A 143,082-nucleotide genomic window follows, 5' to 3' on the forward strand; every position below is an offset into this window, starting at 1 on the left:
AATCTAGGTACTTATGAGGACTTCACTGTCCTCAAAGCCCTATGCCTGCATTATAGCTTCAAAGCCACTCCCTTAGCGGGAGGTGATTCATTGCATCCATTCCCATGGGGGCGGAATGGCGGAAACCAAGTAACCAAGTATGCTCATGCCCAGGCCCTGGGTTGCTTTTATGTTCCTTCCTATAGCTTTTTCTTTTTCTCTCTTTTTAAATTTTATTTTATTTGTATTTATTTATTTTGTTTTGATGAGACAGGTTCTCACTATGTAACCCTGGCTATCCTGGAACTCACTATGTAGACCAGGCTGGCCTCAAACTCACAGAGATCTGCCTACCTCTGCCTCCCGGGTGCTGGGATTAAAGGTGTGCACCATCAAGCCCAGCTCCTATGCCTTTTGCTTGTCCTTCTTGTCCACACTGTCTTATCAGGCAGAGGGTTGACTCCCAGGGACTAGACATTGGCTTAGAACAGAGCAGTCCTGGGAAATTCTCAGTGTAAAATTAGCATTAGATGCCAAGAACTGAAGGTCTGCTCTGGCCTGCAAAACCGCTGGGCAAAAGGTCCAGGGATGCAGAGGGGCCCTTGAATTTATGGTCAGTGCAGAAGACATGGGTGTACAGCACCCATTGTATGAGAGAGATGATGATGGACACTCTGGCGCTTTCCTGAAGTTCAGTGACTCACTGAGTGTTGCCTGGCTATGCCTCAGTTTCCCGAGTTGTTGAAGTAGAGTGTTGAGTCTCTGTAATGGCTTGGGTCTACCCAGTTCTTTCTGACAGTTGTCACCAGAGCTGTGGAGTTCAGGAGGGGGACGGCCTCTGAGTAGGAGAGGGAAGATGGAGGTAGCACACTTAGAAGGTATTTGAAGCTAGCTTGGTGGGTAGGATGGAAGTGTGTGTGAGGAGGGCAGAGCAGGTGGTGCCATGGTGTAGGCTGGCCTCCATATTATCTGGGATTGCAGGTGACTGAGCATCATGGGGAGTGCACTGAGCGGCACATTGTAGCATCCACAGAGGATTCCCAATGTATCACACCTCTGATGTTCACAGATCAGAGAAGCTGACTCACGGTGACCCATGGATGCTGCCTTCCTTCCTTCAGGACCAGGCCTGAGCTGTGCAGCTTCTGTCTTCCTTTGCAAAGCCAGGCACTGTGGAAGAAGTCCAGCCATTTTGAGGCCTCCACATTCTTGTAGGCTGCATGGAGAGGGATGTTTTACTAGGCCCCATCCGGTCCAGCTAGGCTAACCCCACCAGCAGATGTGTCTGTGTGGATAGCATCATGGAAACCCCTCAGTGGACAGTGGAACACAGAGGCATCAGAGGCTCCAAGCAAGAACCACATTGCCAGGAAAACAATAAACAAGAAATAAAACCCCTCCCTGAGTTCATCAGCCCATAAGTAGACCCATGAAGATAATAATTGCTGCCTTTTTTAATGTGTGTGTTCATATGTGTGCAGGTGCACACGTGTGCCAGTGCATGTAGAAATCTGGGGTTGGCATAAACAGTGTTTCCCAATCATTCTGTACCTTATTCGCAAATGCAGGGCATCTCACTGAACCCTGAGTTCATCAGTATGGTTAGTCTAGCTAGCTAGTCTTGCTCTGGGCTTTCACTAATCTCCACTTGCAAGGCCTGGAACTATAGGTAGGCTGCCATGCCCACCCAGCACCCACCCATCCATTCACCATCCATTATCCCATCCATTTACCTGCCCATTCACAATTCACCCATCCATCCATCACCCATCTACCCATCCATCATCCTATCCATCCACTATCCATCCATCCACCCATCCATCCACACATCCATCCATCAATCCATCCATTCACTCATTCATCCACCCATTCACCATCCATCCATCTATCCATCCATCCATCTATTCATTTATCCACCCATCCATTCATCCATCAATCTGTCCATTCACCCATCCATCCATCCATCCATCCATCCATCCATCCATCCATCATCTATCCATCTCCTATCCATCCATTCATTCATCCACCCATCCACCCATCCACCCATCCACCCATCCATCATCCTTTCATCCATTCATCCACCCATCCACCTATTCATTCATCTGTCCTTCCATTGAGCCATCTACTCATTGTTCTATCCACTTAATGAACTACTCAACAGGTTCTATCCATAACAACATCAGTGAGAGAAAAACTCCAATGTCTGGAAAAGGCCTAGAGGAAAATTCTCAGAGCAAGGAAAAGGTTAAAATAAATCAAAATAAAATTGGAGCTGGCTGTGTGGCTTATTCTTAATGACACATGGAAGCAATAAAGCAGCTATGCTATGTAATGGACCACTGAGGATTTTTCGCTCTCAGTCAGTCCGAGATGTACCGAATCCAATATCCTATCAGTGATTTGATTTGTTAATAATCAAATTGCAAATACCTTTTCATTTGGCTTCAAAAAGCAAACAGCCATTCGGAATAATTTTTATGGGTCTTGGAATGCAAAATAAACTTAAAATATTGTGTTTGCAAGTCCTACTGGCATGACCGTATTATAATTTATATTGGCCTATTTTGATGTACAGTGGCGTAATGAAACTTTAAAAAATATATTCTGCAAAGCTGCATCTAAGCCCAAGCCGGCAGCACAGATTAATGTAAGAACATCATGGGGATTCTTTGCATATTTTGTACAGAAATTTCTAGAGAATGACTGTTCACCAAAACTTCAATGTTGTGGGATCTGCAGAGTCTTTCAGATTTATCTCTTGTCACCTTGCCTGGCCCTCTGTCTGAGTCTTTCTCTAGCTCTCTTCTTCTACCCCCAATCCTCCAGGCCCTGAACTCTGTCATCCCATGTTCTGAACATGCTATGTGTACACATGTCTATATTCAGTTTTATGTTTCCTCTGGCTGTGATATCCTTCCATTCCTCTCCGCTTGGACAGAATCTTTCAGACATTTTCCAGCTTCCAGCTCAAATGCCATCCCTGTTGGGACTGAACTCTGACACTCCCGGATGTCATCACATCCTCTCTTCCACAGAAATTTGAAAGGAACTCCATGATAGCTTTTGTCACAGTGTGCTATTTGTTTATGCTCACGAGACTGATTTTCTTGACAAAGAAAATATGCTAAGATATGCTCAGTTCCAAAGCCTCAGCACTGTGGTTAGGACACAGATGTTCCCCTATAGATGTTAGTGCTGTGGGTGGATAGATAAGTGGGTGATGGATGGATGGATGAGTGGTCTTGGGTAATGAAGTAGTAGATGGATGGAAGGGATGAGTGTGCAGGATATGCTGGATGAGTAAATGAAAGGATGAGTGGGTTGCCAGTGGGTGGGTGGGCAGATGGATGGATGAGTGAATGAAGGGTGGGGTGGAGGAAAGATTGAAAGAACAGATCCTTTTGAACATGATAATCTTTCTGAAACTGGAAGCGTTCAAACATAAGCAATAGAGAGGCCTTGGAACATAAGGCCAAGGCCTTATGAGTTGTTAGTTGAGCTAATCTGTTAGCTTTTTTCAACTATGGAGTCCCTCCTACTACGTTCCTGTAGAGTATGTCTCAGTGCAGATATTGTGTAACAGAGGCTGACTGCCATCTGAGCTTTCCATAAGGGCCAGGAAGTCCCTCACTGATAAAATAACATTGAAACAGAATTCTAGGGGAAAAACTTAACAGACATGGGCATATGGTGGAGGGTGGGGTAGGGGGATGACAATGTACCTGAGATGAAGGCATGCTTGGACTGTCCAGAAACAGCTAAGGGACTCATGTGGCTGGAGCAGAGGAGTGGCTGAGACTGTCCACCTCATGGCTTCCATATTTTCTATCTCTCTTAGAAAGGTTTGCAGACTCGGCCCTTAATCAGAACTTTACTATTAGATCTTAGGTTTAACTAGAATCCATTGCGCATGCATGATGGTGGACCACCATTTCCAACTTGGTTGGATTGAGAACCACCTAGCAGATTAGGAAAGCACATGCCTGGGTTGATCTATGAGGATGTTTCAATTGGATCAACTAATCCTCTGATGAAGTAAAAATCTGAGACCGTACTATGAGAGGTAGAGCCTGATAAGAGGAAATTGCTCACTTTGGGCATGTATTTAGGGACTGTATCTTGGCCTACCCCTTTCTGTTACTGTCCATCCCACTTTCTCTACCATGCACTCCCTCCACGATCATTTTCTGCCTCTCCACACACAGGTCCAGAGTCTATGGAGCAAGGACTGTGGATGGCAATCTCTAAAACCATGAACTAAAATAAGAAAATCTCCTCGAGTTGTGCATCTCAGGTATTTGTCCTTGGAGTGAAAACAACAGACAAAATATGCAGTAAGGCTGGAGGAGTATTTCTAATGAAAAAAGAGTTGTTCCAAGCATACTTACTGAGTATATAGAGTATGCCGCCATTTCACTAAGTAAGCATAACCAAGTCCGCTGCAAAATTGCCACGCACAAGAGTCATGTCTGTTGATCTAGGTCACTTAACCATGAGTATTTAAGTATAGAAACACAAGCCTTTCTATAGCGGAGCACAGCTTCTAAAAACAGTTTAGTGTTTTTCAAACATGACACACACATTTCTCTTAGTATTTATTTCTACATGTTTGTCCCTGTGTTTGTTACAGTTGCTTGGCTTCTGGTGAATATAACATTTTTCTCTATTGGTCATTGTTTGTATAAGAAAGCTGTGTGTGTATGTGTGTGTGTGTGTGTGTGTGTGCGCGTGTGCGTGTGCGTGTGTGTGTGTGTGTGTGTGTTTCAGTGTGTGTATGTGTGAGTGTATGTGTATGTGTGGTATGTGTATATATGTATGTGCTTGTGAGTGTATGTGTGTGTGAATGTATGAGTATTCCAACCACTTCATGGGTATCTTTTATTCCTATTTTTTTTTTTTCAGTAAGAAATCAAATGGTCACATTGCTTACACATAATGGAATTTTTTTTTTTTTTTTTTTTTTTTTTGGTTTTTCGAGACAGGGTTTCTCTGTGTAGCTTTGCGCCTTTCCTGGGACTCACTTGGTAGCCCAGGCTGGCCTCGAACTCACAGAAATCCACCTGCCTCTGCCTCCCGAGTGCTGGGATTAAAGGCGTGCGCCACCACCGCCCGGCTCATAATGGAATTTTAATTAACTTCTTTCATACACTGGTTGTCTTTTGTTCCTCCTCTGGCTCCTCCTTATGTCTTGGCTAGGACAGGCAGTGTTGCAGTTGCTGTTACTGAGCTGTGCACAAGGGCTCATGTATCAGTGACTCTGCTGCCAGCTGATGGGCTTGTTGGAAGTGACTAGATATATCATAAGAGGTCAGGTTCCTCAGTGGATGGACCCATCAACAGGGACATAAATGGAGGATATTCCTGAGAGACAGTGCAAGGCCTAGTCGGAGGAGTTGGGTCTCTAGAGGTATCTTTAAAGGACACAGCTTGTTCCTGGCCCCCTAGGCCTGTGTGTCTTCTGGCCACCATGAGGTGAGAAACTTTGCTTTTGCATGTGCTCCTGGCCGCAGTGTGCTTCCCCGTGGAGGCAGCCAACCCTGAACTGAAACCTCTACGTTATGAGCAGCAATCTATCTTCCCCTTTATGTTTTCCTCTGGTGCCGGCCACGTGATGCAGCACTTCCAACATGGACAGTCACATCTGACCAAAGAAGAGGAAAGCATGTGTTCTTGCAGCCCCTGCCTTCACTGGGGGCGCCGTTCATGGCTTGCTGTAGGAAACAGTGCCGATGGCCACTTCCAGTGACAGCTACATTAGCATAAAGTTAGGGCATAAGACTACACAGGATGACTAGAAACTCCAAAGCATATACTGGCCTGAATGAAAGCTAATTTCTGTGTAAGAGTTCACACTGGCCGGGCGGTGGTGGTGGTGCACTGCTGGGCGGTGGTGGCGCACGCCTTTAATCCCAGCACTCAGGAGGCAGAGGCAGGTGGATCTCTGTGAGTTCGAGGCCAGCCTGGTCTACAGAGCGAGATCCAGGACAGGCACCAAAACTACACAGAGACACCCTGTCTTGACAAAAAAAAGAAAGAGTTCACACTGACAGCTCCCTAAACAGCAAGGCTGTCTCTGCAGCTGGAAGCCTACAGCCGACAGCTTCTCCTGGAAACAATACCAAGGCTATCTATCGTAGCTGTCACTTCTGCTCACAGCCCGTTGGCTGGAACTTTATCACCTGATTACCTCCAAATACAAGGAAGGCTTGGAGAAGCAGTTTCTAATCCAGTGTCCAGAGTCCCAGCTAACACTGGGGGGTGGGAGTGGGGAGTGGGTGAAAGGGGAGTGGGTGGGAGGGTAGGTCCAGGTATAAAAAAGAACAAAGGGGGAGTAAGTAAGAAAACCAGAGCCAGCTGTCACACCCAATAATATCAGCTTCTCTTCCTTCCATTTCCGAGTAACAAGCCCAGTCACTCTGGGACCTTGACCTAGAGGTAGACTCTAGCTGGAGGAAGTGGGTGCCTGGGGGTCGTCCTGGAGGCTTTAGTCCTCCACACTTCTCCCCTCTGCTTCCTCATCCAACCAGATGCAAGCAAGCTCAGGCAGGTAGTCACAAGCCCCTCGTGGCACCACGTCTTCCCAGCCAGGGTGGACTCGCACTGTGCACCCTTAAATTGAGAGTCAAAATAAATCCCCCTCTCTTAAATGGCTTCTTGACAGGGATTGTCCATAACAATGAGAGAAATAAATAACAGAAGACATTTGGTTTGGTTTGAGCCTGAGACTGCAGACTTCATCTTTCCAGACTGTCTTGAGAGGTAACCACATGACTCCTCTCCACTCTGTGGACGAAGTGGGCACCTCAGTAGCTGAACAACATTCTGTTTCTGGATGTAGATTCTACTCCATGCTGCTAGGTTGTCTTAGAAGACCTTGGGGCACGGTTTATTTAGGATGTGTATGTACGAGTGTGAGTGGGGTCTATGTGCAGGTTTTCCTCTGTTATCTTCCGCATCAGGGTTGCACTAACCTAAAAGAATGAGCTGGGGACTGTCTGTCCTTCCCTGAGTTCTGTCACAGCTCCTAGATCTGCAACTCTTTTTTGAGAGTTTGGTTGGGAGTATTTGTTCTTGAAGCCATCTGGCATGGTGACTGTTTCTAAGGCTAGAAGAGCTTTGGCTAGGGTGGCAGAGAGTGCTAATTGTACACTAACAGGTTGTCTTTCTGTGATCAGGGAGCCCTGGGCTTGTAGGTGGATACAAATGTTGGAATGAGACATTTGTCCTAACTCACTTCTCTGATGGCTACATGTGGCTGAGTTTCCAAGTTCAGGCTGTGAGGGATCCCAGGGCTTGGATTGCAGAGACCAGGGATGTGTGGGCACCACTCTGGCATGGGCCTGGAAATGTGGGCACATTCTTCTTCTCCCCGCAGTCTGCTGCCTGGAAGGGGGCCTGGTGGGGAGGTAGCTGGAAGCAGGTCGGCTTGGTAGATCCAGGAAGCAGAAGGAGCCTGGGTCTGAGGTGCAGAGTTGGCACGTGCCAGCTCTGGACAGTGACTTGACTGGGAAGCTCCCTTTGCTTTGAGCCACTCCCTGTGGTGTGCTGTGACCTCTGGGTCTATACAAAGTGACATAAGCTACATTTTCATAATGCCTGTAACTGTCAGCCTGAGATTGTGCCTCTTTTTAGATGATATGTTTCTGTAGAAAATTCCTATTTCACCTTAGAGTTTAAATGTGTGACAGTATAGTTACAATGTTTCTTTAACCTAAAAATCGATTCTTATCTCCAGTTCCCTCAGATTCTCTCTCCTTCCTTCCATCTCAACAGGATCTCATGTGGCCAAGGCTGGCCTTGAACTTGCTATATAGACAAGAATGGCCTCGCACGTCAATCCTCCTGCCTCTTCCTCCTAAGTGCTAGGATCACAGGCAAACAGGCTATTCCAGTTTATGTGGTGACGGGACCACCTGGCTTCCTGTTTGCCAAGCGAGCCCTCTATAATCTGAGCTACATCCTCAGACCTTCTTCTTCATCTCTGTCATGTCTTTTCCCTTCCCACTTTCCCTCACCTCCCTCTCTCCCTGGTCTTCCCTCATCAGTGCCTGGATCTCTCACCTCTTTCTAAAATAATTTTGATGTTATGTATGTGTCTTGCCTATTTGTACATCTGTGCAGAACCCAAGGAAGCCAGGAGAGGGCATCAGATGCCCTGGAACTGGAGTTACAGATGGTTGGTTGGTAGCAGTAATGTGGGTGCTGGGAATTGAACCTGGATCCTCTGCAAGAGCAGCCAGTGCTCTTAACCACTGAGCCATCTCTCTAGCCTTTTCTTGTCTCTTTTGCAAACACCCTAGTTGCGCTGGAGCATTCACACTTTCTGGTTCCTCTGCTTGGGGTGTTCTTCCCAGGTACCTACATGACTCTATCCTCTATGGGAAAGGCCAGATGTTCTTCCTCAGGACGGCAAACTAACCCAGCCTGGGGTACTCTATGTAACACACACACACACACACACACACACACACACACACACACACTGCTCACTGTCATCAGATGTAAGTAGATTATACTTGCCGGTTTGTTTGTTTGTTTGTTTGTTTTGTTTTGTTTTTTAAATGTCTCCTCTCCACTTCTTCCTTCAATCTCTGTGAGGGCAGAACCACACCTGAGATATTTAGGGGATGTTCCAGAATTCTTCCATGGATTGACGAAGCATGCACTCCAGAAGGGTGAATGCTTTCTGAGGCCCAGGCTCCCCTTTTGCTGACGTCACTCATTTGTTTCCTGTTCTATCGTTTCTGCTTTTGTTGTTCATCTCTCGTTGTCTGGATTCTCGTTCCTCCCACCCCTCCGCTCCCCAGAGCTAAATGCTTGATTTCGTTTCCATCTTTCTTATTTCAACTAGAGGGTTTATGACTACCGGTTCTCCTCAGGGTCTGATTTTGCCTGGAAAACGTTTGCTCAGTACGCCTCACTCCCTTCATTGTTCACGTGTAAATAGTTTTTAATTTCAGTTTGTTTTTCTCTGTGACCTGTGAGCATTTAGAAGGCGTCTGACTCTTTCAAGGGGGTAGACTTTATTTCGCTGTCTCCAATGTTGTCGTCATCTCCGCTTTTAATGAATTGCAGTCAGAAAAGCAGCTTGTACTGTTCTTCCTCTTTTGTTGTTTTTTTTTTTTTTTTAAAGATATTTCGTAGTCTATCCCATGATGGGATCTTGTGAGCAATCTGTGGCGAGTGGAAATGAGCCTCAGAAAAGACAATCTCAAAATTTGGTTTCTGTGCACCTGTTTACATGGAGCATGTGAAGCTACGCCATGGAAATCTTCCTCCACTTTTCTCTGTCCTTGATCCATTCGTTTGAAAACAATAAATATTAAAAAAGACTACTCTCCTAATTTTACATGAAATCCCCTGCTTTACTCCCATTCTTATTAAAATTTTCAAATGATTATTTGCAGATGCAACCATTTCCTGATGATCACATCAGAGTCAGTAAACGTTGATCTGCGTGAGATGTCTCTCTACTTCCTATTTGGGTTACGTTAATGTGGTCACACAGCTTCCTTCTGCTAACCGTTCCCACATCTTCACTCATGCCTCAGTGTCCAGGCTTCTCGCTTTTCAGCTCCTCCACCATGAAAGAACATACATCAGGATGTCTGAAGACATTCTCAGGCCCTGGGTGCTAATAAAAGAATCTAATGCATTCACATTTATTTTTCCTCTAATCTTGCTAGGAATTGTCCAGGTACCCTGCTTCCCGGTGTCCCCTCTGGCCTTCTGTGACTCTCTCTTGGCTTTGATCTAGAAGTTCTAATTCTCTTTCAGAGGCATTAGCATTTACCCTCTCCTGGAACATCATTTAAGTCTGTCTTCCCATTGTCATCTAGGATGAATATTCTTACTCTGCACAGACAAGAGCTATTGCCAATTTGTATGTCCCCAGAGCCTCTCCAGCATCGATATCTTGCCATTGGCAGTCGATGGAGTTCCAAGACTGATCTGTAGACTTGATGGCCTGTCACTCCTCAGTCATGGTGCCTTGTATGGCAGGAGGGAGATCATCAAGGGAGGGAGCCAGTATCCTATGAAGACCACTTTCTGGTTCTTGGATGAACGTTCTGCTCTTACAGGTACAGGGACAAAGAGGCTCTCTATTACTCCTTCTACAAGGACATTAATCCCATTCATAAGGGCTCTGCCCTCCTGATCTAAGCCCCTCCCAAGGCTCTACATCCAGCTTCATTATATTGGGAGTTTCAACACATGATCTGGGCTGAGAGCAGCACAGCACAGCCAGACCTCAGCAAGGGCGATTCTTTCTCTTTCTCATCCTTTGAGACATGGTCTCCTACAGCCCACATTGGGCTCAAACTACCTATGTAACCAAGGATGACCTCGAACTCCCGATCCTTCACATATTTCACAGAAGAAATTGTATGACAAATGTAGGAAACAATGGACTGAATTGTAGTGCAGGGCTTTGCAAGCTTCTACCTGTGATCCGGTGCCTTGGTTTTGTTGATGCGTTTTTACTGAGTCCAGCCAAGCCCAGTCTTCTGCTGCTTGGCTCTGGCCCTTTCTCAGTCCCGCAGCTGAGTGGAATAAGGGCAACATTGTATCCTTGAGTGTCACGTCTATGGGTGGAAAAAAAATGAAAAATAATACCATTGTGTCTTTATCTAACAGGTGTAGTCTGGGCAGTGGTGGCGCACGCCTTTAATCTTAGCACTCGGGAGGCAGAGGCAGGCAGGTCTCTGTAAGTTTGAGGCCAGCCTGGTCTACACAGTGAGTTTTAGGATAAGGCTCCAAAGCTACACAGAGAAACCCTGTCTCAAAAAACCGAAAAGTAAAAAACAAACAAAAAAACGAACAGGTGTAGTCTTTTAAATTTTGGTTATGAGTCCCTGAACAGCATAGGATAATAACTACTAACATGGCTTTGACATTGTGTGAGGTGTTGTAGGTGGCCTCTAGTTTGAAGGAGAATGTGGGTAGGTAGCATGCCTCTTTCAATAAGGGCTGTGAGTATCCAGAGATTCTGGAAAATGGTCCCACATGGATGCTCATCAGCAACTGATTTGTACTGGATACTGTCTGGGCCCCAAAGCCCAAGAAGCTTACTCTCTGCCCTTCACCCACAAATCATAAAGAATGTAATTAAGAAAGAAAAACTGAGAGCTGGAGACATGGCTCAGCAGCTAAGAGCGTGCACTGCTCTTTCAAAGGACCTAAGTTCAGTTCCCAGCACCCACATCAGGTGCTTCACAACCACCTGTGACACCAGCTCCAGGGATCCAACACCCTCCTCTGGCTCCCTGGGGGCTTATATGCGTGTGATGCATATATCTGCACATAGACACATACACGTGCACATGATTTTTTATTTTGTTTCATTTTGTTTTTTGAGACAGGGTTTCTCTGTGTAGCCCTGGCTGTCCTGGAACTCACTCTGTAGACCAGGCTGGCCTTGAACTCACAGAGATCCACCTGCCTCTGCCTCCTGAGTGCTGGGATTAAAGGAGTGTGCTATCACCGCCTGGCTACATGCACATCATTTTAAGATAAAATATACCCCCATTTTTTTTTTTTTTTAAGAAAGAAGAGAAGAAGCTGATTCTAACATGGTTGTGGATTTGGCCAAGGCGAGGACGGAGCTGCGGGTGTGTAGGTGAGAGGCTGAAAGGGACAGAGGTTAGTGACTGACAGCAGAGGAAGTGGGAAGCTAGGAAGCAAAGCAACAGTCACATCCTGGGGTCTAGAACTTACCCGTGGCTCTCAAGGGGCCTTCTAGAAGGATCCCAAGCAGGAAGGCACCTACAGACCTGTAAGAGTAGGTGAGGTGAGAGTGTGGTGGTTATAATCTGAGAGGAGAGTCCACACGAGGAGGCCTGGAGGTGAGGCCTTCTCTTGTCTCCCCTTCCTCCCTCTCTCGTCATCTCCACTATGCAGCCACAGTGCAGGAGGTACATGGGAGACCCCAGGTGCTGACTATCATGGTCACAGCTAGGGAAGGAGGCCTGCAAGGCACACTTGGGTGCCTGTGTTGACTGTCCGGTAACGTGTGTGTGTGTGTGTGTGTGTGTGTGTGTGTGTGTGTGTATGAGTGTGTATGTGTGTGTGTGCCTTAGCAGATGTGATAAATTCTCTTAAAATAAGAAGCTGTTTGCTCTGGATTGTTCAGTGGGCCCTAACAGGCAGGGGAGGTTTGACACACATTAGAAGGGGGAGCAGTGGAGCTATGGGAGCAAAGACTAAAGGGATCTGGTCAAAAGCCAAGGAAAACTGGCTGCCACTTAGGAGAACTGTGGTAAGTGTGACAAAGCAGTTTTATCCCAGAGTCTTTGTTTCCACACCGTGCTGCGGACTTCGGAGTTACCGCCTCCAGCGCAGCGGGAGCGTGAACTGCTGCGGCTTTACAATCCAGTTTGTCCTCATTTGCTACAGTGGCCACAGGGGACCAACTCGGGGCTGATGGGAACTGCCTCAGGAAGGTGCAGGGTGCTTGCCTGTCTGTAATCCCAGCACTGGGTAATGGGGACTGTGGAGACAGGTGATCTCAGGGGCTCACCAGCCAGCCGGTCCAGTCACACTCATATAGATTTAACATCACAGAACTGTGCATTTAGAAATGCTTACGATGGTACATTTCATGCCGTGCATATTTCAATATATAATATGTGTGTGTTCAAGTGTGTACAGGGACACGTGAGCACACGTGTGGAGAGCGGAGGTCAGCCTTGGGCTTCACTCCTCAGGTACTGTCCGCCTCATTGATTTAAGGCAGGGTCTCTCCCAGACCTGGAACTCTCTCACAGGCGAGGCCGATTCAGGGAGTTCCCCCCATCTGCCTGCCCCTCCTCTCTCGTGCTGGGATTGTGAGTGTGCAACACCCCACCTAACTTTTTCTGTAGGTTCTGGGGCGTCTGAACTCAGACCCTTCTGTTTGTGCAATGAACTTTACCAACTGAACTCTCTCCCCAAGCCACATAATATTTTCAAATGCTAGAAAATTCTACTTAATGGCTATTTTAGTTATAAGGACATACGTTAATAGTATGTCTAAAACCATTTTCTAGAAACTAAAAGAACGAGAAATATTTCCGTGGGCTCTGGAGGGTACCATGGGCCTGGCTCTGTGCTGCCTATGTGATGGTGTCTGCCCCATGAGCCAGTGGAGTTTTTGGTGACCTTTGTGGGGAAGAGAGGAGGTGCTTTGTGCCTCGTGGCCCCCCTTCAGGTCTGGCAGCTTCTGATCCTCACAGCTGGTCCCCATTCTCCTCCCTCCTAGACCCTCTGCTCAGGGTTTGCTTTTGAGCTGAGCCCCTCCATGGTCAAGCATGCTGCATATTATGTCTTCACTGGCTTCTAGAAGGAGGAATGGGGAAAGACAGACATCTCACAGCTGGCTTCTTCTTTCCTCTCCAGGATAAGCACCTACTAAGTGGGGGGAGGGGAGGGCCACAGAAAGGACTCCACCTAGAAAAAAGACAGCCTGTTTGAGGATTTATCTGGGGCTCCCAACTCCTGCGATGAGGCATTCACCAAAGCTCTACTAGAAAGAAAGAGACAAAAGGTGGGGTTTGGGGGTAGGGTTGGGGATGGGGTTAGGGATAGAGGTGGGGTCACGGATGCACCACCTGGAGAAGCTGAAAGTCCAAATTGTACCGTTTCCTTCGGCATGTTTCCTTGTGAGGCTAGTGTGTGTGGATAAAATGGATCTACAGCAAGGCGCTAACAAGCAAAATGAGGTAAATTAACATAAGGAGCCACTCACAATAGGCCCCCTTCCCACAGTACCACGGAGTACAAAGGCCCTGAGTTATGGCTTTCATTCTGGGTTTGTGGCACCCTAAGAATAACCTGAGACTCGCATAATTGAAAATGCTTCATTGTGGTTCCACGCGTGGGGCTGGTTCCCTGCCTCCCTTGAGTAACATTCCAGACAGTCTCTCTCCCCATCTCCAAGTGTGGGGGACACCTGGCCCCTCCCGTCTGTCTTCCTGAACAAAAGCTATGGTGGATCTGTCAGGTCCCATTTGGAAACACAATATCAATCTTGCCTTATCCTAGTATTGATGGGTTGTGGGTATTCGACTGTAATTATGTCAAAAATGAAATATTTCAGTGTGATTGGCAGGCCGATTACAATAATGCATGTCATTAGACCCAGAGCTTGCTTGTGCAACTAGAGAGAATGCCAGTGGCAATTAGCTGTGTTTCCTTTAAAAGTTGCCAAGATTTCACTTAGTTTCCATTGTGTCAGTGTAAAACACCCCACAGAGGCACCTGGTGGTCGGCATCTGTAGGATTCTTCTGTGGACGAGGAAGGGACAGAAAGATCTTCAATTGGAAAGGTGAACTTAGCTGGCTTGAGCCTTGTGTGTGCATGTGTACATGTGTGCGTGTGTGCGTGCGTGCGTGCGTGTGTGTGGATGAGGGTGGGAATCCGATGTATATAGGTGTGTGAGTGTGTATGTGTCTATCAGAGGTAGGTTCACTCCATCTTAGCTGTCTTTTTCATGATCTCTTTTCTCTGCTTCTTCATTAAAAATACTCAGGTGAAGAGATTTATTGGGTCTACTCGGGTCAAATGCCCAATTCCATTGCACACAATGGAACCCCTGGCATTCCAGCCCTGGCCCTTGGCATTGTTTACAGATGTTCAGATTTGATGAGTAGATTATGCCCAAATGCAAGGAGGCAGGTGTGTGTGTGTGTGTGTGTGTGTGTGTGTGTGTGTGTGTGTGTGTCTGTCTGTCTGTCTGTCTGTCTGTCTGTAGAGGTCATCACAGTTGTCTACAAAAAATTGTCTAAGTGCTGAAACCCATCTTTGGGACCCATGACACCAGGAATGGGTGGGCTGAGCTAGGTCTAGTACTGCTCCCATTTCAGTTTCATGAGCAAAGTATTCTGTTGCAGAACAAGAAAACTAACCAGTATATCAGTAAGCAGAGTCACATTCCAAAGCACTGCTAGTAAGGACTTCGGTATATGGATGAGGAATGGGGGTGGGAGTTTCTCCCTTAGGAAGGCCCGGGCACAGGAGAAACTCTCTGACTTGGCCCTGAGTAGGGGTCTGGGATATAGGAGGAATATGACCTGGTAGGTTCTGCCTGGGCTTCCTGGAATCATGCCTCTGGGGCAGGGAGCAAGTGTGTATTGGTTTCTAGGCCTGGGATGCTCCAGCAAGGGACACACGCACTCTCACGGATCTGGAGGCTGGAGGTGATGTCAAGCCAAGCTCTCTCTGAAGGTTTAGGGAAGGATGTCTTCGAGGCCTCTCTTCAGGCTTCTGGGGGCGTCCTGGTTTGTTGCAGTAGAACTGGTGTTTATGTGGTAGCCTTCCCGTCACTGTCATCCAGATGCCCCCTTTGGAGAAGGACTATTCAGTCACACTGGATGAAGGGTCCACCCAGCTCCTCCCCTAAACTAACACAGTGACCCAAGCTGCAAACAAGCCATGGTGGTTAGGACCTCTGCATGAACCCAGGGAGACACTGTGCAATCTGTAGGGAACCTTTAGGTCAGGCTCAAGGCTCCTAGACATGATGAACAGTTTGAAGGTTACCTCCTAGGCCCTGTAGTGCCCTGTTAAAGAGACTGAATGGCTCAGAGCCAAGGTCTGGAAACAGGTGCAATCCCAGAGCAAGGTTCAGGAGGATGCTTACTCATCCCCTCCCCCTGAGCCCCCTTCTCCTTCCAGCAGAAGGGACCCCTTTCCTAAGGCCTCTCCAGATTCTAGCACCTCTGATGCAGAAGGTAGATTCCAGGCTGTGCTTTGCCTTTGGCTACTCAAGTCTGGCTTGGAACCTTGCAGAGAAAGGAATACTTCCCCTGAAAGGAGGTGTTGCTTGGCTTTACAGCAGAGGTTCAAATCTGACCTGACTCAGGAATAGAAGAAACCTTGGCAGACATAGGCCTGCTGTGGGACCGAAGCATCCACAGACTCGCCTTGCTGCATGGCTCCTGGAATCATGCTAGAGTCTCTTCAATGGAGGGTGCCCGTCTGCTCGTCAGGCCTTTCCCGTCGATGTTGTGCCCTTTCTCCAGGGCCACACCCCCACAATTTCAGAATTGTGGCTATCAAGTGACACGTGCTGGGACAGAGTACAGAATGATAGCATACTACGAAATATGGAATGTGCAGCTGAGAAATTTGTGTGCACGCTGCCTCTCTTTTCACGGGATTAAAAAGAGACTCATTGTGTAAAATACATGTGACACAAAATGGGTTATAGTGGTCGTTTTAAAGTATGGGGTACAGTGGCATTAAAGTGTAGTCACATTGTTGTGGGGCCACCACCACCTTCCGACTTCAGAACCCCTTTCTTTCCAAGCTGTAGCTCTTCAGTTATTAAACAGTAACTTATTTCCATTAGATCCGGTGTCCAATCTTCTCCAGTGTTCTGTTGGTCTCTCTCTGTGTGACGAACCACCCCAGGTGTGAGTGGCACCAACAGCAGCTCCAGTTTATGATACACAGTTCATTGGGCTAGGAATTGGGACAGGACACAGGAGAGCTAGTCTCTGGTTCACAATGGCTGGGCCCCACTGAGGGCCATTTGAGTGACTGGGGCTGCCTAGCCATCTCTGCAGGGGTTGTACTGCCAGGGCTCCGGTGGCCAGCTGACTCCTTGATTCCTCCCATTCTATGTTCATTAGGATTGGGTTATCCAAGATGGAAACCGCACTGCGTCTGAGGATTGGACTGGGACAGTTAGGGCAGCAGGCTTGCTGGACAGCTGTCTCCATACACACTTCTCCATGGGGTAGCTTCTTTACAGCACTGTAGGCTTCCTTTTTCTGATTGCTTCTTAAAACCCTCTTTCATGGGAGGCTTCCCTGCACCCACCTCTCCCCATCCCACCCCCAGATCCACAAAGTGTACTTTGCCTCATAGACATTTTTTATTCTTATGTGTTCATATATCTCTCTTTCCTTCCAGATAATCAAGTCTTTTCAGCCAGGAGCTATGTATTTGCAGGGTCCTTCTTGCCTGGGAGGTGCAGGGAAACAGAGTACCTTTAGTTAATGGGTATTCCATGCCTGTATGTGTGAATGTCCCGAGAACAGCGGATGGTGTGGCCTAAAGATTGGCTTCACATTGGAATACCCACACAAAAGTGTAAGAAGCATCACTGGGCACAGCCGAGGTAAGAAATAATTCAGAGTTTCTGTTTGAGCTTCTGGAATCTTCTAGTCTTACTCCTTCAGATGTGCTCTGCCTTTCCTTGGGGCTGTGAAATGGATATGGATGTTGCTTGAGGGAAGGATGTTCTTTGGTGAAATATGTTAAGGAAGTCTGAGGTTAATCAAAAGTTGTGTTTCCTCTTTGTAGGAATGGACATTTAAGATCTTTGCAGAAAGCGCCGATGCAGAAAGTCCAGTGCTTGTAGGCAAGACCACTGGCGCAGAGAACATTCTCTAGGGAGTGTTGGCTCATCACTCTTGATTTTGCTGCTAGGTCACAGACTCTTACATAAGACATCCCTTCTATGTGCCCTACTGACCAAGCAGTGTACCACATGTCCCCCAGCAACTAGCAAAGGGGTGCATGGCATTCTTTCTTCCATGACAAGTGGCTGCGCTGAATGGCACATGGAATTGGAGTTGCCATCAGGTATTTCAGTCCATGTATAGCACAGGCAATAGTGACAATTCCATGACGAATTCCAACGTTCCTTTGGAAGGAGGAAGTGAGATCAAGGAATAGAATGAACTCCCCGGGGAAGCCTGGGGAACAGTGGACACCTGACTCAGTGTGGGTTTTTGTATTATGACAGCGTTCTTCTCCATGGGACCTGAACCTTTAGTCAAGAAGGAGAATGTCAACCAGAAACAAGGACTTGCAGACAGTCTCTGAGCACTAAGAACCCACAGGTGTCGGGTCCGTTCCCCACTATTGACTCACGCCTCCCAGGAACACTAGGAGCTGGTGTATTTCGAACAAACTTATAGACGAGGGGATCAGACCAAGGCTTTGCATTGGGAGTAGTGGGGGAAGTTTGGACCAAGCCTCATGAGCTTTGCCTAGAGCGCCATGCTGAAGACACTGCCGATGCTCTGTTTAGAACGTTTTGGTGTCTTCGAATGGGCCCCCAGAAAGCTCAGCCCACTGACATGCATCTCACTCACCCCACTGGGGATCTAGTCTCGCCTCGGGATTTGTTCCTGCATGGCTGCCTTCCAGAGCAGCCTTCTGGGAAAGAGGGATCAATGGCTGAAGGGGTAGATCCAGCAAGGCTTTTTCAGTAAAAGCCTTTTATGCCTCTTGTTCAAAGCGTTTAAGTGCCTTTTAGATCACAGATTGAACCATCGACATTGTAAAGTGGAGCCTTTTAATACCAAAATACACTGCCAGAGTAAGATTCCATTATGGGAAAAAGCTTTTCCCTGTGCCAGTCTAGAGAATAATTCTCTCACGTGTAAATAGGATGTGTGAAATGTTTGATGACAAACAGTTTCTCCGTATTAAAATAAGGGACTCGTAGGCTGTGTGTGTGCGTGTGTGAGCATGCCTGTTAATTACACATAACAAGTCATGTCTCATCCGTGGACACTAGTTTCTTCATGAGGACTGGCCTCAGTGGACTTCAGGTGTTTACATGAAAACATGATAAAGCTTTGTTGCTACTCTGGGCATCCATTTTCTCATCCTAAAATGAGGGCTTTGGAATCAAGAAACTTTTGGGTTGGACCTTGACCTCGAGCAGCTTAAGTGAGGGGGGGGAATGGAGTATAGGGGATCATGCTGTGTGAGGAAATGACCTCTGGAAAGGTCGCAGTTGGTGTTCCAGCAACCCCAGAATTATCAGGGCTTGGTTTCCTGTGCTCCGAGGTTAGTCATCCAGGCCATCCTTCCTGCTACCCTCTCTGGCCTCCCACAGTGGTGTTCTCACTGTCCTGCGATACTGCTAGAAGAGGACTGCTTTCTCCCAATGTTTTCAAAAGCTTCCAGGTCAAATGTCATTGGCTTAGATGGGATCGTGTGTCCTTCTTGTCCCTGGACAAATCACCATCTTTGGGGTGCCAACTGTATTGATTGGCTGACCCTTGGTCACACGCTCACTCCAGAGCAGAAGTGGTCAGCTCCTCTTATCCACAAGGTCAAAGTTATTGTGCTGGCTAGTTTTATGTCAGCTCGTCACCAGATGCCATCATTTATGAGGAGGGAGCCTCAACTGAGAAAATCTCTATAGGATTGGGCTACAGGCAGGCAAGCCTGTGGGGTATTTTCTTAATTAAAAATTGATGGGGGTGGGGCTGGGACACCCCTAGGCTGGTGGTCTTGGGGTATATAACAAAGCAGACTGACCATGCCAGGGGCGCAGGGAAGCCAGTCAACAGCAATCCTTCTCCATGGCTGCTGCTTCAGCTCCTGCCTCCAGGTCCCTGCCCAGTTTGAGTTCCTGCTCTGATTGCCTTTGAAAATGAAATGAACTGTGATATGGAAATGTAAACAGAATAAACCCTTTCCTTCCCATGCTGTTTTGAAGTTCCAGCACAGAAATATAACTCCTAACTAAGATGGTCTTAGATGACGGTGTGTTCCTGTCCCTCCACTGCCTCTCACACTACAGGAAAGAGGAAGGAAGGAAAAATAGAGGCAGTGGAATCATGGCCACCTACCTGGGCCTTGGGTTATCTTCAGTCTTTCTGAGCGTTTTAGAGTTTCTATTGCTGTGGGGAGACACAATGACCATGGCAACTCTTGTAAAGGAAAACATTTAATTGAGGTGGCAGCTTACAGTTTCAGAGGTTTAGTCCACTCTCATCATGGCGGGAGCATGGCAGCTGGGAATATGGCAGTGTGTAGGCAGACATGGTGCTGGAGAATTCTACATCTTTTTTTTGTTTTGTTTTGTTTTGTTTTGTTTTTCAAGACAGAGTTTCTCTGTGTAGCTTTGCGCCTTTCCTGGGACTCACTTGGTAGCCCAGGCTGGCCTCGAACTCACAGAGATCTGCCTGGCTCTGCCTCCCGAGTGCTGGGATTAAAGGCGTGTGCCACCACCGCCCGGCGAATTCTACATCTTGATCCAAAGGCAACAGGAAGTGAACTGTCTCATTGGGCATGGCTTGAGCATATATGAGACCTCAAAGCTCACCTCCACAGTAACATACTTCCTCCAACAAGACCACACACACTCCAACGAGGCCACACCCCCTAAGAGTGCCACTCCCTTTGGGGGCCATCTGCTTTCAAACCACCACATTGAGCAAGTGAGGCCTGAGAAAGTCCTAGAGCATATGGCGAGTGTTGGCACTTTTGAGATGATTCAATCCAACACATGCTCTCCAACTCTCCTCCGGACTACTCAGCTTGGGGGGCCTTTCTGGGAGGGTGGAACCAAGGATTCTCCTGACAAAACCTGGCCACAGATTTGCTCTTTGAACCTGCTTTGGCTGCCCAGCATCTCCTCAGTTAGCTGATCTTTTCCAAGTATCCTTCGGCAAAGTCGGGGCTCCGGGCTGATTTCTGACCCCTACACGGATTTTCTGTGTACACTTGGCCAAGCCATTTCACCTCTCTGAATGCCACCTTCCTGATTGTAAGTTTCCCTTTGTATAAAAGCTTCCTGGGGGCTGGGAAGGTAGCTGGTGGGTGAAGTACTTGATCCATGGGTGGCGGGGGTGGGGTGGGGGTAGGGGAGAGGGGCCTGGTGGCATACATTTGTAATCCTTGCACTGGGGAGGCAGAGACAGGAGGATCCCTGGCTCACTGGACAGCCAGCCGAGCCCACTCAATGAGCTCCAAGCCAGGGATAGACATGGTCTCAAAACACAGATGGACAGCTTTTAAGTTATGACACCCAAGGTTGCCCTCTGGCCTTCACACAGACATGCACTAACACACACATACACAACACCCCCCCCCATACACACACACACTCCCTTTTGCCCCTCCCTGTGGTGATATTGTGTTCCTCAAAATATTGTGCACCCTAATAAACTTATCTGGGGTCAGAGAACAGAACAGCCACTAGACATAGAGGCCAGAAAATGGTGGCACACACGCTTTTAATCCTATCACTTGGGAGGCAGAGATCCATCAGTTTAAAACCACACTGGAAACAGCCAGGCATGGTGACTCATCCCTTTAATCCCAGGAAGTGAGCCTTTAATCCCAGGAAGTGATGGCAGGAAGCAGAAAGGTATTTAAGGTGTGAGGACAAGGAGCTAGAGCCTGGTTAAGCTTTTAAGCTTTTGAACAGCACAGTTCAGCTGAGATTCATTCTGGATGAGGACTCAGAGGCTTCCAGTCTGAGGAAACAGGACCAGTTGAGGAACTGGCAAGGTGAGGTGGCTGTGGCTTGTTCTGCTTCTCTGATCTTTCAGCATTCATCCCAATACCTGGCTCCAGGTTTGTTTTTATTTAATAGGACTCTTTAATGTTCATGCTACACCTCCCCACACATATACCTTTGGCTCTCTCTGGCTCTAGAAGATGTTCTAATACTCTCCTACAGTCTAGGTTTCTGGAAAGGCTGAGACAACCTGTGTTAGGTTGTGCTAACGTGTGTTTTTACAGATGTGTCTGGAGTACACATGGGCTCTATCTATAATAGCAGGCTGATTCAGGCGGGGAGGGATGGCTGCATGCATAGCTTTGTAGAGGACACACCTGGATTCAAACCTTGACTGTTCTTTGGACAGGGCTTTGTGCAGATGATTCAAACTTCTGGGGCCTGTGCTGCCTGTTTAGAGCCTGGGGGCCATTGTAGAAGGTCATGAGGACACTCGGTGCTGAGCTGAGGCCAGAGCAGAGTCCAGTTTGGGGAAGCAGGTCACTGCAGGAGGGGTGCACGGTGGCATCCCGAAACTCAGAAAGCAGACTGTGCTATGGCCTTCTTTAGTCCCATTAGAGGGGATTATGGCACTGACACCAACCGTCCCTGCCACAAAAAAATAAAACAGTTCTCGTCTCAGAGGGAATAAGAGATGTTTTTTTTCTAGAGCCACCTATGAGTGACCATGGCCTGGGAACACAAAGCAGGTCACCCCAATACTATATTCCAATGTGAATGAAAAATGAGGACATGGCTGCTCCTAGGTATGAGGAGAAGGTTTATTGTAGACATGAGGCAGAACAGTCTGAGGCGTTGGGAGAGTCCAGAGTGAACCAGGCCAGCAGACTGAACTTGGCTGTGGTGGGGGGCAGTTAAGGAGAGAGGAAGAGAAGGGTTGGGAGCAGGGAGAGACTGGTGGCCAGAGTCCTCTTTGATATGTTAAATAGGCACCTCAGTTTAGCCCGTTGATCCCAATCTCTTTGAGACCTAACACAATGTGGTGAGAGCCTCAGGAAGTTTTTATAGTAACAAAGAAATAAGCCAAGACACTTTTCAAATATATTGGTGGGAACATCAAGTTGGCTGGTCACAGCAAAGTGAAGTTCCTGCTGTAGGCCTCAGATGCTGTCTGATGACATCCCCAGCCTTTGGGTTGCTGGATCTAGGGTGTCTGTGTGTCCATTCTGAAAGGATTTACCTGATGGTCACAAGGATGTTAGGCCACAAAGCTGAGCAATACTTAATATTTAGGGAGCTAAGCCCAAGATAGTTTGGCTCTGGATCCGCATCATTCCAACGCTCTGCAATCATTGACATTTTAATCAGCCAATGAGCCTTGGAGAATGCTAATGCACATGCAGCCTTTCCCCCTGGGAACCTCAGTTCACAAGGCTTTAATAGAAAGGTAAGCATGTTGCTGGGTTCATGCTATGAGAGCACCCTAGATTGACGGTGTACCCTTACAGATCTGGGACGAAAACAGAGGCGCTCTAAGACACACAGAGAACATGGTCATGTGAAGACAGAGGCAGAAATTAGAGTGGCCCCAAGCCAAGAGCTGCCAGGAGTTGCCAGAAGCTGGGGAAGGCGAGAAGGCTCCTCCCTTCTAGCCATCCCAGGGAACACAGCTCTGCTGCTATCTTATTTCCTCCAGACCTGTGGCAGCATTTCCAGGAAAGGTCACAGAGTCCAAGGTAATTTGTCCAGACGGCTCTGGGAAATGACCAGAAGGGTTGCCTAACTTCAGAACAAAGTGATGGCCTGGTGGGTCCTGCGGCAGGCCCAGACTGACTTTCCATTTACAGAGGGCTTCTTATCTCTCTCTCTCTTCTCTCCCTCTTTCTCTTCTCCCTCCGTTCACTCCCAGCATGCACCCCATCTTGATGTTCAGTCTGATTACCCATGGAAATTTCCCCTACTGAGCTGATTAATCAAAATACCAAGCCATTCATATCACACTTACTCAAGATCGTGCTTAAAAATAGTCAGTAACAGATATGTACAAATAGACCGGGCGACACACGGAGTGATTATCGGTGATTCAATTCACTCTGGGATCATGAGGAGGGTGAAATCGTTCGGCAGGAATGGGTTTTTAATGATATGTTTCTAACTAATAGGGAAGATAACGCACATTATACACGCTCGGGCTTTAGTAAGTGAGCCATACCAAACGATGCATTTCTTCGTTCAAGAGACACTTGGTATGGACTGTGTGCCAGACGCCACGCGAAGCAACTCTGCCCTGGGGTGAAGTCTAGCACAGGGGACAGGCAACTGCGCATGCCATGTTCATGTGGAGTCTGAAGACAGTGACAGGTTGTTGAAGAAGGATGCAGCTGGCTGAGAGCAGCCATGGGTGACAGACGTGGAGGGCGTGGGCGTCGGGTCTAGACCAAGAGGCTTCAAATCCTAACCCTACCTGGAAGAAAGAGGAGCTACTGAACACCGCTGAGTTCTGCTCTGTAGGTGGTAGACAGAGTTTCTCTTCCTCTTCCTCCTCCTGCGTTTCGGTGGACAGCCTGAAATGTGTTTGTTTGCATATATAGATATATATTGTTTTTTGCAGTCCCAGGGATGGAACCTAGGGCTGCTAAATGTGGTTTTTGTTTGTTTGTTTTCTTTTGTTTTACTAACTAGATACAAGCTGGAATTATCTGGGAAGGGGAACCTCACCTGCCTCTTCTTTATTATTTTAAGATTTATTTATTTATGTATGCGAGTGCTCTATTTGCACGTGTGCCTGTGTGACAGAAGAGGGAATCAGATAGATGGCGGTGAGCCACCATGTGGTTGCTGGGAATTGAACTCAGGACCTCTGGAAGTGCAGCCAGTGCTCCTAACCACTGAGCCATCTCTCCAGCCCCTTAACTGCCTCTTGAATGAAGGATTGATTGCCTTCTTTTGATTGGCCTATAGGCAGGTTTGTAGGGCGTTTTCTTGGTTAATCATTGATGTGAGAGGGCCTAGTCCATTTTGGGTGGTGCCACCCCTGGGCAGGTGGTCCCGGGTTGTATAAGAAAGCAGGCTGAGTGAGCTACGAGGAACAAGCCGGTCACCATTGTCCCTCCACGGATTCTGCTTCACTTCCTGCCTCCGGGTTCCTGCCTCGAGTTCCCTCCCTGGCTTTGCCTCACGATGGATTGTAATTGTGACCTAGAAGCCGAGTAAGCCGTCCTTCCTACATTACTCTTGGTCAGGCATTCTATCACAGCAAGTTAGCACCCTGAGCTAGCTCCCTACCACTGAGCTCTACCTCAGATGATTCTTAAAGGCTCTAACACAAACTTCAGGTTTGTTCCCTGCAGTGGGCAGTGGCTGGCACCCCGGGCCGGTTCACTAGCCTTCCAACCGCTGTTTCCCTGTTCAGGCTCTGGAGACCTTGTTCCAACAAGTATGATTTATTAATGTGCCAGGATTTCAGGGGGGCTATATGGAGGCCACTCCCCATGAGTCCCTCCATTCTGTTATACACCCTTTCTCCCCCTTTTCCAGCTGTGCTGGTGGTCAGAGTTCTATCCTCCAACTCCCTAGAAGAGCACAGTAGTCCTGCAGGACCACAGACATCCACATGGACCTTGGGCTTCAACAAGGCCTGGGGCAGTGGGTCATGTATACCAATGTGGCCTCCAGGGGCAACAAGGACAATAGAGGTCTTTCAAGGAGGTCCGATCTAGAAAATGAACTCTTCTTCATCTTAGACATCCCGTTGTTGCTCAGAACCAGGGTGATCCTGCAGCTGGGCAGCATGTTTGGGAGCTGAGTCTAGGCTTTGTGTGTGCAAGTTTTAGTGTGCAAGCTCCAGGCTGCTGCACACCACCCTGTCAGCCTACTCAGCAAGGACATGTTTCCCTGTCCACTACAGCCTTCTCATACACCTGTCACCACAGTCCTGTCTCTCGGGCTGCCTCTCTCCACTGCTCACTCACCACTCCATTCCTCCATCTTTCCCACCTCTCCACTGCATATTCGTTAGTCACAGTGGCGCTGGAAACTGCAGTGTGTCACACGGTATATATATATTTGCCCAAACAGCTTTACATGCAAATATTCGTTGCAACGAATCATTGGTCTGGTTCAAGGTTTCTGGTTTCGGAAGCACCGTAAATTCTGGACCATTGCTGAGACTTGTCTCAGATACCCTGCTGCTGCAGGGGAGTCAGGGTGATGTTTCAGCTAGGCAGGGTGTCGGGGGCAGGCTCTGTGCGATCATCTCCTGGCCCCACCCTCAGTGACTGCTGCCCAGAGGCTCCTGGGCTCTGCCCTTGTAGCCTTAGGGCAGCACTGTGGCTCTGCGCTCTCTGTCTCCAGCAGGTCAAGCGGCACAGGGTACAGCTGCAGTGACCCCATGTTGGGGGCCAGCTGACCTGCCCTATTCAGTAATGACATGTTTCCTTGGGAGCGTCAGGCCGCTGCACACTGCGCCGGCCGTGGGGCATGCCTGTTGTGCTTGTAGGCTGTGGGCAGTGCTGCTGCCCCCCAGTCTCCGTCTCCCAGCAGAGCGAGCCGCACAGGCCGCAGAGCCAGCTGGTGGGCCTAGGACGGGCCCTATTCAGTACTGACCAGCTTCTGCGGGAGTTCCTGGGAGCCGCACATCTCCTCACAGCTCATCGAGCACAACGTTTGTGCTTGCAGCCTGCTGAATGGGCTGCAGCGAAGGGCACAGATTCGTCATTCTCTGCTGCTGCCCGTGGCTCAGTTCCACCATCTTTCTTTCCAATTTCATGAATCCACTTGTTAAAAGCGTCTTCCCCTAACACTTGCCCTTTTCTTTCTTTTTAGTTGTTCTGGAGCTCCTGCAGGCCCTGCAGACTCCTTTTCTGCCACCTCGTCCCTGCCACATCACCCCTCACAGCCTCCATGGGCCTCTCGGGCTCCAAGGCGGGTGCCGGCAGTTAGCATCATCTTCCTTTTCGCTCGAGCTTTTTTTATTTCAATTAATTAATGAGTTTTTAATTGGGTGCTGTAGAGACTGGAAGACAGTTTTCAGTGTCATCTTCAGGATGCTGTCCACCTCCTTCACCTCCTTCCGTAAGGTTCTCTTGGTGGCCTGAAGTGTGCTAGTGAGACTCTGCGGCCTGGCCAGTCACTCCCAGAAGCTGTCCTGGCTTGGCCTCTTCAGTGTGGAACTGCAAGCTCACCCCTCCATGCCCAGCATTTTCATGTGGGATCTCAGGCTTGAACCTAGGTCCTCAAGCTTGTGCAGCACTTGCTTTACCAATTGAGCCATCTCCTCAGCGCTTCATCTCTCTGATGTATTTTCAGACAGTCCATAGTGGCCTAATGCTAGCTCATAAGGCCCCCCTCCCCTCCCCTCCCCTCCCCTCCCCTCATCTTCTCTCCCCTCACCTCTACTTCCCTCCCCTCATCTTCTCTTCCTCCCCTCCCCTCCACTTCCCTGCCTTCCCCTCCCCTCCCTTCCCCTCCCCTCCTCTCCCCCCATCTCCCCTCCCCTCCCCTCATCTACCTCATCTTACATGAGGAAGAGTGTAATATGATGAGAGAGGGAGGGAGGGAGGGAGAGAGAACTCGTTGTTGAGTTCTTTCTCAGAGAGGTTTGTGGAAAAGGAGCTGGAATTCCTTTCTGATAGCTTCCCCTGTTGGCTGGGAAGGAATTTTCCTCATGGAAACTGGAATGTGGGAGCATCAACCCTTCATGATGTGGCCATGCGCTGCTCTGTAACTGCCTGTCAGTTTATGTCCATTCACTCCTCAGGCGTCAGTCTGGTCTCATTCATCCCTATCCTGAGAGCCTGAAGCAAGGCTACATTGGTGCTCAGCCAGTGTTTGTTTAATAGTGAATGAATAAACTTTAGGGTGAACCAGGGAAGGCACCGAAGGGTTCTGCAATATGCCCAGAGCCTCCCTAGGCAGCTTAACTGATTTCCAAGACCTTTGGGGCTTATCTCTGTGGTGACCTAGGGCCAACAGTGATCATGTTCACAAATTATCCTTGGATTTATATTTAAATTTCCAGTGAAAAAAAATGTTACCTTTGTTAAATCATGCTTTAGGTTTCTGCTGCAGGTGTTAGAGTGTGAAAATACTGGCTGAGCTCAGCTCCCCGGTGTGAAATGCAAGCCTCGGGAAATTCAAACGTACGCGTCAATTGCAGCCCAGGTTTCTTTTTATTAATGGTCACTAATGGTCTGCAATCAAGACACACCTGTGAGAGGCAAAATACCAATCGGCTTATTTGTGTGACGTGAGTAGACTTTATCAGCTTGCTGATTATTCTTCCTCTCTCCAGGTATCAGGCAAGGGACATTTGTGCAGAGAGAGGGGAAGTGGCCACTTATCCTGTCTAAGGAGGCAATGTGGTGTTATCGCGACGTTAGAGGCACACAGTCGAGGCTATAAAAACCTGACACTGTCACTAACCAGCTGTATTTGTCCATTTTCTGTTCTTTGAGTGGAATACCTACAGCTGGGTAACTTGAACAGAAATGAAGCTTGTCAGCCCTCTGTCTAGGAGCCCACCAGGGCAAGCAGCATGGTACTCGGGTGGGCGCCAAGGCCACATCAGCCCGTGACAGACAGTGCTGTGAGGTAGACACCAGTGGGAAGAATGCAAATCTCACCAGTTGATTCTAAGGACAGTGCCAACGACCCAAGGGTCTACCACTAGACTCGCTGCTTAAAATGCTTTCTTGCTCTCTCTCCACTGGCTCACTCTATTGCCTATTCTGGCCTTGAACTTGAGATCTTACTGCTTCAGCTCTCCAAATGCTGGGATCAAAGACATCTACTTCTGTGCTTGGCCTTCGCCATCTTTTAACCCTGGTGACCATTGAACCTTGGAATAGTGAACCACACCAAGCCCTTACCAGAACCTCAGGTCAACCCTGTTTCTTCCCTGGGAGGCTCTACTAATCATACTGTCTTTCTGGGATGATCGTGAAGATAGTAAGTCAATGTCTTCCACAGTCCTCATGTGCTGTGTAAGTCCAACACTTTCATTCCTGACCTTTTCGATGTTTTCCTAGGAATTCTGTCAGTGTGCTTAGCTGTCTGAAGTAGAGGTGTGCCCATGTCTCCCTCAGTTCACATTTCTGGCTTCATGAATGCTCCTTCCATCCCAAGTGAAGATGAAAGGATCCCTGACCTGGGTCACAAATGGGTTGCTAGGAGACATTGATGTGAGGGAGAGATGGACTGCTGAGCTGAGAGAGGTGGGGGAACAGCTCCTGGGGCCACAGACACAGCCTCCTGGCAGGCCCAGGAGGCTCTGTGACTCTGAGTCACATATTCATTAGTTTGACAGGACGGTCATTATAAAATATCCCAGGCCATGCGGCATAAACAGTGGGGACCCATTTCCGCACAGGACTGGAAGCAGAAGTTCAAGATTAAGTTGTTGGCTGGGTTGCTCTTTCTTTAACTTACCAATGGTGTCTTCTCCATGGCTTCAGTGTGGTCTTCCCTCCGTGTGGGTCTCTGTTCTGCTCTCTCCTCTTCACATAAAGACATCAGACCTCATCTTAACCCAGTCACCTCTTCGAAGGCTCCGCCTCTAAACACTGCCACTCTGAGGTCCTGGGGGTCAGGACCTCTGTAGTAGAATATTACTTTAAGGTGTGTTACTTTTGTTTATGCTGCATTTGTTTAGCTCTGTGAAGCTGTGTTACTGTGCCTGTCTAAAACACCTGATGGTCTAATAAAGAGCTGAACGGCCAATAGTGAGGCAGGAGAGAGAAATAGGTGGGGCTGGCAGGAAGAGAGGACAAAATAGAAGGAGAAATCTGGGAGGAAAGAAAAGAAGTACCCAGAGAAGGAGGAGAACACAGGGGCCAGCCACCCAGCTACCCAGCAAGCCACAGAGTAAGAAACAAAGAAAGGTATACAGAAACAGAGAAGGAAAAACCCAAAGGCAAAAGGTAGACAGTCGAATTTAAAGGAAGTTAAGGAAAGCTGGCAAGAAACAAGCCAAGCTAAGGCTGGACATTCATAATTAAGAATAAACCTTCATGTGTGATTTATTGGGGAGGTGGGTGGCGGGCCCCCAAAAGAGCGAAAAACAAACAACAACAGACCTCGGCACATGACTTTGGAGAAAAAGGACATGATTGGGTCTAAGAAACTACAGAATTGGTGCTGGAAGACCAGCAAGTGACCTGGAGTCTAGGAGACAGGCTGAGACAGAGACCTCGATCTCTGAGACACGTTGATATGTTCCAGTCGGGCTTCTCTCTCTACCACTGGGACTTGCTCTGGATATGGGGGAGGGGAGAGCTCACACTCCTGGCCCTTTCTGGGGACTCCTCAGCACTGCCATGCTTTTCTTCCCTCTTTCCCAGCCTGTCCTCATTTTCAAGGAAACCTGGTCTTGGCCTGGACGGTGGACTCCTGGGAGTCCTGCTACAGTCTAGTCTTTCTTCCAGGGCCTTGACCTTCTGCCCTTGTCCTGGTTGGTGTTTTGTCAACTTGACACAAGCTAGAGTCATTTTGGAAGACACAACAAGAGCTGGGAAAATGCTCCCATCAGGCTGGCCTGGAGGCAAGTCTCTGGGAATTTTCTGGATTGAAGATTGATGTGGGAGGAACCAGCTCATGTGGGTGATGCCGTCCCTGGGCAGGTGGTCCTGGGGTATGTAAGAAAGCAGGCTGAGCAAGGCAGTAAGCAGCACTCCTCCAAAGTCTCTGCTTCAGTTCCTGCCTCCCAGTTCCTGTTTGAGTTCCTGCCCTGAGTTCCGGCAATGATGGACTGTGACATGGAAGTGTTAGCCAAATGAACCCTTTCCTCCCTGAGCTGTTTTTGGTCACTGTCTTTATCACAACAATAGGAAGTACACAAAGATAGCCCTTTACCATACAAGCTTAAGAAAGTCTTTCACTTCTGCTGAGAGTTTCAAAAGTATGACATCATCGAAGAGTAATTAAAAAAGATGATAGTGTGTTTCCAAATTTCAAAGCTGAGAAGTGTTATCCCTGTATTTTCTCTTATGGCCTTCTTTCTCTGGGGCTTCCAGCTGGGATGCCCTTCTTACTGAACTTCGAGGAAGCCACAGGGTTGGCGTGTATCTTAGAGAAATGAGGAGGGACACCCTGGTTCATATGAGCCAAGTAGAACCCCGAGCCCTGAACTCTCAGAGAACCCTGGTCAGCCAAGATGTCCCCACCCCTGAACCACCGAAAGAGTCACTGTTGGACCACGGACTTGACACTTGCCTTGGTGGCCAGATGACTGCTACCTGAAGATCAGGGAGCATTCTCCCTTATTTGTGATGCCACTCTATGTTCCCTTCGACATAAAGGAAGACACTCATTATTGATATTATATAGACAGCTCAAATCCTGCCTCTGTGGCTTTGGGTAAGTGGCACAAATCCCCAAGACTCATTTTCCATAATGGTAAGATGGACCAGGAATGGTGCCTCCCCCCCAAAGAACTGCAAAGACTCCATGTGGTATTTATGACCACATCCTGTGCCTATTGGCTACAAAATCATATAGAAACATTCTGAACAGATTACTGATAGGGTCTAGGTGGTGGTGGTGATGGGTAAAAAAAAATGAATTTCCATGGAGTAACTATATTTAGCAACAAGTCTCTCCAATTCTCCGGTAATAAAAGGACTTTGTTTTGCTCAGAGTCCCCTTGAGTCCTACAATCATGCTTATATATAGTGTCTTTTGTCTCAGAATCTTGGAGCAGCTCTGAAATCAAAACACGACAAGGATTGGATGGTTGCAAAAAGAAAAGCGACAATTTGCTTTTGTTTTTGAACAAGCTCGCCTTTCCTTCCCAGTTTGTAGCTTGGCAGCTGGATGTGAGCATGCGTCTGTATATGACCCCAGACTAGCTGTGAAGGACACATACTGACAGCTGCTTGTAGCTTGGTTCTAGAGATGGAGTGATGAGAGAAAAGGAACCCACACTGCTCAGAAGGAGGAATTAAGAGGGTTGAGCGGAAGGGGTGTCTAGGGGTATCTGCTTTTTCCTATCCATCAGGTCAAGAATTTTACATATGTGCTCTCATTAGCTGATGTGATAGATGAGGATGGGGTGGGTGGGGGCAAGGTGGCAGGTTTGGTGAAGTTAATCATTTATATAAGTAACAGAGGAGGGGTCCATCCTGAACACTTCCTTATTCATAGACTCACACTGGCTCCCATCAGCATTCTAATTCTCTCTTTCTGGACCGGTTGGTCTTGGCCTTCAAAACAACATGAAGCAGGAGGAAAGGTCCACCTGAGTAAGAATCAGGGAGTGTAAGATCTGAGGCATTGTGTGGGTAATAGAATGAAGAGTCAAAATGCCCCAGAGAACATTTCCAAAGAGGAAAATGAAGTAGCAGACACCTTAGCATTTCATGAGATCTAAGACCTCATCATATATAAAATTCTACTTTATCCTATACACTACTTAATCGAGAAATAAGATGTTGATTGCAATAGGCACAGATTACAAGAAGCCTCCCAATTTCAGAGGTTAAAAATGTGAAGAGCATACGTCTTAGGACTGATGAGAGAGGCACGTGACATGGCTCAGTGGGTAAAGGCCCTTGTTGCCAAGCCTGAAAATTTGAGTTTGATCCCAGAGACCCACATGATGGAAAGAGAGAATCGACTCCTGCAGACTATTCTTTGACCCCCATGTGCCCTGTGGCATGCGCTCAAACTCACACAAATAAACAAATGAAGTTAATATTAATTAATTAAATAACATAATTAAGATTGGAAAAGTAATTGGTGAGAGATTGCATTTGTGGGGCCAGCTTCTCTCCTGTAACGAAGTTTGTGGGGCCAGCTTCTCTCCAGTAGCAAAGTTGACCATGGGACGTAGAAATCATGATAGATATTTTAAGGACAAAGGAACTTAACATGGGGAGTTAAGTAACACTAACATCACTGATGGGCTGGGCTAGCAGGTATTGGCTGGTGCTGTGGATGTCCACACAATCCAGAGTAGCTCTGACCTCATTATGTTTTCCAACATTGGAAGGTGTAACCCACATCTGAAAGGATTTTGGAAAAGTCAGCTCAGTAGGGTGGTGTTAATCCACACCAGGTGAGATTAAGGCCACAACCACAATTTTTGAGCCTAACTTGAAGCAAGCTTTATTAATGTGGTAGTAGTTTATTTATTTATTTGTTTGTTTATTTTAATCCTGACGTGATCCAACACCAGATGGCCTGGGAATTGAACCTGGGTCTTCTGGAACATAAGTCAGTGCTCTTAACCACTGAGCCATCTTTCTTCCCCTTAATATGGTAGTTTAAATGTCATTGCTCCCATAGGCTCATGGGGAGTGGCACTTTTGGGAAGTGTGGCCTTGTTGAAGGTGGTGTGCCACTGTGGGGGTGGGCTTTGAAGTCTCTTTTGCTTAAGCTTCACTCAGCGTCACAGACACTTCCTGTTGCCTTCTGATCAAGATGTAGCCAGCACCATGTCTGCCTGCATGCCGCCATGCTCCCCACCAGGATGATAGTGGACTGAACTTCTGAAACAAGCCCCAGTTAAATGTTCCCTTATAAGAGTTGAGTAGTCATGGTCTTTTCACAGCAATAGAAACCTTAACCAAGACAATTAAATACTAGCTAGGACGACGGACACTGGCCAGGCCCATACCTGGGATTCCCAGAGTACGGCACCAAATTACATTAGTTAGAGGCGCATGAAGAAAAACCCACAAGGCTATGTACTACTGCTTTCGTCCAACCAGGGGGAAGTATACATCCTGATGTACTTCCTGCCTAGGTACCTCCTGCCTATCTGTGATCAAAGACATCCTGCTCTTGGGGCTACCAAGCTTGTTTACAGAAGTGAAAACATGTGGTTTGTTACTTTACGTAAATAACAGCCCCCAGCATTCCTGGAAGTTGCCCTTGAGCAAACGGGTTTTACAGGTTAGAGGCATTTTTCTTTCATAGATCTCTTAAGCATGGTCCTTTAAACGTAAAACATAACTTTAGCCCTCACAGTGTCCTTGAACAGACCAAGGGCAGCTCGCGATCATCTTAGTTACTTCTGTTGCTGTGATCAAATACCCTGACAAAGGAAACTTGAATCAGAAAAGGTTTATTCTGACTCATAGTTCACACTCAAGTCCCTCTAGGTGGGGAAAGGAGGCCTTAAAGCTGGAAGCAGCTGTTCACATCAGATCCACAATCAGGAAGCAGGGAGCAATGAATGTGTGCTGCTGCTCAGCTCCTTTCCCCATTTACACAGGCCAGGATCCCAGCCAGGGAATGGTGCCGCCCACTGTGGATGGGTCTTCCTACCTCAGTAGAGATAATCAAGGCGATCCTTGTCCCGAGGCCCCCCTCCCAGGAGATTCTAGATCTTCTCAAGTAGACAACCGAGATTAACCATCATGGTGGCTCTGGAGCTTTGTCTGCTTATCTAGACACTGGGGTCCTGTCTCATCAGCCTTGCAGGATTATGAGCTCATTTTCTCAGGAAGTAATAGATTTTAGTAACCTCCTGTTTATTGGAGCTTGTGCATGTACCTGGCTCTCCCACTAGGTCTTAAATGTACTGGGACACTATACCTGACAAAGAGGAGACACTCAAAAGGCAAGGGCCTGGGTAAGTACAAACCGGGGCTGGAGGCTTCTACATATTCTGTTCCTCACTCCTTTCTTTCCCCTCCTTACCAGAGGCAGTATTTCCCTGGGTTACTGTAATTAACAAGGGCACCCAGTGGCTTTGTTCCAGAGGGATCAAAGCCCTTCTCAAGCTTAACCTCATTTTCTCCCATGGGTCTGGGAGAGGCAAATTGCTAGTTAGCCTAGGATGACTGTTCCCACTCCACAGATAAAAACAAGGACAAGAACTCCAGAACTAACTCTTGGGTGGAGCCAGCACCCGGCGGCAGCCTGCCAGGGCAGGTTTCTTCCTAATGACTCTCTTGGTTGCTTGGGTTTCCCAAATGGAGTTTCCACCATGAGGGAAAGCACCACCCACCTCCACTCTTCCCCCAAAGTGTCTCCTGCTGTGGACTTCTTCATGTCTCTGTATAGGGTACCAGGACTCCAGTGACTCTCAGAACTGAAAGGGGCAGCCTGGGGCCTGGCTCCGGGGCAAGCCAATGCAGATTCTACACACCAAATTGTAGTTAGTCTTCCTCACCGAAAACCTGTTGTTTTTACCTCCTAACCTTCCTATGAGTCACCTGCTTGATCCTCGATGGCCCCTCATGACTTAGATATGACCCTGTTCTGTTCACATCTCTATCACCAGGCTGAAAGGATTGCTTTATAGGAATTGCCTCTGTGTTCTGAGGCCGTGTATAAAGTGGTGGAGACAAGAGCATTCAAAAGCAGATTCAGGGAACATGAATTCCTTAGGTAAAAATGTATGCCTAGGGCTTCCTTAGGTTTTAATTATAGTACAAGAGCATCTTTTGTGGATACTCTAACCCCTGGTTCACAGTAAATGTTTGAAAATATTTGTTAGGATTGTAGAGATTGATTTTTTTTGTTTTGTTTTGATTTTTTTGAGGCAGGGTCTCACTACATGGCTCTGGCTGTCCTGGAATTCACTATGTAGACCAGACTGGCCTCGAACTCACAGAGATTCATCTCCCTCTGTTTCAGGAGTGCTGGAATTAAAGGAGTTTGCCAGCAGGCCCAGCTGTAGAGGTATTTCAGAATACATGGCAGGCTTTTACTCTCAAGCCTTTCCTCCCGAGCTCAACTCTTAGTTTCAAGAGCTCAGCAGCAGGTTGTGACCGATCGCTGGTCTGTCCATTCCTGGCTTTCACACCAACCTATCAACTAGAATGTGCTGAAGATCTCCTATGTCCCAGGAGTCGCACCCTAACTGGTGGCATTTCAGACATGCTGTCACAATGACGGCTGCTTGGACTGGTCTCCTGCCACGCTCTGCACTGGCAGGACTTCTCAGCACGTGTGGGTGGTGTTGGAGGTGTTGGCAACAGCCTTGGGACATAGCCGCAGCAAAGAAGCCCTTAACTGAGAGCCATCGACAAAGTGCCAGAACTGTGAGCTGTTCCCACCTCGGAACAGACCATGTACTGTTGCTGACTTAACTGTGCTTGAAGGTCAGCCAATTGTCAGGCCGGTGTGGAAGCAGGGCCCTTTTTTCTGCATGTCTGTGGTGAGGTTAGGGGAAAAAGATCACACTGTAACAAGTAAAAATCCCATTCCAAGCACGGATGTGTGTACGTGTTTGTACGTGCAGAATGTCTTTCACTCAGAGCCTTCTGACCACAGAGCCTTGCTGTGGGACTTCACACTCATGAGATGTGTGAATCTTGAGACCTCTTTGCTGACAAATATTCATCAAGAGCTCACCTTGTGCCTGCATTTCCATCAGGGTGTATACAGCAGATGCTACTAGAGGATTTGTGGAGAAGGGTTTGTATTTGGTGAGGCTGTTGAGAAAGGTGTGGGGTTGGAGCTACACAGGATGGAGCAGTAACTTGTGGCTCCGAGGCAGCCATTATGTTATCAGTTCCAGCCCTGACACAATCACAGAGGTCTGCTTTCAATGCATACTTGTGGGAGGTCCAGGGAGCAGTGACCTTCAGCTAAGGGACTTCTCGGCCTGGGTGTGTTCTTGTTGGGGAGAAATCAGAAGAAACATCACCTTCTTTAGCTGACATATTTTTTCTTCTTTCAGTTCTCAAGGTCCCCCACGGATCAAACTCAACAGAAGCCTGGGAACAGTGAGACATGCAATGCAATTCTTTTATGGGTCCGCTCCATGGGGCAATGCAATTCTTTTATGGGTCCGCTCCACGGGGCAGGAGGCAAGATAGGGAAGAAGCTGGAGTAGGTGGGTGGGTGTACCTGGGGCAGCGAATTCAAGACGTGAAGAGCAATGCTCCACTGCCCACTGGGCAGCGACTCAGATTTTGTGGGGGCTAAAGCGCATACAATTTTCTTTTAGGGTCCACTTTAAGAAAACAACACAGGTCCGGTGTGGTGGCATACACTTTTAACTCAGCACTTGGGAGACTGAGGCAGGTGGATCTCTGTGAGTTCCAGGACAGACTGGTCTACTTAATAAGTTCCAGACAGCTAGGGTTGGATAGTGAGACCCTGTCTGAAAGGAAAAAAAAAAAAAAAGAAAACAAACAAACAAAAAGCCCACCCCCTATCTTAAATTGGTAAAACAATAGCAGTAACAATAATAACACCACCCAAAACCAAAGCCTTTCCCAGGGCTTTAGAAGACTCAGATCCAAATTGAGGCTTGAAGCCTATGTTTCCTGCTCCTCGAAATTTGAAATGTTTCTTTGTCTACACGTTGAATAAATCAAGCTTCATTGAGCTCTGGTAATATTTATTTCAGCTTTTTTTTTTTTTTTTTCTTTTCTTTTGGTTTTTCGAGACAGGGTTTCTGTGTGTAGTTTTGGTGCCTGTCCTGGATCTAGTTCTGTAGACCAGGCTGGCTTCGAACTCACAGAGATCCGCCTGGCTCTGCCTCCCGAGTGCTGGGATTAAAGGCGTGCACCGCAGCCACCACCACCACCACCCGCCTTATTTTGGCTTTGACAGCCACAGTATTTTAAGACAGCAATCTTAAACCACATTTCCCAGAAGCCCTCGGGCTCTTAAGACCCCCCTCCCTCCAACCTCCCCCAACCCCGTCCCCGCCCCCGCCCCTCCCGTCTCCGCGGCTCAAAGACTACAATTCCCAGCATGGAGCGGGAATGGGAATTGGAGTAAGGACCACAACTCCCGGCGTGCCCTCAGTGGTGGCCCGGAAGCGTGGCCTTCCCCTTGCCCCGCCTCTTCTGCTGCTCTCAGCCAATGGGAATGCTCAGTATTGCGCGGTGTGGCGGGGACAGCGCCGTAGACAAGTTGCGAGTCGAGGAAAGCGGCGGGAAGTTCGTACTACGCTGTGGACCGCGGGTTGGCAACTCTGGGTAGGGAGCTGCGGGGTGGCGGCGGGACGGTGGTTACGGTGTCGCTTCAGAGCCGCACCTGCTCCTCCAGGCCTCGGGCGGCGCCGCGGCTGGGTCGGGCCTGCCCGGGAACCCTCGCTTCTTAGCCTGCTCGCGGAGCTGCCGGAAGCCTGGTTCTAGAAGGACGCCCGAAACGGGGCTCGGGCCAGGGTGGCGGACCAGGGATGACAGGGACCTGGGCCTGGGCTGAGCCTGCCCCTTCCTTAGCAGCGGTGCGGTGAGGCCTCGGGGTGCACCCCGCGGGCCGCCGGCTTCTCGCCTCCTTCCTGTCTCTGCTTCTGTGGTCTCCGCCGCAGGTGCCCTGTTTCCCGGTGCAGCGTCTTCAAAGGCAAACTCCAGCGTCAAAGTTTGTTTTAGACTGTTTCCAGTCCAAATAGCCTCAGGTGTAAAACTGCTCCAGAGTCTTTTGAGAGATGGGGAGAGAGACCGACACACTAGAGTCCTGAGGAGGTTAACCGTTTTTTTTTTTTTTTTTTTTCTGTTGTCTTTGAAGTCATCCATTCTTTATGTATGTATGGATTCTTCTTTTCCCTACCCCAGTGATCTTGGAACAATTTGCAAAGACGGTTTTGCTATTGGGAAGGTGGTGGTTAAACTTGGGATCGTTGAGGAGCTTCTTCATTAATTAATTCTTTCCTCTCTCTTTCACTCTCTCTCCCTTTTTTTTTTTTTTAAACTGGAATTGCCCATCTGTTAAGTCTGGAATTCAAAACAGTAAAAAAAAAAAATGTAGAACAGCACTTATTTTTAAGAGTTCAAGAGAAAGGCGTCTCACAGGGCGGTGGTGGCACACGCCTTTAATCCCAGCACTGGGAGGCAGAGGCAGGCGGATCTTTGTGAGTTTGAGGCCAACCTGGGTTACAGAGTGAGTTCCAGGAAAGGCGCCAGAACTACACAGAGAAACCTTGTCTTGAAAAACCAAAAAAAAAAAAAAGAAAGAAAAAAAAAAAAGAAAAAGAAAAGAGAGAGAGGCATCTCACCTTTTTGTGAGATGTTTGAGCAGATTTAATTTACAATTGTGATGGGAATTAAATTTCTGGTCAGTTAAGATAATGCTCATCTACCTGTAGAAAGGAATGCAAGTTGACATCACTTTATGATGGCTTTTCATGTTGTGCCACAGATGGCAGTCAGTGCGACTCAGCTTTGCTGACGGTGTCTGTGCTAACACAGGAATATGGGTTGAGTTGGATAACAAGTGTGTGTTAGGCATTAGTGATTCGGTACAGCGCTAGTATCCAGTACAGAAATCACTTTGATAACCGTAATGGCTGCTGCGTATGCTTGGCATTGCAGAAATGATGAGAGTCTATTTGTTAAACAAATGAGATGATGGAGTTGATGTGTTAAGTAGGGAGCCTGGCATCTAATAAGTTATCTAGTGCCCAGGGAATGGTTATATGGAAAGCTTATGCTGAGTCTTATTCAAGTATGCATGTGTATATTTTAAAAATAACAGCAGTGCATTTAAAATGTTGACAGGCCCTAAAATTAAATTTCTTACAGGAAATAGGCCAGCTTTTCTTAACTTTGAGAACTAACATGAAGTAATGATAAATGAATGTCCCAGATGTCTAGAAAAGACAAAAGATTTAACCTTTGACTCCCCCTCCCCCCTTAAAGACATCTGTAATAGACATGCTATGAATAGGATTTGATTTGAAAAAAGGACCGATTTCTGTGTGTGGCTGTCCCAGTATGTTTATGCAGATGGACTGTGTGGCTATCTCAGTATGCTTATACAGACGGACTCTGTGGAACTTTAAAAGTATGCTTATACAGATGGACTGTGTGGAACTGTAAGAGTATCCTTATAAGCCTTTAATCCCAGCACCAGGGAGGCAGAGGCAGGTAGATCTCTGTGAGTTCGAGCCAACCTGATCTACATAGTTCCAGACCAGCTAGAGCTACATAGTGAGGCCCTATCTCAAAATCAACAACAACAAGAAGGTATGCCTGTACAAGTTGACTGCAGACATTACAGAGTATGCTTACATGAATTAACTGCAGACATCACAGTACACTTACACAGATTGACTGCCATCAGTGTCACTGGGTGACATCATTTTATGGGACTTCTCTGCACTCAGTCATTGACTGACAGGCTGTTAGGTGGCTGGTGACTGCATTTTGATGAGTCTGCATCAACTCCTGTCTTTCTGTGGGTGTCTAGTCCAAAGGATGGGAACCTGTGCTCCAGGATTTAAAAATTGAGATGGACATATATTTAGAGTAGTACTAAACATGTATATGAAAATGAATATATCAGTAAGCCACATGCATTAAGTAGAAACACTAAATGGAAGTCATAATTAAATGGCAGAGTAGTTAGTTTGAAATTTCCGAATGCTCCGCCATGTACTTTTAAAGCAGCTATCACACTGACACTGGAAGAAAGTGCACCTTACATAGCTCAGTATCAGGAACAGAATGGGACTAAAAACGAGGACCTTATAGTTGCTGTCTGTGCATCAGATTTCTCAGTGAATCAGCTGGCTGGCTGCTGTTGGTGGGTGAGCAGCTACATCTCTAGACTTAGCTTCTTTTAAGAACCTCAGAGAGACCACATTATATAACTCAATTTTACATAAGATTAAAAAATATGGAGTTTGAAGTGTTATAACCAGAACAATGACAGCTTTACTTGAGGTTGCATTTCTCAAGTTATTTTACCAAGTATGTGCTGAACGAGTCCCATCTTTTGGCCCTTACTCTGTCTTGCTGCATGTGGGCCTGTCTCAGGGTACTGAGTGTTAGTATTTTTGCTGTAGACGTCAGTGCCCCCCAGCCTCTGCAGTTTGTTTCATATGGCAGTGGCCACCAACGGGCAGATTCTCTATAGTTACAAATTCTCTGCTAGAGGTAATGAGAAAAAGTCTCCTTAGACACACCAGAAAAGCTTTTAAATTGTGTTTTGTAAAAACTGAATTCGGGTTATAATACTTAAGAGATTTAGCCTTGTTTTATTTTTTTTTCAGGCCTACAGAATATATTTCAGAACTCATGACTTGGAAGTTTATCTTCTTAGAACTTGCTAGTGGGTCTGTAAAATATATCTATATACAGACACTCTGAAGTTAATTTGGCAGTTTCTCAAAATTTAAACATAGGTTTAACATAAGATCCCACAGTTGCACTCTCGGACATCTTCCTAGATAAATAAAAACTTGCATTTGTACAAAAGCTTTTTCATTAATACTCATAGACACTTTATAATAGCCCCAAACCAGAAAGAACCCCCTATCCTCAGGATGACAGAGAAGAAAACCGTGGCATGGCCATACAGTGGAACACCAGGCACCAACAAAAGGAGTAGCTGTTGGTGCACACAGCAGTTTGCATGGAGCTCACAGGCTTTGTGCTAAGTGTAAACAGCTGACTGAAGGCCAGGATCATGAGCACAGCCAGGAGATTCTAAAGGCCTGGAAAGAGGCTTCTGTGCAAGGAGCAGTGCACTGCAGTCAGTTTGCAAAGCCGCATTCTCCCCAAATAAAGCAAAGGCTTTCATGTGAGGGAAGCTTGCTCATCATGACAGGGAAGATGCCGTGTATGCAGGCGGTGCATCCACGGACATGCTCAGTTTGAGACTGTGATCACATTTGAACACTCAGCTGTGAGCAGCTCTCAGCACACATTGACAGTTACCCTTGTTCACCTAAAAGAGACAGAGTGAGGTTTTGGTTTCTTGGAAGTTTTCCTTAAGAACCTTAGATGAAACAAAAGGGCAACAACCTTGGGGTTTTTACGTTGATATTTATTATGTGAGTATGGGTCTACATGTCGAGGTCAGGGTACAGCTTGTGGGAGCTGATTCTTTCCCTGTACCACGTGGGTCCTGGGGATTGAACTCACCTACCGGCCGAGCCATCTCCTGGCTCCACTGTCCTAGTCTTTTCAAAGGAGCAGCAGCTTCCATCCTCCAAATGTGTAGGCACTCAGAATTAGAAAGTGGCCAGCCAATGCTGTTTTTTGTAGCATTCTCAATGACAATAGTGTAGAAATGGAAGGCAGGCTAGTATTTGCTTAGGTTAGGGCTGTTTCTTTGGATGAAGGGACAGTCCTGTGTTTCAGTTGCGGTGGTTATTATGTGTATGTTTGAACACGATGAAGTGTAGAAACACAGTATGAAAGCTGAAATTTGAATGAGTTACTTACTAGTCAGTTTGCTAGTTTTAGTAATTGCTTATCCATTATATAGCTGTCATTTTATGTAGCCATTGAAGGGTGTGGTAATTGTAAATAAAGCTGCTATGAGTGTTCATTTTCAGGTTTCTGTGTGAGTGTAAAGCTTCCATTTTTTTCTAGGATAAATGCCCAGGAGTAACTGTCGGGTGCTGTGGTGTGTGCTCAGCTTAAGGCATTGCCAAACTTTGCCAGTGTAACCGCACTGTCTCGTAGTCCTGCCATCGCTGTAGAGATCCGGCTCTCACTCCCATTTGCATTTCCCGAAGGCTGATCTTCCCCTGTGCTCATTTGCCTCTCACCTCTTCTCTGAGGACTTGACTCCTCAAGTCTTCTGCCCACTTTATAATTGGATTGTTTGTTTTCTTAGAGCTTTTAAAATATGTTCTAGATCCATCTTTGCCAAATGCAGGGCTTGTGAGTATATTCTTTCAGTTCCTGGGCTTGTCTTTGCGTTCTCCTACAGTGTCTTTCACAGCTCATACCTCCCTTTGAAGAGGTATAGTTCATTACTTTGTGGAGTGTGCCCTTGGGGGTCAGAATTCTGTGCTTAGCCCGTGATCGGGAGGATGTTCGTGTATTTTTTCTAGGTGTTTCACAATTTTATGTTCTTGTTTCTCGTTTCTGTCATCTGTTTGGAGCTAGTGTTTTGTACATGATGTGAAGTTTAAATCTTGGTTCTTTTTGCTTCATCTGTGGATGTCCACTTACTCCCAAACCATCTGTTGAACACTCCTCTTTCTCCACAGAATGGCTTTTTAAAATCTTTGCAAAACAGTCAGTTGGCCATAGATCATAAACTGAATATCAAAATGAAGATGGGAGGAAATGAATGAGCAGTTAAGTAAATGTGCATACAGATGTATGTAGGTAGAAAATGGCCCGAGTCTTGACAAAAATGGGACTATGTGTAGAGCAAAGTCATGTCTCAGTTAGGAACTGGGTACTCTGGAGTGAGGAGTGAAGGAGATGCAGTTTAAGGTTGGAGGTTAGTTGGTGAGTAGAAACAGCTGACTAGGTGGAAGTTTGAGCAGGAAATGATACTAAGAGAAGTCTTTTTGGGCCATGTGAAGGAGGACCAGGGATAACCATGACTCTTGATTTACCACTTTGTGTGACAGAGGTCCACTAGAAAGCTAAGAGAGGGGTGTTTCATAATGTTGTTAATCTGTAGTACTTCCTAGGAGTGTGTTAGCTTTCTGTCATGGGGATAGAATACTCAATTTACAGGAAGGAAAGGTTACTTTGGCTCACAGAGGTGCTAGCTCATTGTTGGTTGGCCTCTTGCTTTGGGGTCATGGCAGAGAAGAACATCATGGCAAGAGTGTGTGATGGAGGAAGTTACTCATCTCCTAGTGTTCAGGGAACAGAGAAAAACAGGGAGGGGGACAGTATCACTCCCCTCCCCTTTTAAAATTTATTTTTCTATTATCAGCTTGATACAGTATAAATTCTTATCCTAATTGTGAAGTGTTTCATTGAGGTTTGCCCAGTAATTGAGTAAAACCAAAACTTATTATAAGCCACAGTCATCCCCTTGCTATATAGCCTCCCTGGTTCCGTGGGTTGCAGAGGGGGACAGTATCACTTTGTTTTGTTTTGTTTTGTTTTTTGAGACAAGGTTTCTCTGTGTAGCTTTGGAGCCTGTCCTGGAACTCACTCTGTAGATCAGGCTGGCCTCGATCTCACAGAGATCCGCCTGTCTCTGCCTCCCGAGTGCTGGGATTAAAGGTGTGTGCCACCACCGCCCGGCGACAGTATCAGTTTTAAGGGCACACTTTCAGTGACCTTTTTTAGATCCCACCTCCTAATGGTCTCAGCACCTCTCAGCATTGCCATAGACTGGTGCCCAAGCCGGTAGGTACCTCAGGGCTTTTGAGAGGCAGTTATCCAGAATATAACCAAGGCTAATGGTACATTTTAGACTCTTGTTGTCTTCAGTGATAGGTGTTGACAAATCTGGACTTTCAGACTCCTTAGTGCTACCTTTCGCAAATTGCACATAGAAAGAAGAGTAGATTCCATTGGCTTGTTGTGTAGATGACTTTTGGACTAAATCTGAACAGGGTTCAAGAGTTGAATCACAGAGGTGATAGAGTGATAAATAGATCCACTGAGAAAAGTTGGTGGAACTAGATTTATTTGTGGTGATGGAGAAGGGCCTCAGGTGTTCTGTCAGTGTGTCCTGACCTGTTCAGAGGGTGGTGATGCTCAGCTGCTCTTTCAGATTGTGAGGACCAAATGAAGAACACTGGCTCCTAGTGTTGTGATGTGATTTGGTCTTAGAAAGATGCTTTCATCTGAAAGATCTTTACCAGTAGGATGGTAACTGGGTTAGGGCACTTTGCTCCTGGTCGGGTGTGATAGGGAGCAGTCCTGAGCTTTGAATTTCTGACTTAAACTACTTGGCTTCTGTGTCTAACTCACTAAAGTTCTTGATTTCTTTTTTCATACAAATTATACCTTGTCCCCTCCTACTCACCAGCAGGAATCTCATTTGTTTCCTGCATTTAAAAGGTCATGTTGAATGTATACATTGGACTCTGTCACTTTAAAAGTAACCAGCTAACAAACAGAACTTACGTAATGTTAGAAAACAGTGCCGTTTTTGCTTTATGTAGAGTGGAAAACAGAGCATTCCATTGTTTTAGAAGTGATGACTTGTTGAGTAAAGGCTTTTACTGCATAAAGACAGGATGGCGTGTACGGGTGCGGGGGGGGGGGCGTGGGGGCACGGGGAGCTCTGCATCTGCTCACCTGTGCCCGCAGTGCCTTTCTGCTGACTGACTTAGTCGGGTTCCCTTCTGCAGTCCAGATCCCATTGCTTATATGCGGAGACTGCTAAGAGTGTTACACTCCTGACTGCGACTCTTCGTAGTACTGTCACAGAATTTCCCCCTCCAGAAGAGCAGGCTCTTACAGTGCTGTGCAAGCTGCCCATTTAAAACTATCATTGCTTGGCACCTATGCCCTAGTGACAGTTTGACCAACATGTGAGCAGGCACACTGCCATCCTGACAGATGGGTGTGAGTACAGGCAGCCAAGAAACCATGTATCTGCATCTAGTGTATTTGTTAAGGGCAGGATTCCCAGTTGGGATGTTCAAACGTCTGTCCATCCTGAGCTTTCACGCCTGTGGATAAAGGGATGTCATCATTAATCCCAGCTCTGACTGAGATTGCATGGGTTTGTAAGAGCTCCCTGGCTCTTACAGAAGTAGGCGATTGGGGACAGTCAGGATAACTGTGTCTCCTTCATCACAGGAATACTTCAAATAATCCTTTCCTCTTTCTTCTTGCCAGAGAGGTTTGTAATGAGGGTAAACCTGTTTAGAAATTGTCCTGATACTTCTGGAATGAATGTGGCTTTGTTTCCTGGAGCATGAAAGCTTCCAGAGTAATTTGTTCATATATGTGTACATATATTTGTACACACCTACATCTATGAAATTAGATCAAGTATTGACCCTGATTGTGACATTAGGACAACCTAATTCAACATCATCTCACCTACAAGTGGTTCTGAGCTTACATTTGGATGTGAGGATTACCTATGAAATGTGAACCTGAGTCTGACTCCATTATCATTTGAGTACACTGGAAGGGAGTTTTCACTTTTTAAGTCATGGAAATAGTGTATCTATTTTTCAACTCAGTTCTTTCTATCTTTGACCTTCCCTAGACATTTTCTGGTGTGCATGGTAGGGAACTCCAGTGACAGCAAGGTTGTCACATCCAGCGCAGCGCTTCTCAACCCTGGGTTGTTGACTGTTTAGATGGTTCATTCTTTGGTTGGGGGCTCTCTGTATTGTAGGATGTGTGGCAGCCAGGGGGACAAAGTCATCCTTAGTTGAGAACCCCTACTCTAAAGACAGCCTACAGTACTTTAAATTGGAACTGTAAGAAAATTGTTATTATCTGTGGAAACCTACACTGTTCTGTCTTTTGGAGCCATTCGGAACCAGCAGAACCCCTCTTCAAACAGGATCGGGTGTTCTCCGTCATTCTGAATGGAAACACCTCCAGTTCGTAAGTCTTTGTTATATGGCCTGGCTCCATGTCTGTTCACCAGTGGCTTTTCCTGTTTTTAAGCTGGAGTGTCTCAAGTGCAATCAACTCTCCAGGCATGGCTTGGTGCCAAGGACCTGGAGTTGCATGTCTTGTAGATATAGCCCCTTAATCGGGTCAGGGGTGGGTGTTGGCTTTCCCCACATACCACACTGGTTAATATTTGCTGCCTCCTCACAACAGTGTGCATACAGCCTGGAGCTCAGTAAGTCTCCTTTATACCCAGTTGGCTCTTTGCTGTGGTTCTGAATTAGTTTTGGGCTGCAAATGTGGGAGCTTATGTTTTATTCTGTTAAATTTCCTTTTATTGAACTTAGCTAACTTTGACATTTTTAGATATTTTAGAATCCCAACTCTTGGTCAGATTGGATGTTTCATTCTTAAGTATGTGATAATGCCTAAGTATGTGATAATACTGTCAGCTGAGACTGGAAATACAAGAAAAAAGCATCTGCACACACGCCTGCAGATTGAGAGGAGGACTGAGGAGAGAAGCCTGGGGAGTCCTAATGTGAACAGGCAGCTGGACAGAGAGGTCCCCGGGAGACCAGGAAAGACAGCAGTGGAAAGAGGATGAGATGTAGATAGTTTGTAAGCTGCCAGACTGCTCAGTCCTGTAGTGGGTTCTTGACTTAGAACAGAGGGCATGGTTGCTGCGTTCTGCTTTAACTGTAACGTTGGAATAGAGAATGCATGGCTGTAGTAAAGTGGATTTGTAATAGTTTCTTTACGGAGACAGACAGACCATTCAGGCCTAATGAGCCCGAATATAGACTACTCAAAGATTGTAAGTTCTTCTGGAAGTAGATGAAGGTTTCTAGTCGTTACAGAGGAAAGCCCTGGTAAGTTGGGGTCTTTCTTGGCTGGGTGGTGAGAGAGAGAGATGGTGAGAGGACATAAGCTGCAATTATTAGAAGTGTGGTATATGGGTTTCTCAGACGTCTACCAATGATTTGCCATCTGACCTATAACCATTCTTAAACAGAAAGAGGGTCAGTGTGATTACGTTTGTTGCAAAATGTCACTGCTAGAGTATTGATCCCTTTTCCCCTGTGGTGCTGGGGATCTAACATGGGGCCTTGTGCATGGTAGGCAAATCCTCCACCACAGAGCTACATTCCCAGCCCTCGTGTGATCTGCCCTTTGGACCTGAAGGAGCTCTCTAGAACCAAAGGAGGACTCTTTAAAAGAAACTATTAGTTCTGAGTCAGATTTTCTTCAAAGATCCCCGGAAGAACAGAAGCCTTAGCTGTGGACAGTTTTCCTTTACAGAGTCGTTCTTGCAGGAGTGATAATCTTCTTGTCTCCCAAAACAAGAAATCTTAATTAATCCCACAGCCAGACTAACTAAGCTTCCAACAACAGAGGCAAAGCCAGTAAATCTGTACATCTTTCTTAGCTCAGTGATTGTCTTTTATAGTATAATAACCATTTATAACGATAAATACACATGCTTTTATGTTTTGGCACACTTATTTTATTTGGGTGTATATCTAGAATAGATGATTATAATGTGTGATACCTTTAGTAGATCCTAGCATATTGCCAATTTTCTAAAGTGGTTGTACCAACTAATGTTCCTACTAGCATATGTGAGTTCCACTCACCAGTCACTCCTGCTTCCACGTGCTGCAGTTAGCTAAATACTTTCTTGATTGTTTGAACAAGGGATCACCTTATAGCTGAAGCTGGCCTGAACCTTGCAGCAACCCTCCTGCCTCAGCCACTGTGCCCAAGCAGCTAAACACTTAACAAATGAATAAAGAAATGGTCTTTCTCCCGTTTTAGTGAGTTGTCTCACTGAAATGCTGGAGTTTTATACATTCTGAGTGTGGCTTGCCGTTTCAGTCTTGGACCAGTTTTGGGTGAATTGAAACTCTAGTCACTTCCTGTCTGCCAGTCAGTGTTCTGTGTGTCCTCTTCTGTTGGTTTTTTGCTACCTTGTGGTCCCAAAGGTACTCTGGGAGACAACTCTCCTGTGTCCAGATTGGAATCCTCCCTGATTCCTTTCACACTTAGAAGTATGTTTGTGTGGTATGCAGAAGGAATGAAGCTTGCCAGTGCGGATGCAGAACCACAGGAGTGTCTCTGCTGAGCATAGCTCAGTCTGTATAAGCCAGTCCAGTGGTGGGCGGTCTACGGAGGGTGGCAGCGGAGAACTAGGTTGTACCCTTTGTTTTCATCCCCTGGTGATGATCTGCTACATACCTTTTTGTGCTTGTTAGGCAACCTGCTTGTTTTGTGATCAAGAAATGTTTATTCAAATCCTTTGCCTACTTTAAATTTTTTTATTGAATTTTTTTAATGTTCCAGTGTTCACATTAATTTTCTCTCCCTCCCCTCCCCCCAATCTCTCCTTCTGTTTTTGAGACAGGGTTTCTCTGTGTGATAGCCCAGACTGTCCTGGAACTCAGTCTGTAGCCCAGGCTGGCCTCGAACTCACAGAGATCCGCCTGCCTCTGCCTCCTGAATGCTGGGATTAAAGGAGTATGCCACCACCGTCCAGCACATTGATTTATTTTCAATCCAAAAACATTTTTCTTTTTGTTTTTCTTCCATTCTGTTCAGGAAGTGTTCATTCTGTAGTAGCAGGCAGTTAAGAGAATTCTTAGGCTGGGTACATGCTTTTGACACTCTCTAATGGCAGCACACAGCCCTGGGTCCCTCAGATTAGACCAGCAGTCCTCTGGGACCAACCCTGGGTATCTCAGATTAGAAATGCACACCTGCTGGTCATTTTGATAGCACCTCTGTGGTTCACAACTGCTTTTAGAACAAACTGCCATTCCTTCTTCAGGCAGGAGGTAGAACACCTGGCTTAGACTTTATTTCAAGTTGCTCATTTTATAGGAGAAAAAAAAGAACTGGAGAAGTGGACTGTTGACTGAGCTCATGGAGGTGCTGGTGGGGGTGGTGGAGGAGAACTGGAGATGCATCAGCACATTCTTAGAAGTATCTGTTGGTTTTTTTTGTCAGTAGATTCATTTACTAAACTCAAGGGATTCTTCAGTAAGATGGGGTTCCCAGCTTTGAGATTGACACATGCAATGTGCTCAAATACTTGTGAGCATTCTTGTTCTTTTCTCTCTCTTTCTCTTTCTCTCTTTGTCTTTTCAGACAGGGTCTCACTGTAGCTCTAGCTGGCCTAGAACTTGCTATGTAGACCATCTGAACTCACAGAGGCTCTCCTGCCTCTGCCTCTGGAATGCTGGGTTTAGAGACATGCACCACACCTGGCAACACTGCTTTCTTAGTAGGTAAGCTGATGTGACTCTTAGTTTTGTTAGGGCTTTTTAGATGTTAACATAAAATGATGTCATTTCCATGGTGGGTTGCTGAAGAATCTGACTCTGGAATACAGTCTTAGGACACCATGTTGATTGATGAATTGTTTTCTTTACTTTATATTTTGTGTAGTATTAATGCCAACAAAATTTCTGTTGGTATATTCACACATACATGGACACATGGATACATACACTGACACATATGATTTTCTTGTTGCTGAGGCTGACCTCACACTTCCTGGCCCATGTGATTCCTCTATTTTAACTTTCCAAGTAGCTGTTCCCACAGGCACAAGCTCTGTTTGTGCCTGGCAATAGTGTGATTCTAAAGTGGCATCTTTCTGATTATATCACCGGCTTTTGCTGTAATGTCCAACCCCCCCCACCCCACCCCCCCACCCCCGCTCCCCACCCCCGCAGTCAGTTCATAGAAGTGAACTTGCAGCAGTGTGGTGCATGCTCTTGTTTGCCCAAGTAGTTTTATGGTATTTAAGTGTATAGGTATATTGTTAGCCATTAAAGGGAATATTTGATCACTTTTAGAGTAATTTTTTGCAAAAGCCATGTTCTGCAGTGTATACTCTATGGGTCAGGAAAGTAGCTTTTGCAGCAGTGAACACTTTGTGTAGGTAGTTTGCTCTGCTACTTAGTTCTGGGGCCATGGGCAAATTACTTCATTTCACTTAAGCATTTTCCCTGTATGTACACTTATTGTAGTACTTACATTTTGTGGCTGTTATAAAATCAGAGATAATGTGTTTAAGTCACTCAACATAGAGCCTGCTATGTAGTCGCTTAACAGTGATGGTTTTAGTTACATTCATTTGTATGTAAGAGCTGTGTGTTGTAATTAATGGTTAATTGAGTCTTCGCACTATAGACTCATTCATTCATATTTTTACTCATTTAGGATTAATTGAGCAAAAATAACTAATGATACTAATGTAGGAACATTATGTCAATGTTCAATTTCAGTTGCTAGTCTTCAAGAGATATATGACTGTTTTCAAGCTAGAGTCAGTATTGTTCTGTAAAGAGTGACTTAGGTGTTATTATCAAAGCACGAAGGTATGATTGTGTTTTTTTGGGGGGAGGTGCTGAGTTTTTTTCTACAGTTGATGCGTTGTTTGTGATGTAACTTGGGGCTGTGTGCAGGGCTGATTCATGAGGTTCTGCTGTACAGAAGCATTGGCAAGTTCCAGATGAAGAGCACTGAAAAGCTGCAGTTGACATTAATGAGATTTACTGTTCATGAAGAATTCTTTAAAATTAGCTTACTTTAAAAATTAATACAGGTATACAATAAGGTGAGTTATAAATGTTTAAAGAATGAAGACTAACCTTCCTACCTCTAAGGCATTCTGTTATTAATTCATTATATGTGCACACATTGACACAGTTATTCAGAGCTCCTGGAGGTGCCCGTCATACACATCCCAGTATCTGCAGCACTCTGGTCCTGTCTGCTTTATGTGAGTAGGGTGTGCAAAGACACTCTGGTACTTCTCACTTAGAGCTTCTCTTTAGGTCACTCTGGATGTTCACGTAGAGCCACCTTATTTCCAAAATTGTTTTCTGGCCAGGAGTGGTGGTTGATGCATGCCTTTAATCCCAGCACTGTGGAAGTAGAGGCAGGCAGGCCTCTGTGAGTTTGAGGCTACATAGTGAGATCCTGTCTCAAAAATTAAAAAAAAAAAATTATGTTCCGTTGCTAAATTCCCTGTGCTGTAAGCTGAGGGTGTTTCTGGTCTTTTGTTATGGGGCTGCAGTTGAACAGATAGGATGATTGCTGGAAGTGAACTTGAGGTACCAAAGATGTTATGATTTACAGATTTGATAGATAATGCCAAATTGATGTACCCTTTTTCTTATACTCTTAGCTAGCCAGTGTATTTTCTGACTTTGAATTTGAGTAATCTGTAGCTGAAGCCATCAACTTGACAATAATTTTAATTTGTATTTGTATTGAGCTTGTTTGCTGCAAGCGTTCAGGATGTATTGGTAATGAAAGAAGTCATGTGAAGCAGCAGATAAGTAATGCACTTTACCTGTTCCCTAGCAGTGATGCTGAACAGTGTGTTCTGTGAGGAGAGAGACAGAGAGGAGTAATGTCCCCCTGAACCCACTTTACCTGGCTTGGCCTATGTCCTTGACCTCCCAAACGTGTAGAATTTTGAAAATTCCAAGAGAAAAGCATACCCATTAGAGTTAGGTAAAAATAGTTAGGAACCACGATTATAACGGAGGAGAGAAGTGAGGCTCGTGCAGTCTGAGGAGCTGAGAACACTGATCTTAAATGTGAATAGGAAATGCCACTGTGAACTTGGGATGTGCTTTTCCCTTAACATCAGTCTGCAGCTCTGCTCAAAAGACCTGGAAGTGATCGTATTAAACAGTGTTATGACAGTAGTGTGGCATTATTGTGATGACATTATGTCTAACATCAAGGGCAGTGACAGTCTTAGGAGGCATGGACTTCCAAATAGTCATTTTCAGCTAAAGAGACAAGGTTCCCTGTAGGAGTGTGGCTGAGGTTTGGAACAGGAATGGGGAAGGGGACCTGGAACATCTTTCTCCAAGGCTTCTGGGCCTTGTATCATCAGAAAGGCATGGTGACCAACTTGAAGGGCTTTTATAGTTTAGCAGGTGTATCACACTTTGTATTGAGACACCGTTGTCATCTACAGAGTTCATGCTGGAGAACCACTCAGTTGAGTTACAAAAGAAGTTGCAAATAAATCTCATGTTTTAAGGAAGTTTGTGATTATGTTTTGGGTTACATTCATAGCTACCGTAGGTGCATGTGAACCGCAGGCTACAGGTTGAACGTGGTAAAAAGGAAAGAACATTCCTGAACTTCTGGAGCTTGCTTGCACTTACAGGGAGACAAAACCATGGTTGCTGCTGCCTACTGAATCCCCAGCCAAGGGCGTGGCTACCGCTTTGCACACTGCAGATCCAGAGTGGTGGAGCTGATCCATTTCCGCTGACAGCAGCCAGTGCAGAGAATCTCCAAACCAATGCTGAGTCCTGAGACTCCAGTCACTTCTGTCTGTGCTCACTGTGCCCCTCCCTGTAAGAGCAGGGAGTAACTTACTTTAACTGCAGTGTGTTCATGGCAGCCTTTGGCAGTGAATGACAGTACCAGAAGAAGCACAATTTAAGCCCAGCATCCCAAGCAGAAAACTACAGGAACATTATAGGGCCACATTCAACAAATTCAAATTCATGGCTTTTTATAGGACAGACAACAGAAGGTGAAGCATAGGAAGGTGGCACTCAGATCAGGATTAGCTTTTGGGTCCTGAACAGCAGAGTCACCATGTAAAAAGATTCATTTGGAAACAGTGGGGAGGCTGGGGCCCTTAGATGTGATTGAGAAATGATTAATTTTGTTAGGTAATGATAGATGGAGGATGTTTCCCTCTGAAGGGCTATGATGTCTGCGTAGACTCCGCGTTGGCAGCTGTTGAGGGGGTGAGTACTGTGTGGCTGGGTACTGTGTCACTTTCTGCTCATCAGTTCTGAAATGCCTGTAGGAGCTGCTCTTAAAGCCAGGTGTGCTGCTTCTGTGAATCGTCCGTCCTTGTCACTGCCTTTCTTTTCCTGTTGGCTTTTGTCTAGTTTTCCTTATAATTTAAAGGGTTCTTTGAATACTGCGAAACAAACCTTTTGTTGTGTTTTGCAGATAGTTTTCATTTGTCTTTTGAGTTCATGGTGCTTCTCTTTTTGTTTTTTATAACCTGTGGTTGAATTTCCATTTTTATTTTGTCAATTTACCACTTTTCTTTATGGCTTAAGTGTTTTGTGTGTTTCTTATAAAAAGCTGTTTTCATAGAGTGAAAAGTTCTTTCATGATTTTTTTAAATGACTATGGCACACTACTGATACATTTTCATCCTATAGTTGTTATCATTTGCCTAGCATATTTGGGCCCCAAGGATGGATCAGGACCAATGCTCAGTAGCTGTTTTGGGAAGATATTGATAGATTTAACTGGGATTCCCCAGAAGAATAACCATGGACAGACAGAGTTTACAGGTGGTTTTAGGAAAGGTATAGCATGTCTAAGTTCTTTTTAAAAAACTACTGTGTGAAATATTAGTAATATACTTGAGTTGCTAATTGTCGAGAGGGTTTTAGCATTTACTTTCCCCAAAGAAAGATTTTAGCATTTTCCCTTGGGTTAAGGTGAGGAGTGGGGCTCTTCCCTAGAGGCAGCATCTCAAGTTTGCTCTGTCCCACTCTGACCTGGGAAGAATAGAGTGTAGTAGACGGTTGTGTTTCTGCAGTGGGCTCCTCGCTGGGGAATTGGTTCTAGGAGACTGTAGGAACCTCGGGTAGATTATCTCCTGTCCACATCAAGTTAGAAGGAGAGGTGCGCTTAGAGGCCTGGCAGAACCCTCCCTTCTGAGGGGAAGGTGGTTGCAAGGAGTGGCTTGAATTCCGGGCTGTGTGTTCTCAGTTACACGAGAGTTCTGCTGTTAATGCAGCCCTTTTAGAAGTGAGCTAAAGAAATACGAGTTGAAGAAGTAACATATACTGTATTTTAAATATTTCACCCTACAAAATCTTTATAGTCAAATGTTAATTTTCTAATACAAGTGAAAAATGGAACTAGAAAACATTTTTTCTCCTGCACATACCCACCTCTCTTTCCCAGAACTTGCAGTGTGAGTCGTCACCCAGCTCTTTCCAGCTTAGGTGTGAAGCACTGTAGGTGTGACAGTCGTTGAAGACCCATCACGTTTGCTCAGCTTAGTGCTTTCAGGAAGAGATCTATGGAGTTCTGGGCTTGTCAGCTCCAGACTGCTCTGTATTCTCAGTTTGGTACTCATGGGTCCATGCTACAAAAGGTACCATCTAGCCATGGGTACTTGCTGTGCTTTGTTTGATAGTGGCTCTCCTCTGAAACCAGAAGAGTCTGGTGTCCCAGTGGGATCCCAGCGTTTGTCTGTACTGTGGGTTCTTGTGTCAGACAGTATTGGTTATTACTGACAATTTCTTTTTTGGGGGGATCGTGGGGGGGGTTTGAGACAGGGTTTTGCTGTGTAGTTCTGGCTGTTCTGGAACTTTTTCTGTAAACCAGGCTGGCCTTGAACTCAGAGATTTTTCTGTTTCTGCCTCCCGAGTGCTGGGATTAAAGGTGTGGGCCACCATGCCCAGCTTTACTGTTGACTCTTACAGGTTTGTCTCACTTGTACATTTGTGGGAACAATGGGTACCCCTCTTGGTGGCATGTGGCTCTATGGACTTGGTCTCTGTAGATGACTTTCACATGCTTCCTGAGCACTACTCAGAGGCATCCGTCAGCTTCTGATTAGCTTGCTTAATTGTAAGAGAGTTGTATCTAGATATATTGCTTTCAGATTGTTCCTGATGATGAAGTTTAGCAGAAGTGAAGAAGTTCTTTGCTGACTTAATTATAGTTTGGCAGGAAACTGTTTGTACTGGAACAAGTAATTACTTAATCCCCAGTAAGTTTAGAGTGCAGAGGAGCCGGTCAGGGCTGTGGATATGATGAGGTGGAAAAACATGGTTTTGGTTTGAACTGAATCATTCATTTAGTGATTTATATAGATTTTAAACCAATTTCTAAGATGCCACAGAGGGAGCTTTTACTACATTTAAAAAATTTATTTTATTTTTAAATTCTTTCAAAAATTATTTATTTAGTTTTATTTTATATGCATTGGTGTTTTGCCTACATGTGTGTTTGTGTGAAGGTGTCAGAACCCTTAGAGCTGGAGTTACAGACAATGGTGAGCTGCCATGTAGGCGCTGGGGATGGAACCAGGGTCCTCTGTGAGAGCAGCCAGTGCTCTTAACCACTGAGCCATCTGTCCAGCCCCAAGGGGGCTTTTCTTAAAGCCTTCTGGTATAGTCACTTGTGAGTACCAGAGCAGTGCACAAAAATGAACTGCTTTGTGAACAAAGTGAGGCGCAGCAGACAGCCTCACCGCTGCAGCCTCTGAGAACTTGCGTCATGGGAAGATGCACCACTTTCCTCCATGCCCTGGGCAAGATTCGATCTTCACAGCTGTTTACAGCTGCCTGTTGTCTTTAATAAACAGTCCGTCAAAGGTTTAGAAATGTTCCTTACCTGGAAGCCTCTTGACTCTTCCCTGCAGCTGGGGAATGGTACTGATTCCTCACTGATGTCTGCATGAAGCCAATCGTAGCTTACTAAGGCCAGAGGTTATGTTCTGTTTAGTTTTGGCTTTCTGGCCTTTTGGTTTCCCATGCTTTGGAATCCGTGGGCTCATTTGGTGTTTCTTAGTCAACTGGTTTGCTTTCCTAATAGAGATTAGACACCCAGAGTAAGAGGTGATGGGCATGCCCTGCTCCTACTTGGTGCTGCAGACTTGTCTTTTAAAGGGAGGGTAGCTTGTATAGAGTTAAAACAAAAACAAAAACAAAAAAACAAACAAAAAACCCCAACTTATTCTGTTAAAAAAAAATCAAGTTATTCTGTACTCCTGTTCAGCTGCTAAAAGTTGGTGTGATTACTTTTTTGAATTGATATTCTCATTATTCAATAAAGATGAATGTGCTCATTGATTATTCCATTAACAATGCCCTTGTAGCAACTGGTAGCTGTTCCTGCCTTGCCCCCCTCACAGGCTGCTTTCAATGCTGCAGCTGAGTGATCTTGTTGACATGCAGGCTAGCAAATCATGTCAGTTCAAGACCTTCCAATCCCATATCATTCACAGATAAAGTTCTTCCCGTAGCCCAAATGTGAGACTTGCCCCTTTGTGCCTGCCCTCAACCTCTCTCCTGGCCAGTTCTTTCCCAGCCACGGCGCCACTGTTTGCAAGCACGAACTGGACATCTCCCACTTCATACCTTGGCACATGCTTCTCAGTGTGGGATATTGTCTCTACAGCATCTGTGTGGCTCATTGCCCCTCACTTCATTTCTTTGCTTAAATGTAACTTTCTTGTGCACTCAGCAGACCATGTTTTAAATTCCATTCTCTCCCTACTTGCTGGTATTGGTTCCTGCCTTTGTTCTTACTACCCTTGGATAGATGGCATTTTAATTTAAATATTTTAATATTTATTTTAAATTTACTATTGTTAGAGTATGTGTGTCTATACATGCGTGATATGTACATGTCGGTACACATGCCTTAGCATGCATACTGAAGTCAGAGGATGACTTAGTGGAGTCAGTTCTCTACCTTTATGTGGGCACCAGAGATTAAACTCAGGCTGCTGGACTCGTGTGGCCATCAACTGCGTTTGCCCACTGAGCCATCTCTCCAGCCCAGGAGAAGGCATCTAAGTTTTCTCTTGTGGTCTTGAGGCAAGGTTTAATGTAGCCTAGATGGGCCTGGAGCTGGCTGAGGCCAAGGATGAACTTGAAATCCTCCTCTCACCTCTGAGGTGGCTAGGATTACATTACAGGCCTCTGTGTCTCACCATCTCATTTTAGGTTGTGCTGGGAATCAACCCAGAGCTTCTGGTTTGCTGGGCTGGTGCTCTGTCCATTAAGCTTCATCTTAATCGTCTGATGCTTCCCCTCCCCCAACTTTTCCCAGATCCTCCCACCTGCTCACCCACCTAAATTCATTCATTCTCCTCCCTGTCATTAGAAACAGACAACTAAAGCAAACACACTAGAACAGGAATAGGACAAAATAGGAAAACAACCAAACTAACAGCACAAGAAACACATACAGATGGAGAGACCCACACTCGTACACACAGAAATCCCATACAAACACAAAATCAGAAACTATAATGTATAAGCAAAAGACCTGTGAGATAAATAAATGCCCAGGCAAAGCATTATGAGACAAAGTCCCTCCAAAAATACCACTGAGTTAGTTTTGTGTTGGCCTGCCCTTAAGTGTGGTTTGTATATCCAGAGAGACGGTTGGAGAACACTGAGTTTTCCTTTGTGAGTGGTTGTATGTTGGAAATAGCTTCTGGGTTAGGGATGGGGCCTTGTGTCCACTCCCCCTCTCAGCACTGGAACCCCATTTGGCTTAGACCTGTGCAGGCCTGTGCATGCTCCCTCAGTCTCTGTGCATTCAGATGTGTGTCAGTCCTGTTGTGTCTGGAAGGCTTTGTTTCCTTGGTGTCCTTCATCCCTGCTTTGACAGTCTTTCTCCCCCATCTTTCACAAAGTAGCCTGCTCTGAGGGGAGGGATTTGATGAAGACACTTAGAATTGAGTGTTCTGAGGTCTCTCACTCTGCCCATTGTCCAGGTGCGGGTCTCTGTATTTGTTCCCATCTGCTGCAGGAGGAAGCTTCTCTGATGATGCTGAGCAAGGCACTGATCTATGAGTAAAGCAGAATGATGTTAGGAGTCATTTTATTGCTGTGTTCCTTTAGCACAGCAGTAGCATTTGGTTCCACCTAGGTCCATGGCTTATCTAGTCTCAGGTTCTTGGCCACCTGAGCAGTGTCAGACATGGGTTTCTTTTTGTGGAGTAGGCCTGAAATCTAATCAGATAGTGGTTGGTTACTCCCACAACTTCTGTGCCACTCTCACACCAGCATATTATGCAGGCAGACGCCAAGATCAAAAGGTTTGTAGCTGGGTTGGTGTTTACATTTCTCCTCTGGCATCTTGCAGAATACCTTCCAGTAGGGGTGATGGCTCTAGGTAGGTACCAGCTTGACTTCTCCATGTTTGATGAGTTGTATAGGTTTTGTCTTCACTATAGGGCCTTATCATCAGTTTGTGGAGAGCAACCGATTGCTTTGGCAATAGCTTGGGTTGTTTGAGGGTTTCCATGGGGCCCCTTTGGCCAGCAACTCAATTAGGTGTATGTAACCCAGTCCTGCCACTGGAGCTTTCACTTGGTGGTGAGAGATGTCTAATTGAGGCTTTCTCTCCCCGGTTATGTAGTGATTCCATTTGAATTTCTTTCATGTATGTATGTATTTTAAGAAGCTTCTACTGTGGTGGGTTTCCCTATGACCCCTCAAATAGCCCTTGATGTAGCTGTCCCTCTCCATATTCCCCCCTTCCTTTCCCTCTTCCTGTCCCCTTTCTGTTTAATCCTCCTGTTCCAGTCTCTCCTTACCTATCCATCCCTCTACGATCTATTTCTCCTTCCTTGGGAGGACCCCCCCCCCCCCCCCGCAATGGTCCCTTACTCTATATCTAACTTCTGTGATTATTTGCTTATCAAACACTTAAAAGCTAACATTCAAAAATAAGCTAACACATACCATGTTTGCCTTTTGGGGTCTGGGTTACCTCACTCAGGATGATTTTTTTTTCTAGCTCCATCCATTTACCTGTGAACTTCATGTTTTTGTCTTTTTTTAACAGCTGAGTAAGATTCCACTGTGTAAATGTAGCACATTTCCTTTATCCGGTCATCCACTGACACACCTAGGCTGTTTGCAGTTCCTGGCTTCCATGTATAGAACGGCAGTGAACACAGATTAGCAAGCCTGGCACTTGCGTTTTAGAATTAGGTTTGTTTCCTGGCACAGTGTGCTGAGGGTGCTGCAGCAAGGACAGCGGTGACCTAAGACCTCGCAGACAAGGGCCACAACAGCAGCAGCAGTAGTCTTCATTTTCACTCCAGATGTTGTGCACCGTCAAAAGTTCACCATTGTAGTGAGATGCTGACTTCGGTCCTGCCTTCTGCTTTTTAGGAGTGGACTTTGATCCCTTGTAAATTCATTCCCACCTCAGTGTGTGTGACTTGTGACAGTGGCACTACGGAGCATTTATGACTTTGGGTTCAAGATTGTATTCATTTTATAGATGGAATATATATTGAAAAGGAATTCATACAAATTAGCAAAAAGACAGCAGAACATTGAAAAATGTACTAAGAACTAGGCAGGTGAAGGTTCTTTCTGACCCAGGTTTTCAGAGAACTGTTCCACTTTTGCTAAGTCCGTCATTAACCTCCACATCCCAAGATCCAAATGGCCTTTCCATCATCTCTCATGACATGTTATTCCTAAGCACACAGCGCTGCTGCCAGGCCCCCTGTGAACACAGCCCACCTTCTACCCACTGCCTCTCTCCAGCTCTGGTCCTCTCACACATCCTGTTCAGTGAAAGCTCCTGTGGAAGAATCTTATAGCATGCTTCTTGAGAAGGTTACAGGGAGGAAGGGCAGCTCAAGGGAATGGAAGGGCTTCATCCGCTGTGACAGGAGAGGAGGCCAGGTCTGGACAGTAAGTTGGATGTGAGGTGAGTTAAGTAGTTTGTGTGCTTGTGTCTTAGAAAGGTAAGGGAATTCTTCCTGAAACTTGTGTTCTCTTCGTAAACTAGGCTATTGCGTCATTTGCTGAGAATTACAGTTTAGGAAGGGGAATTGGGATTTCTGAGGAACAACAAAGGTTTGACATAATCATTTTAGAGAGCACTTGCTGAGCCTTTGAAAGGCTTGCTGGTACCCACTACAAGTGAGCTGTGTGCAGTGAGCTGAAAGCTGGACATCAGGTACTTGATGGGAAAACAACTGGACTTTTGCTCTCTGTAGAAATTTGTTTAGTTCCTGAAGGGTGCAGTGTACTGTAGAGAAGACAGTTTCTGCATCTGGGGAGCTTATACACAGGGAGGATTTACCATGTGTCATGAGAGGCACAGTTCCTATTTCACTAATCACTTCCGAAAAGGGAACAGTTTTAGTAAATGTGTACGGAAGTCTGTGGGAGAAGGGCTAGTGCAGAGATATTGGTACCGTGATAATGGAAGGGCTTTAAGTTCTCCTGAATCAAATGTGCTTCTGTACAGTATGAAACACATCAGAAAAGTTTATGGCTTTAAAGAAAATTTCATGAAAAATCTGTAACCCCCTGAAGGAGCTTATACATAACCTATTTTAGGGGAAATTTACAAGTAGTCATCCAGTATGTAGTGAACATCACACTGTCCTGTGATTTCCCAGTGTGGCTGTGAATTTGTAGAGTTTAGTGAGTGTGAGTGTCATTGTGTAATATTCATTCAAGCTTTTTAACTGCTTTCCAGCTTAAAAACCAAACCAAAAAAAAAAAAAACCCACCAAATTTGAATCCAGGACTTGAAAAAATGCCAGTTATCTAAATACAGTATCGTATTGTGATAAATATAGCCATTGAGATTTTAGATCTATTCACAAAACTTTATTTTAATATTCATAGGGAACTTTTTTGGACTGTTATCTGAAAAACTGAGGACCATTTTATCATCAGAACTGACTATTAATTAGGGTATTGTTTCAGAAATAAAAGTTGATCTGCCGCTGAAACTCTCTTTGAATATGTATGGTTCCAAGCTTGCTTTGTGTATTTAATAACTTTAGTACTATAATCACTCTGTTTACAATTAAATTTTGGTGAATATGCTAATATAGAATGTAACAGTGGGTGATTTCAGCAAAGGGCAGTGTGGATTTGCATCTTGATGTGCTTTTTAGTTACATCTGCATTTCATTTAGAATCAAAGGGAAAAGAAATGGTCAGATTATGTAACAATCATGTGATGATGAACCAACTTCTTCCCTCTGTTGCAGAGGCTGTTATTACAGTAGGCTTGAGCTGGATGAACTGGAATTACACAGACTGAAACTTACAAGTTACAAGTTGGCTTTTCTGTGTATTCCTTTGTAAACACAGTGCTATAAGAGGTTGGTTTCATTATTAGAAGATACCTCTAATGTACTTATGGAATTGGTTAATTGAAATTGTGTCTGCAGTTCTTTAGTAGAAACCTCATTGCTGGGGTTGGTTTCATTATTAGAAGATGCCTCTAATGTACTTATGGAGTTGGTTAATTGAAATTGTGTCCATAGTTCTTCAGAGAACTAACTAAGACAAGGACTGTGGTTATCTTATTTTTGTGAGCATGGGTTCCTGGTTTAAGAAATTGTCCTTTTCAGAAATTGCCTGCAAAGCAACAGTAGATTGACACACCCAGTTTTCCTGTTCTTGGAAACTAGGAGACTTTCCTATTACTCTAAACTAGAAAATAAGAGGGTGCCAGGCAGTGGTGGCGCACGCCTTTAATCCCAGCACTCGGGAGGCAGAGGCAGGCTGATCTCTGTGAGTTCGAGGCCAGCCTAGGCTACAGAGTGAGTTCCATGACAGGCACCAAAGCTACACAGAAAAAACCTGTCTCGAAAAACAAAAACAATGTTTATTTAAACAATGTTTTTATCCCCCCCCCCCCCCCCCCCCCCCCCCGAGACAGGGTTTCTCTGTAGTTTTGGAGCCTCTCCTGGATCTCACTCTGTAGACCAGGCTGGCCTTGAACTCACAGAGATCCGCCTGGCTCTGCCTCCTGAGTGCTGGGATTAAAGGCATGTGCCACCACTGCCTGGCTATTTAAACAATGTTTAAACACAACAAAACAAAACAAAAAACAAAAAGAAGAGGGGTTGGTTTCTAGTGCAGTGATGTTGGTCAAACAGGGACATGGAAGCATGGTGAAGGGTCTAGACCTCAGACAGAGCTGGCACAACAGTGCTCACCAAAGGTAGTTGTGCTTCCTGAAGTACGTACTAGGAAAGGGACATTTGTGATGGCAGGAAGAGGCTTTGTGGGCTCGTGTGTGAGGTCAGAGGTCCATGTCGGGTGTTATTCCTCAGGAGCCATGCCCCTTCTTCGAGGCACGGTCTCTCACTGGGATTAGGCTAGGTTAGCTGGCTGTTGAGCCCCAGGGCTCCACTTGTCTTCCTCCTCTGTGTGGGGATTAGCAGTGTATGCCACAGCAGCCAGCCTTTCCACTGCATCCTGGGGTTTCAATTTAGGTCCTCATGCTTTTGTGGCAAGTATGTTACTGGGTGAGCTCTTAGCCTGAAGCTGGATTCTTTTAATGGAAATAGTATTTCAAGAGTATAGTTCATATGCTAGGGAATGCATGTATTAAATTACTGGATTGGTTATTATTTCTACACTTTTTTGTGAGCAGGGCTGCTAATTATGAAGGCTTGTGTACGTATGTGTATGCTTTCCATAAAAGGTAATTTCACGTACAGTTAGTTTTTTTAGACAGGATCTGTCTTTGTAGCCTAGGCAGGCTCTGAACTCTTGATCCTTTTGCTTTTGACTCTGTCACTAGGCATCAGACCCCTGTGTCTAGTTCAAGTACAGCATTTTAGATTATACCTCTCACTTCTTCCTCCCTTTCACATTTGTGAATTTAGGGAACAAAGGAATAATAGATTAAAGATATCACCTAATTATAGCAGTCCTCTGTTAAACCAGGGGAGTCATTCCAAGATCCCAGTGGATCCCGGAAACCATGGCTGGTATGGTGCTTATACACACTGCTGAGCAGTGCATATAATATGCATCCTACTTTAATTTATAAGGTGAGTGGAGTAAGAGTAATGGTAACCAAGATCAAAGCAGAGTGTCCGATAAGTGAGGTGCCTGTGGTTTCCGTATCTCCAGACATTTGTGTCCTATACTCACTGTTCTTGTGAGATGGGAGCGTTGCCTCCTTAATGAGATAAATGAGGTGAATGACCAAGCATTGGGAGGTAGTGGAGAGCCCTAGACTGTGCCATTTAAACTTAATCACTGATAGCATGTCACTTTGATGACTGAGATGGCTCCTATAACTATGGAAGGGCAGCCTATATAGTGGGGATGCACTAGGCAAAGGGGTGCCCACACAAAGGGCTGGGCAGAGTGATGGCTCTGGATGCATCCAGTACTTAGAACGGCACACAGTATTAGACTTTGTGAATTGTTTATTTCTGGAGTATCGCATTTAGAATTTTTGGACCTTGTTTGACCGTGGATAACATGGATAATCTGTGGAAGAATTAGTGAGAGAGATTCTTGTTCTCCTGTGTGCCATTCCACATTTATACATGGTATTCGTGGTTAACAGAACCACCACACCCAGCTGGCACGTCTGTTTTATTTTGAAATAGCCATAGCTGGTTTTTGGGGGGTGGGTTGGGGTAAGGAAATGTTTTTCTGAAGGTGTGTGTGTGTGTGTGTGTGTGTGTGTGTGTGTGTGTGTGTGTGTGTTGTGTCCATTTCATTGCCACCCCCCTTTGTGTTTTTACAAACCCAGTCTTGTGAAGCTCACTTTGATCTAGGCTGCAGCATCTTCTTGAGTCTGGTGTCTACACAGTACACACTGCTCTGAAGTTCTGGATGTACCAGTCTTGTTGGTGTCCACTTACATTGTGTCTGGAGACAGGAAACTATTTCGCAGTTTTACTGTGGATGCTATCCTGGGGTTCTGAGTTTTGCCCTACTGCTTTCCTGTGTGGTTTGGGGGTGTGAGGGGAAGGGATACAGGGAGGCTCCTTAGAACTAGTTTTAGGAATGACATTCCTGATCTTAATTATTACAGTAAGATCCAAATAGCTGGCCCCAAGAGTAAAACTCAAAATAACAGCCAAAGGTTTTATTTGGAGAAACACACACGCACACACACACACACACACACACACACACACACACCCCACACACACCACTTTATTTACCACAAATTTATATGAAATAATGCTGAGGCAGATTTAATTTGCAGTATGGTATTTTTATTGCACATGGAAAGGAATTCTAGAGAAAACCATTTGTTCAGACACTTGAGTTATAGAAAGACGTGTTTTAAAGTCATTTAAAACTGTTCTGACAACTCTAAGGAAATAATCAAATAGGAACTGCTGTGATTTCATCAAGCTGGATGAAGTTTAGAAGAAATTTTGTTAGTGCTGGGGACTGCTGTGTGTTCGAGTTCATTCTTCTAGTGGGGTTGCCACTGAGGTATAGAAGTTAATCTTTCCTCAATGTTTGGAGTCCTGGTTGCCATGGCTGTCACCAAGATTCTGCTGGGCAAGATTTCAGCACAGATTAAAAGCACCTTGAGAGAACTGATCTGAGGAAGTGCCAGCCCCGAGTTCCATTGCTTTGAAGGTGATTTTCACCTCAGAGAAGTTTGAAATTGGGAACATGCACAAAGTGTTTTTTAGGGGAAAAGTTAGATTTAAAGATTTCCCCAGATTCTGGCTATTACAAATAGTGCTGCCATGAACATAGTAGAGCATGTATATTTGTGGTATGATTGAGCATTCCTTGGGTAAATGCCCAAGAGTGGTATGGCTGGGTCTTAAGGTAGATAGATTCCCAATTTTCAGAGAAACCGCCATACTGATTTCCACAGTGGTTGTACAAGTTTGCATTTCCACCAACAGTGGAGGAATGTTCCCTTTGCTCTGCATCCTCTCCAACATTGATTGTCATTAGTGTTTTTGATCATAGCCATTCTGACAGGTGTAAACTGGAGAGTCATGATTATAAGGAGTTCAAGGCTAGCCTTAGCTATATGATGACTTCAAGGCCAGCCTAAGCCACATAGGAAGATCCTATCTGAAAACAAAAGTTGTTTTTTGATGTCTACACACATGCTGTGGTCTGGGCATGGACATACACACACCATACATACTGTAATAAAAGCTTTAAAAATTCTATTAAAAAAAAAAAAAGATTTCCCCATCAGTTAATAAAGGACCTCTAAAGGAACAGGGCTGATAGAATGAATGTGTATATTAAAAGGGGATTTATTAGCATGGCTTGCAGGCTATGGTTCGAATAGTCCAACAGTGGCTGTCTCCTGATGGAAAGAGAAGACTAGATATCTCAACAGTCTCTCCCAGACTAGTGCTGGAGTTCCAGGGTAGTCCTTGAGAGTTGCTGGTCTTTATCTAAGTTGGAATCCTCAAGTAGGTTCTAATACCAGCGAAGGAATGCCTCAGCAACAGAGTAGATGAACTTGCCAGTGATACCAATGGAAGCAGTCAAAGAGGCAAAAGCTTCCTTCTTCCATGTCCTTTGACATGGGCTGCCACCAGAAGGTGTGGCTCAGATTTAGAGAAGGTCTCCCCAACTCAAATGACCCGATCAAGAGAAGCCCTTCGTAGTATGACCAGTTGAGCTGCTTGGTTCTCCTTGATTCTAGATGTAGTCAAGTTGATAACCAAAATTAACTATCCCAGTAGCTCTGTTTGCATATATGGAATTCGTGCAGAGATAGTGATAATTGGAGGGTATTTGCTGAAATGTCCGGTCTAATACTCTGTGTGTGTGTGTGTGTGTGTGTGTGTGTGTGTGTGTGTGTGTGTGTGTGTGTGTGTTGGGGGTGGGGGCTAGGGTTAGAGAGATAGTCTAGCAGTTAAGAGCACATACTGTTCTTACAAAGGACCCGAGTTTGGCTTCTAGCACCCATGTCCGGTGGCTCATAACCACCTGTAAACCCAGCTCCAGGGATCCCATACCCCTGGCCTCCTCAGACAGCCACACTCATTCTCTACATGATCTAGAAAACAAGAAAATAAACTAATTTTTTTAGTATTTTTATTTTATGTATATGGACATTTTGCCCACATATCTATACCATATGCATGCCTGGTGCCTGAGGAAGCCAGAAGAGGGCATGGGATTCCCTGGAACTAGAGTTACAGATAGTTGTGAGCCACCATGTAGGTGCTGGTAATTGAGCCAGTGTTCTTAACCACTGAGCCACCTCTCCAGTCTCAAGAAAACAAATCTTTTAATATAGTGTGTCTAGTATATTTGGGTTCAGAATGTCACATCTTAACAGACTCCTATTTGAAATAGCATTCTAAGTATTGTAGGCTAGGCTGTTTCATTTGCACTCTTCTCTCTGCTTTTTGTATTCTGCTGTTTTTAGGGAACTATAGAATCTTAAGGAAATCATTTGGGTTAGTATTAATAGAAAGAAGAATTTGAAATCATACAGCTTACTTTTATGTATGTGCATAAAATTGTACACGGTGCAGTGAGTTATACCTGAGTGCATTTGAAGCGTAGAGAGATGTGCTTTGATCAAGATTTCCCGGCTAGCCAGTTACGTATTTGGGGTCCAAAGCTTTTGATTCCAGTTCTGCTCTTCCCCAGTAAAACAGTTTTCCCAGAACATTCTGTTACACTTGTGCTGGTGAGAAAAGTGAATGAGATGCTTTTCTAGGATGCCCAGACAGAAGGGACACATTGGATGGCCAAGACATTGTGGAGCTAGCTGGTGGTGTGTATCACTTCTCTGCTGAGCCCATGTCCTGGTTTGTACATGGTGCTGGTGTAGCCTTCCTGCTCAGTACCTGCTCTTGTGCCCCAAATGCTCTTGTCCTTCCCCCTTGTGCATACCTAATTGGGATTGTAGTCTTTGTGCTTGGACGTAGTGCATCCGTATTACTTAGGATCTCTTGGCTGCATTACTAGGTGGTGTGCATTCCGATTGCATGCTTTTCCTCAGTTGCACAAAACAGTTCTTGTTTTGTTGTTACTAAATAGTATTTTAGTCATAGATGATATGCCACTGGGACTTAAAGTGCTTTCCATAATTGCATAGATCATTATATTTATGGTCTCCTCTTCAAAGCTTAGCGACAACCAAATAGGATCCTAGCTGTTACAGACCAGAATTAGTAGACATCCTTCTCTTTAGTCTTGAACAGTCCTTGCTGAGTAGAAGCCTTCTGTAGGGGGAATGTTTTGAACACTTCCAAGGTTATAATTGTGAACAAAGTTGCTTTGTTTTGTATTACAGAGAAAAATGCCTCGTGTAAAAGCAGCTCAGGCTGGAAGACAGGGTCCTGCAAAGAGGCGCCTTGCAGAGCAGTTTGCTGCTGGGGAGGTCATAACCGACATGTCTAAAAAGGAATGGAAACTAGGATTGCCTATTGGCCAAGGTGGCTTTGGCTGCATATATCTTGGTAAGTGTATGGTGACTTCTAGTCATCAGTGTAAAGACCTAAATGTTTCTTATGTAATAGTTTCTTATTTAAGCTATTGCAAGGTGCTGTTGATAATCTGTGTTAAGATCGTGTGGTTGATAAGTTCATCTTTGACATATATGTAGATGATGGCTTATTTTATTATAGAAAAAATACTATAATGTCATTGGTAAGCTCAATATCCTTAGAGTCGTAAAATTTCTACTCAGTCTAATTAAGCTCTCTTCTGAGACTGAAAGAAAGGTGTACCCATCCTTTTACCTTCACCTCAGCCAGGAACAATTTACTCTAGCTCTGTGTTTAGCTCATTTTATATTTTTATAGCTGTGGGTTTTTAAAAATGTCTGAACTTCATATATTAGGCTTGATCTATGTTCGTTATATTAGTTAGCATGCATACTGAATTAATCAACATTAAAAATGTTTTACCTGGGAGCTGGAGAGATGGCTCAGTGGTTAAGAGCACTGACTGCTCTTCCAGAGGACCCTGGTTCAATTCCTAGCACCCCCATGGAAGCTTATAACTGTCTGTAACTCCAGTTGCTGGGGACCTGACAACTATGGCTATAGCTAGAATTTTCTCCAGTCCTGCCCAGCACTATAGGCCCCGCAACCACTTATAAAATAATCACTCAGAAACTTATATTAATTAACTGCTAGGCCATTAGCTCAGGCCTACCATTGACTAGCTCTTACACTTAACTCAGCCCATTTCTGTTAATCTATATGTCGCCATGTGTTCCGTGGCTTTACCTGTTGCTTTTACATGATGCTCCCTGGACGGCAGGCTGGTGTCTCCCCCAGCTTCCACCTCCCAGCCTCTCTTATCTGTTTGTCCCACCTATCATATACTTCCTGCCTGGCTACTGGCCAATCAGTGTTTTATTTATCAATCAATCATTGCAACATATATTCACAACATACAGGACATCCCACAGCACATGGCAAATACCACTGTACATAAAATAAAAATAAATAAATTAAAAAGAATGGTTTACCTACTGGGTGGTGGCGGCGTATGCCTTTAATCCCAGCACTTGGGAGGCAGAGGCAGGCAGATCTCTGAATTTGAGGACAGCCTGGTCTACAGAGCAAGTTCCCGGACAGCCAGGGGTGTTACACACAGAGAAACCCTGCCTCAAACAACAACAACAACAACAACAACAACAACAACAAAGGTTTACCTGGCTGGCTGTGGTGGTGAAGGCTTTAATCCCAGCACTGACTGAGGCAGGTGGATCTCTGTGATTTCCAGGCCAGCTATTACATACTGAGACCTTGTACCAAAACAACAAAACAGAATGAAAAACAAAAACCTTGATTGCATGTACAACTGTCTCCTTCCCCAGGAATACTGGTGAGAATATGCTACAGACCCTGTTTGCTTTGGGCATTTCTCTGGTCATTGTGTTCTGTGGTTTTTACCTTACTCTTAATTTTCTTTTGTAAATTTTGGTTTTTAAGGCTTCATTCAGCTGAGGTAGGCCGTTTCTGTACTTCTACCTCTAATCTTGATTTAATTAGTTAACTAGTTACTTAATTTCTTAATGAATGTTTCCTTTTCTCTTTTTTGAGGCGTGGTCTCACTACGTGCCTGTGAGGCTCAAACTGACCTTGGATTCACAGAGATTCTCCTGAGTCTGTGTCCCAAATGCTGGAATAAAAGCATATGCCACTATGCCTGGCACAAACTTTTAAAAATTATTTATTTTTGGCACAGGCTAGAAGAAGGGATTGGAGTTACAGATGATTGTGAGCCACCATGTGGATGGTAGGAATTGAGTTTCAGTCCTCTGGATTAGCAGCCAGTACTACTAACAATTAAGCTATCACTCTAGCCCTGAAAGTTTCAAAGTTTATGTTTAACAGTTGACATAAAATGAAATGTATAGACATTTTTTACTCATAGCTGTAAAGATCTATAAAATGAACTACTTTTTTCTTCAAGTAGTTACTATAAAATGAAAACTTAAATTGTTTTTTCCTTTCAAGCAACATCTGACTGGGAGTGTTAATATTACAGTGGAGGTTAACATCATCTGGAAACTTGTTGGAATTGCCATTCTTGTACCCCATGCTACTCATGATTCAGAAACCATGGGGGAGGCCCGCAGTGCTGTTTGAACAGACTCTTTTAGATGACCAGGCGCATACTGGGATTTGAGAGCCGTAAGAGAAGAGCAACTGTTCTCACTGGGTCAGCCCTGCTTCACTTGCATGACTAGGAGCTCTGCTCTGCACTTGTGCTCATGAAACACAGTGCTTTGCACAGGAGCCTCCTGATGGAGATCGTTCTTGCCTTTGGGAAAGCACATACTGCTTCTCTGGTTTGGTTTAGAACCAGGGCTGTCGTAATGAAGCAGGGTATATTTATGTAAGGTCAAAGTCTTCATAAACCACAGAAAGTAGCTGTTCATGAAATGTTCACATAGTTATGATAAAATAACCCACTGGGGGTGGGGGTGGGGGTGGCGGGGTGAGGAAGGGTGGCAACTGACACCACCACCGTTGTGGTTCCTGATTCTAGAGGGTTCAGTCCATGGTGTTTGGCCCCACGCCCTATGTATTTGGGCAGAGTGTCATGATGGCAGGTGCATGTGACAGTCACCTCTGGTGCGTGGGAAGTAGAGGAAGGCTCCAGGGCAGCCTGGTGCCCCTGCTGGCTTCCACTACCCAGTGATCTTCTCCAGCTGTTTCCTACCTCCTAAAGTTTCTGGAACTTACCCCAATAGTATTGTCAGCTGCGTATGCTGCAGCCTTGTATGGGACACTTTGTCTCCATACCATTACCTTAGTCATAACAGCCGAATGTGTATTTCGAGCTTGTGATTTAGGGAGGTGCTCTGGTCACTGAAGGACTCGAGTTCATTAACAGGAACTTGTTGCTAAGTAGGGTGTTCATTTTCTCTCCCAAAACTGTGCTTGAGCCACCATGCTACCCTGGTTACTGCATAGAATCGTCTTTATTTCAGTGTCCTTGCTTCTGTGACCTTTTGCACATTTGGAACTTGCTTTGTGTGTGTGCTGGATGTTTTATTTCTATCATTAGAAGGTGCATTGACTAGTAAGTATTTTTAATTTCCAGCGAACAGTCTGTGAGTTAGGACTTTTCTCCCTGTGTGGAGAAGGAGTATCCGCTTCAAGACTGATGCCTTCATTGCTGTGTGCACTGATACATTGAAGCTGCCCTGTGTGAGATTGGTGGCAGCAACTGTGTATAATGTCTGACCTTGGAAGTGTTGAGTCTCTTTCTAGTTTGGTTTTACATAGTGCTTGTTGCTTTTCTTTTCCAAAGCTGAGTTTAGGGCAGGACATGCACATGCTTATTCCCTTTATTCTCTTTCATGGTACTTTCTACACTTGAAGACTTTTCTCAGTTCCAGGGTAAACATGTACTTGTTGATGAGGCATAGCTCTTGTCTTCTTTGTGCTTGGCATAGTATATGCATGTGTTGTGGAGAAGTCATTGTGTTTCTTCTCATTGGAGTGTGCAGTATTACTGGGATGCTATCTTCATTTTCATGTTTTGTTAAAGATTCTAAACTGCCTTATTACTACTTCAGTATCTAAGTGCTACTCCCTGGGGCTCTTCCTATGGAGCTCAGAGCTCTTCCTTCGCTGAATGAGCGTCTCTAGAAACTGGTGCTGCTTGTCTTGTGTCTGGAGTCCTGTGGCCACAACTCTTCTTTGGTTTTCTTCCTTGGTTTCCATTGCCTGTTCTCTTGATCTGCCTGGCTTCTGTTCCAAGGTGGGGTGCCTTCACGATCAGTCCTGGCATTTCTGTTCTCTCTCTGTTCGTTCCTGAGGGGATTTCTTGCATTGTGAGGCTGTTAGAAAATAGTCTTTTCCCTTTAACTGTGCTGGAGACCTCACCTAGACCTCACCTGTGCTGTTCCACTGAACTTGTCCTCAACTCGATAGTTAGCTCGATAATTTCTCCGTTCATCATGTGCAGGTGTGAGATTGTATATGCAGCAGTGGTTAAGAGCTGCATCAGCAGCGTTGTGTTGCTCTGGCCAGCCACCCCAAGGAGGAGGATTTACTTTGGCTTACAGACATTGAGTCTAGAGGTACGGTTCACACATGAGGGGAACCTGGTGGGGGCAGGAGTGTGTGGTGAAGGACAGCTAGCCACAGTGCAGCAGAACTAGGGGTGGGCTGTAACCGTCAGAGGTCCTCAGCCCTCCAGTTAGGCTCCACCTGTTCAAGGTGTGCAGCCTCGCAAGAGTACCACCAGATGAGAATAAGTGTTCCAAATACAAGTCTGGGGACATTTCAGATTCAAACGATAACAACATCTGAACTCGGATGTTTAGCAAGCATCTGAAACAAGATACCCCAAAACACTTTCTCCTACATTTCTCCCTTTGCAGCTTTTGTGCAGTTTTCTGCCCAAACCCATCCAGTCCACCGAGGTCCCGTTAGCTGTCCTTTGAGTCTGTGATCACAGTCTGCTGGCACACCTTGTCTATGATCACCTTGGTGCCCAGCAGCTGTCAGGCCACGCTCTGCCCCACCCGTTAGACTAGGAGAATGCCCTCACTGCTCTGCCTGCTTCTGTTCTTGGCCTGTACACAGGTCCTCTAAGGAGCCCCGTCAAAGTTGGATCATGCTAGTCCTTTTGGCAAAACCTTGGAGGTTTCCTGTCTCAGTTACAGCAGCAGTCCTAACCTTGACATTGTCTATTAGGCCCTTCATGTTTTTCCCTGCTGCTTCTCTAATGGCTCTTCCTCGCTTTCTGTATCATGGTTTTCTCTGTGCATTGGTCTCCTGGCTTTACAAATGCTTATGACACTCCCATATTGCGGCCTTTGGTGCTAGTCCATGTGGAATGCTGTCCTGTGAATTCCCATGGCTTAAACTGTTGGATGCTTTCTGGTACCTCAGGCTCTTGTTAACACACTGCAGCACTGCCTCCCCTCACTGTTGAAACTGCCCCACCATTTCTCCTGTCACATCAAACACACTTTATGTCTTATGTGATGTCTGTGTTTTACTCCTCAAATGGCAGCCAGAAGTGGAAGAATTGTTTTTTTCTGTCTACTTGCAAATTCTCATTTCTTTTCTTTTCTTTTTTCTGTTTTTTGAGACAGGGTTTCTCTATGTAGCTCTGGCTGTCCTAGAACTCACTGTGTAGACCAGGCTGGCCTCGAACTCACAGAGATCCTCCTGCCTCTACCTCCCGAGTGCTGGGATTAAAGGCGTGTGCCATCACTTCCCAGCTGCAAATTCCCAGTTTTTATAAAATGGCATAATGTAGGTACTTGTTGGTGAGTTTGGAAAGACTTCCTTCTGCGTGGCAGTGCCAAAAATGTTGCCCTGCACTAACCAGTGTCTGGAGTCAGCTCCTCTGCTTCCAGATGTTCTACCCCAGAGGGTTTTACAGCTTGTTAGACCCTGGGTTTTCTTCAGTTCCCATCCTCCATGAATTCCCAGTACATCAGCATGCCAGTGACCAGAGGACTTCTGAATGAAAGAAATAGTCTTCATTTTGGACAACAGCTTCCTGTAACAGCTGATCAGATAGAAGAAACCAACTATCGCTAGATATATTCTACACAGGAGAAAGTCTTAGACTAGGTGCAGTGTTGGTATGGCCCTGAAATGCCATTTGGGAACTGGGATTCACCCCTTCAGAGGGCTGCAGGGCTGTAGGCCTAAGTGTCTGTCATATGCTGTCTGAGGCAACACTGCTTGTTCTGATATGATGTCTCATTCTTTAAACAGCGGACACAAATTCTTCCAAACCGGTTGGCAGTGACGCACCCTGTGTTGTAAAAGTGGTAAGAAAATACTGCTCATTTTTTTCTCTTATCAATGTAAGTTGGTATTTATTTTGTAAGCATCTTTTTTGATGACTAGAATTAGTTAAACCATAAGGTATTGCATTGTTAATCATGTTTCATAACTATTTAATGAGGCACACAAATAGCTTTACAGTTTTAAGTAACTCGAACTCAGAGTCTTCATCTCCCCTGAATTAGAGTGGCACAATTTGAGGTATCTAGGAAACCACAGAGGTCTGCAGGAGTGGGAGTATCTGTTTTAGCTATTGTCACCAGGCAGGCACATTTTATATTTAGATCCTGGAACATCATGCTAAGCTGATTTTTATTTTACATCTTGTTCTGGACGTCCTTCCGTCTGTCCATCGGCCCGTCTGTCTATTTCTTTTGCCTGCTGTCGGTTTTATTCCCTTCCCTGTTCCTCTGAAGAAGCTGTGGGTCTCCCCCGTGGTCATAGAGCCTTCTTTGCTCTGCTCATGTGGCAGTTAGTTCCCCATATGTAGGGATTGGCAGCACCCCAGTGGACAGAAGCACACCGAGGAACTAGGCCAGGTACAGACAGCAGAACTAAGGCATCTTTGTATTTAATCATCGTGTTTGTTTTCTCTGCACTTGTACATTGTTTTGCTGAGTAGAGCTTGTACCTCTGCCCACCCCATATTTGATAGATGTGTAGACCCTTGTTAAATAGAAGAGCCAGGAGATGGGGTTGTTGGAGAGGTTAATGCTCATTCCCTGTCCTTTTTTTTCCCCTAAAGGTTATAGAACCTGGGAGTTAGAAGTGCCTCAGAGTTTGTCGGTTCACTTTATTATATTCAAATAGGAGTATATTGGACTCCCTAGAACCAGGTATCTTTGACCAGAATTGAAAGTTTTTTTTTTTTCTTTTTCTTTTTTCTTTCCCCTAATTTATTTATTTGATGTGTATTTTCCATGCATCTATGTCTGTGAACCATGTGCGTGCCTGGTGCCCTGGAGGCTGAAGAGGCCATTGGATCCTCTGAAGCTGGGGTTATAAGATGGTTGTGAGCTGCCATGTGGGTCCCGGGAATCCAACCCAGGTCCTCTGAAAGAGCAGCCAGCGCTCTTAACCGCTGAGCTAGCCCTAGTCCTTGTTTTAGTGAGCTTTTAAAAAATGTTTATTAAGAAGTGTAATTTTGCAGTAAAATATATAGATAATAAATCAGTATTTGAAGACATGTGACAGGCATGTGTAAGTGCATCACTCTTGTCCTATGCAGTCTCTAGAGAGCTCTTGTGTCCAGTATTTGACACCTCACCCACCCCACACCCCCAGTTATTTCCCCTGTCTAGAGTATTACCTATGGGTACTAGGGGATAAATGCTGTGTGTTCAGCATGATATTTTAAAGAGTCACCTGTATTTTTAGCATATCAGTCATTTACTGCATTTTATTGACATGTTGAAGGCATTTGGGCTGTTTACGGTTTGGTCTACTGTGAACAGACCTTCCTTGGAGATTGTTGGAGTGGTGTTTTGATGGGGATAGGCTTTTGTTTCTCTTGGAAGCTGAATCTCTTCTCTATAGGGAGGATACACATTTACATCTTTTAAAAGTTCTGGACATATTTCCGAAGTGGCTTGCTGGTTTTCACATTGCCGGCGGTTGCTGACGGCTCTGCATGCTCCAGTGCTTGCCCACAGTGGGTGTGCCCAGCTTTGTGAGCTTGCTTACTTCCCACTGAGCCCCTTTTCCTTGTGTGTATCTACTGTTCTGTGGTTTTGTGTGATAAGTGCTTCTTTGGTCTCTTACTTCTTTTCTCCTTAAGAAAATCATTTTTGAGGCCGGGCTTGGTGACGCACGCCTTTAATCTCAGCACTCGGAGGCAGAGGCAGGTGGATCTCTGTGAGTTCAGGGCCAGCCTGGTCTACAGAGCAAGTTCCAGGACAGGCACCAAAGTTACACAGAGAAATCCTGTCTTGAAAAACCAAAAGAAAAAGAAAAAATAATTATTTTTAATAACTGGGTTGTTGTGTTGCCATTTATAATTGAGTGGGGCGAGTTATTGTGGATAAATCTTATTTTCAGAACGTGTGTTATAAGTATTTCCTTCTAGTTTATAGTTTACCTGTTCATTTGTAAATGCTTTTATATATCTTTTTAGCTGTCTCGTTAGATTTTTCTCCCTTATTTGGTTAATATGGCTTCTCATATTGAACTAAACCTCATTTAGGCAGGCTGAGGTAGGCTTCTTACATAGTTCTGGAACTGCTTTCCTGAGGACTTTTGAGTCTTTAATCATAAGGCACCATGGTCTTTAATTTTTCCAGAAGTATTTTTCTTTTCTTTTCTTTCTTTCTTTCTTTCTTTCTTTCTTTCTTTCTTTCTTTCTTTCTTTCTTTCTTTCTTTCTTTCTCTCTCTCTCTCTCTCTCTCTCTCTCTCTCTCTCTCTCTCTCTCTCTCTCTCTCTCTTTATTTCTCTTTTTCTTTCTTTTGTTTTTCGAGACAGGGTTTCTCCGTGTAGTTTTGGAGCCTGTTCTGGATCTCACTCTGTAGCTCAGGCTGGCCCTGAACTCACAGATATCCGCCTGCCTCTGCCTCCCAAGTGCTGGGATTAAAGGCGTGCGCCACCACCGTCCGTCTGCCAGAAGTATTTCTGTGTTAGACGCTTGGAGTCTGACTGACTTTGGTGTCAGCAGCACTGGCCGTTCGATCCCCAGGGGCTCCACTGGCTCCTTAGCCCAAGGGCCTCTGGGTCCGCACTTCATGTCTTATCTAGAGTGCAGGCAGGTCTTGAGCGCCCTTGTGGAGTTTGTGAGCCTAGTGCTTCCACAGCCTTTGTTTATAGTGGGAAGCCACTGCCCTTCTTCCCACATGGCATGTTGAGTTAGTGCCTGTGTCCGGGTCTCCCGCCGTTCCTTCCCTTGTCTCCTGACCTCTCTCTCAGTTTGGAGCTTTCTTTCTCATGGAATGGCATTCCTTCTGAACGGCTGGGTTTGCTGCCAGGCATGGGCTTGTGGGGAGTTGTCTGTACCTGTCTTCTGTCCTCACGGAAACACAACACCTGTGGGGTAAGATTAGGGTTCCATTGAGAAGAAAGTAAGCTTCCTACTGGTCAGGCTTTCAGACACCTCTGCAGCTGGTGAGTTTGGATTACTTGTCTGCAAGTCTTGGAAGGGAAGGGCTAAGTGACCGTGCTTGTTTTGTTCCTACAAGCTGAACTTCTGGCAGCGGAGGTTTTATTATAGAATTGTGATCTTCATTGGAAGTGGAATGAGCTTCACTTTTCTACCCTTTTCACTTATCTAGCTGAGGGGAAATGTGTAGGGTAGGTATTTCCGGTTGTTTCATCCGAACACAGTGACTTTCTAAGTTGTAAGGATGTCTCTTTTCAGACTTAGTCCAGTGTTTCATGTCTTCTGTCGTCCTTTGTTCTTCTCTGTAATAGCGAGGGTGGCAGATGCTCGGTCTCCTGTGCACACTTCATGTCTTAGTAGCTCTTCTGCAGTGTGGTTTGTGGTCCTGGAAGAGCAGCTGCCCAGCCCTCAGAGGGGACTCCAGCCACAGCTGGCTGCTGCTCCCTTGATGACTGAAGTCTTTGGCTCCTTTAAATTCTTGCATCAGTCACTATATTGTCTTTTATTATACAGTTTCATTTCTGATATCCTTCTCATGATAGCAGTTTAAAAAAAATATGTTTATTTCTCTAAAATGTAAGTAGATTTTAAGTTACTTGATAATAACCTTGTTTTTCAAATGTCCTTTAGTTATGCGGTCCTTAAATCCTTGTTTTATTTATTGATTGATTTTTAATATTTTTAAGATATAATTTTCTGTCCCTTTTACCTGCTTTTCCATTCATTTGCTTTTACCATTTTGATGCTGTCCACTTTTCTCTATTGGGACTAGGCTGGCTCGTCAATTCCTTCTTACAGCTTTGCAGTCTTCAGAGTGGAGGTAGTCATCCAATACAAACACGCACAACGATTAGTACCCTTTTCTGCAGGAAATCAGAACAGTTGACGTTCAGACATAAACATGAGGGTTGTGACAGGTGCTTGTGTGTGTGCTGGAGGTGGGTGCAAAGCCTGCTGGCTGCTGGGCAGGTTTCTGTGACTTGTGTTTTCAGAGAACATGAACGACTGACTGGGCATGGTACCAGAACAGCAAGATGTGAAACTTAGTGTTAAGGGTTCTCTATAACACAGCTCTAGGAAGAAATCACCACGGCACTTGTGCATTGTAAGAATGAGCATGCCTTTTATTTTTAGAGCAAAAATGAGCAAGTTATTTAAGAAATTCAGCTAAGGTGGTTTTAACTGTAAAGTTAGGTAATCACACGCCAAGCAGTGCTTTCCAGTCTTTGTATGTTGTCATGAGACTGCACAGGGCCTGGTCATTGGTGTCCTTGATAAGTCTGTCAAGCGCTCCTTTGTATCCAGGTGGAGACTCAGAGAAGAACCTGCCGCATTGCACACCGTGACTGTGTCAGATGGGATTGTGTCTGCAGACCTACACCTTCATTCTGAGATCCTCCCATGCTTCTGCTCTGAGGCTCCACCTCAAACCTGGCTACTTCTCACATGCCCGCTTTGTGACTGAGCTCTGTAGACTTACACACAGCTCCTGCATTTGGCATTGGTGTGAACATAAGATACACATGCAAGTTAGGTGTCTCAGCATCTCTTACACATTCCCTCCTGCCCAGGGGTGCTCTCTGTGTCTGTTGAGGGCTTCTTCATCCTTGACTGATGCAAGCAGCTGTAGGATAATGCTTCTGTGTCACCAGAACAGTTAGCTTATGTTGGCTTTCAGAGGTTCTGTGTGTGTGTGTGTGTGTGTGTGTGCGTACACACATGCATGTCTGTATGAAATTAGATGGTCAGGAAGAAGGAGCAAATAAGTAAGTTGGATAATACAAGTAGATTTTTTTTCTAATTCCTCCCTCCCCCAACAGACCTAAGACTTACTAAGAAACTAGTTCTTTGAGTCATTCTCACCTTTGTGGGAACAAAGTTGGAAGCCTGCCGATAGTCTTCCAGTTTGTGCCACCTAGGAGCTGGTGCATGGTGGTCCTTTCTTGGAGAACCACTGGGGTCTCTATCTCACAGCCTCCTGGGAAGGGCTTTGCCTGATGTTATGATGAGTGTTCTGAATTCTCAATTCAGATGTCTTAATTTTTTTGGTAAGAAGGAGAAACTTTGTACAGCTTCATTTTTAAATGGCAGCCAGTTGCTTTTGGATGGTGCCATTGAAATATATCACATTTTCATTTTTTTTCCTGTTGTCATCGTCATTTTGACACTTAGAAGTCTTAAGGAAACGTTTAGTGATATTCTAGTTAAAATGTCAGTCCCAATTTCTTTTCTAAATCTTGGCTATTACAGAGTTGGCAAAGTAGTTTAGATTTGAAATATGTTAATACAATTTTAGTTCTGAGATAAGGTATTTTCTCCACAGATAGCTCGCTTCAGCTAGAGCACAGTGCCAAGAAGTGGTTCCTTTACTTTGTCATAATGGAAGCCTATTGGATAGCTAATGTATGAAAGTGCTCAGAAAGCCTGCATTATAGTCTCCTGATTTATATGGTTGATTCACATTATAAGTTTAATAAATTATTGCTTGAAGGAAACTTGAAAATTAAAGTTGATATGATGTAGGTTGAAACTGAATAAATCAAAAATCTTATACTGTTGGTAATAAGCCAGGAGTGGTCTTGGGAAAGCGTCCTTTAAGCCCAAGTTTTATTAATGAGTCATTCTGAAAGTTAACCAAAATTCCTTTTCTTTAATTTCACTTTCTTCATTTTTTTACACTTATTCTGTGACTTGCTCAGTCATTGGCTTAAAACATTTGCTCATGTTTCTGACTCCTGTTGCTACTGAGAAGCGGCCGCAGGTATGAGAGTTTCTTTCTTAGCACATCAGTCAGGGTCTTGACATTCACACTTGAGTATATGGACCTGATCCTGTGTCAGGGTGTGGTGACATGCAAAAGCCTTGAACACTGCTCTTCTGAGGCCGAGCTGTAACAAGGATGTCAAACTGTTTAGGTTCTTTCTGATCCTAGTGTTGCCCATTTGTGGCTTACATGCCCTCTGTGGCTAGGTACTGCTTGATTGCAGATGAGCAGAGTCCTGTAAACACATTACCTGGAGACTTGTGAGCTGAGAGAACTGTCTATGTAATCAAGATTTTTATTGACACTTTAAGCACCAAAATGGACTTCTATAGTAATTGAGGGTTTCCTCAATGAAGAAAAAGTATATGTCCTGATTTTCAGTGTTTGGAGCAGATGTCTCTGTGGTGGAGAAGAGCACCCTGTCATGCTGCAGCTCAGGGCTTCCCCAGTTCTAATGAGCTCTGCACCTTAACTCCAGCCGTGCAGAGGTTCTGTCCAAAATACTTTGCCAGATTAGTTTAGAAATGTTTGCTTTCATAGTTGAAGTTGTCATTCCTTTAAAATCAGTAAAAAATACCAGACATTAAGTAAATACTACTTTATATCAACCAGCCAGACAAAACTCACTATTTAAAAAGCCAACAAAATTATAAGCTATTTCTTATCATATTGATTAAACAACATGAAACTCATTATGGGCTGATATGTCTTGTGTAAAATATCTTTTTGTAAATGTTTGCCTCTTTACAAATAGTTCAAATGGTTAATACCCCTTGAAATGGGAAGTAGGTACTGCCTAGGAAAGTTGGAGAACACCGTTATTTAGCTCCAGTCTCTTTTTGACTTTACAAACGTTGTAGGCTTCTTTGGTCTGAGAAACATAGGAATCAGTGTTAGAAAGAAAAGGGCACAGTGTTTTCTTGCTCTGGAGATCCAGATACATTCCTGATGGTTTTGATAATTAGGTAGAACCATGATAGGTGAGGGAAAGGAATGGGATTCTACCATTAATTGGTTAAGTCAGGTGTTGGAATTTTATTAAACCTCAGAAATGTCTTGTAGCCCCTTGGTAGTGATAAATTTAGCATGGTCGCTGGCCTTTGCTTAATAAAGATGAAAATTAGTTTAAACATTTGCCTTAAACTTCTGCAAAGACTGAACTATATTTTTGATTGTGTATAATTAATCACTTATGGAAGTTGAGCTTAAGAGAAAGATTATTATTATTATTATTATTATTATTATTATTATTATTATTATTTTTGGTTTTTCGAGACAGGCTTTCTCTGTGTGATTCTCTCTATGTATCCCAGGCTGGCCTCAAACTCACAGAGATCCGCCTGGCTCTGCCTCCCAAGTGCTGGGATTAAGGGCGTGCGCCACCACTGCCCAGCCAAGAGAAAGATTATTGTGAGAACATGTAAAATATTTCTAAGGAGTTGAATTTTAATCTTTTAATAATTTATAAATTTAAATATCAAAGTTACATTGTGTTGTAGGAAAAATTAGATTTACTCTGGTGTTGAAGGCTCAGTGAAAATAATTCAATAATTTTAATTGACTCTTGTATTCTAAGGAACCCAGTGACAATGGACCTCTTTTCACTGAATTAAAGTTCTACCAGCGGGCTGCTAAACCAGAGCAAAGTAAGAAACAATAAACATGTTTAAAATTGTTTTGTTAAAGGTTTAAACATTTAAAAATAAGCAGTTTACCTGGCTTTATTTCACATAAGCTAAGGTTAAAGTGTCACATCACGTATCGCTCTGTTTTCATTTGCTTTATACACAACTCCCATTTAATGATACTTGCATGAAGTCATTCTGATGAATTGATGTATTTGCTCTATGGTTTGTTGGCATGTGAAGTAATCAATGGTATGTGACCTAGGAATTATATGAATTACCCTAATTGACAAGTGTGAGTACATGGTCTCTAACTCTTTTGAGCATTTTGCTAAAACCTGAAGCCCATGAGCTGGGCAGGCATTGCGGTTGCTGAGACTCAGTGCAGAGAACAGCCTGTTTCATCTGAGGCCCCATTCCTGCTGTAAGGGAGCAGGTGCACACCTCGTGTCTCCTGCATCTTGATTTGCAAGGTGAGGAAGAGATGGAGATACTGAAGGAGACAGCCCCGTGTTTCTAGAGATGGGGCTGGGAGTCAGTCTTGCTGAGGAATCAAGCAAGCTAGATCGTTAGATGACTAAAGAGGTGATGCTGTTGCCTTGCACTTCAGAAGTGGTTCACAGGTGCATAGTTTCCAGACAAGGGAAAGGCAGGGCACTATTTTTGCAGGTTGGTAAAATTTTTTATTACACTTTGTGTTACACTGTGCTCTTTTCCTCCTGTTATGAGTAGAGGTGGTTTTGTTGCACATAGAAGTATGCTCTGCTCTTAGTAATTTGTTTTGAAATAACCGTTTACATACAGCAGTTGAAATCACAGACCTCTCTTTCAACTTCTAGTTCAGAAATGGATTCATACACACAAATTGAAGTACCTTGGTGTTCCTAAGTACTGGGGATCTGGTCTACATAATAAAAATGGAAAAAGGTAAGCTCTACATTTTGAGTATTTCCTGTTGAGTTGGTTCAGTTGGGAGTTATTTGCTGAGCACCCACAGTAACTGTAGGTGTGCATCTGGACTGTGGGGCAGCAGAGGTGGGGATCTTAGCTCTGGGGGGGGTGCCAGTCCAACCTGGACTTGTGTGGAGCAATGTCAAGTGGCTAGAACCCCATTGACAGAAACAAAGCCCAAAGAGTGCACTTTGCCTCTCCCAGGATCCTGTTTGATATCTCATACTGAATGCCTAATCATCCATGGAGACTAGAGTCTTGTTCTTTATGAGGGCTTTAGTCTAGCTGGTTAGAGGTGACAAACTTCAGTGACAACATTTGTGAAACATGGGAGAAAAGCTAGGTGCTAACTCGTGTGTGTAACCTTTCCTCTCAGATGGCTTAGGAGTTGGAGTTGGAGAAAGCCCCTAACGCCTTTGTGCAGTCTGCTCCTTTCAAAGCTTGTAGGAGACCGTGAAGGCCAGGCCTGGTTAGAAACTGGAGGCCTACTAGTTAGAGTGGTGATTGCAGTGAGTGGAGAACCTCTGTGACTCCACTGTTTTACGCAGTCACCAAAGGCCTGCTTCTGCACTTTGCACTTTTTTGAACTAGGGTCTTGCTTTCTAGACTTAGCGTTACCCCATGGCAGAGCCCACTGGTGGTGAGCTTTCAGTCCTCTGGCCTGGTCCTCCTGAGTGCTGGCATTGTGGGTACATTGTGCTTGTCTTGCACAGTTAACCCTTATTGTGGCTTTGCTCTCTGTTATGTTCCTTTTGTGTTAGTGGGAAGGCTGCTCCATTTTCGGACCTCACATGCAGACACAGTACCAGTGTCAGAAATTCCTGCCAGTGTCTTGTGAGTTTCCCTGTCTTACCAAGGACCCTTTGTTGGAGTCCTATGAGACTTCCTTGTACATTTTCTTGGTCATGGTTTTATAATTCTTACACGTAAACCTGCCACTGGCAAGAGTCAAGTAGTCAGTCACACAGGTCACACAAGTTTCTTGGTGAAAGACACTGTTACATGGAAGGAGAGGGAATGCCCAAACCAGACTGGTGCTGTGTTAGCAAAGACTTGAGAATGGGGCAGCCACTGTGTAAGCCTGCCAGCTGTATTTGCTAGAGAACCATGCATCTGTCGGAGAGTCGGGGCTCCCTGGAATCTAGTGTTGTTTTGTTACATGAGGTTTTACTGGGAACAGTGTGCTGTGGGGTGGCCAGAGAGATAGTGGGTAGAAGGCCAGCTGTGTTCAAAGGGTGTCTGGCGGGGGCTGCAGAGGAGTCAAGTGGGTGACTGCAGTTTATTGTTAGTGATGACCATTCCTTCCCGAAACTGAGGTGGCTAGACCTTCCTCAGTGGATGAAGTGTTGACTGTTAGGTTGAAGTAGTAAACATAATCCCATAAGTCTTTTAGAAGTGAAGAAACAGAAAATAGGATTCTTCTTCCAGCCTTCTCCCCTGCCAGACATCCTTACTTTTCCTTTAACTTGTTTGGAAGTGATAGGGAGTGATGAGGACAGTCTGAGGATTGTAAAATACTTCCATTACCATTTCAGAATGGTTTGTTCTGATTGATACTGTCTTATTACTTGAAGCATTTAACCAAGTCCCTGAAAAAGAAAGCATCAGAGGCCTTACCTGACATGTTCAGAAGTAGCCGCCTCTACTTCTGAGTATTACTCAGTCCTAGAGCGCTCTCAGGAGAACGTACAAGCTAACAGTTTGTGTCATTTGTTTATAATTGGGGAATGGTGAGGGGATTTTCGGGGCCATTCAGAGTTAGTGACAGGGTAATTTGTGCGTAAAAACAAAGACCTGATTAATCTGTTTTAGTAGAGGACCCTGTGTTGAATCAGACAGTGTTTACCCTTTTCTAGACTCTGCTGGCTAGTTTTACGTCAGCTTAACACAAGCTAGAGTTATCTGAAAGAAGGAAACCTCGATTGAGAAAATGCCTCCATAAGATTGGACTATGGGCCAGCATGTAGAGCAGTTGCTTCTTTAGTGATTGATGGGGGAGGCCCAGCCCATTGTGGGTGGTGCCATCCTTGGGCTGGTGGTCCTGGGTTCTGTAAGTAAGCAGGTTGAGCAAGCCATGTGGAGCAAGCCAGTAAGCAGCACCCCTCCATGGCCTCTGCATCAGCTCCTGCCTCCAGGTGCCTGCCCTGTTTGAGTTCCTGTTCTGGTTTCCTTTGATGACGAACAGTGATATAGAAGGGTAAGTCATGGTGTTTCATCACAGCAGTAGTGATCCTAAGACATAGACAAAGGTTATACTTTGTTGTTCAGAGTATTGTAGTGATCACACAGGCTAATCTTTGGGAAAGGCAGATATTTATATCCTGCTCTCCTCTCTCAGCTTTGCAAAACTTGTCATACCCAGGAATTTGGGAAGTCACATGACCGTTCTCTATTATGTTAGAGGTCGGGGTAGCAGGAATCTTGTCACAAATGGATATATTTTGCCCCTACTTGATAGTATAACTTTGACATATACTTTACCTCCTAAAATATTACTATCTTATTAAAAGATATATAGACAGAGTCTCTAATTCTCTTCTGATTCAGAAATGGATAGGACCCTATATATATTGTTAATAAGTGTTCTTTTTTTTTAAATTTTATTTTTATTTTATGTGCGTTGGTGTTTTGCTATGGGTGTCGGGTCCCCTGGAACTGGAGTTACAGACAGTTGTGAGCTGCCATGTGGGTGCACGACCATGTATTTATTACACTGTCTTTTTTTGTATTAGTTGGCTGTTCCTTCTCTTGTAACTCACTGTATTTTATTGTCATAAAAGCCTACATTATATAAGCATGACTTCTGTGTTGTAGAGTGTTTATTATTTCAGTGTGTGGAGGAGAGTGGTTTAAACCATAGGCCCACCTCATTTGAGGGGAGGTTATGAACAGTTTTCTTCTGTAAAACAGGATGATAGAGCACCTGCCTGGCGAGTGCCATGTGCACCGGCTGTCTTGTGTGGCTGTGAGCTCATCCCAGGGAGGAGTTTTGTCTTGTTTATCTGTTTGAATGATTTCAGTAGACACAGTAGATTTTGGACAACTGTTGAAGGTGAGAGTGACATGTAGAGGAGTTGAGCATGTCATTACAGGTCTCTAGTGCGTCTCAGTGTGCACTCTAAGAGTTTGAATCCCTAGGGAGGATGCAGCCCACCTCCTCATTTTACCTCTCCAGAAATGATGGCCTAAGAAAGTAATATCACTTGGGCAAGGTGACATGGCAGGTTGATGGTGAAACCAAAATTCCTCATTCCTGCTGCATATTTCTTTTCCAAATCTTGACCACCGAGGATTTAGTACATTATTGCTTTATACCGTTGGGACAGTTTTACTGAATGTAGCTTTTAAGCCATCTCTTGACAGCCTAGATTTAACAGAACATTTTTTGTTGAAATGTACCTTAAAGATGGAGACACAGTCACAGAAGGTTGCTCCTGTCTATAAACAGTATTTAACTTCAAGAGAAGAATCAGTGCCCTCACTCAAAGCCAAGTGGATGTGTTTCACTGTAGATGTGTGTGCTCGAGTCTGTGTGAGCATTTTCTTAAGTTGAATGTTGTCTCCTGTAAACCTAGCTTAGACCAGGAAGAGGCCCTGGAGACAGGACAGTACAGTATTCTGGAATTCTTAAGATTTCTCTCTAGCTGGGAGAAATTCTTCACGGTGTATGTTCATACCCCTTTCCTCCTCTTTTATAACTCTGCCTTATTAAGCATTAACTTGACATAATCTGAAGGGAGAATATTCATTGCAAGTCCATGTTCTAGTTCTTTCCCTCACTGACTTTTCTTGTTTGTCTTCAGTTACAGGTTTATGATAATGGACCGCTTTGGGAGTGACCTTCAGAAAATATATGAAGCAAATGCCAAAAGGTTTTCTCGGAAAACTGTCTTGCAGCTAAGCTTAAGAATTGTATGTGAGCTATGCTCCTTGTTGTGAATACAGTAAGGGCTGCTTTCTGTCGCAGCTCAGTCCTCTGCTGGCCGTGTTAGGTACTGCATTAATTTACTGTGTGTATTCTCCATAGCTGGATATCCTGGAATACATCCACGAGCATGAGTATGTGCACGGGGACATCAAGGCTTCCAACCTTCTTCTGAGCTACAAGAACCCTGACCAGGTCCTTAGAACTTCAGTTTTTACTGTGGTAAAACATGCTGTGTGAGCAAGTAGGGTCCTCTGGACTGAACCCGCCCCCCGCCCCCCAGCTCTGCTTTTTCTGAAGTAGATGCGCTGACAGTACTGTTTCTTCACATACCTTTATATAGTTGCCATTCTGCATCTTGTTGCAGTTTGCTGGCACTTTATCAAGTTGGCTGGTTTGCCCTAAATCATATTCAGAAGAAGTGCTTGATACAAAATGAATTTCAAATAGCTAGTTGGGGGTGGAAGTTTAAAATTACATAGTGCACCAGTGGATTAGATTTGCCTGTCTGCTCTGTCACCTTTTTAATTTCCTTTGTTCAAGAACTCCATCAGATGTAAGAAGTGCCTGTGACTTGGAAAGTTTGGTCTTGATGAGGATTATTGAAGTCATTTGTGTACAGCCTGCCAGAGCAGTCTGGATTTGCCCATCCTTAGTGCTTGCCGGGCAGATGTGTGGTTTCAGTCTGCTTCATTCCCTCTGTAGCTGTATGTTTAAGAGGTGAAAGCTCTGGTGTACACCCATGCTGGGGTCAGTGACAATCCAGGATGCTTGTAGCCATTTCCGTGATTTGTGCCAAGACGGTGTAGTTGACACTGCTAAAGTGGCACTTCTGGTCTTGTGTAGAAGGAAGTTTTGAGTGCTTGTTTGGGGCGGTGGTCCGTCCACATTCTGTGCACTGGGCTCATTCTCCTAGACCTACCTGTCTGCAGCCACCTTCTTTTGGTTGCCTGGTTTTTACACAAACACAGTGTGTTTGCCTCCCCTCTGTAAGCTATGGAGAGCATGAGGGGTCTGTGTAGTGCCCCGAGAGAAAGAAAGCTGCTGTGCAGGAGTGCTCTGTGAGGCATCCCAGGGTTCAGCTCACTTCGCCCCAGCCATCTCAGCTGAGCTGTTTCCTTGAACACAGCAGGAGCCTGAACAGTAGAGGTCCCTTTAGCTGGAGTAGGAGGGACTTGCATAGTACTACTCAACATTTGACTCCCGTTAGTGTGCACTTGACCAACACGAGCAGCTTTTGCTCACACGGTAGCCATGTGCAGCTCGTCTACCTTTCAGACGTGCGTGGATGAGGTCACTCCCAGTACTAAGTCCATCTCTGTGCTCACATGCATATGGGCACATGCACTTGTGACAGAGAGTCAGGTCTAATGTGTAGCTATCAGATGGAAGCCACATGTGCTAATGTCGTATGCTAGTCAGAGCAATAGACTATGCCATGGGATTCTGCTATCGGTATTCCAAATCAGCTTTAATCTGGAAGGCTTGACTCTTTGTATTTAAGATGTAGGTAAAGGTCTCATCTAAGAGTTTTGAATATTGTTACAGCCTCTGGACCATTTTTATGAAGTAACTAGGCCTACAAGTAAAGAATCAGGAATAGAAGACAACTGTTGTATTGTGTGCTAACACTGTTCATCCCGCTTTTCTTTGTAGAAAGAGTCTTGAAAGTTTATTCTGTGTGATAGCTTGTTCTAGATTCTATAAGAAAAACTTGACATCTGTAAGCCTTGCCCATGGAGACATGATTAGTTAGAAGTTTAGCACATACTTTTCTAAGAAAGTATGCAAGGTGAAATAATATTGAAAGGACTGTAGCTTCATGGTCATTTAACATTTATTAAAAGTAAAAATTCTTGGGTGAGAGGGTTGGATAGCTCAGTGGTAGAGGGAGGTCCTGAGTTAGACTCAATACTGCAAACAAAATAAGATTTCTTAAAAGTAAGAATTACTCAGAGACACAGCTCAGTGGCAGAGCTCATGTTAACGTTTATGAAGCCTCAGGTGCAGTTGCCAGCATTCCAGAGGAGGGCTGGTGGTGGTTCAGTACTCACTGCAGTGTTCATTTTAAATTTGACATGTTTGGAGAGCTGCTGTTTGCCCTTGTAGGTGAATCTACCCCCAAGTGATTGTATTTTATTTCTGTACTTTTGAGTAATACATGTGGGTTGATTTTTGTCTTTAATTTGGTGCTTGGAAATTTATAGGTGTACTTGGTAGACTATGGACTTGCTTATCGGTACTGCCCAGATGGAGTTCATAAAGAGTATAAAGAAGATCCCAAAAGATGCCACGATGGCACACTAGAGTTCACCAGCATCGATGCACACAATGGCGTGGGTATGTCCTGTTGTGTCTACAGTAGCTTATTGTGTCTATAGGGGCCTGGTGTGTCCATGGTGGCATGTGCTGATGTTTGCATCTGAATTTCTGCCCTTAATTATGCTAAGTAAATAAGTAGACTGATAAAGAATACTGGAAGAAGCAGAGTGGGGTGAGAAGGGGGCAAATCTTTGGCTCCTATAGTTGAGTAAGACCCTGTGCATGCCCCTGCCCTTCAAGGATAATTGGACTTTTGGGTTCCCACAGCTCACCTCTGTGCAGCTTTGTTTTCTATGTCCTGGTTCTTATAGAACACACCTTCATAGCATCCTAGTTTCTTCATGGCTAGTAGCTTATGTTTTGTGTAAGCTAGCTTGGTCCATTCTTTGTGCTCTTTGCTGTGGTGGACCTGACAGTGTGTAGAGTGTCAACATTTTAGTGTCTTCAGGTCTCCCAAAGACAGCAGTGAATGGGAGGTGTTTTATTTCCTAGACCAGCAGTGGCAGTTTGGAACCCCAAGGTTTCTCAGTTTGGGTTTGAATGATTTCTTAGTTGGAGATAAAGATTTCCTTTATATAGCCCAGTGTTCAGTGCTTTCATTACATGCAGACAAATGTTTCTGCCACAAGGTAGACTTGAGTGGACTGTTCTCTTTCTGGACAAGCTGTTGTACTGTGCTTGATCTTCTCTTGTGTTTGTAGCCCCATCACGACGTGGCGATCTGGAAATACTTGGTTATTGCATGATCCAGTGGCTCAGTGGCTGTCTTCCTTGGGAGGATAACTTGAAAGATCCTAACTATGTTAGAGATTCTAAAATTAGGTAAGAGACAACTTACATTATTTTGGGTTGGTTGGTGATAGGGCAAAGGATTTTTAGTCAGAATTTCTTGACAGGATCTATGGCGTTTTTGTTTTCTAGATTTTTTTGTTTTTGTTTTTGTTTTTTTCGAGACAGGGTTTCTCGAAAAATGTAGATTTGGCATCTTTCCTGGAACTCACTGTGTAGCCCAGGCTGGCCTTGAACTCACAGAGATCCGCCTGCCTCTGCCTCTCAGTGCTGGGATTAAAGGCGTGCACCACCGCCGCCCGGCTTATTTGATTTCATAGGCAGTGCTTTTTTCTGAGCAGCCTCCTACCTCAGCCTCCTGCTGTTGTAGCCTTGTCACGGTCACCGCACCTGGCTCAGTGACACTTAAGTTAGAGATGAGGGTTAGACAGAAGGCTCTTTGAACTTGGCTGTTTCCTTAGAAGCCCTGGCTGCTGTCTGTCCTCTTAGGAGCTGAGCTTGGGAACTGCACTTGTAACCAAGGACTCCTTCCTTCCTCCACAGATACAGGGACAATGTTGCAGCTTTGATGGAGAAGTGCTTTCCTGAGAAAAACAAGCCAGGTAGGGAAGGCTGCCATAGACCATCATAGAGCTTTTGTCTTTCTGGGAAGAAAAAGCCCACAGCTTGTGAGCCTGTGCATTTTAGGGTTTACCATTGTTGGAGGTACACCCATTTCCCAAAAGCAGTCTCTGCACAGTGAGCTGGTCAGTGAGCTTTGGAGCCTCACACAGTTGCCCTTTGCTTTCAGCAGGGAGACATGTTTTGTTTCCTTAGCCGGTGTTTCTGGAGGTTGTATTAGTGCAGAGACTGCTGTTGGTGCGGGCTGCATCTTACCCCGCCCTTAGGATGCTGGCCGTCAACGCTGGGAGGTGCCGATGAGTACATAACCGTGATTTTTGTTAGCACACTGTGATGTTAGTCCTCTGGAGAAGAAGAAAACAGGAAGTGGAATTGGGGATGTAGAGGTGGCACAGAGAGCAGGGAAGAGTTTACGTTTGGAGCAGGGTGGCCAAGGACAGCCTTGTGGAGGGGGCACTGTAGCATTTGTAGGGGAGGTGAAGAAGTAGCTGTGTGGAGGGTGGGAGACTGTGCTAGAGGGTGTGAGAATTGTGTCCCTTTTGGTCATCATGAGGTCATGGGTGTTTACTTTGATCAAGAGTCTACAGCTTGAAATAGAAAGGATGCCAATGGCCTTATTTTCTAGAGCAGTGCTTCTCACCCTTCCTAATGCTGTGACCCTTTGATACAGTTTCTCACGTTGTGATGACCCTCAACCATAAAGTTATTTTCGTTGCTACTCCATAACTCTAATTTTGCTACCGAAATGAATTGTAATATAAATAGCTGATATGCAGGGTGGTCTTACTTAGGTGATCCCTATGAAAGGGTTGTTTGACACTCCCCAGGGGTCATGACCCACAGCTTGAGAACCACTCTTCTAGAGCCACGACCTGCCTCTAGTTTCTGGTTGAGGGAAGACCGCTGAGGGTAGGATTGGGGAGTACCTGGCAGTGTGCTCTTCTGTTATCATCCATTTCTGTCCCCAGTCCTGGGCTGAGTTCACTAAGACTTCTGGTGTGTGTATGTCTGTGGTGCTCTGTTACATCTACATTCCATTATTTAGGTGTTTTACTGCATTTCTAGATCTTGTCCACTGCACATGGCTGATTTCCCATCCAGACTGCCTGCAGTTCAGTTTGACTATATGTGTCACATTCAGTTGACCTAGCAGCCCATCTTCAAGACTTCCTTTATCTTTTGGTGTTTTTTTTTGTCAGAATTCTGTGGACTCTGTTCTTCAAATTGTTCTTTTTGTCTATTCCTGATCTGTACTGTCTCTGACATTGCAACTTTTTCTTCGATCTTGCTGGCTGGCAGTATCTGGTGGTTTGAGTACTCAAGTTTTTTTTTTTTTAACCTGACCTTTTTTTTTTTTTTTTTTTTTAAATTAAAGAATTTTTTCAACGGGGCGTAGTGGCACACACTTTTAATCCCAGCACTTGGGAGGCAGGGGCAGGCGGATCTCTGAGTTTGAGGCCAGCCTGGTCTAAAATGAGTGAGTTCCAGGACAGCCAGGGATACAAAGAGAAACCCTGTCTTGAAAACAGGAAGGAAAAAAAAATGTGTGTGACTGCGTTTTCCTGTCTAAATACCACATGCATGCCTAGTGCCTGCAGAAGCCAGTAGAGGGCATCAGATCTCCTGGAACTGGAGTTAGAGAAGGTTGTGAGTCACCATGTGGGTGTTGGGAATGGAACCCACATTCTTGGAAGAGCAGCCAGTGCTCTTAACTGCTGAGCCATCTCTCCAGCCCCTTGACTTGGTTCTGACTGCACCTCTGTTGAAGTGTTAGCATCACTGCAGTTCCACATACACGGCCCCTCATGTTTGCTGGGCTTTGAGGTTGCAATGATTCTAGTTTGATTTGGAGACCATTACCTTTGTAATCCCGCGTCTTCCGACCCACGGTGGCAGCTCTTCATTAAATCCCTCCTGAAATTCTGGTTGTATTTTGGTCTCTGCAGAAATCTTGCTGTCATCACAGTCACATTGGGTAACTGCTGCCTTTTTCTTCTATGTTAAGTATTCCGGTTTGAACATTTGATTTCCAGGTTTTAACAGTATATAAAAAGAGGGCAGATTTTTATGTCTTTTTACCCCATGTTCTGTACTGTGCTCTATCTACCTATTAGTTTTAGCAGCTTTGCAGACTCTGCAGGAATTTTGTTGTTTCCTTTCCCTCTGCTTCCATCCCTTTGTGCCACTACTTGGTTTCTCTGTGTAGCCCTGGCTGGCCTTGAACTTGGGCCCCTCCTGCCTCAGCATCCTAAAAGCTAGGGTTACAAGTTTGTATACCAAGAGCATTTTGTCCTAGACCTTGGTGCAAGCACAGCCGTGCTGTTGCTCCTGAAGACACTCTGATGCCCTGTGACTTATTCTCTGCCTTTCGACACCAGCTACAGCCAACTTAGCTGTTCTCTTCTGTATAGACGGTGGTGATGGTGGAGGCCACTCTCTCCTCTAAAACAAAAGGTTCCTGTCGTTTTGCCAGACACACTGATGTTTGTTTCAGGAGTTTTTAAAAATACCTTTTTATTAATTTTTGCATGCTTCATGTCTTTATACAGTGTGTTTTGATCATACTGCCTTGGGGGTTTCGGATTCCTTTTTTTCTGGTTAAGATAGTGGAGATTTGAGACCCTGCTGTATCTCAACTGTCCAGATTAGAGCCTGGCATACACTGGCACTTAAATAGTTAAACTAGTGGTTATATATGCATCTGTGGATGGATACTGCTGTGGGAAAGAGCATCATGTGTTAATGTGGAATAGAGGAAAGACTGGAGAGATGTTGGCTTGAGCTTCGAGGGTAGAATTTCCAGTGACAGACCAGGGAGATTCATGGGGAAGAGTTTGGGGCTTGGTTGGGAGTAGGGGTTTGTGGTGATGGTTGTGTAATCAAGGACCTGAGGCTAAAGAAGCAGTGGACGCCCTTTGTGAGGGCCCGATCCTGCCAGGGGAGGTTTCTTCTCATGCAGGGCACTGCCTCAGTGGCCAGGAGGCCTTGGCCTCTCTGGACCTGTCTTGCTGCTTCTTGAATCTGCTCTCTGGGTTCTCTTTCTCACCTCATAGCTTGCAGCTTTCTGTTGCAGGACTGATGGCTTCTAGGGTCACTGCAGCTCAGGACAAACTACTTTCTGAATTCCTTTTATATTTACATTTTATGTGTGTTTGAATATGTTCTCTGTTGTCTCTTATGGTTGCAGAAATGTCTTTTACATTGTATCTCAAAGTATGTTGTTTTACTTACCTGATAATAAAAGCATACTTTGCATCGAGCTCTGATTGAGAACAAGTTTCTATTTTAATATGTTGCCCACTTGTATTGTAATTTTATATTGACCATGGACTGTTTTCTTAGGAATGAGATAGACATATTGTGTTTGTGACTAAAAGTAATAAAATGATTGTGTTATTGTTTTAGGTGAAATTGCTAAGTACATGGAAACTGTGAAATTACTGGACTACACTGAAAAACCTCTTTATCAAAATTTACGTGACATTCTTTCACAAGGACTAAAAGCTATAGGAAGTAAAGATGATGGCAAACTGGATTTTAGTGCTGTGGAGAACGGAGGTGTGAAGACAAAACCAGCCTCAAAGGTGAATCTGGGTGTGGAATGACCCTTTAGGCTTCTTTTGATTGAACTTAACAGGCACTGTAGGCAGGTGAAGCCTTAGCTCAACAAGAAAGTATGGGTGGTTGGTGGTTAAGGATTTATTGCACGTGGAGGGCAGACCGACAGTAGAGCATGTAGAGAACTAGGAACAGGGGTATTTGGAGTTCTCACGTCCAGGAGCAAGTCTGAATGTCTGAAAGGACCTCACTTGTGATCGGAGATCAGGTGTGGATGGGCACTGAAAGTTTGAATTTAGGAGTTCTTTTCTGATGAGTCACCTTTAGTCTTGCCTCAGTTTCTCTTTTTTATGGATATGGTGAAAATTTTTCTGTTTGAAAGTTGGCATATGGCTTGGCTTGGCATGTCACCATACATGGACAGGATCTTTAAAGGAAGTGTTAGGTTTATCTGCATTTAAGGAACTGAGTTGTTAGCGGAGAAATACGAAGAAGTAATGGCCAGTTCGGTGGAAGTACTATATATGGGTAAGGATCTACTGATGGCCTTTAGGCGTTAGATTTTATAGCTATGCGTTGTTAGTTATCTACTAGTTACGCTTGGTAACTGTTGAGGAACTTGCTGTTTTAATGTCTGAAATTTATTAAACACTTTTTTTTTTTTGGCTTTTTGAGACAAGGTTTCTCTGTGTAACCCTGGTTGTCCTAGAACTTACCGTGTAGACCAGGCTGGCCTTGAACTCAGAAATCTTCCTGCCTCTGCCTCCCAAGTGCTGGAATTAAAGGCATGAGTCACCATGCCTAGCTTCAGTGTCTGAAATTTAATGAGCATTGGAGAGAAATGGTTTAGAACAATGTTTCTCACTAGCCAAACTGTGCTTCCTCCTCCAAGTAGGTCCAAACCGTGGGAATCTGCAAAGGAAGCAGGGAGGTTGCTCAGTGCACCCTTAGTGCAGATGCTCACTTTTCAATTAGCCAGGTCTAGAGGAAACTACTGTGGAAGCTAGCTTTAAATACTAATGCAAAGAAATCTGTGAGCAGAAAGACACATGCTGACACTCTCTTACAGCTCTACGATTGTGAAGCTCTTTGTAAACAGTTTAGCTGGTAACTGTAAAGTCCACTAGATTTCTTTGGCTCTTGTATCCAAACCATGAGAAAAAGGTATGAAAACCAAATTTTCCCCTTGAAAGCCAGAAGCTACCCATGGAGAATTTCTTCTTCATCTTTAACCGACAGAGAAGGTGGATGTTTTAAAGGTGGATGATGGATTTACTTTCTTTGGAAAGCACTGGTCTTTGGATAGTTTTTCTGTAGAGCTTGGACTCACACAGTCCATCTGCAGATGTATATCTTCCTTTCACAAGGTCTGCCTTACCTGCATCTGCTCTTCTTTGTGTCTGTATTTGTCTTCACTGCCAGGTCCAGGTTGGAAATGAGGCTTGAATGGAGGCCCGATGGTGCCCTCCATTGCATGCGTCTTTCTGCTCACGGAGTTCTTTGCAGTAGTGTTTAAAGCTAGCTTCGACAGTGCTTTTCTCTAAGTTTTGCTGATTGAAAAGTGATCCTCTGCAATGAGGGGGTACCCTGTGCAACACCTTCTTCCTTTGCAGATTCCTGTGGTTTAAACCTCCGTGGTGGAGGAAGCTTGGTGTCTTAGGCAGCTGACTTCGTGGCTGAGTGGGTTAATTAGCTGCAGAGAGTAACTGACCTTACAGTTTTCTTGTGTCCACATGGTTCTTAAGGCTGGAGACTTCCTGTTGCATAACTTTCATGTTGAAAGCTTCACTGAAGGCAGGAAAGAGGACGTCTGAATATTAAACTGTTGGGAACTTTGTTTCATCTGCTTGGGGACTTTCCTATACTCACTGACACATGGCTATTCTTTGTAGTAAAAGGAAATTATGAAACACTAAGATTGGCCTGTGGCAAGATGATGAAGCTGCTTGGTAGTTAGACAACTGAAGTAAGTTCTTAGTTTGGCTGGATTTCATCTTGTGGTTTGTAAAGTGAAGTGGAGCAGACCAGGGGAGTTTGTTTGCTTTGTCACCCGACCCCTGCCACCTTTCCCTGGAGAGTGGACCTAGGGTTTCATGTACGTTATGTACATACTCCTACTGAGCTGTCTCCCCAGGTCCCTCATCACTGTTGATTGTCCATAGAGGCTTTCACTAACTGCTCCGACTGGCCTGAGCTCACTCTGCGGTCCAGGTTGGCTTTAATCTTGGAGTCCCCTGCCTCAGCCTGTGGAGTGTTATAATTGCAGATGGTGTCTCCCCTAGTGGACTGCACGTTGATCTGCACTTACTGAAAAGACTTGGGTCCCCACAGTGTTGCAGTGGCTCTCAGGCCACCATGGCTTGTCTGTTCTGGACGCCTGCTGTCCAGTGAGTGCCTGCCTAGTTCTCTTGCTAATGCTGGCTTCACGATTACATCTGATAATGAGGGTTCTTTAACATCACTCTTTAGAGATGTTGATTAAGATTTAGAGGTTTTGATTAAGATTGCATGGATGTGCTGGGTCAGTTTTGGAAGAATGGCTGTCTTTACAGCATTCTCTTCCATGAATGGGGCTTCCCTTAGGTGTTCTTTCACCCTGCCTCAGTTGTGTCCACACACACACACACACACACACACACACACACACACACACACACGGAGAGAGTGAGTGCATAAATGGATAAGTGTGTGTACATGTGTGCGCACCCTGTGCAAGTTAAGAGGGCAGTTTGTGGGGCAGTTTTGTTCACTGTTTCCATCATGTTCTGGGAATTGGACACAGATTATCAGGTTTGGTGGCAAGTGCCTTTACCCTCCAGCCAGCTATAGCTCACTGGTTCCCCTCCACGTACCCTTTGTGGTTTTCTGTTGTGGAGACCATACACATCTTCCATTTATAATTTGTTTCAGTGGTTTAATTGTTTCTTTGTGTCTTTTGTTGTCTGTAATAATCCCAGACTTTCCCTGCGTGCCATTCAGTTGTCTTCTGGATTTTGCTGTTTCTAATACGTAAATACTGTGATGGTGATTGTTCTATTTGTCTAGCTGGACAGTTTCTTTTTCCTTTCTCTCTCCTCCATTTCCCTCTTTTGTTTTCATTCTTCTTATATAGCCCAGGTTGGGTTCAAACTCTGGCTCTTCCTGCCTCAGCCCCCTACATCCTGAGATTACAAGCATGCACTACCATAACCAATTGCTTTTGCTTTTAAAAACACTGTCATTGGGGTTAGAGAGATGACTTGGTGGTTAAGAGCACCTGCTTAAGCAGAGGCCCCAGGTTTGTTTCCCAGAACTTGTGCTTGACAGCTCATAAATGTCCATAACTCCAGCTCCAGGAGCATGCAAGGCCTCCAGCCTCTGTGGGCAGCTGCGTGTGTGTGTGTGTGTGTGTGTGTGTGTGTGTGTGTGTGTGTGTGTGTGTTAACAAAACTAATAAAAATAAATTTGTAAAAACTTTCCATCAGCTTTAAAAATCTCCTTTCAAGCTTCAAATAGATTTATAAATGTTTGTATGTGTTCTTAACCACTGAACCATCTCTTCAACCTCTTTTATTTTCTCCTTTTGTCTTTGGTGTTTAACTTGCTGGTGTGACTTTTCTCTTTGCATTTATATTGAGTGGAAAAAGCTCTGCCTGGATTTGCTGGATTATTGTGTCTGTGAATCTGACTTTTACATCTTACAAAGCTGTTTTTCTTTTCCTCATAGTTTGGGATTTGAGCTCAGTATTGTTAACACTTTACCTCTTGGAGACTCCGTGGCTATCAGGCCTGTGACCTGTTCTTCCTCCCTCAGTGCCTCAGTTCTCTCCCTAGTTAAAGGGGTAGAGCCCTTGAGTCCTTGCTTGGGTCTTGGTAAATCTACCATGACAACTAGACTCCTGGTCTCTGGCTTGTGCTCTGTGTGTCTCTTATGTTCTCTTTTGACATCTGTTCTGGTGAATGATTTTGATTCTTCTGCCATCAGGCCTTGCTCTGGTGGGCCACCGTAGAGGGTGTGTCTACTTTTCAAAGGGGTTTTAAATGCACAGCCCCCCCCCCACTCCACCCCCATCTCCCCCACCTAGCCAGCACTTTCTTTTATTTTTTCCATTTTGGTTTTTCAAGACAGAGTTTCCCTGTGTAGCCCAGGCTATCCTGGAATTCACTCTGTAGACCAGGCTGGCCTCGAACTTGGAGATCTGCCTGCCTCTGCCTCAAGTGCCTCTGCCTTTGAGTGCCACCAAAATCCGGCTACACTTTCTGGTTGAGATTACTGGTGACGGTTTTAGAAAGGTGTTCCCCAGTGTGGGTCCACGGTGACTAGGACCACACCTCACTTCCTGGATGTGCCTTGGTTGTCTTGGTCACTGACTGCTCTCAGCGGCTGTGTGGGAAGTGCTGCCTTGTGCATCCTTGATGCACACTGCTTCTCAGTGGTTGTTTGGGGCTCACTTCTTCAGGTTTTAGTCAGGAAGAAGCTGTGATTTCTTGTCTCCTAAATATCCCCACTCTTCTTTTCTAACACATTTTAACTTGTTTGTGTGTGAATGTTTAGACTTAATTAGAATCTGTATCCATTCTCCTGTAAGAGGAAGGTCTCCCTCCTCCAGCCCATGTTTCCTGTTGGTTCTCTGTGTGCTCTGTGTCCTTGGTGCTGTGGAGTTCTTGAGTTTTGTATTTCTGTTACTATTTTTTATTGCTACTTTGTCCTTTCTCTTGGATTCATTTTTTTAGAGTATGTGCTCAAGTAAGGCTTTGTTTTGTTTTGTTTCTTTTTTCTTTCTTTCTTTCTTTTTTTTTTTTGAGAGATTGAAGAGAGTTATAAATGGTAAGCTTTATGAATCCACAATTTCCAAAAATGGTGCTGTTTGTTCTACTGAAAGAGTAATTTGGCCAAAGACACTGCTGTGTTAGCCCTCAGCTTCCAGTTTGGTTAATTCTGTTGGTTGCTAGATTTCTGTTTTTCCTACATTTGAGGCCCCTTGCTTTTTCATTCTACTCCATCTTCCTGCTTTTCACCACAGAATGTGTGTGTGTGTGTGTGTGTGTGTGTGTGTGTGTGTGTTAGTTTAAACCTCATGTATGCTTGGTACTTGATGAACCCTTGTGTAAAGATATAACACTCATCTTGGAACTTGAGAAACGAATCTTTGTAAGCATGCAGGTACTTCCTCCCCCCCCCCAAGATCATTGTTGATATCGGGGAGAGCGGGAATCTAGCTTTCCTTCTGCACGTCTGACTCTTGTACATTTTCTTCATTCATGAAACTGACCTGTGCACTTCTAGCTCACTCACCTTATTTATTCGACTTCAGTCATGTTTTAGGGGAATTAATGATTTTCTTTGTGTCTCTTTATCCTTTTCATTAATTAAATTTCTTCTTGAACACTTGAACATATGTACAGAATGCATGCTGACCTCTCATCCCACCTGTCCCGTCTTCTTCCTTCCTTCAGATAAATCTCTCTCACGTTCCTGTCATCTACTTTGTGACCCACTGAGTAACTAGGGCGGTCTGTGTGACCATAGGTTTTAGAGCTCTTGTTGGAGCCTGGAGGGGTCACAGTTGGAGTACAGCGGAGGACAATGACTCCCCTTCTCCCAGAATTTGTTGGCAGCCAGTAGATCAGCAGGGATGGGTAAGGCCCCAGGAGCCTCTCTCCCATCCATGACTGACTGTTTTACTGTGGGACAGCCTCTTAGGTCTCTTTATGGATAGGAATTGCTGTTTTTTAATGACTCTGAGCATAGACACTCTGTGTGCTGTTTGGGCTTAGTGTCCTTCTTTTTTGGTTCTGTAACTTTCCTTAGATTTTGTTGCCCATTTACCTGTTGAATGTTTTTCTCACAGTGTCTACTGCTGGTGATATGAGAAAATGAGAGAGATTGGTGGCCATATGGGAATTTCTGGTGTCAGGATTCCTTGCGTCTCCATTTCCTCTGTCTAGTCTGGAGGTCCCTTTAATACAAATACTTCAGGCCATGCCTGCAGGTTTTGTAAGACTGTCCTGGTCTGTATGTTGATCACCTGGAAGCTCTGACTCTTTGCACTCCTGGACTATACTACTCACATCAGTTAAAGCAGGGCTAAACTATGGGGATGGGATTCGGGCCTCAGGAATGCTCAAAGGCTTTTTAGATACTTCTATCACACAAATGCAGTTGAGAACAGCCACAAACCAAATATGAATTCTAAGACCTATTTAGACAATACCTCTTTGTAGATAGGCATATCTGATAGTGGGCATTTAAGTAGATTTTTCAGCTCCACAACCAGTTTTTATGTATGGCAGTGGTGCCTACCTGCCCTGTTTTGATCTTTGTGTACATGTGCATCTGGCTGTGAGATACAGGAGACTATTTGGTACAGTATCAGTGCCTTGAGCTCTTGAAAGAATTGATTTCTTGAAGCAACAACAGGCATATTATAAGATGCCCCCAAGGTTAGGTGATTGAGTTTTCTCTAATCATAATCAAGTTTTAGAGAATGCCAAACATGCATGCCATTGCATTTTTAATAAGGGATGAATTTAAAAACTCTGTGGTAATAATATTGCATTCTTTCTTGCTTATAAGCTCCTCACAAGGTGATAAAAGAGAAGCATGGGTGCTCAGAGCTGTGGCCAACACATTCAAGCAGTGGATAAGAGCTGGAGTGCTAGTGTTTGTTTTTACTTTCATTGATTCTTTGTGGATTTCACATCATACATTCTGATCATACTTATCTCCCTGTCCCCTTGCATCTGCCTTCTGCCCTTATAACCCCCGCGCCCCAAAAGAACAAAACAAAACCAAATTTAAAAGAAAAACCAGAAAACCAAACCAAAAGAATCATCATCATCATCGTGATGTTGTGGAAGCTGTAATGTGGCCTATTGAGACACACAGTTTACCCTTTAGTCTGTTCATCTTTACTTGCAAGTGTTCGTTGGTCTTGCTCTGGTTTCTGCTACACCACTGATAGTGGGCTTTCACTGGGGCTCCTCTTGGATATCCTGTTGTTGTCCTGTGTCAAGGAAATCCTGCTATTTTGGATCTGTAGGTTTGTCCCCTTCACATGCTCCAACAGTTCATAGATGAAGTGGATGTTGGGGTGGAACAATTCATAGCCCTGGTTCTGGGCCTGGGTGGTAGCTGGCTAGGTCAGCTTGCCAGCTTGCTGTCATCATTACTACACAGATGAGCTCTCCAGCACTGCCTAGGCTAGCTCACCCAATGAAGCCTACAGTAAGGTGCAGGGCCAGTTCTCCTGCTCTCAGGTCCAGGTCCTTCTCATTCATATATCATCAGGGCCAGCTCTACTGTTTTGCTCAGGCAAGATACAGGGCTCTTTCCTGATTGCTGTTGGGGGCATATGAGAGGTGGGGTGGGGTCAGCTCTTCTGCTCTCTGCTCTCACGCCATCAGGGATGGCTCACCTGACTCCGACAACAGGCTTAGCTCTAGTGTGGTCCCCAGGTGGGGTGCAGGGTCCGTTCTCCTGTATGCTGTTGATGGTGTAGCGCAGGGCTAATTCTCTCATCCAGGGCCAGCTCTCTCTCCTGCCATAGGTAGCAAGGGGTGGAGGAGGGAGGGCTTCTTTCCCTCACCCATGCCACTACATGGCAGACAAGGTGGGATGGGATCAGCTCACCTGCTCTTAATGCCCTCAGGGTTGGCTCACTTGTGTCTTTGTCCCCAACCACAGGATCAGCTCTGGTGTGCTTCCCAGGTGAGGTGCACACCTATGATGAGTTGTGGGGCTATCCTTCTCAAGTGCAGGGGCGAGCTCTCTCCTCAGGAGTAGGGCCAGCTCGTCTGCTGCAATATCCAGTGAGGGGCAGTACCAGCCATCTCAGGGCCAGTGAAGGGTGGGGCCAACTCAACACAGCTTCTAATGACCCCTGTGCTAACACAGGCCATGGACATCACTGCAGACCCCAGCTGCAGCAGGTTGGGCCCAGATACCTCCAAGACCCCAATGGCAGCACAGACCTCTCAGATCAGCACAGCCCTGACAGCAGCATGGCCCCTGGGCATCAGCATGGTCCCTGGTGGCTGGTCAGACCCTGAGCATCTGCAGAGCCCTTGGTGGCAGCTAGAGCCACACAGATACTGCTCCAGACCCCAGCCTCCACAGGGCCATGGACCCAGACATGATCCTAGGCAGCAGCCCAGGCCCAGACATCTCCATGGCTCCAGGTGGCATCACTGGACACCCAGATAAGCATGGCCCTGGGTGCAGCCTGGTCCTCGGACACGACATGGTCCAAGGTGGCTGACCAGACCCCGGTCATCTGAATGGCCCTCAGTGAAACAGGAGCCCCACATCAATTCAGACCCTGGCTCTATAGGGCCATGGACCCAGACATGACATGACCCTCTGCAGCAGCCCTGGCCTGGATGACACCTGGTCCTGGGTGACAGCGCAGGCCACTCAGATCAGGATGTCCCTGGTGGCAGCATGGCCCTTAGATGCCCTCATGGGCACAGGTTGCAGCCCAGACCTATGGTCCATGGACATCAGTCCTGGCTGTGGTAGGACCATAGACCCAGACGTGGTTCTAGGCAACAGCCTGGGCCGGGATGTCACAAAGGTCCCAGCTGGCAGCTTAGGACATCCATACCTGCATAGTTCCCACAGCAGAATGGCCTTTGGACACCAGCATAGCCCCAGGTGGCAGTCTAGACCTCCAGCATTGACATGGTCTTAGATGGTGTCAGGAGGCACAGACATCAGCAGAGACCCTGGATGGGGGAGGCCACCGACTTAGACATGGCCCTCGGCCTCAGCCCTGGTCTGGGTGATACTATGGCCTCAGTTGACAGCACTGGCCACCCAAATCAGTGTGGCATCAGCAGCAGCACAGCCCTGGGGCACCAATATGGTCACAGGTTGTGGTCCAGACCCTGAGCATTCACACTATGGGCCCTGGTGACATTATGGGCCAGGGCATCAACACAGACCCCAGTGGAAGTAAGACCACAGACTCAGACATAGTGCTTGGCAGCAGCCTGGGCCAGATTGTCACTATGGCCCCATGTGACTGTGCAGGCCGCCCAGATTGGCCTGGCCCCTGTGGCAGTACTGCCCTCGGACACCAGCATGGCCCCAGATGGTGGCCCAGACCACAGGCCCCTGTATGGCCCTCAGTGACTACAGGAACAACAGACATCAGCACAGGCCCTGGATCAGGACCTGGCCCTTGGTCATAGCCCAGGCCCAGACATCTCCCTGGACTCTTGTGGCCAGTTGGCCATTCATGTCAGCCCGTTCCTCAACACCCTCACCTCTCGAGATCCCCCTCTTCCCAGCCCACGAACCGTTCCGCCTCTCCCTCTTCCACCTCCCCACCCTGTGTTCTCACCACGGTGTGACCATCTGCCCAGTGCCAGGGCTCTTGGTTGGGTCACAGGTGACACTTGGTTGAGTCCTGCCTGCCCCCAGTCATACGGGATGATGTGACACTGTTGTTGCGTTTCCTCCCGTGACCAGAACTAGAGACCTCGGGCAGCGCTTGGTATGATGGTCCCTGGGTTGGGCCTGTGGCCCTGGTTGATTGTGACCCTCACAGGTATTAGTGCTATTTTACTTATGGTTTACCTTTTCTGGTTTCTTGATTCAAGAAAACAGTGATATTTTCATTTGAATGTCTTGCCACCATCTTTAGAACTGAGGTACAGCCTTGAAATTCAGTTCAGTTTTAGGGTATTAGATAATGAAGTCTGCTTAGATTTTACTTTATGAACGTATGTGTGGTAGATTTTAAATGGTCCTGGCTTGCTAAAAGTCAATTTACAACAAAAGACAGAAGGGTAATTAGTATGAAATAAAGACTACAAAGTGAGGTCCTATACTGTGTTTTAAAAACAGGTACATCACATTACTGAGTTTGTGGTGTATTTTCCTTTGAAGCTGTTGATTGATATGGGTGATAGGTTGACGTAAGCAGAGGACTCCTGGCTCTTGTGTTTGCTGTTTGCTGTTGGTGTGTTTAATGAGTAGAGGTTTTGTGATTCCAGAAAACATCAGGCACTTTTGGTTTTAGTAGTAATTTAAAGTGTAAGGAATTTGTCCTCACAAGGCCTGAGGTGGTTCCTCCCTCCATGTGAAAGGGTTTGGTTTTGACTGCTCATCATGGAGATGGACAGCTATAGTGTGACCAGGGATCACATCTGCCTTAGGGGTCTTCTTCCTTGAGAGTCTGCAGAGGATCTGACACTGCTAATAAGTAACCCCTCAAACTGCAGGCTGTCATTGGCTGCTCCAGAACTACCTTCTACCTACCTTCGTGTGGACACTGGAGCAGTCGTGTGAGACACTGTGTTACAACCTAAGACTGGCAGCTCTGAGGTGAAGGTCCCTTCCCTCCTGGCCTTGTAGGTCCAGTGACCTAGGCTCGATCTCCAGAGTCTATAGGCTGGGGAAGGAGGGGAGAGCATCAGTTCCGCAGTTCTGCATATCCATATCCACCAACCCCGCAATGACTAAAGTGTGTGTGTGTGTGTATAGAGGAGTCTCAAAAAAGCAGACTAAGTTGCCTAGGATCATGCAGCCAGCATTACAAAGCTGTAGTGTAGTTTTCCTCAGAGAAGCTCAAGGCACTTAAAAAATCTCCTAGTGATTTTAGTCATAAAATATTATAATTAAGGCATAACTAGCTGCCTATTTTTGCCTTTCCTCGTGAATTGTCTTTAAAACATTCTGAGTTTTTGACATTAATGGCACAGTGATGGGGCCCTTGGAGGAGAGCGTGAGTGACAGAACATCACATTAACTCCAGCATGGTGGAGAATACAGGCATCAGTTCTAGAGCTCAGGCCACTGACCCCAGAAACACCTTTAGTTGAAGTGACTCTCAGGGTTGCTTGTGCTGAAGTTAGTCAGGAGAGCCCTTGCTACAGAGGTCACACATGTCTTCCAATCTGCACGTGAAGCCTTCCAGGTCTAAGTTGCTGCTTTACTAGGAAACTTGTGCCGGTAGTGTGCCTAGAGGCTCTGGCTAGGTGTTTCTGCTCACCTGGTCATTAACTGTTTTTTTCCTAATAAAATGAATATCAAGAGGCTTATAAACAGCGCTTTCTCTGGGTCCTTAAGAGGCGAACCAAAAGGAACACAGATATGTTCCACAGTGAACAGGTAGATGGTAAAGAGGATGCCTGCTCTGTGATGTACAGCACAGATAAATGCATCAGTGGTTGCTGCTCAGTTAAATGGTTGCTGGTGATTTCTGGTGTACCCTTCAGGTGCTCATGGTAAACCCTTCAATGCTATGTGAACTAGGAACGAACACTGTGTTTTTAATAAACTCTTCTCCCCAGACTTGTTAGTAGTTAGCAAAATTACTTGAATTGTATTTCTTCTTCCTATCCCCAGATCAGATTCAAATTGTTAGGAAAATTAAATTTAGACAAATATCTAAATTTGGACAAATAACTAGAAAATTGGGATTTGACCGTGAAGGCATGTTTGTGTTATACCTGTTTAAGAATGGATCCTTCATAGAATGAAGTTCCATGTACATAGGATTACATGGAGCATTCATTTGTAGAACATGGAAAGGATTTTCATACACAGTGTATGAAAAGGCAGACAGGTGTAGAGACTGAACATGTGTGTGTTTAATACTTTCATAAAAGCTGTAGTACTTTTCTACTTAAACCGCGGCCGCCCCCTCCCCTTACCATGTAGCCCTCACTGCCTGGAACTCATTTATGTAGACCAGGTTGGCCTCCCACTCACAGGGATCTGCCTGCTTTACCCTCTTTGAGTACTGGGACTAAAGGTGTATGCCACCATGTCAGGCTGTTTTAATCTATTTTAGTTGTTTTTATAATGTTCAGAAGAAGCTAGTCACCGTGCCAGCTACCCAGTAGGCGCCGTCTTCATTTGGGTGGAGGCTGGTGCTCTGGGAAGACTTCACAGTGTTCCTCGCTCTTGCCACAGTCTTCATCACTGCCCCCCCCCCCCACAGTAAGCATTTTACTGCATTCTGATGGTGTTGGGTGAGTTTTCAAGTCATCCGTCTTTCTTAAAAGTGTCATTTATTCATTTCCTAATCTACTGCCCATGTTTTAATTTCTCCTAATTATGGATGATCCTTTCTGATGTTTTCTTCAAATGAATCTTAACTGTTTCCACTCACATAGTCCAGCATTTGGCAGACCTAGGGAAGACTGAACTGCTCCACCATGGTCTCAGTGTTGACCAGCTGCTGTATGTGCAGATCCATGTACTGCGCTGTACTAAAGCTCAGCTAGGGTTAGGAACGGGCAAGACTGAGTCCTTTTCCTGGGAGAGCAGACGGAAGGAAACAGATGTGAAAGTAGCTCTGACAAGAGCACAGACCTGTGTGTCCTTCCTCCTTGGAAAGGTACACGGTGGTTAACAATGGCCACTCCATACTTACAACCCACATAAGGAGGAGACGTACTGCTGCCAGAGGACCGCAGTAGGAGTAAGGACTCTGGATTCTAGTCTCCTTGTCTCCCTGAGCTGAGAAATAAGGAGAACATTCTCTTTGGCTTTCTTATGTCCCTGTCTTCATTTTTTCCATCCAGTTAGCTGAGTCTTGTAAGCTGCAGGTCCTGTGGCACACCATGTTTGCTGTCCCTCACATGGCTCTCCCCAGTTACTGTTAGTAACTAATATCCTGTGTGCTTCCTGCTAGAGAGTAGAGCAGTCTGAAATGTGTGCATTTGCATGGTGACTTCACTGGGCTCGGATGACTGAGATGAGCTGGTTTGTGCATATTTGTGCCTGGAGATCTGTGACTGGGAATTTTAGGCTGTTACGTTCTTTGTTTTTAAAATAAAAATGATGTCTGTAGCGAGGGGAAGGGCACCCTGAGAGCATCACTTGTTTCTTTGGAGATGGCCACGGGCCTGGCTGGTGTTTCCTAGAGGCTGTCAGATGCTCTTGGACTTGGTCTTCTAGGGCTTGACTTGAGCAGAGAATTGGTCTGTGGTTTTGCCTCTGAAGATTTTTGTTGTCTTTTTTGTTGAAATAGCTCTCTTGGTCTCCAGTCAGTGTTTAGACTATTAGTAAATTATCAGTCCAATACATCCAGCTGATTTGTCTTCCTGTTTCTAAATTGGAAGTGAGAAGCAGCTAATTAACTGAATTTTAACCTAGCATATCTGAACACTTTAAAAATATGTGTAGTATATATACTGCTGTCCTTTGAAATAGACCTATTTTTTAAGACCTTTTTCTATGTTGAATTAAAAGCAAACTGTATCCCATGTGTATTTTGTAAGTTGCCCCTGTGTGTCATACAGTATCTTGGTTTCATTTATAAATGCAAATAAAGGTACCTGTGAGACATGGTGTAGACTGTTACAGAATCAGAGATTGGCACAGCCACTTGGGAAGCTTTTCATTTCGAAGGGAACCCACACCCGCACACCCAAAGCCTAAGGATGCTGACAGAAATGCTCAGAAGAGAGCCCAGCAGCTTGCTGTTTGGGATTTTGTGTGTTGCCATATGAACCATGTGCTGTCCTTACACACTGTTAAGCTAGGCTGGCTTCATTTTATTTTGCTAACTGATGATCTTTAGACCACGGGCCCTGTCTGTCAGAAAAGTTGGATAGGAGCTCCCTGGCTGGCGTGAGGATGAATGTGACCCACCACTTTCCCTGGTGCACAGGTGTTCCTTTCCTCGGCTGAATGCTGTCTGATTTTCATTCTTTGTAATTCACCTGTATGGAGATTTAGAAAGCTCATTTTTATTAAGTAAGCTTCAAAACAGAATGAATATGCTAGGCTCTTCGGTAGGAAATACTGGCTAGCTCCCCTTATAATGAGCATTTAAAAAGTACCCTCTAAAATCTGGAAACTGCTTTCTGTCCTATATGGAATATAGAACAGTGCTGAAATATTCCTCCTTAATTTTGGTCTGAACGAACAAAAGTGTCTGTGTTTATCCCTGCCTAATGCATCACAAGTCTGCTGACACACTAACCTTGGAGTCTTGGCTGCCGTTAATCAGGCCTGTGAACCGGCAGGAAAGACGTACCTAACGCACTCCATCAGTGCACTTGCATATGGAAGCTCTCACAGGGGAGCTGCCCGTGCCAGCTGAGGGTTACCTGCCCACTGCAGTTATTGTATGTAATTATCGAGCCAATCTGTTCAGCCCAGCAGGGTTTAGATGGTAATCATGAAGCAACACTTTGGAAAAGAAAGATGTAAGGCATTCTCCCCTTCCCTCATCAGCTGTGTGAAGTTAGAGCCGTTCTCATGGCTGTTTGAGAAGCAGTACCTTCTTATACAAATCTCTTAAGTGGATGCCATGGCAAGTTCCTTAAGGTTTAATCGTGTTGTTTCTGTGTGTGTGAGCCCTTTTCGTCAGGTACAGACTAGGTTCCTCTGAGTTCTGACCTTGAACAACCACCTTATACATGCCTTAAAACAGCGGGGTTGATGGTGGCTCACCTACAGCGGTTCTAAGCACTGGACAGGAAACATGGTACCTTGCACAGGTCGGCTTTGCTGTCGAGGGCAGAACCTGTGGTTACCAGTAGAAAGAGTGCTGTGCTGTCAGTGAATATTACCTTCTGCAGCGGACACAAAATGGCCTGCAGCAAGGAACACTCTGAGATGAGGTTGAACTTCATTGCTAGACAGTGTAAGTGAGGACGTCCTGATGCATCGTGGTGTGGAGTCTGGGGCGTGTCGGATGCATTCCTAAATGATCCAGAATTACTTCAGGGAACTTAGAGAGGCTTTGAATTGGAATTCGGACTGCTACACATTTAACTTTGGACCTAACATAGGAGAAGGCTACATGAAAAATATGTTTTATACTTATTGCCACCATCCCTCTATAAATACACCTATAGAGAAGTGTTAGCTCATTAAGTGACTCAGCACAGAGTTGGATTAGCTCAGTCTTGTAGAGGGTTTGTGAAGAGTGGCAGGCCAGGGAGTACAAGCACGCTCTCCAGATGCCACAGCCAAGAGCATGGAAGATGGAGAATTTGAACGGCTTCCAGACAGTCGGGAGAGCTCTGTGTGAATAAGGTCTCTCACAGCAATGTTTGTGGACTCAAATATTTGCTAAGAAGCATCCTAAAGAAAAACTGGTTCATGGACAGAATTTGACACCAAATTTAGATTGCAGGTGTGAGGTGAGGTGTATATCTTTCTGTTTCTCAGGCTCACAGCCTCTGCATCTTCCTCCATCCATGTTACACAGAAGAATGAGTATCACTGGCCTGTGAAGGCGGCAGCAAGTTGGTAAACATTTCATGTCCTGAAAGAGTTTCTTCTTGATGAAGCGGGACTTAGTGGTAGACTAAAGCATGGGAAGGTAGAGGTGGTGGAAGAAAAGAGCCCCCTACCCAGGGACTGGAGCTGGAGGCCTCGTGCTCCTGTTCCTTCCCGTAGGTACTTCTGTATGTTTTTAGACTCTCACACTTACATATGCAAATTTATGTATATATGTGTATGTGAGCACCAGACTACATCTTTCTCTCTCTTTCAACTTTCTTTCATATGTAAGAAGCGGAAGAAAGAAGTGGAAGAAAGCACGGTGTGTAGTGTGGAAGACATGGAGTGCTCAGATGCCCAGGTGGAAGAGGCCATACAGACTCGTAAGTGAGGAACCTTGCTTAATCCTTTCTTAATACAGCCCCACATTGCACTTCCTCCCACACGACAGACTAACCATGTGAGTCATAACGTTTTGATTTGATTATAAACTATTTTGTGGGTAGGATTTGTTTTGCATAGTATGTATTGGAGTGTTTTTCATACACACACTATATCTCTTGCTCTCCACTGCAGTCGTCACTGGGACTTGGGAGGTAGAGACCAGAACTGCCTGTCAGGCCCACAGCCCCCCTTACACCAAGCCACAAAGTTCATGGCGTGCTCAAGCCACAGTCCACTTTTCTCCTGCTCACCCCAGCCAGTTAGGAGGTGAGGGATTCAAGCTTGGAAGCTTCACTGTTTAAAGCAGTTGATACAAAAGCAAAGATTTGAAGTCACTTCTGGTTAGAGGCCGGTGCTAAAGGCATGCCTGTAAAGCCACAGTTAGAAATGGCGTCAGCAAAGGCAGCATGTGTACAGGCCAGCTAAGCATGGACTTTCTGTGTGTTGGTGTCCCTATGGTGCTTTCCTGGACCGAGTGCTTTTTGAAGATTTCTTTATTCTTTTGCAGAATTTTGTTTATTATTTGTTGGTCCTTGGGCATTTCTTAATTTTTGATGAATAGCCTTGTTTTCGGAAAAAATGTCATGGTAGCATAAATGCCCTGTTGACCTAGGCCAGCACCGTATTTTGACAATGGCTCTGGTAGATGTTAGAAAGCAACTTTTGAAAGACAGCCACCTTTATCCTGATTTTTATTAGCATTTTCTCTATAGTACGGATCCAACATGGTTGGGTTCATCTGCATTTGCTCAGAGAGTCCCTGGGATACAGAAGTGTGTCCGTTCACTAGGAGGCCAATGCTCTGCAGTAGTTGGCTTCCGTCTCCCATCTGCTACCGTTTGGTTTTACTGCCTCCTTCCCTGTCTTGTTCATTTTGTTACTAGGAAGTGAGGAGTCCCAAGGAGCAGTACATGGAAGCATGTCTGAGCCAGAGGCGAGCTGCAGCAGCTCTGACAGTGAGTGGGAATGAACCAAGTAGCTCTGATGAAGACATTCTGTCTTACCTTTGAACACACCCTCCAGCTGTAAAGCAGCCTTGTCATCGCAGTTGATGCAATCCCGTGTTGTAGTAGGCCAGACCAGGAGTCGGTCCAGGCAGGTCCCGGTGTGCTTTAGTCAGACAGGCTCTCTTAGCTGCCCAGGGGTTGTTGACAGCCTGCATGCTGCTTGATGAACACAGGGGTCATCGATTTGAGAGTGTGTGACTCCAAAGTCTGCGTTTAACTGTGAACCCTTCTTGGTGCTGGCAGTTTTGGTATAAGATTGTAGTAACTGTAACTGGCAGTCTTTGGAGAACGTGTCACCAAGCTTAGGTGGGACTCCTGATTTAGGACTGCTCGGATTGCTTTGCTGTAATTTTTTTTTTTTTTCTTTTTTCTTTTTAAGACAGGGTTTCTCTGTGTCACAGCCCTAGACCAGGCTGGCCTAGAACTCAGAGATCCGCCTGCCTCTGCCTCCTGATTAAAGGCGTGTACAACCATGCCTGGCTCTGACTTTTTAAGAATAATCAGATTCCTCTGTATTCATGCAGACTCAGAATTACTTTGCCTTTTTTTTTTTTTTTTTTTTTCCTCTCCTTTGAGAGGGTCTTACTATGTATCCCTGGCAGGCCTGTAACTCTAAGTAGCCTTGGGTGACCTTAAACTCAGAGATCCACTTGTCTCTGTTCCACCCCCCACAGTTGGGATTAAAGGAGTATACCACTCTGCCCAACATTTGCCTAAATTTTGTTTTGTTTTGTTTTCTTGTTGTAGGCCATTCCCCCTCCCAGAGTACAAGGTACAAGGGTAGTTATTTTACTGTCAGAATATTCATAGGGAGAAGTATTGCCTGAGGTGGTTGGTAAATGTTATTGATTCTAGAGAGGGCAAAAACAGAAAGAAAAAAAAAAGAAAGAAAGAAAAAAAGAAAATAGGCCAAGGGTCATGTAAATGTATACATTTATATTTATCAGTTTAAGTCACTTGATGGAGAGGGCATATTGCTGCCTTTGAGTTTTTAATATTTTGAGAAATATGATAAATTCCGTGAATTTTGTGGTTTGGGGCTTTAGTATTTTGTGTCATAAATGTGTTTCAAGAATGACTGCCTTTAACAGCAGCTTTAGAAATGTCAGTTTCTTCATTAACAATTTTATTTTCAAACACAATTTATGGTTTACAATGTGGTAAGAGACTTTTCTCACCGTGTGCTCTTTTAGAATGCTGTGCCTTGCAAAATGGGAGCAACTTTCCTTTAATATCTATTTAGACCATTTTAAAACTGTGTGTAATTTTCTTGATACACCTAAACTCATTTTGAATAGTTGGGGGTCTATTGTGTGGGAACACACTCTGAAAGCTTTCTGTGTGTTATTGTGCAGGCTGTGAGAGAAAGAGTGGGTGACGGTGGTGCCTAGGAAGAACAGGGGCCTCTAATCCTTTTATTTTTATGCAAGGCATAATTTTTACCAATTGAGAAAATTTGGTTATTTGCTGCAAGTAATTTTTCCCCTTACAAAATGATAAGCCTTAAAAACCATGTATATTCTCGTATATTAAAACCATGCCAATATTTCAGAAGTGTACTAAAAATTAGTTGATGTGGCCATGATCCTTATGGCTTGTGTGCTTGTCCCTGTTGGACAGTGGGGACCGGTCATCCGAGGGGATTTAGTTGTGAAGTACCGGGGCCTGGGACAATACCAAACAGTCAGGGACCAGATGTCTCCAGGAAAACCCTACTGGGAGGCTCCCCACGCTCACCTAGTTATAAAACGGCAGAAGGGTTTCCCCAAACTCATGTATTTTATTTTTCAACTCTCAGATTTTACACGTTGGTTTTATGATTAGATCTGTTGCTGGCAGTGCTGTGTTGTGAACATGGTTGCATTTTAAAGAGACATGAGTATAGCAGAACTGATCTGAATTGCCCTGTGCAGCAGAGACTCCTGGGTGACGGTCGGTTCTGAGTCTTCAGATTCCAGGAGGCAGCAACATTCTGAATTGCAGCAAGAAATGCTAAGTCTAGACCACAGAGGTATAAGCAGCGATATTTAGCTTAAGAATGAATTGTCAAATTAGGACATTTGTAAGAGAGCATTGCTTGAATACAGCGTGGCAGTTACCTCAGTGTCTACCATGTGTCTTCTGACTCAAGCTCATCAGAAGTGAGCTGTTTGGTGGTGTTGATTTTGAGATGGCTGTCAAGACAGCCTCACAGTTACAGCATTTTTCGTTTTCTTTAAAATTGTAGAAATAAAAACCTCAGAATATACCATGGAATTTTTTTTTTCAATATCAAAGCTTTTCATTTCATCCTGGTCAGTCTCTTTAGCTTATTTTATTAGTGTAGGTTAATTGTTGATGATAAGGGTTTGTTGTGGTACTCATGGGTTTGTTCACCACACTCCCACATATGCCTTTCCTCTTTCCACCTACTCCCTCTTCCACTTCCATGTTTTCATTTGTTTACTTACCTCGTTAGCTAATCACTACCCAGGGAGTTTCATTAGGGTTCCTACAGGGTTGTCCTGGTTGAGGGGTAACTTAGAGGAGCAGCAACCATTGCTGCCTGTATGTACCCAGAGAGGCTGGGCTTTGTGAGTCCCTCTAGCTACCACTATATTACAGTTAAGAATCACCCAGATTGTTAGTCAGCCATCGTGTCCCGGCTGTGCGAGTGATGGGATGGTGCTCACAAAAGTCTTATTAAGGTTTGCTGTGACTGAACTGAATGACAGCTGAACAGGAACTAACTGAAAAAATTTAAATTTAAAACTGGTTTTCCAGCTAAGTCACTAAAACCGCCCATAATCAGAATACCTTTAGAAACTATAATTACTGGTGTGGGATTAGAGATTTTGTCTCAAATTCAAAGAAAATTCTGTTCTTTTCCAAAAAGAAGTTAACTATTGACTGCCAGGATGCCCTCAATCCAATGTTGTGGGTCATTCTGGCCCAGAGAGCTTGAGGCTGGGGAAGAACACAGGCCAGTGCTGGGCAGCGTGGTCAGGCTGGGCCAGTGCTGGGCAGCGTGGTCAGGCTGGGCCAGTGCTGGGCAGTGTGGTCAGGCTGGGCCAGTGCTGGGCAGTGTGGTCAGGCTGGGCCAGTGCTGGGCAGCGTGGTCAGGCTGCGCCAGTGCTGGGCAGTGTGGTCATGCTGGGAGAAGAACCCCTGGGAGGTGGCTAGGAACCATCCCGGGCCTTAGAGCAGGATTCACTGTGGGTGCCAGCAGGGGGACTGTCCTGTTAGCACAGCTCAGTGTCTTCCTCCGTGAGCATGGGGAGTAGGTTGTGAAAGGCAACTCATAAAGCAACCCCTCTTCCTTTGTGCCCGGTGTAACCCAGGGCATCCCCCGGGAAGGGCAGACTCGGAAGTGCATGTTTCAGATTGTATAACACACACATGGTGGGGAGAAATCCTAGGATGTGTTTACTGGTGGCTAAGACAGAAAGTAAACTGACAATTCCTAGACTTCCCAGCTACAGTTAGGCCCGTGTCGAGCTCATCTCCACGGAGATCAGTCAGTCAGACATGAAGAACAGATTTGTGTTTCTGACCCCTTGCTTTTGTGAGGTAATGATTACTGATGTGACTTTCTCTGATTCCTTTTCAAGGTTCAAGAACCAGAAAGAAAGCCCAGAAGTAAATGAGATGCCAGGAACCGACTTTTCTGCCTATTCATTTGACTTTTTTCTCCTTTTCTATTGTATGTTTTATTTTCATGTGAGTCTTGTGGGGTTGTAGTAATAATTAAATGGCTATTTTTTTGAAAAACAAACTTTATTAAAATGAATGTTTTGTGTACTTTATTGCAGGGTAATCTCTAAAATCTCCAAGTCTTTAGTCGTTACAGCCTGTGTGGTTTCGGGGCTTGGGAGTGTGTGCGGCTCTGCCTGCCATGCACTCCTCAGAGTGGGTGGAGTGCTTGGCAGGCTCCTTGCTTTTAGGGAAGTGCAGACCTTCAAATAAAGGAAGTCTCTTTTGCTCGATGTAAACATGCAGTTTGTTATGATAATAAAGTCTGGTCTACATGGATTCTGTTATTTTCCACAAGCATTAATTGAATACCTGCTGTATGCACTAAGAAAGAGTGCAGTAAATACAATGTATCTGTGAGAAACACACACTTTTTAAAGTCAGATTCTGTAAGAATAGTATGGAAGATAAATGATAGGAGAACAGTGAACAGTGATCAGTCACTCAGTGGTGGCAGGACCAAGATGATAAGCCCTTCAAGGAAGTCCTGTGAGCAGGGTGTACAGAACCTCCCGGTTTGGGTCTGAATAGTTATGGTGCCCATAGACTCATGTGTTTGAATGCTTGGCCCATAGGGAGTGGCATTGTTAGAATGTATGGCCTTGTTGGAAAAGTGTATGTGTGGAGGTGTGCTTTGAGGTCTCAGATGCTCAAGCTACGCCCAGCGTGGGAAACAGATTCCTGCTGCTGCCTGCAGATGAAGATGTAGAACTCTCAGCTTTTCTCCAGCACCGTGTCTGCCTGCATGTTGCCATGAAGATGATGGGCTAAACCTCTGAAACTGTAAGCCAGCCTCAATTAAATGTTTCCTCTATAAGAGCTGCTGTGGTCATGGTTTCTCTTCACAACAATAAAACCCTAACTAAGACACTCCCCCACTTAGATTGTTTTTCTTACAAGTTTCATTTTTGTAGAAATAATTTATAAAACAAACCAAGTTCTCTAGAAGTTTTTGTGGATTTGTTTTTCTGGTTTTCTGAGTCTGACTTACATAGCCCATTTGTCCTCAAACTCCTGACCTGCCTCAAACTCTACCCCCGAAAGGCTAGGAATATTGGTGTGTGCCTGCCCTACAGTAGTTGCAGAGAATACAGTCATGTACCTCACACTAGCTACAGGGATTACAGCTGTGCACCTCACACTAGCTGCAGGGTTACAGCTGTGCACCTCACACTAGCTGCAGGGTTACAGCTGTGCAGCCCACACTAGCTGCAGAGTTACAGCTGTGTACCCCACAATAGCTGCAGGGATTACAGCTGTGTACCCCACGATTGCTGCAGGGTTACAGCTGTGTACCCCACGCTAGCTGCAGGGGTTACAGCTGTGTACCTCACACTAGCTACAGGGATTACAGCTGTGTACCCCACGATAGCTGCAGGGTTACAGCTGTGTACGCCATGATAGCTGCAGGGATTACAGCTGTGCAGCCCACACTAGCTGCAGGGTTACAGCTGTGTACCCCACACTAGCTGGAGGGGTTACAGCTTTGTACCCCATGATAGCTGCAGGGATTACAGCTGTGTACCCCACGATAGCTGCAGGGTTACAGCTGTGTACCCCACGATAGCTGCAGGGGTTACAGCTGTGCAGCCCACGGTAGCTGCAGGGGTTACAGCTGTGCAGCCCACGGTAGCTGCAGGGGTTACAGCTATGTACCCCAACTAGCTACAGGGATTATAGGTGTGTACTCCCATAAAATGCAAGATTTTTGTGACTGGAAAATTTAAAATGTAGAGTTTTCCAAGTTCTTTGAGGAATAAAGCTAGAAAATTTAGCATATTTATGAACAATTTCAAGAGACATTCCTCAAAAATTGTAATGGGTAAATGAGTTGCTTTATTTACACATGTGTAGTGTGTTTGGTAGTGTGGGCAGCTGTGGTATATGCTCGGTATAACTGGCACAACCTAGGGCAATCCTGAAGTCATTATCTCAGTCAAAAGACTGAATTACTTTGAAGACAGTACTGGGTAAACAGTGGTGCGGATGGACAGAGCAGTACAGAGCTGTAACTCGGGCTCTGTGGACTGTGGAGTTGTAACATGACATGGTCATCATTGGGACAGGTGCTGGCAGAAGTGCAGAGCGGAGCTGCAGCTCCCAGAGGCTTGTGCGTCAGTGCTCCCAAGTTAGAGCTACAGGTCTAGGAGAAAGGAGTTCATTTGGGGCAGAGAATGCTGCTTTCCTTAGAACATAGGATTGTAATACTGAGCAGTGTGTTCGTCCTAAGTCTATTTGTAACACCTAAATCGACTCCCAAGTTCTGTTTTAAACACATTGATGCTTAAAATAGGATCAAATGTGTGTGATGTGTTTTTGTCTGTGCCGTAGCCTTTTTTATTTTTTTTAAAACACAAAACACAACCTGTTGGTTAAATATTAAGAAAACAAATATTTCCTCACATATTGTTTTAAACAAGTGCTGACATTTTCTCAAATGTTACTATATTGGCAGGGCTACATAAATTAGTGAAGAACTACTAGCCAGAAGTAGCCCGATTGATTACCATCAGCTAGCTGGGTCCCTAAGGAGTACGGTTCTTCTCCGCAGCTTGAGTCACATCAGCACCTACAGTTGTTGCTCTTATCTGCCCATCTTGTTCCTTGCGTTCCTTCTTGCCAGTTCCTGAGGGAGTGGGTTTACAGTCTCTCTTTTCCCCTCACAGCCCAACGTCCACACTCGAACCCTGTGCACTTAGTTCGTGCTGTTTTGATTACACTTTGTCCTGTCCTCGGTGATGGGGTAGTTTCCGGCCCCTGAGGATCACCGCCTGTGTCTATGCAGACCTGAGCTGCACAGCACTGCCTCCGTGTGGGGGTGCGGTTTGTCTTTGTGTACCTGGGTACGCGCTATAGAGTGTTATATTTCTTTTTTATGTTGTATATTGCAATTATTGGAGGGTTTAAATAATACTCAGCCATTGTAGAAGATTTAAAATATACAGAAAAATGTCTTAACTACCACTCTCGGGCACTCACCGTTCATAGTCACATTTTATTTTGACTTTTTATAACTTTAATATTGGACTTGAGATTCTTGCCAGTGTTTCACATTATGAACAATGTTCTTGAACAAGATTGGGTGGAAATCGTTGTCAACATCTGTGACCAATTTCCTAGATTTAAAAAGTGAACACTAGGCCAAAGACTGTGAGAGTTGCTGAACTGGTGTGTGCTCTCCTGTTGTTTTGTCAAAGTCTGTCCATTAGCACATTGCCCTGGTTTGCCCGGTCTCCATCTTGATGGCATCTAGTGCTGTGGGTAGAACATTTGTGTCCCATCTGCCTTCTACCTGAGCCACCCTGTCCCCCACCATACGTTGAGGTCTGATGTCAGGTGTGAGTGTTGGAAGGGGGGTTTAGGAAAGTAATGGGGTCACCAGGGTGGGACCTGCTGACTGACTTAAGTACCATTGCCTGTAAGAGGAGGCAGAAGATGTGGTCTCTTTCCTATGGATGGCTTCCCAAGAACAGTATCTATACCTTGGCCTTGGACCTGATGCCTGTTGTTTAAGTCACCAGCCTCTGGGTGTTCTTAGCCTCAGCCAAGACGTGATTGTTTTCCTTGGTCAGGTGAATTTGTTGTTGTTGCTAGCTAAGCAGTTCTTTATTTGTAAATTAGCTGGTGTGTCTTCTGTTCAGTGTGGTGCTTGTGTATATTGTAATAGAATAACGACCAGAGCCATTCGCTGTGGTTTTGTTGGTGTTGTTTCTAATTACTTTACATTTTCATAAGGATTTATTTGTATGGCTTTAGTCTGTTGCTTTCCATTGTCATTTCTGCCAGTATATTAAAATATCTTGTAACCAGAAATCAGAAATACTTAGCATGACTTTGGTTGTCAAGTTTCTGAATTTGCAGTGGAGTAGATTTGTTGTGGTGCACGGGTGCCATTGGGTGAGGCTCACTGGTACTCGAGGAGCGTCCATCTGTCCGTCCGTCCGTCCGTCCGTCCGTCCGTCCGTCCGTGCAGTAGCCCCTCCCTCTGCTTTCCTCGTCCAGATCAAGTTCTCGTCTCAGGTCTGGCTTCCACAGGTGGGTTCTTAGGCCAGCGTCACCCCGATGGTGAGTGCCCCCGACCTGCTGGTTCTTATTCATTGTCCAAATTATATGAACAGAAATAAAAGTGGGAAAATATTAGCTTATTTTTACCACCACTTGGATAAAAAGCCACACTCTTGGGCCAGTGAGATGGCTCAGCGGGTAAAGTCTCGTCCGGAGCAAGCCTGGTGGCCCATGTTTGATCCCCAGAACTCAGAGAGAACTGACTCCACCAAGTTGTCTTCTGACTGCCACACGCACATACCTGGCACACCTCCCCCTCCCCCAACAACAAAGTTTTCAATCTCCAACTCTTACCTTGGACTGTGACTGTGTTGTTCCTAGTCTTTTTCATGTATATGTACCACTTAATACAACAGTCACTTGGATAATGGTTTTTAGTGTTTAAAGGTTGATAGGCCATTGTGTAACTCTCTCTCCCTGTCCCCCTTCTCCTCTTTCCTTTCTCCTCTCCCCTCCCCCCCTCTCCTCTCCTCTCCTCTCCTCTCCTCTCCTCTCCTCTCCTCTCCTCTCCTCTTCTCTTTCTCTTCCTCTCCTCCCTTCTCCCTCCCTCCCTCCTTCCCTCCTTCCACCTTTCTCTCTTTCTCTCTCCCTCTCTCCCTCTCCCTCTTCCTCTCCCTCTCCTCTCTCTCCTCTCTCTCCCCTCTCCCCTCTCCTCTCTCCTCTCTCCCTCCCCACCTTGAGCCTCTGGTGCTCTCCTGAGGTACCCTGGAAGAGGAGTTGGCATTGCTGAGCCATCTCTCTAGCCCACAATTTTCTTATTTTTAAGGAAACTGTTACCCCGGTGATGTAGGCATTCTTTGTATGAAAGTGATCCCTTTCATGTGCTTTCACCCAAGAATGGAAGCAGACCCCAAGTCCCTGTTTGTGTCTTCCCACCCAAAGCTGTGGCTGCCTCAAGCTCAGGCAGGAACTTGACCTTATACACCTGAGACTTCAGAACAAAGTTCCAGCAAACACTCAACTTACCCAAGTAGAAAGAGGAAAGGGAAGGAGATGGCCGTCAGTAGAGAGCCGTTGGTGCAAGCCTGAGTTTGACCCCTCAGCACTCACAGTCAAAGCCAGCTGTAGTGGTTCTGTTCGTCCCCCCAGTGTGTGTTGGGGGGCTGGGGATACCTCTGGGGCTCTCCTGACAGGCAGTCAAGTCCAGTCACAGCTCCAGGTCCAGTGCGAGACTCCAGCTTAGGAGGATGCCTGGCTGACTTTCTGTGGTTCTTTTCAGTGATTGCTAACAGCTGAATTTGTTCAATGCAGAAGTGCTCCTACTTCTCAAGCTAAATTACAAATTTAGGGATGCTCAACAGCTGCTAACTGCTGCAGCCATAGTAAAGTCAAGGTGTGTCTTATGTCCAGCACCGATAGGCTGGACCAGATGTGTATGCAAACACCTTTTGACAGCATTAACTTTGTAGTGTCATCTTGTGCTTTAACTCCAGTTCCAGGGGATCCGATGCCCTCTTCTGGTCTCCTTGGCTACCCGACACACATAGTACACAGACATACATACAGGTAAAACATTCATAAATATGAAGATAAGAACTTATAAAAATGGGGAAATTGCTCAGTTTAACTTTCTGACCTTGGTGAAAATCAATACAGAATTCAGGGTGGCCCATCTCATAATTCTCAAATCTGAGAGAGGTGCTCCAGGTGTCCTCATGCTTTCCCCATCACGGGCCAGTGCACTGTAGGCCTTAAAGCATCAGGGCACCTGAGCACTGCTAATCTGAGGACTGGAAGGTCTTGGGGCAGTCTATTGGCAGGGCAGGTGCGGCTGGGAAATGCATAGTGGTTCTGTTCCACTGCCTGGGAAGAGAGGAGGACCGTGCCTGGGAAGAGAGGAGGACTTGCCTAGGAGGAGTGGAGGACTGTGCCTGGGAAGAGAGGAGGACTGTGCCTGGGAGGAGTGGAGGATTGTGCCTGGGAGGAGTGGAGGACTGTGCCTGGGAGGAGTGGAGGACTGTGCCTGGGAAGAGAGGAGGACTTGCCTAGGAGGAGTGGAGGATTGTGCCTGGGAGGAGTGGAGGACTGTGTCTGGGAAGAGAGGAGGACTTGCCTGGGAGGAGTGGAGGACTGCCTGGGAAGAGAGGAGGACTTGCCTAGGAGGAGTGGAGGACTGTGCCTGGGAGGAGTGGAGGACTGTGCCTGGGAGGAGTGCATTCTAGTATTGGTGTACAGCAGCTCCATTACATGTGTACATGTGCCTCCATTACATGCCTGAGCACTGTGTTTGTAAGGAACAAGGTGGCTAGGCAGGTTAAAGGCACTTGGCCATGGATGCCTGACAACTGGAATTTGTACTAGAACTCACGGTGGAAGGAGAGAGCTGAACTTTAAAGTTGCTCTTTTTGACTTGTACACACATGTGCACACACACCCTCTCGCACAAATGCACCCCATGTGAATGTGCCCCCATACACATGCATACCAACAATAAAGCTTTTTTTTTTTTTTAAATACTCGATGTGTTCTGAGCACTTTACAACATCCTTCCCTTCCAAGGGTGTAAAACAAAACACCCTGACGTTCTGTCTTCAGTGACTAGCAGAATATGGATTCCGTTCAGCTGGAGAGGTGCATAATCTAGACTGGTTGGTATTGTAGTTCCAAGGTGTATGATCTTGCTCCTATGTGCCTCCCAACACGTGCACATTGCAAATACAGAAATCTCTGGCAGATAGTAAAAGAAAGAAAAATTATGACAATAGAATTTCCATACAACATAATTTGAAGAGCCATTAAAACACTTCTTAAGATGTACATAGTTTTGGTTCAGAACCCCTGCTCCCCACTTCTGTAAATTCCCAAACCGGGGTTTTGAAAAGCTCATGTGGTCCAGGTACTGCAGTCCCCAAGATGTGCCTTCAATATGCCATGCAAAGTGTTTAAAAAAAAAAAAAATCAGGTGGCTAAAATTACATTAAAATGGCAACCAGGGCCCTGTCCCTGTAGAGGTCAGAGAAACTCCAGTCTGCAGAAACACGATTTGAGGTCAGGAATCCTAACACCTGCTCTTCCCAGGGAACTGTGCGATAACACACAGTGTTGGAGGGGTCAGGCTAAGTGAGCAGCTGCAGGAATACCCAGTTGTCTGTTAGTGTAGCAAAATGGAGGGGAAATAGGAAACTTTAAGATGGGTGTCTTTTTTGGTGTTATTGTTGATAGTCCTATTTGAATGTAAAGTTCTGAGCACAAAAGAAGCGAGCTGTCTCGGGCTGCATTTACTGCTCTTGATGACTCCAGTTGTGTGTAAATATTAGAAAACAGCAGGGTCCTGCATCCCAAGAATCACTTGAGCTGTGCCACAAGACAAGTGTCCTTCCTGGCACTGTAGTCATACTACCCGGCTCTCCCGCTGTTTCTAATCTGTGCGCACAGCCGTGAAAAAACTGGACTGACATTTACAGGCACAGCAGGGAGACACTTGACTAGGGAATGTTAAAGACTCCAGTACCTCCATTCAAAGTGGCCACCACACACATGATAAATCTTCACAGGAGAGCTGGGCGGCGCTCAGCTGATGCCGTAACGAGGGGATCTGTAATGAAGCAAAGGAGCATAGCATCCCCTCGGTTCAGCTTCGGAGCAGTCAAGTATTTATTGTTGCCTTTATTGGACCTAAATATTAAAGGGAGATAGATTCTGTGGAGGTGAAGGAATTCTTCCTTTTACATCGTGCTTTTTGGAGGGTCTGTTTCAGTCTCTCCCCATTCCTTCACCCCCTTGAGTTTTGCAGGGTCGGTCCTCAGTCACAGCGTTTGCTCCACAAAAGGAAGCTTTCCTGAAATAGGCTGTAACCTGTGTTGAAAGAGGTCAGCTGTCTTCAGACTGGAGTTCCACAGGCCGCCTTCCCTGTCTGATGGCAGCGAGCTGCCAGATTTGTATGCCGTAATACCAGGAATGCAATTAGGTTTGCTGTGCGGTGTCTGGTTGACTTCTCAGTTAAGAGTCTCTTTCCCTATGGGATAAGACTAGACAGACTGTCATTTGCTGTTCCTAATTCTGCTTAGCATCATCACTGGGGCGTTTTTTTTTTTTTTTTTTTTTTTATTTTGTAATTAGCTATCTTAGTTGGCTCTTAAATTTTAATAGCCAATTGAAGCTGTGTTTTAGCCAAGTTCCATATCTAAATTGCATTCAAGTCCATTAACAAAGTTGGTTAAAAGGCTATTAAAACCAAAGCCAATGTATGGTGGCTCAGGCTTGTATCTTCACAGTAGCAGTTGCAGCCTAAAGGAATGTGCTCCCTTCCAGCAAAGTTCTGTGTGGGCTGGACTCCGCCTCCCCAGGGGAGAAGATGGCCAACAAGATGTTTGCTGTGTGGGTATGTCCTGCCTAGTCCCTTTTCCTCTGTGCGAGGCTGCTTTTCAGGTTCGGGTTGTTTTCTGGGAAGTGAGGGAGGGAGAAAGACAGACACACTGAATCCTCCAAATTGAAATTGACAGTTTTTGAAAAGTGAATAATTGAAATGATGTTTTTTTTCTCCTTTCAGCCGATCAAAATTATTAACAAAACCATCTGAGGCACCTTCTGGAAGGAGTGTAGTCTTGCTGGGTTCGCTTTGTGAAACATTCTGGCAGACACTGGGGAAAAAAACAAAAAACCCAACCAAAACTGTAGTGGAGCCAGCACATAGGCACAGAGCACCAGTGCCTACTGACACACCCATTGTTGCCCTGGCTAGAGTCAGAAGGCTGGCCAGGCAGCCCCACCCCGGCACCTCGCTTCATCACATTGGAGTTTCTGTGTTGAGTCCTTCCTCCAATGTGGTACCTTCCTTTAGTTTCCCCTCCCAAAGACACTCGTTTTCACAGATTTTTATAACTTGTGCTACAGACTATCAAAAGAAATTAAACGAACCGGAGTGTGTTGGGTTTATATTTCTTAATCACTGTGACCCTGGGAATGAAGATTCAGGGAGAAGCCAGGAGCAGATGCATCTCTGTCTCCTTGACTCAGCTGAATGTCTGAAGCAATTGTCCCCCTCAAGCTGCCCCATTTTGCCATGGTCATGTTTTCTGCCTCAAAAATAGACAAATTAAAAACCCAGCTCTAAGTGCAAGCATGCCCCTCCATGCAGAAGGTTCTGGGGGCTGTGCCACACTGCTTTTGAATCAGACGGGTTTGCTCAGAGTGCTTCCATCTCTGCACTCACTCCTAAAGTTAGCGCTGTTGTCCCTGACCCGGGTCCACTTCTGTGGTGTGGAGGCCACTTCTGTGGTGTGGACAGCGATGGAGTTGGCTCCAGAGAAGCCTGTGTGCGTTTTCGTGCCCACCCCCTCCATGTGGTGCTGGGGTCCCCCGTGTCTCCATCCATTCCCTTTCACAGCCTTTGCCTGGGGGCTGAGGCAAGTGGGTAAGTACGGGACCGCCAGCGGTGCAGGGCTCTCTGCCGACCCTTGCACTGTACCCGAAGCTGTAGAAAAGGGGGAAGGGGCTATTTTATTCACACAGATCAATGCAGCGAAACCAGCACAATGAGAATGTGTGAAGCATGAATCGGCCTTGAATAAAGTAGAACTGGCTTTGAAAGTGAGGCCAGTGAAGGTTGCTGAGTGTAGCAGTTAACCCATCTGCTTTACATGCAAAAGGTCCTGGGTTCGAGCCCCAGTGAAGCCATGGTTACAAAACAAATTCTTTTCATTTTGAAAGTACCCTGGATAAAAACAAGAATGTGGGATGTTTTCTTTTCTTTCTTTTTTTTTTTAGCCAGGCATAGTGGTGCATGCCTTTAGTCCCAGCATTTAGGAGGCCTAGGCAGGTGGATCTCAAGGCTGGCCTGGCCTGCATAGTGAATTCCAGGATAGCCAGAGCTACATAATAGAGGCCTTGTCTCCAAAATACAAACAAAAAATGAGGCCACACTCTCCTGAGAGGTCAGGTGGGATGGCTCCTATGCAAAACAAGACAAGGTTCCTGTTGACTGGCCCCCGGTGGGCTCAGCATGCCACAGCCCTCACCTAACATTGGAGCTTTTTTCCCCATGGGTTCATGGTACAAAGATCGGGGATTAAGGTGAGCAGCAAGAATTCCAAACCTGTAAGAACCTGGATAGAGAAAAATGCTGCCTATTGCCCTAAGAAAGGGAGAGAATTCCTGACCCAAATCAAGTGTAGCTGTGTCTGTGGGAGCCTCACAGAGCAGATCAGTGGACTGCATGCCCAGTGGTGGTCACTGCCAAGTTGCCTGCCTTCACCTGTGAGTTAGCCTCTCACCAGAGGAAGGTTGGGGCAGTGGCTTCCTGGAGTCCACTCAGGCCCCCGGTGACCTGCTCCGGTGGCCACAGTGCCCCAGGCTGCTGGTCTCAACCTGAGCCTGCCCAGGCCTCCAGTGTTGGGTCCCGTTTCCTGAGCCAGTGTGATCTTCATCGGTTTACCTGTCATCCGGTGCGGCACGCCACAGTTGCCTGAGGAACGGATATGTGGGAGGTAAACGATTTTCAAGTCTTGCTGATGTAAGATGCCTTTGTTCTACCTTTCCTCTTGACTGATAGTTTGACTCATAGCGGATTATAGATAGGAGTTAATTTTTCTTAAGAACTTCGCTGGCTCCATTACTGTTGTTTAGCAAACTCAGAATGGCTCTAATTTCTCTTCTGTGTGTGACATTTCCCACCCTACCTTACAGAGGGCTTTCTTTCCCTAATTGTCTTCATTTTCATAAGATGAGTTGGTGTGGGTCTGTTTCCTGGGTGTGTCCTGGAACTTTTGTTGAAATATCTTTTGACAGTTTCTCCTTTCCACTTCCTCTGTTCTCTCGTGAAGTTCCAGAACATTCATTGTCTCCTCTCAGTTGCTGTATTGCCAGGGAGATCTTCTTAGTGTTCTCTTCCAAATCTTCAGAATGAAAAAAAAAAAAAATCTATTATGTTCCGAATTTCCAGGAGTTCTTCTGTGTTTTCTTAATTAATTTTAAAAATGTGGTCCTGGTCTTAGTTTGAAGCTGCAGGCTTTTACGTCTCCAAAGATATTAATTATAGTACATCAATGCTTCCTGTCTCCACATTGTTCTTTTTTTTTTAATTTTTATTTTATGTGCACTGATGTTTGCCATGGGTGCCAGATCCCCTGGAACTGGAGTTACAGACAGTTGTGAGCTGCCATGTGGGTGCTGGGAATTGAACCCAGGTCCCCTGGCAGAGCAGCCAGTGAGTGCTCTTAACTGCTGAGCCTTTTCTTCAGTCCTTCCACATAGTTTTATTATCATCATCATCATCATCATCATTATTATTAATTTATGTTTTGTGTGTGTGTGTGTGTGTATGCTTGCAGGTGTCGGTTTTTTCCCTACATGTAGACCCTAGTGATGGATCTTAAGTCCTCAGGCCTTGGTGGCAAGTCCCTTTACCCCCTGAGCCATCTTTCCAGTCCCGAATGTGTTTCTTCAAGGGATGTCATTTGGATGACATGGATGACTTTCTCAGATGCTCTGTGGCTCTGCAGGAACGAGCCTTCAGCCAGGTCACGTGACTGGGATCTGGAGTCTCTGGGAGGGGTGGTGTTTGGAGCTGTCATTTTCTTCATCCAACCTGCGGGCTCCGGGAAGCCGAGCCTGACATGCAGGTTTCCGTGGAGTGCAGATGGCTTCTGCATGTGGTCTCAGTGCGGAGAGAGGGGCTACTGTGAGGCTGGGCAAAGACCACAGCTGAGAGCACCTGGCGCTTGGGTTTCTCCAAAGTGCATCTCACAAGCTGGCCTTGGGGACCGGCAGCCCTCCACTTGTGAGCTGCCCCAAGGGAGGCACACAGTTCCTGGCAGGTGTGCCAGCCACCCCAAGAGAAGGAAGGAGAGGGCTGGCAGCCAGACTCAGGGCGTCAGGGAAATTATGGGCTCGGTCCTTGCGCCCGGGCAGGGATGGCAAAGTTTGAAGGGCTGCCTCCCTCCCCTTCTTGTCTCCCGGGACAGGGAACCCAGTCCTTTCCCTGGAGAAGACTCCCTGGCTTTCTAGCAGAGGCTCAGCTCTCTGCTTGTGGGTGGGCAGTCGCTGCAGGGCACTGTTTGCAAGGAACTCCTGCCGCTGACTCAAAATCATTTAGACATGCATGAGCCTGTTCTGGGATTTTTCTTTGCTTCTTCTGAATTCCGTATCCTTCCCTCTGCCACTGTCATTTAAAAATCACGGTATCTGGGGGCTGGGGTGGTAGGCCAGCCAGTGAAGTATTTGCTGCTCAATCACTGGGACCTGCATTTGATCCCCAGCAACTGTAAAAGGCCAGGTGTGGTGGTGTACACTTAGGATTCTAGCACTGAGGTGGACAGGTGGATCTGGGGAGCTTCCTGGCCAGCCAATCCAGCCTAATGGGTGAGCCTCGGGTCCAGTGAGAGATCCTGTCTCAAAAAAAAAAAAAAAAAAAAAAAAAAAGTGGGCAGCTTCTGAAGAATGATCCTCACGTGGGCACATGCACACACACATGTACAGCACACACTTCCTAAGCAGTATACCTTAGCATTCCTCCCATTCTGTCCTTTTTAAAGCTGGCGATAGCTGCTTGAGAATGTTTGCTTTTCATGTTTTAGACTAAGTTTGATGGTGTCTACAAAGCCCTGGAGATTGTGATAGGAACGGCATAAAAATTAACTGACCCGTGAAGGAGGGGTTGAGTCTTCTCAAGTATGCCTGACCACCTAATATATCTGTCCATTGATTTACAGTTTCTTTGATTTCTTTCATTTGTATTTTTAAAATTTAAGTAACCAATCTTGTATTTTATTAAGTACACACTTAATTATTTCATTTCCTAATTGCTATAAGTATTATTTAAAAAAATTGGACTTCCACAGATCATTGTTACATAAAGAATAAATAATATATATGTGTAATTGCAGCTGAGTGTAGTGGCCCATGCCTGCTGTCCTAGCATTCTAGAGGCTGAGGCAGGAAGGTTATGAGTTCAAGGCTAGCCTGGTAGTAGTGTATCTCAATATGAAACAAAGTAACAACTGAGGTGTGTGTGTGTGTGTGTGTGTGTGTGTGTATGTATGTGATCTGTGTCTAAATGTATGTGTGTGTATGTGTTTGGTCTATATGTGTGTGTCTCTGTGGGTTAATGTGTGTGTATGTATGTGTCCCTGGGTTGATCTTGCTTCCTAGATACTGATGAGGTCTGTTTTGTAAACTTAGATGTTGAGTTCTTTCTTGTGGTCAATGAGCTGTTCGCTTTCCCATGTCCACTTCTCAGTGCAGCTGTGTGTCTTTAGATGGAGTCTCTTGTTTCCATCAGGTACCACTGCTACTTTGGTGGACTGTGATACTGTTTGCTATTTTTAAAATAAAACTCCCCCCTTTTCCCTCCTGGAACTAAAAGTTGCCTTATCCTTACTAGATCTGGGTTAGGCCTCACACTTTGACATGAGGAAATGGGATGAGTGGCAGGTGAAGTGACCAAGGTCACAGTGGATGTTGTTTGCAGAAGTACCCCACCTAACGTCACCTTGTACTTTGAAGTTAGGTCCCTGGGATTCTCCCTGACCCTGACTTAGAAAGGTGTCTGGCAGTCAGAAAATTGCTGAGGAGGCCCTTTGGATGGACAGCTGCAGATGGGTGTGCTGGCCAATGCTTAGCCACTCCTCAGGGTGGGTGTGGAGTCTTGGTGTGTAGAGTTTGCCCCTTGCTCTGACGCGGTGTTCCATCATGACCTCTATGTCGGTCAATGCACACAGTCACTTCCGCCAGCCAGTGCCCATCAGCTCAGGCACACGAGTCCCTGGGAACAAGGGAAGTAGGGCCTCAAGGCAAGTTCTACTCTGCTCTACCACAAGGGAGGCCTCAGCCAATCCCAGTATCACGGCCTGAGATGGCTTTTCAACTTAGTGCTACATTGAGGCATGTGGGGAACTCTTGTGGACCTGTCCTGGGTAAGTCAGCCCTCTTCCCCAAGGACAGACCTCAGAGAATCACTCTGTAACAGGTACCTAAACACCCAACAGCTGGAGCTTCCGGGAGGTTCACAGTATCTGGGTCCTGACACTTCCACCAGCCCGGGACTGTTCTTATCACAGGCAACAACCGGAGGTTCTCAGTGTGCCTGGTCCGCCAGGGCGGTCTCTAGTGTCTAGTCTGGGGCCAAGTGTGATTCCTGGATTTCTCCCTGAGAATCGGGGGTATGTGCAGTTCTTCCATGTCCTTCCTGGTCTGGATGGAAGGATCCACCCCTGAAGCCTGCCTGGTGATGGTCTTCTCCTAGTCCCCATCCTCTGTAACTCTGGGGAGCTCTGGTCCTTCAGAGTCACCCCAGTGCCCCTCATCATCCACAACAAATGCTTGGCCCTCATCTCTCCCTGGCAGGCCTATGCCCTCACTACCCAGGGATGCTCGGTAATCACTGGATCACCGATGAGTGCGTGACTAGGTTTCCATCCTGCGTGTGTGGCTCAGCCTCCTGGCCACTTGGTGCTTTGCACTCTTTTTCTGTGCAATCTCCATTCTCCAGTGGGACTGTGAGGTTTGTCCTCGAGCCCAAGCACCTCATGTTTGGGACCCCCGCCCCGCACCCCCACCCCCGAGATAAAGCTCTGCTGTGACACATTAAAAATGCTGCTTCAGCCGGGCGGTGGTGGCGGCACACGCCTTTAATCCCAGCACTCGGGAGGCAGAGCCAGGTGGATCTCTGTGAGTTCGAGGCCAGCCTGGGCTACCAAGTGAGTTCCAGGAGAGGCGCAAAGCTACACAAAGAAACCCTGTCTCGAAAAACCAAAAAAAAAAAAAAAAAAAAAAAAAAAAAATGCTGCTTCAACTGGAAACCAGTACAGCCTTCCCTTGTGATGATCAAAGTTACTTCCTGTGACCTCTGACCTCTAGAGAGAATCCTCCTCCTCTTTATCTAAGAGCCTCCCCACCCCCTCAGGAGTTTTACATTTAGAAACTTGCCTCCTTGGCTGTATTCTCCCCCCCCCCCCCAAGATTGCCTATTTTCTAGAGCAGATGGGGACATTGAATGACCTCATTCACAATTGTACCCTGAAGGTTCTGGAAAGGGATGATGGAAGGAACTCCTCCCTCTGCTGCACAAACACCCAGTGAGAAGCAGAGGGCTTGCTTGAGAAGCAGATGCTTGCCAGACATCCCAAACAGACTGCCCTTCCCTAGAGTTGCAGCCCCCCCCCCTCCCGTGTAGGCTTTGCAGGGGCCTCCTCATGACCCCAAAGCCTTTCTTTGATTCCTGCCCAGTTTCTATTATTCTCTAAGTGTCCAGCTTTCTCCCATCTGGGATGCCTTCCCTGAACCCACCAATCCAGCTTCTGCTTCGCTTGTGCCAACAGCTTCTTTTTGGAACTATGTATCTGCCTGTTCAGCAGGTCTGCAGAAACACGGAAAGCATTGTTTCCCACCTTCATCCCGGATGCCCAGTGCCTAGAGCACAATAGGACTGGGTGAAGGAATTCTAACGTGGTTTTTAAAAGAATTGTATTGCTTTAAAACAGGTTTGATCTTTTAACTATGGATGGAGAACACAGTACCGTTCTATTGTATTTCAAAATTTGGCTGAATAGTGAGAAGTCAACAAAATTTAATTTATTCAAGTAGTACGTGTTATATGCCTCTAAAGCTAATGGGTAGAATTTATGCCTTTTGAGCCTCCATCACGAAAATTCAAGGGCAAGGGAAAAAAACCCATGATTAGTCACGTCAGTTAAGTATGAAATGAACACAAAGATTTAGATACTTACAGCATGTTCCTGCTGATTCCTAAGGCTGATTTATATGTAAGCGTGGGCAGGACTGGGGGCAGCCTGGGCTGTGATGAGTTTAGCCTGCTCTGAGATTGCTCTGCCGTACCCAGCCTTGAGGGTGAGCTGCTCAGAGGAATATTCCCCGCTTTTCAGTATCTTCCCAGTAATTAGGCAATTCTTATGTACGAGGTGGCTGAGAACGCACACACCTCTACCACCCTGACCTTTTTCCCATTTACCTGCAGCATGTGGTATTTTGGGAAGTGACTTTTCCTGGTGAGTGACAGTGTCACACTGTTCGCCAGCTCCTGCTACCCCAGGTGCCCTTGGGAGCAGAGGCCCAGGACCTTACCAAGGCAACTCAATCTGCGATTCCCAGCCCAGAAATGCCAGGGCTCCACTCAGATGCCCTGGGTGGCTCTGTGGCTTTCCTCTCAATAGTTCACAGCATGTAATTCTGAGAACTAGTTTCCTCCTTGGGTGATGCCTCTGGGCAGGTGGGGGTGGTGGGGTGGTGGGGTGGTGGGGCGGCAGGGCGGCAGGTTCCCTTCTGTATGAAGACAGGTGCCCTGTGCATGGAAGGAGAAGCCTGTGACAAGCTGGTTTAGGAATGGGCTCTTAGTCGCTGTCACCGGCCTAGCTTCCAAATTGTGCTTCTCTGTTGAAGACGCTTCTGGGATTATTTTTAACTGATAGTGCTTCTCCCTGGACTTGGCTGTACTGAGTAACTGAGGATCAGACTTCCCTTTCGTTTGCCTTTGTTGACTCTGTTCATTTGTTTATGTGTTTGTATGGTGTGTGAGTGGCGGTTGTCTTCCGTGGTCTCTCTGCCTTATTCCCCTGATCTTCTGTCACCGAACCTGAAACTCATGGTTTCCCTTAGGCTGGCTGGCCAGAGACACCACCCCCCATGTCTCCACCCCTCAGGGCTGCAGTCCCAGGCACATACAGCCAGGCCCAGCTTCTATGTCAGTGCTGGGGACTTGAACTCAGGATCTTACGCTCGAGGAGCCAGTTTTCTCACTGAGCCATCTCTCCAGCTCCTGATGAGGCTTTAAAGTTTTTATTTTTAGTTATTGATTCAATTGATCTTTTTTTTTTTTTTTTTTTTTGGTTTTTCGAGACAGGGTTTCTCTGTGTAGCTTTGCACCTCTCCTGGAACTCACTTGGTAGCCCAGGCCGGCCTCGAACTCACAGAGATCCACCTGGCTCTGCCTCCCGAGTGCTGGGATTAAAGGCATGCGCCACCACCGCCCGGCTCAATTGATCATTTTTAATTAATCATTTTAATTGTGGTTATGTGCTTGCCTAGAATCTCACTCTTTCAGAGCCTCAGTTTCCCCAGTGTTGGGAAGGAGCCAGGAGGATTGCATCGGGTGAACGGTTAACCTCTCAAGGTTTTTGAGAACTCTTCACTGTGGTTTTCTTGGTTAAGTGCTGGCTCAGTCTGTTACTCCTCTCCCTCTTTGCCCACCCTCCTCACAGGAAGGTTCTAATGTGTTTCCTGGGCCGCATTGCTTTGGCTTGCCCGTGTGTGGTTAGTCTGGCATGGTGCTCTGTGGTATGTTTCTGTGTCAGCTCCCTCATTGTGCCAAGATGCCCACCAGTTCCACCCACAAATACTATGCCTTGGAGAGCCCACGATGTACCTTTGGGGTATCTTAATACCCGAAATCTGCTCAACCTTTTATGCTTGCTGTATGGGTTGTGATGTGTTACCCCTCTGACCTCCACTAAAGCACCGCTTCATCTCTCCAGGGCTAGAAGGGCAGCTGTAGCTTAGGAGAGTGTTGGGGGGTTGGGGGAAGGTGGTGGAGGACCATTCAAGTGTGTGTGTGTGTGTGTGTGTGTGTGTGTGTGTGTGTGTGTATGCACACATGTGCGAGTCTGTCCACTATGGAGCTGGGATTACAAGGTTGTTCACACTCTTTATGACTCATACTTGCTGCTGTGTGGAACAAGATGGCATTGGCAATTTGGACGTGAACACTTAGAACACAAAATTGAAAACAAAAAACAAAGATGGAGGCACCCTACCCAGTGTCCTTACATCAAAATGTGCCGACATCGGAAGTGAGCACCTGGGTGTAACCAGGAAAGCCCTGGGAGGCGGCTGCCTGTGTCCATGAGGAGCAGGAACCAAAAAGTCTTCAAAACCAAGATAAACCTTTGAAGGACTCTGAAGGGTCATATAATCCCAGGCTCCAGGCCGCTCAGCAGATGCTGGTCTCCAACATACATGAGCACATGGGGGCCACATATGTTAGCATCAAGGGACCCTTCCTGTGACCACATCTCCAGCCAGAATCCCCTAAGTACAAACTGAGGCCATGACCAGCTAGCCTCCATTACCCACCAGGATCATCCCTCCCAAGAAGAATCTGCTGCAGAGACAGCATCCTCCCTTTCACTGTTCTTTTCCCGCCCGTGGATGTGGACATGGTGGCTTGCTGTGCACTAGGCAGTCAGACCTGCTTGTGCCAGCCCCACCCACTGTCCATGAGTGAAGTCCTGCCTCCAGATATTGGCGGCATCACTCAGAGTTGGATTGTGAAGTTGTTAGACCCATTTGCTGTGTCTCCCTTTCACTGAAGCATGATGTGTGAACAATAAACCATGCATTAAAGGGACACCAGATTCTCCGTGACTCTGAGTGTCTGAGACACAGCTCTACGTCAGAAGGTGACTCAGAAAGCTCTGAGGTGGTGAAGACAGAATGGAGTCTAGTACCCGTGTCTGCCTTTGTATCTGCTCCAGAGTAGATCTAAAGATTAAACCAGGATGAGAGAGTCCTTTAATGAAGATAAAAACCCAAAGTGATGTGAAGCTTTCGGCCCTTAATTGGAAATATCTTTTCCTTTCTTAGTAAATTATAAAATGCAGGTAGGAGTTACAGGGGAGTGAGTATCAATAGAATATAATAATGCTGTGTTGGTAGTGCACATGCACTCCCTCTGGGCCAGTGTGGGAATTCTTTTGGTGATGAGCCCACTCTTGAGCTTGCTCATGGCAGACAGAGGGTGTCTACAGTGACCAAGTGGTCACCAACACAGCATGGTTCTATGTTGTAGTTTCACTAACACTCCCATGATCAAACACCCTGACCAAAAGCAGCTTAGGAGAGAAAGGATTTATTTGGCTTGCAACTCCAGGTTACATTCTGTCATTGTGGGGAAGTTGAGGCATTGATGTCGAACAGCTGGTCACATGACATCCACCATCAGGAGCAGAGAGGAATGAATGCATGTGGGCTTAACTTGCTAGTGCTCGGTTCGGTTTCCCCACTCACACAGTTCGGGATCCCTGCCTAGGGAATGGTGCCACCCACTGTAGGCTGGGTCTTCCCACATCAACTAAGACAATCCCTTACAAACATGTACACAGTCTAAACCCATGTAGACACTCCCTCACTGAGACTCATCTCTGTGGTTCCGTGTTGTGTCAAGTTGACAGTTAAAGCTAACCATGATGCTCTGCTGATGTTTGCTCGTCATTGCTTCATGATGCTTGTTTTCTGGTTAATGACACATGAGCATTTTTATGCGGCTCTTAGTTCTTCTGTTTTCATTCTCTGAAGGTTACTTGTGTTTTTTTTCTTTTGCCAATTTTTCTATTAGGTCTGCTCTCTTTTTCTTTTCCACTTGTGGGAGTTTCTTGAATATTCTAGATATAATCTGTTGCTGGCTTAGACAGAGAGAGAGAGAGAGAGACAGAGAGAGTAAGTGTCAGTTAGAGGATGAACTTGCCTTCAGTTATCAGGCACCATCCACTTTCTTGAGACAAGGCCTCTCACGCTCCTGGAACTCACCTGTTGGGCTCAGTGGCTGGCCAGCAAGCTCCAGGGATCTCCTTGTTTCTGCCTCCTAGTGCTGGGGTTACAAGCATGCCCTGTCACGCCTGGCTTTCTTCCATGGACATTGAACTCAGGTCCTCAGGATTTCATGGCAAGCACTTACCGACTGAGCCATTACTGGGCCTTAGACGTTTCAACTCTGCATTTCCTGCCCTCCGGAGTCCCGCCCCCTAGAGCTGTTCGCTTGCCTGCCCTGTGCCTCTTAGCTTGTTAATCTAATTTCTCAAGGTGATAGAGACATGGCAGAGTTTAACATTGCCGGGCGGTCTCTCTGCCACCACCTGGCCCCTCAGCATTCCTCACCTTCCTCTAAAGCAGTTCATCACAGAGGTGCATATCGAGAATGCTCACACTGTGTGGGGACTTGCTTTCAACTTGCAGTTGCTGACCTGGAGGCCAGAGCTGTTTAACTTAGAGTTGTGGGTTGTCTGGCCCCTGCTGATTCTGGTGTCTCCATCGTGCTGGTTAGTACTCTCTAGGTTTGGAAGAGACATTAAACTCGGAATAAATGGGGGAGCCCAAGCACAGCAGAAGCACACAGACTCGCACACTGGAGACTAACACATGCTTATTGTGGGAGAGGGCCACTCCAGGCATGGGTCATGGAGGGTGACGAAGGCTTCCTGGAGAAGACAGCAGGGGCAGAACTTTGCTGGTAAGAGGGAAGTCATGAGGCGCACTGGGGCTCCCCAAGGCTCACTGGAGCTCCTGAGGTCAATAGTCAGGAAATGACCCTCCCTGTCCCTGACTCTGCACCTAGAGTGCCTCCCCCTTTACCCCTGGCAGCTGCCCTCTTGGCTAAGTGGGCTAAGAGGTGGGTATATATCCATTTTTTATTACTACAATGGAGTACCTGAGGCTGGATAACTTACTTACAAAGAAAAGAGAGTTATTTAGTTCACAGTTTTGGAAGCTGAGTATTAAGTGAGCAGTCCCATCAAAGGACTTCTCTAATGTGGATGGTGTTACAGTGGTGGCACCAGAAGTTAGAGACCACATGGTGAGACAGGAGGGTAGGCAGGGGCTGGGGTGGCGGGCTGGGGCGGCAGGCAGGGCCGGGGCGGCGGGCAGGGCCAGCGTGGTGGTGCAGACACACATCTTTACTACTCACTCTGGTAAGAACCAATGCAAGTCCTAAGAGAACTACCTTAATCCCTTCTTCATCCAGAGGACCTAGTCACCTCCTACTGGGCTCTGTCCCTTAAAGATCTCTCCATCTCCTAGTGTCTCTACACCGAGAACCGAACTTCCAGGGGTCCAGAGTCACAAGCCCCCTGCTTCCCAGACCCAAATATGCAAAAACTGGGGGCATCCACAGACCTTCCTTGCTGTTCAGGCCTGTGGAGTCTCCTCACCAGGTGAGGAGTGGGACAAATTCCCCCCATCCCCAGTCCTGTGGTCAGGCCCAGGTAGAGTCAATTTAATTTCATTTGGTTTTTCCTTTCCCAAGTCAAGGGTACACCTGAGTTCAGTATGTGTGCTGTATGCTCAAGTCAGAAATTCATTCATATTAAAGAGTCACAGAAAATGCGTGTTGATGGAAACCATGTAACTGGGAGTGAAGAACAGGTAAGAAATAACCTTCTACCCTCCACAGCCCACAGAATAGTGACTCCAAGCAGAGTGATCCTTGGCTGTGGTCACAGGTTGAGTTCAAACTGGAGCCATGTGTAATACCATAGCTTTCTTTCTGGGGGGAAGTACTGGGTTGTGTTTTATCAAGTGGCAAAGTGCGTGTGTGTGTGTGTGTGTGTGTGTGTGTGTGTGTGTGTGTGTGTGTGTTGAGGGGGTATGTTAAAGAGAAAGGGAACAACTCCAGGTGGACATGGTGGGATGGTGCCTCAGTTTTCTGCCCTGGTCCATGTGTAAGTGACTCCAGGGCACCAGACTCCCTGCAGAAGGGCAGGCTTGTCAGCATGGGTGGCTGCCCACAGCCAGACGTCTGATCCTTTGTCCTTCCCTTTCTCTGTGGAAAGTGCTGGAGCTGAACCTGTGATACTTGCTTCACAGGCTGTTTCCAGAACTTTGTATGATTCACTGGAGCTAGGCTGAGAATGGTGGGCTGGGCTTGGAGACTTTGGCACCGGGTGGCTCTAACCCGGTAGTACTGGTGTCCCTGGGGGACGGGGCACCGGGGAAGCCCATGAAGGGAACAAGAGATGTGGCGTGGCAGGGAGACAGCCATCTGAAAGCAAAGGACGAAGACCTCGGGAGAAACAGCCCTGCTGGCTTTGGTCTCGGACTTCCAGCCTCCGTCCTCAGGAGGGCAAATGTGTCATTATTCAAGCCTCTTAGTCTGTGATAGTGTGTGCTGGCAGACCTAGCAAATAATGCCCATAAAAGGACCCTTGAAAGCACACCGTGTACGTGGCTCAGTGTGGAACTCAGAAGTCAGCCTCCAGAGTCGTTTCTCGGGATCCACCCACCTTGCTTTTCCATACACCATCTCTCACTGACCCTGGTACTCTGGCTGGCTAGCTAGCCCCAGGGATCCGCCCAGTTCTGCCTCCCCAGCATTGGGATTGCAAGCATGCGGCTCACGTGCTTGGCTTCTTTATGTGGGTTCTGGGTAGTGAACTCAGTTCCCATGCCGGCAAGGCACACACTTTTCCAGCTGAGCCGTCTCCCCAGGCCCCAAGCCATCCTCTTTCAGAGTTACTTGTTACACAGTGGTAGTCGCTGATACAGTGTGTTTAGCAATGGGAAACTCAGGAGGAGAGCCTCAGGATTTGGGGCTCTGCCCTCCCCCCGACTTTTGTCATGGCCTCCCTGACTGGTTTTGGCCTACTTTCCCCTTTCATTCCTTAAGTCTCTCAGCCTCTGTGCGGAGCCTTCCGGATGTATTCTAGGAAGCTGGTCTAAGAAAGAAAAATATGTAGCTAGGACATAACCACAGCCTGCTGCCCTGGGCCCCCACCTCCGTTCTCCTGCAGGTGATCACTAAGGACAAAGACACCTAGGTGTCGACTGTCCTACTCCAAGGAAAGTATTCTGTCCATGAAGGCCGATCAGCTTCATCTCGACTGTCAGGGCATCACTGCCTGCCTTCCTTAGGCAGAGTGGCGGTGACGGGCAGGCGACTGTCCAGCTGTCTGTGAGGGCAGCGGAACACAGGGAGTTATTGTTTCTCAAGTAAGAACAGGCTAAGGCATGTGCTGAGGCCAAGGTGAGGGAGATGAGCTCTCTGAGGCCCTCCGAGGGCTCGGCCCAGGGCAGATGGCTGTCTGTCTGCTGTGACTTGGTACGGCGTCGGGCCAAGGGCAAGTTCAGACTGGGAGACTGTAGTTGGAGTTTCCATCCAGATGTCAGGAAAATGAGCTCCCCAACAATAGCCTCCCTCTGCCACTCCATCCTCCTCGTAAACACCGCTTGTGCCTGGTGGCTTCTTGGTGACAGTGGGGCTGCTCAGTTGTGTCATTGAGACAACGATGACGATGACAGGGTGCCGGAACAAAACCATGCTTTGAGGGTACTTCAGGTTGTATAGGGAAGGTTTGCAGGGTGAGAGGGCTGAGGAGGCCCCGGGAGAAACACTTACCGCTACAGTGTTGCCTCTCTGGGATCCCGGACAAACCGCTACAGTGTTGCCTCTCTGGGATCCCGGATGAACCGCTACAGTGTTGCCTCTCTGGGATCCCGGACAAGCCGCATGATGTTTGGAGCCTCAGTTTCCTCCTCTGTGCATTAGGGATGAAACCCCACACCCCGAGAGTGTATTCGAGGATTACACAGAATTGTGTGACTGGCATAGATCAGCATGTGCTTACATAATGTTGATTCTTTGTCCGTCCCCCCGCCCCCCCCCCTCAGGAATGACTTGAATATTTATATACTTGCTTATTTTTACAGCTTATTTATTCATCTGTGTATGTGTGTGCATGCACACAGGCACATGTGGGACACAGTACCCGTATGACACAGCAGGCCTTGTGAGGTCCGAGGAACTCTCTCCGTTTCTGAGGCAGGGTCTCTCCTGTAGTTTGTTACGCTGGGCCGTGTGTATGAGCTGCTGCTGATTCTCTTGTGTCCCTCCTCTCGTCTCCGAGTAGGCGCAAAGTGCAAGCCGCCATGTCTGGCTGTTTAGACGTGGGCTTGGGGACTTGCGCTGGGATCATCAAGCTCACACAGCGAATGCTTCCACCCACTGTGCCATCCCACTGGCCCATACTTGCTTATTAAATAGGCATTCATCGCATGCCCACCGCGTCCTCGGCACTCTGCTGTGTGCTGTGGGTGTCAGGCCGGGTTGATGAAGTGAACTAGAAAGTCTTTCCTTTGAGTCAGGGAGGCAGGATGATAAAAATGTCAGGAGTGCCAGGCACCAGGGATGGGGGTGGGGGGGTAGGGGTGGGGGTGGCAATACAAGCAAGAGAACTTACTCACCAGGTAAAGGGACTTGCCACCAGGGCTGGAGACCTGGGTTCCGTGCCTGGAACTCACATGGTGGAAGGAGAAAATGTATGCCCACTAGTTGTCCTTGTGCTGTGGCACACACATGTACATACACGCACGCGCGTGCACGTGCACACACACACACACACAGTTATAAAAATGGACGAGAGTGACACTGTGACACTGTAGGGCTGGGGCTGTGGTGTGTCTCCGGTAGAGTTCCTGGTTTATCAGTGTGTTCATCCATGAAGCATTTTCTTTTGGAATAGCTTTCCAGTTTTAAAAAGAACACTCATTGCAATTTCCTTAACCTCAGTCAGGAAGGCTCTCTTTCCCTTCTCACACCTGCTCCAAATTTCAATTACACAAAATATCTTTAACCCCGAGTTCAGCCAGATTCCTTAGGAGGAGGGGAAAAATGGCGCTGTAAGTATTCGTAATGTGTTTGCATTATGGAATAATTGCACATAATTGCGCTGCCTTGTAAATAAGTATAAAACGTTTGCCAGTCGGCGGTGGGAGCAGCCGCGAACCCACCTTTTCCTGTGGAGGGTTTGCTGACGGGAACCAACCACGGCACTGGCAACCTTTCCACATCACTAGGGGCGTCTGTTTCTCCATGAGCAAGTGCAGCGAGGGTGCAGTGGCCACTCACTCGTGTCCAGACACCTGACAAGAAGTCAGCTAAGGGAAGAAGGCTTTGTGCTGGGTCCGTTTCAGGGGACAGCATCCATCGCGGAGTGTGAGGGAGCCGATCACATTGCCTCCGCAGTCAGGAAGCACAGAGAGGACTGCCGGGGGCCGGGGGCCGGGGGCGGGGGCCGGGCCATTAAATCAACCTGAAGAGTCCGCCGTCGTCGTCTCTCCCTCCACCCATTTCTTTCAGCAAATCTCTACTTCCTAAAACTTCTGTGACTTTCTGGAGCAGCACCGCCACCTGGAAACCGAGTGTGCAAACAAATGAGCCCGTGGGGGACGTTTTCTGTTCAAACCGCAACAAGTGGGCTTTCAGAGCCTGTAAAAGGTTTGTGAGCTTGCAGGCTTGTGCGTCGGCCTTCCCCACCCTTTCACCTTCTTACCACGTGTGAGTTAAGCACATGGTGTGCCAGACCCTGGGGATGGGGAAGCCTGGCAGTCTATTGATGATTCCTGTGTGCTGGGCATCCCAGGCGTGCTCACACGGAACCCTCATGACACTTGGGGACAGTACAGCATTTTACCCCCCTCTACAGAGAGGAGAGCTGAGGCTTGTTTGGGTTAAAAACAAAATCAGAACAACTCACTTAAGTACAAAGCTCCCACACATGTCTCCACCCTTGGGTCTTTTTATTCGCCTCCCCAGGAAATTGGAGGTGGGCTGAGTTCTAGAAAGGTCTAGGCACTCCCCTGGGTAAGGTAGAACAAAGAGCTGTTTGTCATGTGTTTGGGTTCCAGCTTTGAGTGTTGCATTACAGCCCCCCACCCCCAATCCCCTGACCAATGATATGGTCAAATCCCCCAGTTCCTAGGAAGGTGACTTTTGTTTAGAGATGAGTCTTCACAGACTTCACAGGTGATAAAATGAGGACATGGAGGGGAGCTCATCTAACAGGACTGGGGTGCGATGTGGAGAAATAGGGACCCACAGGTCCTGCCTCTGACTCCCAGAAGAAACCAGGAAACCAGCCCGCTTGAGATCTTGGTTTTCTGTTGCAGCTCCAGAGCTGGGAGAACGTGGATTGAGGTTGTTCTTACTGCATTGATTCTTCTTCCCAGTGCCTCCTGGAAGCTACTCTGTCCCAGCCCCCCCACAAGGATGAAACCACAGTGGTGACGGCCTCTGAGCCATCTCAGGTCAGTAGTCACACTGTAGGGTCCCCCGCTCATGGCTCCTGAGGTCCAGCTGCTGACACATTTCTCAACAAGGCCAGTTACACATGGGCCCTGGCTTCCCAGAGAGGGAACTGACAGACCCTGCAGCGCATAGCCTCAAGCAGGGGAGCCAGAGCCAGACTCCAGTGCAGGTTTCTCTCCTGTCTCTTTGTCCTTCCTGACTACAGGGCATGCAAGCATCTGTCACTTCCCCCAGGTAAACCTCTGGTCTTGGTGGAGATGCTGACCCCTCAACAGGACGCTGCTGTCTCAAGGCCCACGCTCATGGCAGAACTCACTCTGTGGCTTTCAGCTCAGCCGGGGCAGCCACAAATGGAATTCTGACAGGGCCTGCTTGCAGTAGCAGCTCTCTGTTTCTAATTCTGTCTTCACCTCACAGGCTTCTCCTTGGTTCTCTCTCCATCTCAAATTCTCCACTGCCCACCTTTCCAGAAGGCTCATGGCCATGGGTCAGGGCCTACTCTCAATCCAGCAGGACCTTATGTGGCAATTCTCTCTAGAATAGTGTAAACGGATTCCTCATTTCCCAGAAATTTCTATAGCAAGCTGTAGGGGGTCCGGCTTAGACATACCCTTTCTAGACCAGTTCAATCCGCTGTGCAGTGTCTGGGCCATTTCCTCTGAACCTCACCAGCTACCAGCCGTGTTGAGCCTCTCCTGACATAGAAGCCAGTGAGGGTGACAGTCTTTACAGCCTCAGGGGACAGTCCATTCTGTCACTGTTCCCAGCAGAGCGCTGCTCCTGGTTTACCTGGTTCTGCCCTCTCCAGAGCTCTGTAGTTACATTCAAGAGCCTCATGGCTTCACCCTGTGACAGTCCTACCTTCTGTGACCTATAGGTAGGTCCCTAAATGTCCTCAGGTCTGACTCCTTAATGTGTCCTAGCTTTCTCATGTACTTCCAATAAAAAAAAGTAACCAACAGCTGTGTTTAGGAAATATCAGAACCCCAAATATAGTCTGCTATAACTCGGTGACTTAGTAGCCATTTGAAAGCCCCCCCTTATATATTGAAATATATGTTTATTTTATTCCCCAGTAACCACAATTGGTTCCTAGTGGAATGAGAGCCCCCATTGAGCCTTTACACTGCCTCAAACCCACAAGACACAAATTTGTTTCTCCCAGTTTGTGTGTGTGTGTGTGTGTGTGTGTGTGATTGAACCCTAGCACATGTTAAGCACACATTTTATCACTGAGCTGTATCTCCAGCCTCCCAATTATTTTCATGAGCATCTTTTTGTACCCGTGGGCTTATTGGTGCTCCTTCTGCGAAAAGCCTGATAGATGTCTTTCCTGCCTGCCCTGCCGACTACCTCCTGTCTCCTCCTCATTGCTTCATGATGTTTCCATGTGTGCTGGCTTTCTTTCCCAGCAGCTCTATAAGAGGCTAATGGGGCTGGAGAGATGGCCCTGTGGTTAAGTGCACATTCTACTCTTTCAGAGGACTTGAGTTTGGTTTCCAGCACCCATATTAAAAGGCTCCCAACTGCCTTAAACCCTGTCTCTGGAGGAATCTGATGCCCCTGCCCTCCATGGACACCTGCACTCACATGCCCATACCCACAGAGCACACACACATAATTAAGAAATAAATAGTTTTAAGAAAAGCTATGGGTTGGAATGATTGCTTGTGGGTAAGAGCACTGACTGCTCTTTCAGAGGACCCAGGTTTAGTTCCCAGCATCCACATGATGACTCTACAGCTCCAGTTCCAGGGAATACAGCGCCCTCTTCTGGCCTTCATGGGAACTGCATGCACATGGTATACATACACCCAGGCAAAACACTCATGCAAATTAAGTAAATCCTTTTTTTTAAAGAAGCTACTGTACACTGTCCAGTGAAGAATGGTCCTAGGACTTAAGTGAATTGTAGTCCACGGATGCTGAGTCTCTTTGTAAAAGGGTGTATATGGTGTTTGCATGTCACTTATCACATCTGTCTTCATCCTAACTCACCTCTAGAACTATAGTAGCCGTGTGGTAGATGCTGTATCATCTAAGGGGAAATGATTAAAGAAAACCAGTATTGCCCATCCTCAGCAAGGTGAACCCACCCACGTGGATCCTGCGGATGTAGAGGACTGCTGAGCCCTGCGGTTCATCCTTTCCGTTTGAGGATTAGCAGGGGCAGATCTGAATGCCTGTGTGCCCCTTCTCTCCACACTTGGAGACCCCTCCCATAGCTTCCGACATAATCGTACCCTGGCTACCCCTAGGCTGTCGATCAGCCCCTTTCCTCTGTGGATTCCCCTTTTGCTGGCAGTCTGCCCTTTTCCAGTTTCTAGAACACAGCTAGCTCACTTTCCTGTGTGGCTCATGTAAACCACGCTGCTGTCTTGGCCCAGAAGTTACCCACCTCCCGCTCTCATTCCTCCTCCTCTCCTGCCCTCTGCCTTCCATCACTGCCTCAGGAGAGTGTTCCCACTGCCCTCTCCAGCTCCGACAGCCTCCCTCTGGCATTTTCTGTGATGTATGAGTTTGCCTGCTTCATGAGTTCCTTTAGTTCCAAGACACAGAGACCATCCAGAACAACAGTCAGGGTGTAGTGAGTGTTTGCCCGTGTCCCTCGAGAGGGCATCCCCAGGTGGGGGACCCCTACAGCCAGTGACCAGTCACAGACCCAAATCTGTAAGCAAAAGGTCTCACTTGTTGCCTAGGCGAGGGCTGGTAGCCTGGTTGCCAGGACTGTAAAGTCTGAGGACCCCCATAAGGGAGGGGCAGCCCCCCCTTGCAAAGTCTGGTGGCAGGGAGGGACCATGACAGAAGAGGGGTTGGCTGGGGACACATTTGCATGAGAACTAGACTTGAGGGGGGGGGGGAAGAGCAAGGGGAGCCATGGTCCAATTGGAGGCCTGGGATTTGTCTTCAGCAAATTTTCTCTGATTTCCCCAAACACTTGAAATTAATTAGGTGGACCGAAGCCTTCCTGCGCCTCCCTCTCTGCTGGAGGCTCACCTCTGCCAGCACTGAGTTTGGCACGGGATCTCCCTCCCCCCCCCCCCCCTGGCATTTTCAGGGAGTTTGCTGGCATGCTGTATAGACATTTTTATGTCCTTGCACACCCACCATGTTGGACCAGCCTTTCTGGTGCTTCTGGCTGTCTGACACCAGAGGGCAAGGTTACAGCTACGTGTGTGTGTGTGTGTGTGTGTGTGTGTGTGTGTGTGTGTGTGTGTGTTGGGCAGTGTCTCTGCCAAGCCATCCTGCAGGGAGGCAGGAAGTGCCAGCAGAGAAGCTGCTTCTTCCCATTAACTTCACTGCTCCCTGGGCTCCCGGGACAGTGGGCTCCGACTTGGATGTGCTTTCCCGGCTGGAGCTGTATGGCACAGGTAATGCTCTGTAGGATCCGTAGCTTCCAAGATTCCAGAGTCCGGCCGCAGGTGGGTGAGCACTACGTGGTACTGGACGCTCCCCTGAGGGGCCCGCCCATCATCCTAAAGCCACTCTTTGCTTTTCCCACTGGAACCCAAAGCCGTGGCAAACAGTGTGAGCAGGGGCATCTTCAGAAAGGCTCCTTGCAGGAGGGCCACCTTTTCAGGCTCCCGGTGGCACAGAGCTGATGGTGTTTTAAACATGGTACCTAGTAGACATACTGGGGTGTGCTCCCAGAGTTATGTGGCGTGTGTGTGTGTGTGTGTGTGTGTGTGTGTGTGTGTGTGTGTGTGCGCGTGTGTTCCACAGCACACAAGACAACTCTGGGAGGCGTTTTTCTTCCTCCACCTTATAGGATCTGGCTTGGTCCTAGGTACCTCTGTCCATTGAGCTATCTCATGGACGTATCTTTGGGCTGCCAAAGGTTTTGGCTAGGTAAGCATGTCAGGGGGCTACAGGATATGAACCCGAGACCTCTTAATAGACAGTATCATTATTTAATTAAAATGTGTCCTATTGGTGGGCATGGTATTATTAAGTTCCCGTCAGTGGAAACTGAGGGTGTCTCCAACGATACCATGGGAAAAAGGACAAAAGAAAATGCCCACTACATTTTTCTTAGGAGGGAAAAGCAGCTATGTAAAGTGATGCTTTAGCATGACCCCCTTTACGCCCGAGATGGACAGGCAGGACATGTCTGCTGTGGGATGGACAGACACGGCCCCTTGCGTCCTCTCCAGTTTTGCTCTGGTCACAGTTTACTTCCGCCCTTTTGGTTCCAATTCTACCCAAGTGCTCCCAAATCCAGAGTCCTCCTAGGACTTTAACACTGTCGTGTGCTCAGGGCATTGTCCCCTTTTACCCACTTCTGTCTGCTCTGCTGCCTTGACCTGTTGGCCAGGATGAGACTGAAGCAGAGGTCCTTCCCCTTGGTAAGCCACTGGCCACTGGTTGAAGACTTCTCTCTGGTCACCCAGCTTCTGCCTCATCTGTCCACTCACAACCACACTGAAGCTAGGACATCTTTCTGCACACGGGTCGGACTGTGCCACTTCTGACTTCAAACCCCTAACCTTGACATAGTCTAAGCTCTTGATGTGATAGCTGGTTCCCTAAGGATCTGTCCCAGCCATACTTGTGAGCCATTTCCTGACATATCTTTGAGTTCATCCATCCATCCAAACACACATCCATTTTCCCACCACTCATCTACTAATATATTCCCCATTCATCCACTTATCCAGATCCTTTCCATCTAACTATCCTTCCTTCATCCCCCTATCCATTTCCTAATCATCCACCTATCCATCCCATGTCCACGCTTACTTTTCTCCCATCCACACACCTATCCATGCCTAATCTATCTTCCATTCATCTACCTCTCCATCTTCCATCCCCTTATCCATCCTCATCCATCTACTTATCCATGCTCTGTCCATCCATCTCACATCCACCCACCTATCTATCCCTTATTCCATCCACTTACCCCTTCCTCATCCATCTACCTATCCATCTACCCATCCACCTGTCCATCTATCAGCCATCCATCTATCCCTTATCCATCAACCCATTTATCCCTTATTCATCTCCCATCCGTCCACCTATCCATCCCCCCATCCACCTATCTGTTTATCCCTCATCCATCCACCTATCTATCCCTTATCCATTCCTTGTCCATCTACCTATCCCTCACCTGCCCATTCAGCTGTCTATTCTGTGTTCATCTTCTTTTCCTTCTCCCGC

The 143,082-nt window shown here is 46.0% G+C and overlaps 1 protein-coding gene and 1 long non-coding RNA gene across 8 annotated transcripts; one reads left to right on the forward strand and one right to left on the reverse strand.

Moving 5' to 3' along the window:
- The first annotated feature begins 36,927 nt into the window (after positions 1-36,927).
- Positions 36,928-112,163, forward strand: Vrk1 (VRK serine/threonine kinase 1). 5 transcript variants are annotated; one of them, XM_059279593.1, is made up of 14 exons: positions 36,928-37,060; positions 66,131-66,296; positions 72,045-72,100; positions 79,543-79,612; positions 80,431-80,518; positions 84,346-84,454; positions 84,570-84,662; positions 86,675-86,807; positions 87,491-87,611; positions 88,122-88,180; positions 91,605-91,783; positions 107,225-107,315; positions 108,261-108,332; positions 111,974-112,163. In XM_059279593.1, the coding sequence occupies exons 2-14, from the start codon at positions 66,137-66,139 to the stop codon at positions 112,003-112,005; spliced, it is 1,263 nt and encodes a 420-aa protein (XP_059135576.1). In that variant the 5' UTR covers positions 36,928-37,060; positions 66,131-66,136; the 3' UTR covers positions 112,006-112,163. The 5 variants fall into 5 exon arrangements, with proteins under 5 accessions (XP_059135576.1, XP_059135572.1, XP_059135573.1 ...); XM_059279589.1 differs by having other exon boundaries at positions 36,928-37,046; XM_059279590.1 differs by having other exon boundaries at positions 36,928-37,046; positions 107,228-107,315.
- Positions 112,164-118,626: 6,463 nt separating this feature from the next.
- LOC131924119 (uncharacterized) lies at positions 118,627-122,939 on the reverse strand. 3 transcript variants are annotated; one of them, XR_009382789.1, is made up of 4 exons: positions 122,554-122,939; positions 120,705-120,760; positions 119,632-119,715; positions 118,627-118,847 (listed from the first exon to the last, which is right to left on the reverse strand). It is a non-coding gene; the product is annotated as an uncharacterized LOC131924119 (long non-coding RNA). The 3 variants fall into 3 exon arrangements; XR_009382788.1 differs by lacking the exon at positions 120,705-120,760; XR_009382787.1 differs by lacking the exon at positions 120,705-120,760 and having other exon boundaries at positions 119,632-119,795.
- Between the last annotated feature and the right edge of the window lie 20,143 nt (positions 122,940-143,082).

This window comes from Peromyscus eremicus, chromosome 14, assembly GCF_949786415.1.
Source record: "Peromyscus eremicus chromosome 14, PerEre_H2_v1, whole genome shotgun sequence".
NCBI lineage: Eukaryota > Metazoa > Chordata > Mammalia > Rodentia > Cricetidae > Peromyscus > Peromyscus eremicus.

Excerpts from the sequence above, each read along its gene's own strand:
- Vrk1 (XM_059279589.1), top strand. The coding sequence starts at position 36,945 with ATGGGAATGCTCAGTATTGCGCGGTGTGGCGGGGACAGCGCCGTAGAC. Across the intron at positions 91,784-107,224 it reads AGACAAAACCAGCCTCAAAG|AAGCGGAAGAAAGAAGTGGA; the intron begins GTGAATCTGGGT and ends TTCATATGTAAG. Across the intron at positions 107,316-108,260 it reads GGAAGAGGCCATACAGACTC|GAAGTGAGGAGTCCCAAGGA; the intron begins GTAAGTGAGGAA and ends TTTTGTTACTAG.